This window comes from Malania oleifera, chromosome 9, assembly GCF_029873635.1.
Source record: "Malania oleifera isolate guangnan ecotype guangnan chromosome 9, ASM2987363v1, whole genome shotgun sequence".
NCBI classification, from domain to species: domain Eukaryota; kingdom Viridiplantae; phylum Streptophyta; class Magnoliopsida; order Santalales; family Ximeniaceae; genus Malania; species Malania oleifera.
The window spans coordinates 14879962-14999568 of record NC_080425.1 but is presented as its reverse complement, the minus strand read 5'-3'; the positions used below and the strand labels follow the sequence as shown (position 1 = coordinate 14999568).

The following is a 119607-nucleotide window of genomic DNA, read 5'->3' as shown; positions in this document are numbered from 1 at the left end:
AATACTCTCTCTCTCTCTCTCTCTCTCTCTCTCTCTCTCTCTCTCTCTCTCTCTCTTTTTCTCGCTCTCTCATAAAGTGTGACCACTTACCCTAATCACTCAAAAATAATAATTTTATATGCTGCGCACAGGGTTCCGAATGGGCTACAAAACGAGTCCAAAAAATTTTCGGCCCAATTCACAGCACTCATGGACTAAGCCTTAGGATAGAAATCTCTTATTAAAGAAAATTCGGGTCATCATCCAGATTGAAAGCAACTAGGTTCCACAAAAACCCAATCTCCCACTTGGAGACTAGTTCAATCACCAATATCAACTGCAATCCTCTAAATGAACAGTACCTCATCCCTGCAACTCATCCTCCTATCCTCAAGCTAGAAGACCAACTGAAGTTACACACAACTTCAGCTTCTCAATAGTGACACCCTTAGTCAACATGTCTGCTAGGTTCTTAGATCTACAATCTTCTCAAGTATTACCAGCTTATCTTCAGTAAGGTAACATATAAAGTGATATTTTTTCTGTATATGTTTCGACTTTGAATGAAAAGCCGAATTTTCGGCAAGAAAAATTGCACTCTAACTATCACTGTGTAGAATGTCTATCTTCTGCTTACCTAATTTGTCTAAGAAACCATGTAGCCAAATCATCTCCTTTCCAGCTTCAGTTTCTGAAACATACTCAGCTTCTACAGTAGATAAAGTAACCATCTTTTGCAGATTTGAAGCTCAAGATATTGCTGTACCACCTTGAGTAAATACAAACCCAGTAGTACTCTTTTTACTATCATTATCACTAGTAAAATTAGCCTCTACATAACCCTGCAGTTTCAAACTTGCACCTATGAAGCAAAGACTTGTATCTTATGAACCCCTCAGATATCTCAGAATCCACTTGACTGCCTCCTAATACTGTTTTCTTGGCCTACTCATGAATCTGCTCACAACTCCCACTGCATGTGCAATGTCTGGCCTTGTACACACCATAGCATACATCAAGCTGCTAATAACCGAGGCATAGGGCACCTTGCTCATATGGTCCCTTTCTTCTTCTGTCTTTGGCGACTGTTCCTTGCTTAGTTTGAAATGACTACCCAAAGGTGTGTTCACTGGTTTAAATTCATTCATGTTGAACCTGCTGAGAATTTTCTTCACATATTCTGACTGTGAAAGTTTCAATGTACCATTAGCCTTGTCTCTAATGATTCTCATTCCAAGGATTTGCTTTGCAGCTCCCAAATCCTTCATTGCAAACTATTTTGACAATTGCTTCTTCAGATTATTAATCTCCTCAATGCTAGACCCTGTGTCACGGGCTAAGCTTGTTCAGGGCATTATGCTTACCTATGACCGCTTATCTCGTGTGTTTGGGATGGGTTTCCATCATGTAAATACTAGTGTAGGGTTATTTTCTAGTATTTCTTTCATTGTAAGCCAAATAAGGCAGTATGACTCCTCGGTCACTTTGATGTTTCCTAGTGTTAGAGTGAGAATGGCCTAGAAAGCTCTTTAGGGGAGGGTGAGTGTTCATCAATCATTTTAAAACTCACTAGCAATTGTCAACGTGCTTAGCCTACTTGCCTCCCTCGCTAAGTACAACATGTCAACGGAGGATTTGTTAATGAATTACGTTTGCTTCAATATTTACTGCTTGGTTGCCACGACTTTCATGAATTGATTATAATTTCCGCTGCTATCTGATTGAATGTTAATGAAAGTGTTCCGTGGATGAATGTTGGTAAACAAAAGGCTGGCTAGTTAAGCAAGAGTGCTTTAGCTAGCGCTGCACGGCCCTTCACAACGGTGTGAAAAAGGCGGACCGTGACATTTGGTATCAGAGCCAAGTCGGTGACACTTGGTGAGAGCCCAAGGTTGAGTTGCTACGTGAATTCGATTGCCTTCGTTATTGGATTTGGGAAGCTTTGGTAGTTGACCATGGCACCAAACACTGCTGAGAGACTTGGTGCACTGGAAGCACAGGTTGAAGAGACAACCAACAATATGGCCAACGAGATGGCCCAACTGAGGGGACTTGTTGATGAGGTGATGGGATCACAGCAACATCAAGCAAGTTTGACAAGTGAAATGTCAGAGGACTTTCACCACACTGTGGAAACTTTGCAGGCTCGGATGGCTGATCTGGATGCAAAGGTGAATCTGATGGTTCTTGCTATGGGGAACTCCAACACTCCGGGAGTTAGCAAGACCAAGGTGCCAGAACCCAGGACGTATGGGGGTGCCCGAGATGCCAAGGAGTTAGAGAACTTCTTGTTTAATGTGGAGCAGTACTTTCGCGTTGTGAGGATGGCCTCAGAACAAGCAAAGGTGGATACTGCGACCATGTACTTGGTTGGTGATGCCAAACTGTGGTGGCGTACCAAGTACAGAGAAATTGAAAATGGAAGTTGTGTGATTGATAGTTGGGCAGACTTGAGGAGAGAGCTCAAGGCCCAATTCTTTCCTGAGAACGTTGAGTATAATGCAAGGAGAAAACTGAGAGATCTCAAGCATACGGGGTCAATCAGTGACTATGTGAAACAATTTTCTGCTTTAATGTTGGATATTCGGGATATGTCGGAGAAGGACAAGTTGTTCTATTTTCTAGAGGGGATGAAACCGTGGGCAAGGACTGAACTTCATAGACAAAGGGTTCAAGACTTGTCAACTGCACAAGCGGCTGCAGAACGCTTGACAGACTACGCTGGTGATGAGACCACTTCGTCCAAACGGTTTGGCGGAGAGGGAAACGGTGGAAAGTCTTTCAAGAATGGCAAACCCAAGAGTGGGGGAGCCGACCCTAATTCATCAACCTCACAGGAAGCTTCGTCGTCTCGAGGGTTCAACACACCCAATGGAAAGGGGAAGAGTAAAATTGAGTGTTTCTTGTGTCGAGGTCCTCATAGAGTTTTTGAGTGCCCTCACAAAGCATCACTTAATGCCTTACAGGCTTCCATTGTAGAACAGGCAGTGGAAGACGATGGGGAAGAGGATGAAGCCCCGAGGGTGGGTTCAGTGCGGTTGGTGAACGCATTGGAAAAGCAGGCAAAAACACCGAAAGTTACACGAGCAAAAGGGTTAATGTTTGTGGACTTGAGGATAAATGGGAAGAGTACTCGCGCTATGGTGGATACGGGAGCTACTCATAATTTTGTTTCGCAGTTGGAAGCAGGAAGACTCAACTTATCCTTAGAGAAGGATACAGGACGCGTGAAAGCAGTTAACTCTGTAGCCCAGCCTACTCTGGGAGTAGCCAAGCAAGTGGTTATAAAGCTTGGACAGTGGGAAGGTCATGTGAATTTTACAGCAGTGCCATTGGATGACTTTCCAGTCATTTTGGGAATGGAGTTCCTAAGGGGAACGAAGGCAGTGATGATGCCTTCGGCTGGTTCCCTATGCCTGATGGGAGATCACCCGTGCATGGTGCAAGCTATTGCAACGAAAGGAGATGATGGGAAGTTCCTTTCAGCCATGCAACTCAATGAAGGATTGGGTCAGGGTGAGCAGACACGTCTAGCCACGGTGGTGGTAGACAAAGAAGTAGGCCAAGAGCTGGAGCCTACAACCATCCAAGCGGTGTTGGATGAGGATAAGGAGGTGTTGCCGGATAAGCTGCCTCAAAATTTGCCTTCACGACGGACTGTGGAGCAAGAGATCAAGTTGTTATCAGGAGTGAAACCACCTGCTAAAAGGCCATGTTGGATTGCGCCTAGAGAGATAGTAGAGTTGGGGAAACAGCTTGATGAAGTGGAAGCGGGATGTGTTCGCCCTTCCAAAACACCGTTGGGAGTATCGGTGTCGTTTCAGAGGAAACATGAAGAGCATCTACGGAAGGTGTTCGACAGGCTGAAGGGAAACAGTCTGAATATGAAGAAGGAGAATTTCTCTTTCGCTCGGCGGAGCAACAAATTCCTTGGTCAAGCCGTTGAACAAGGTCATATCCGGAGGGGTATGAAGAAGGTAAGGATGATTCAAGAACGGAAGATCCCCACGACAGTGAAGGAGTTGCGTTCCTTTCTTGGCCTTACTGGATACTGCAGGAAGTTCGTTAAGGGGTATTCGCAGAGAATGACTCCAATGACAGGACTACTGGGGAGGTATTATTGGCCGCACACGCGGGATGATGTGGTTGATTATACCAAAACTTGTCTCACTTGCCAACAAGACAAGGGGGAGCGGAAGAAGTATGGTACTTTCATGGCCGCACCAAAGTACTGTTCGGCAGAGGGGACGACACAATTGTTCCTTGTGACTGTTGTGAAACATTGGGGTTTTCCCCAAGTTATTATTTGTGACCAAGATTTAATGTTCATTGACAACTTCTTAATAGAGTTTTTCAGGATATTCAAGTCACATCTTGACATCTCTTCGAGTTATCATCAACAGACAGACAGACTGATGAAGAGATTCAGAGAGCTGCTAGATGAGTACTTGTGCCATTTTGTCAACGACAACCAGAAGAATGGCGTGCAACTACTTGATGTGGCTCCATTTTGTGACAACGCCCAAAGGTGCTCAACAACCAACAAGAGCCCTTTTGTGCTTGTTATAGACCAGCTGCCGCTGTTACCTCACACAGTGGGCGAGCCGTACAGACGAAAGAGTCCTAAGGCGTACATCTTCACCAGTGAAGGGAGACAGAATGCAGAGTTTGCCCAAGACTATCTAGAGAAAGCTTCTAAGCAGATGAAGAAGTGGGCAGATCAGGAGAGAAAACCGCAATTTCATGTCAATTGCCTCAAGCCATTCAACACCAACACCAACGACCTGAGCAAAAGTCAGTCAAATAGTGCAGAGTTGAAGACAGTGCAACCTGACAGATATGATGTTGAAGAGATCCTTGCAGACAGAAAGTTCCAGTCCTCAAGGAAGAAGCGGCAGAAGTTCCTAGTGAAGTGGAAATGCCTTGATGATACAGAAATCAGCTGGATTTCTGCGGAAGATTTGAAGTCATTCGTGGACAAATTTGAAGTGTACCTATCGCCAAAAGTCTACGAGGACGTCGACCGCATAAGTGGGGGAGAATGTCACGGGCTAAGCTTGTTCAGGGCATTATGCTTGCCTATGACCGCTTATCTCGTGTGTTTGGGATGGGTTTCCATCATGTAAATACTAGTGTAGGGTTATTTTCTAGTATTTCTTTCATTGTAAGCCAAATAAGGCAGTATGACTCCTCGGTCACTTTGATGTTTCCTAGTGCTAGAGTAAGAATGGCCTAGAAAGCTCTTTAGGGGAGGGTGAGTGTTCATCAATCATTGTAAAACTCACTAGCAATTGTCAACGTGCTTAGCCTACTTGCCTCCCTCGCTAAGTACAACATGTCAACGGAGGATTTGTTAATGAATTACGTTTGCTTCAATATTTACTGCTTGGTTGCCACGGCTTTCATGAATTGATTATAATTTCCGCTGCTATCTGATTGAATGTTAATGAAAGTGTTCCGTGGATGAATGTTGGTAAACAAAAGGCTGGCTAGTTAAGCAAGAGTGCTTTAGCTAGCGCCGCACGGCCCTTCACAACGGTGTGAAAAAGGCGGACCGTGACACCCTGCAATGAGCATATCATCTACATATAACAGTAAAATGATGTAATAATTATCAAAGAACTTAACATAACAACAGTGATCAGTTTCACATCTCTTGAACCCAATTTTATGCATAAAACTATCAAATTTCTTATACCACTGTCTTGGAGCTTGTTTTAGACCATACAAGCTCTTTCTCAGTTTGCAGACTAAATTCTCTTGTCCCTGGACAATGAGGCATTTTGGCTGAATCATGTAGATGTCTTCCTCTAAGTCACCATGAAGAAATGTTGTTTTCACTTCATTTTCACATCTTACTACTCAAGATGTAGATTTTTTGCAGCCACCATTCCCAGTACCAGTCTAATTGTCGCCATCTTCACAATTGGAGAAAATATTTCTGTGAAGTTGATGCCCTCCTTCTGCTGGAACCCTTTGACAACTAATCTGACTTTGTAGCGCTTGCTACCATCATGTTCGTTCTTTATTCTATACACCCACTTGTTGGGCAAAGCCTTCTTCTTTATTGGAAATTCAGTTAGTTCGAACGTCTGATTCCTCAACAAGGAATCCATCCCCTCCTTCATGGCTAACTCCCACTTGCTTGAACTTTCATCCTACAAGGCTTCATCATAACACTCTGGCTCACCACCATTAGTTAGTAGGAGATAATTTAAAGCAGGTGAATAACGCTGTGGAAGTCTAATGGTCCTGAAAGATCTATGGACTATAGCTACAAGTGTATTCTAATTTACCTGTGATTTTACATTCTCCTTATCATCTTTGTCACGCCCTAAACCAGGAAACGAGACCCGGAGGTGAATTTAGAAACCTAACCTGTCTCTATATCAATCAAAACATACATGATACAACATACAATGAGGGTCCGACCCTGTGGGGTACACGGTTGCCCTATATACATACATACAATCATCCATACTATCCAGAATACGCAGCGAAATACGGTCTTTTATACAATAACAGTATCATGCCAGAGTCTATACAACTAGGACATACATTCCCATAATACAAAACATACCCCAGGTGTCTACAACTATCCCGATAACCAGGATACCAAAACTCGTACCTAGAAGGTACTAGCAGTAGCTACGACACCCTTGCTTCCACCCACTAGGATGCTACTTACAGCTACCTGAAGGCCCTGAAAAATATTGTACGTATATTCGGGGTGAGACACCTCTCAGTAAGAAAGAAAACAGTTTATATTAGTGTGTGGCATACCAGTGTTATTTTACATACGTCATAACACTATACATACGATACAGTTTGAAACAATTCATACAGTTTCATACTTTTCCATACAGTTCCAGTATTTTCACAAAAATCATTCCAGTTCATACGATACCCAACATACATTAATACATACATACAGTCAGTGTCGTCACACTAGTTCGCAACTACACCAGGTCACTTCGTCTCACAGCGATTACATTGCTACATACGCAACTACACTGCGATGATCAAGGCCTAATGGTGAATCCATTGCATCATACGCAACTACACAAGGTCACCTAGTCTCACAGCAATTACGTTTCTACATATGCAACTACGAAGATCTATGACTCAGGCCCAATAGTGAATCCATTGCTACATACGCAACTACACAAGGTCACCCAGTCTCACCCCAATTACATTGCCATGTGACAACTACGCTGCGACGACCTAGGCCCACTGTGAATCCATTGCTACAAACGGTGTAGATCACACCTTCGGTGACCAGCCGAACCATACTGGTGATATTTCACACCCTGGATATAGAGCCAGCCACTCTCGGCGTACGGTAATTAGCCGCCACTAGCCAATTTCACAAAACCTGGAATCATTTTGGGAACTCACGTCCCTATACATTTCAGTGTACAGTAATAAACCGCCACATAGCTGTTTCAAAAATATCTGGAACAACATACATACATACACACATACCACACTTATTTGGTTTACGGCAAATTATATCATTTACAATTTCAAGTATACAATTTATGCAAATATGGATTATGGTCACCTCAATAATATAGTTTAAACAACATAAATGATTTTCCAATCAAATAAAAGATGATACCCGAAATCCCCAATTTTCTCGAAAACTGTAACCCAAAAATCCTATGTTTTTACCGACAGATTTCCCCAAATAAGTAGTCAAAACGTACATACAATCGTAGCCTACAGGCTTACCGATCATGATTTAAAAAATGAACTGATATAAACAGAATCCGCTTACCTTAACCCGAAATCCACTACGAACTCTACGGTCCTCAAAACTACGAACCAAGACTTCGAAATCTACAAACCACAATACTAAACATACTTACAATTCGTACTACTATACATATACCAAATTAAAAATGAAAACCGAGCCTTACCTCGATTTTGGCCCGAAACTCGAAAACGCTCGAATCAAGATTCCGATCTAGTAGAAATGTGGAGAATCCTTCACTGATCCTCACTATCACTTTGGATTTGTAAATCCGGTGACAAACGGTGAAGGAATCGAAGAGAGAGAGAGAGCTTCGAAATCTAGAGAGAGAGAGAGAGAATATCCATAGCTTAGCCAAGAAGAAACCCAAATATCTCTTTTATAGACCTTTGACCCGAGGGATTTTGTCGACGAATTGGTCTTCTCATCGACGAAGTCTTCACAAAATTCGTCGACGAACCGGTGGCCTCGTCGACGAACCCTGATATTTCCAATTTTTACCGCCTCTTGGCTTTTTCTCGTTGACGAGGCTCTGAATTTCGTCGACGAGAAATCCACTACCTTCGTCGACGAATTATGGCCTCATCAACGAAGTTTGTAGAATTCCCATTTTACCCCTCATTTACATACTAAACCTGTACAATACAAATTCGGGTTTTTACAATCTTCACCCCTTTCTTAGACAGTACTTTCAGTTAACTTATCTAAGTTAACAAACTCAGATTTCTTTTGATCTATCATTTCAATCAACTCATCTAAGTTAACAAACTCAGATTTCTTCTTATCTATATATGTGACATCTGACACTACAGTTGACCTGTCCTTGTACATAACTTGTTCATTAAATATCACATTTCTACTTCTGATGATTTTCCTGTTTTGTTCACCCCAAAACCGATAGCCAAATTTCTCATCACCATGGCCAATGAAATAACATATTTTGGACTTTGCATCAAGTTTACTACGAGCATCAAAATCAATATGAATATAAGAAACACAACCAAAAACTTTTAAGTGAGAAAACTTTACCTCTTTATCGCTTCAAACCTCTTCAGGAAGTCTGAACTCCATGGGAACTGAAGGTCCTCGGTTTCTTAGATAAGCTGCAGTACTAACAACATCAGCCCAAAAAGTTTTTGGTAGTCTAGCATGCAACCTCATACTCTTAGCATGCTCATTGAGAGTTTTGTTCATGCGCTCAGCCACACCATTTTACTGTGGTGTCCCAGGAATGGTCTTTTCCATTCTGATTCCATGTGCAGCACAATACTCTCTGAACCCTCCATCTATGTACTCTCCTCCATTGTTCGACCTTAAACACTTTACTTTCAAACCTATCTCTATCTCAACGATAGCCTTCCACTTCTTAAAAGTTTCAAATATATCATATTTATTTTTTAGAAAATAAACCCATACCTTTCTAGTTGAGTCATCGATGAAAGAAACGTAATACCTTGAACCTCCAAGGGATGCAGCGGGAGAAGACCCCCACAAATCTGTGTGCACTAACTCCAATTTTTCAGCCTTCAGTGTTCTTCCACTTTCCAAGAAACTCACCATTTTCTGCTTTCCTAAGATGCAGCTTTCACACAAGTCAAAATCAACGGACTTCAATTCTAATAGTTTCCTTTTTGACAACAGCATCTTCATCCCTTTCTCACTCATGCGACCAAGTCTGCGGTGCCATAAGCTTGTATCAGTACTTGCTTCAGCAATTGCAATTGTGTCTCTTGGACTTGAGATCATGTATAGAGTACCAGATTTCTTTCCACGAGCCAATACTCTGGCTCCCTTTGTAACCTTCCAAGTGCCACCAGCAAACAACATTGTATGCCCTTCATCATCAAGTTGTCCGATAGAAATCAAATTCCTTCTTAGGTTAGGAATATGTCGTACCTTCTCCAGTAACCAAACAGACCCATTGAGCAATGACATCCGGACATTTCTCATACCCACAACATCCAAGGTTGTACCATCAGCCAAATACACCTTACCAAAATCTCCTACTACATAGTTTTGTATGATTTCATGGTGTGAAGTGGTATGAAATGAAGCTCCTGAGTCCAAAACCCAATCATCAAGTGGATTGTCTACTGCAAGAAGTAATGCATCTTGTACCTCTTCTGTCACAGAATTAGCAAAATCATCCTCATTCTTCTTCTTAAGACTTTTGCATTGTCTCCTAAAGAGACCTGTTTTCCCATTGTTCCAGCATTGTCCCTTTTGGCCAGATCTAACTTTACTTCTGTTTTGATTATAGTTTCTGTATTTTGATCCACCCCGATCTGAATTTTAGTCATTACCTCTGCCTTTTGTCTCAAGGTTTAGGGCAGAACCAGATCCTGAGCTTTCACCCACATCTCTTCTGCAAATCTCCTCAGCTAGAATTAAATCTCGTATATCATTATACTTCAGTTTTTATTTTCTAGTAGAGTTACTTACTGCCATCCTCATTGCCTCCCAACTGTTTGGCAATGAAGCCAAAACAATTAGTGCATGAATCTCATCATCAAAATCAATTTCTACAGACGATAATTGATTTGTGATAGTATTAAACTCATTCAGATGTTGTGCTACTAATGCATTCTCTGCCATCTTGAACTTAAACAATTTTTTCATCTGATGTACCTTGTTATTTGCTGACGATTTTTCATACATACTAGACAAAGCCTTCATTAGATTTGCTATAGTCTTCTCCTTCACAACATTGTGTGCAATAGGATGGACTGGGATTTCTGTAAAGTCAATGTGAGGAATTAATATGAGAATTTACGGTTTTATCTCACATTTTGGAGATAGGAACTTCGGGGCGGTTTCTGTGATTTTCCTGGGGTGACGATTTTAGGAAAGCCATGGTAAATTATCTCCGGTTTTGTTTTCAAATGGTAAGATTGAGCCTTAAATTAGTGGATTGATGGTATGAAGATATGTTATGATTCTTAGTTAGATTAATGTAAGAAGTGTATTATGAAGTTAGGATTCTCAAATTATTCTCATGTTATTGCAAGATGCAACCCACAAATAGCAATGCACATGTCGGTGGTAGTAGTGATGCAGGGTCTTCTAGTATGGGTGGTAGTAACTCTGACCAGGTGCTGCGCAGTGTAGCATAACAAGCTAAGGCAAAAATCACCTGGAATACTAGAGAACAGGGTTGCCCACTAGCTGATTAGGGTTGTACGATCCAGAAGTTCACTTACATGAATCCTCCGACATTTTTAGGAGGAGTAGACCCTGTAGTTGCTGAAAACTGGATGCTGAAAATTAAGAAAATACTGATGGTGTTGCACTGCACTGATGAACAGAGGGTTCTCTATGCCACGTATAGGTTGACAGGTGAGGTTAAGAGGTGGTGGACGGCCATGAAGTTGTTAGAGGAACAAAGACCCGTACCAGGAGCCATGACTTGGAGCTGGTTCTAGGAGGTGTTCTTTGATTGATATTTACCTGCCACTGTTAGAGAAGTTAAGGTAAATAAATTATTGAATTTGACGCAGGGGCTTCTAACGGTCCAGCAATACGCAATAAAGTTTATTGAGCTGTCGCGCTTTGCTCTATATATTGTCCCACACAAGGCTAAGAAGGCAAGGAAGTTTAAGAGAGGCCTATGGTAAGAAATTTATGAATAGGTGGCAGTTCTGAATGAGCAGGATTTCTTAGAATTGATCGATAGAGCCGCTGTAGCAGAGGCGAGCAGATAGAGGACTACTGGGATACCGAGCCAGAGAAAGAGGCATGTTGACTCTATGAGTCCAATCTAGTTTTGATAATAACAAATCACTTGGTATTTGATCTGTGCATTAAGATTTGAACAAGAACTATGTTTAGCATGCACGAAGGGATAACAAGTCATGGAGACCATAAAGAATAAAGCATACATATCTGGGCAAGATCCATGGAACTCAAAGAGTACAAGAATAAAGATGCAAGCACTAAGTACAAGAGCGTCATGGGAATGGGTACTTAGAACTCATGTATTTACATTTTCATATGATTTAATTTGAGGCTCAAATCATGAACTAGAATGACTTTAAGACTTAAGCATTTCATGAACATCATTAGGGGATATTCATGGACTTAAAAATATTTTTAAAACCCTGGAAAATATTTTTATAAAAAGCCAAGAAAGAGAGCAAAGCATATTTTTTAAATAGAAAGAGAAAATGCAGAAAATGGGAACTTCAGTAGCCCGAACTCAACCTTAGTCACCTGAAAAATTTCTTCAGAAGCCTAAAGATTAAGCTCAGTCGCCTGAACAATTAATGGTGAAACACAGAATCTGGCCGAGGCACTTCGGTCGCCTGAACCTGAGACTTCGGTCACCTAAAGTTGTCACTTCAGGAGCTTGAACTCAACTTCAATCGCCTGACCCTGTATCTAGGTTGATTTTTCGAAGCACTAAGGAACTTCGGTCGCTTGGGCACTCGACCTCAGTCGCCTGAACTTGTGGGAAAACTTAAAAATTTAATTTTTATTAAGAGAACTCACGAAATATTTTTTAATCCAATGGTCAAGATTGATTCTAAGGGTTAAGCACCTATATATTGAACATCTAAACCCTAGTGTGGAAGCTAAGTCAAACGAGAAAAGAAAAGAACATCATGTTGAAAAGAGAATTGAGAAACTTGAACGTTTTGATATACGATTTCCTGCACTTCAACTTACAATCATCAAGCTTGGGCAAATTAACTAAGAAAATCAAAGGGAATCTATTTACACGTAATGATTTCAACTTGATATTGAGGTTTGGTAAATCCGTTTAGTGTTTTTCAAGAGATTCTCATATCATCATCAGTAATTGAATATTGTTGGAGAGTTTGATCTTAAGTGTTCCTAACTATATAGAGATTGTTTGTTCTTGACAAGTTTGTTACATGAGAAAGTTTTATTTTGCCATTGATGTATATTTTTCAAAGAACTACTCATTTCAAAATCTATTTTTGAAATAGGTTGAGTGATAGGTAGTGTGTATACTTTATATACACATCATTTAGATAACCTCACTACTTGATAAAGGGTTTCATCATTGGTTAAACATATTTGATTCAAGCGTGTGTTGTGTTAAAGGATCTATATTTTAGATAATAAAACACTTGATTAAATATCCTTGTTGTTCATAAATATACATTTTATTTAGGGATATTTTCTGAAAGATATTACATTGGTCTTTTGATCTTTGGAGTACATATTATATATATATATATATATATATATATATATATATATATATATATATTTGCATATTACAAAGATCGTGGTGTAATTGAATATTTGAAAGAAAGATTTTTTATTTAGATCTTTACAATATTAAAGACAAATTTTTTAACAAGATCTTGTTTGATATTTGTGCATCTTGTCTTCGAGGCTATTACACTTACAAATATTTTGGAAAATTTGACAAAAGAGAATTTGCGTTTTGAAGCATGTCATTCATAAACGATTCTATCGTTTCATTCATTCTAAGCTTTAAGTTTCATCATATGATTATGTATTAGGAATTTGAATTGTACTCACGAGCTTTGTCGGAAGCAACTTTGAGTGTTTTACAGATTTCATTGTAATCACGGTTCGAGTTGTGAACCGGGTTTGAGAAAAGAGTTGTATCTCTTGTAAGTAGCGGAGTAGGAGGAAGTTATACCTCTTATAAGCAGTGGATTGTAAAGGAAGCTCCGTCCCAATTTAAGGAGCAGGGATTATAGTGGAATCCTAGAGTGGGTTGCTCAAGCCGAGGACGTAGGCTAGGTTGGTTGAACCTCGTAAAAACTGTGTTTGCATTCTCTCTTCCCTTATCTTTTAATTTCCACAACGCAATTCATTATTTACATTACATGTATATATGTTGAATAATCTCACACAAACTTGATAAGAAATTTGTTAAATATAGGAAGAGGGATTAATTAGTAAATAAGCTTGAAGGAATTTTTAAAATACCCAATTCACCCCCCCTCTTGGGATTACACCTAAATTAACATTTAGTATCACAGAGGGTTTACTTAGACTTAATAGTTTATTTGTAAAAAGATCATATGACACATATCGGTGTAACTCCATTCGGTGAGGGACACTCATCCACTAGACCACCAATTTTCTGTGGTATAAATTACACCTATTGGAAACGTAGGATGAGCATATACTTGTTAAATGTAGATTGGAAGGTATGGAAGATAGTTACTAAGGGAAACTATGTTCCCATGAAAGTAATTGATAAGATAAATGTACCTAAAACTGAAGATGAATATACTGAGGAAGACTGAAAATTGGTACAAATAAATGCTACGACAATGAACTTGCTCTTTTGTCCATTAGATGTAAATGAATTTAATAGGGTAATGACATGTAACTCTGCTAAAGAAATTTAGGAAAAATTAGAAGTTACATATGAAGGCACTAAGGAAGTCAAGGATAGTAGGATAGACATGCTCACCAGTGAATATGAAGCATTTAAAATGGTAGCTGATGAATCTATACAATCCATGTACACTAGATTCACACACATCATAAATTCTTTAAATGCACTTGGAAAAACTTACCCTACTTATGAGTTGATTAGGACAATACTCAGGGGGTTACCTCCAGTGTGGGAAGTGAAAGCTATGACAATAGCAGAAGGGAGAAATCTCAAGGAGATGTCAGTGGACGAACTCATTGGATCGCTCATCACCTATGAGCTGACAATAAATGAGAAAAAGAATGAGTAAAGCAAAGCAAATAAAGTCACAACACTTAAGGCATCGTCAACTAACTCCAGTGAGGAAAGTGATTCATAATCAGATGACTACATGGCCTTGCTAACAAAGAAGTTCGTGAAGTCCTTTAAAAAGAATAAGAAGTTCAATAGAAAATTCCAAAACTCGAAATTAGAAAGAGGAGAGTCAAGCATGAAGAAAAAGAAGGAAGATCCTCCAACATGCTACAATTGCCGAGAGGTTGGACACATCACGCCTGAGTGTCCCAAATTAGTGAAAGCCTCAAAGAAAAAGAAGAAGGCACTTAAAGTTGATTGGGGTACACACAGCACTAGCTGTTCAGAATCTGAATACAACGACGACGAGATTGCCAATCTGTGTCTAATGACACATGATGACCTTAAGATATGCTTAAGATCATCATCCTCAAAAGATAGATGGTATATGGATAGCGGATGTTCACGTCACATGACCGGGGATAAAGCGAAGTTCACATCCATCACACCCAAAGATGAAGGATTTGTCATTTTTGGAGATAATGCTAAGGGAAGGATCACAGGTGTAGGTAAAGTTGGTAATGATTCATCACTTATTATTGATGATGTTTTACTGGTTGAGGGTTTAAAGCACAACTTATTTAGTATAAGCCAACTGTGTGATAAAGGTTACAAAGTGTCTTTTGAACATGACAAGTGCATAGTTGAACACAAAACTGATAATAAAATATTGTTCACTGTTAAGCGTCATGAGAACGTTTATACCACCAGCTTTGACAACTTAACCTCACAGAGTGTGACATGCTAATCTGCTATGAATGAAATTAGTTGGATTTGGCATAGGAGACTAGGACATGCAAACATGGATTTAATATCCAAACTAGTTAAAAGAGACTTAGTTAAAGGATTGCCTAAGACAAAATTCGTCAAAGATAAAATTTGTGAGGCTTGTCAACTAGGAAAACAAGCAAGAACAAGCTTTAAGAAGAAGAAAGAAATCTCCACTACTAGGCCACTCCAAATGCTACACTTAGACTTATTTGGACCAAACCCAATTCGGAGTTTAGGAGGAAAATCATACACATTTTTCATAGTTTATGATTTTTCAAGATTTACATGGTTATTATTTTTAGGTCACAAAGATGAAGCGTGTGAACAATTTATAAACCTTTGCAAGAAATTTCAAAATGAAAAGGGATATACTATCACAAAAATTCGAAGTGATAGGGGTAGAGAATTTAAAAATCAAGGCATGGAAGACTATTGTAATTCATTAGGAGTTGCCCATAACTTTTCGGCCCCTAGAACACCACAACAGAATGGTGTAGTTGGGAGGAAGAATAGGTCAATACAAGAAATGACCAAAACTATGCTTAATGAAAATAAATTACCTAAGTATTTCTGGGCTGAGGCAGTGAATATTGCCTGCTATGTTCTAAACAGAGTGTTGATTAGACCATCTCTTAATAAGACCCTATACGAGTTATGGAATGGTCATAGACCAAACATATTATATTTTCATGTCTTTGGCTATAAATGTTTTGTGCTTAGAGACAATGAGCATCTAGGAAAGTTTGATATGAAATCAGATAAAGGTATTTTCCTAGGGTATGCCTTAGATAATAAAGCCTATAGAGTTTATAACAAACGAATATTAACTGTTATAGAATCTATTCATGTAGTGTTCGATGAGTCAAATCCCTTCTCCAAAAGAAATAATGAAGATGAAATTGAGATAAATAAGGAACTTGAAGAACTATCCATTAAAGATGATTCAAGAAAGAAAAGTGAAACTAAGGAACCATCCACTGAAACTGATCAAATTGAAAATGAGGTTAATGAACCACCTAGAGAATGGAAGTACATTAAGAATCATCTCATTGATCAAATAATAGGTAAACCATTACGTGGAGTAGCCACATGATCCTCACTTAGGAATATGATGAGTCATTTTGCATTCCTATCTCAAGAAGAATTTAAGAATGTGAGTGAAGCTATAGAGAATGAATCAAGGGTGTTGTCCATGCAAGAAGAGTTAAATCAATTTGAGAGAAACAAAGTACGGACATTAGTTCATAGACTTGAGGATAAGTCAATCATTGGAACAAAATGGATATATAAAAATAAAAAGACAAACATGGGATAGTTGTTAGAAATAAGGTTAGACTAGTAGCTCAGGGATATAACTAGGAAGAAGGTATAGATTTTGAAGAAACCTTTGCACCTGTAGCTAGAATGGAAGCCATTCAAATACTTTTAGCATATGCAGCTTTTAAGGATTTCAAGTTATATCAAATGGATGTCAAGAGCACATTTTTAAATGACTACATAAGTGAAGAAGTGTATGTAGAACAACCCCCAGGTTTTAAAAATCATAAGAATCCAAATCACATGTATAGACTGACAAAAGCCCTGTACGGTTTAAAGCAAGCTCCTAGAGTTTGGTATGAAAGGCTAAGCGGATTTCTACTAGAGAAAGGATTTATCAGAGGAAAGATAGACACAACTTTGTTCATAAAGACTAAGAAAGATGATATTCTCCTAGTCCAAGTTTATGTAGATGATATCATATTTGGAGCTACAGATAAAGAATAGTGTAATGAATTTGCTAATACTATGCAAAATAAATTTGAGATAAGTATGATGGGTAAACTAAATTTCTTCCTAGGACTTCAGATCAAACAAGTGAAACATGGAATATTTATAAATCAATCGAAGTATATTAGAGATCTACTCAAAAAGTTTAATATGGAAAATGGAAAAATACTAGGTACACCTATGAGCGCTTCATTGAAATTAGATAAAGATGAACAAGGTATACTAGTAGATGTCAAGCTTTATTGTAGAATGATAGGTAGCTTTTTATATCTGACTGCCAGTAAACCTAATATAATGTCTAGCGTATGTTTGTACTCAAGATTTCAGTCTGCACCAAAAGATTCACATTTGCTAGTTGTTAAATGAATACTTAGATACCTAATAGGAATCATGGAAATTGGATTATGGTATCCTAAGTACACATCTTTTGAGATTATCAGCTATTTAGATGCTGATTTTGCGGGTAGCAAAGTGGATAGGAAAAGCACTAGTGGTGCTTGTCATCTCTTAGGACATTCCTTAGTTTCTTGGTTGTTCAAGAAACAAAATTCAGTAGCTTTTTCCACAGCTGAGGCTGAATACACAGCGGCAGGTAGTTTTGTGCTCAAACGCTATATATGAAACAACAACTGAAGGATTTTGGATTACGCTATGAAACAATTCCCATAAGATGTGATAATACGAGTGCAATAAACATCTCAAAGAATCCTATATTACACTCACGAACTAAACATATAGAGATAAGACCTCACTTTCTTTGTGATCATATGTAAAAAGGAGATGTGACACTTGAGTTTGTATACACGGATGAACAATGGACAGATATATTCACCGAACCACTTGCGGAGGATAGTTTTATCCAAATTAGGCGAGAATTAGGTTTGATGCATAGTCAAGAGGTTGCCTAGAATTATAGCAAATGACATAATTCAGGGGGAGTAATGTCGCTTAATATTCACAATTTGTTCAAAATTTCATATTTCACTCATTTCTTCTCATTTGGCATGACATTTTAAAGATGTAAACAGTTGGTATCACATTAATCAACATTTGGTATCCTCACATAATATTTGCAAATTTGGCACACTGTGTATGTTCACAATGTAATTTACATTCCACAACACAGATTTATGCATTTGCAAGAGGATGTTTGATGTAAAAAGGGGATAAGTAATTTTTTTTTGTCAAATCCAATAGTTGAATAAGTTTAAAATTTTAAGATTTCAAATGGAAGAAGCATATAAGGTTATGTACACTCACGCTCTATTTTTTTATACACCTTTTTGTTGATGTCAAAAGGGGGAGAAAATTAAGGTAAGGAGCAAAAATTTTAATGAGTAAAAATTTGTTGGCAAAACTAATTGTATAAAGGAGAAGAATAACAAAAATTGTTGGCAACACTAGTTATGTAACGGGAGAGAAATATTAGGTCATAGGAGGAATCAGGCTAAACAACATGTGTATGAACATGAGCATTTCACTTGGAATCAGGCTAAACAGGGTGTGTTTGAACATAAGCATATTTCATTTATTGATTATTTAATGCATTATTTGAGGGGGAGCCTTGTTAGGCGTAACCCATTATATATTTTTGCTTGTGTATTTGTTATCATCAAAAAGGGGGAGATTGTTGACTCTATGAGTCCAATCCGATTTTGATAATGACAAATCACTTGGTATTTGATCTGTGTATTGAGATTGTGAACAAGAACTATGTTTAGCATACACGGAAGGATAACAAGTCATAGAGGCCATAAAGAATAAAGCATACATATCTGGGCAAGATTCATGGAACTTAAAGAGTACAAAAATGAAGATGCAAGCACCAAGTACAAGAGCGTCATGGAAATGGGTACTTAGAACTCATGTATTTACATTTTCATATGATTTAATTTGAGGCTCAAATCATGAACTAGAATGACTTTAAGACTCATGCATTTCATGAACATCATTAGGGGACATTCATGAACTCAAAAATATTTTTAAAATCTTGGAAAATATTTTTACAAAAGAGTCAAGAAAGAGAGCAAAACAGATTTTTTAAATAGAAAGAGAAAATGCAGAAAATGGGAACTTCGGTAACCTGAACTCAACCTTAATCGCCTGAAAAATTTCTTCAGAAGTCTGAAGATTAAGTTCAGATGCCTGAAAAATTAATGGTGAAACATAGAATTTGACCAAGGCACTTCGGTCGCCTGAACCTGAGACTTCGATCGCCTGAAGTTGTCCCTTCAGGAGCTTGAACTCAACTTCAGTTGCCTGACCCAGTATCCAAGTTGATTTTTCAAAACACTAAGGAACTTTGGTCGCCTGGGCACTCGACCTCAGTTTCCTGAACTTGTAGGAAAACTTAAAAATTTAATTTTTATTAAGAGAACTTGCGAGATATTTTTTAATCCAACGGTCAAGATTGATTCTAAGGGTTAAGCACCTATATATTGAACATCTAAACCTTAGTGTGGAAGCTAAGACAAATAAGAAAAGAAAAGAACATCTTGTTGAAAAGAGAATTGAGAAACTTGAACATTTTGATATACGATTTCCTACACTTCAACTTACAATCATCAAGCTTGGGAAAATCAACTAAGAAAATCAAAGGGAATCTATTTACAAGTCTTGATTTCAACTTGATATTGAGGTTTGGTAAATCCGTTTAGTGTTTTTCAAGAGATTCTCATATCATCATCGGTTATTGAATATCGGTTCTTGACAAGTTTGTTACTTGAGAAAGTTTTATTTTTCCATTGATATATATTTTTCAAAGAACTACTCATTTCAAAATCTATTGTTGAAATAGGCTGAGTGATAGATAGTGAGTATACTTTATATATATATATCATTTAGATAATCTCACTACTTGATAAAGGGTTTCATTATTGATTAAACAGAATTGATTCAAGTGTGTGTTCTGTTAAAGGATCTATATTTTAGATAATAAAACACTTGATTAAATATCCTTGTTGTTCATATACATTTTATTTAGGGATATTTTCTGAAAGATATTACATTGGTCTTTTGATCTTTGGAGTACATACATATTACAAAGATCGTGGTGTAATTGAATATTTGAAGGAAAGATTTTTGATTTAGATCTCTACAATATTAAAGACAAATTTTTTAACAAGATCTTATTTGATATTTATGCATCTTGTCTTTGAGGCTATTATACATACAAATATTTTGGAAGATTTGATAAAAGAGAATTAGCGTGTTGAAGCATATCATTCATAAACGATTCTATCGTTTCATTCTTTCTGAGCTTCAAGTTTCATCATATGATTTTGTATTAGGAATTTGAGTTGTACTCACGAGCTTTGTTGGAAGCAACTTGGAGTGTTTTATAGATTTCATTGTAATCACGGTTCGGGTTGTGAACTGGGTTTGAGGAAAGAGTTGTATTGCTTGTAAGCAGCAGCATAGGAGGAAGTTGTACCTCTTGTAAGCAGTGGATTATAAGGGAAGCTCCATCCCAATTTAAGAAATAGGGATTATAATGGAATCCTTGAGTGGGTTGCTCAAGGCGAGGACGTAGGTCGGGTTGGCTGAACCATGTAAAAATTGTATTTGTATTCTCTCTTCCTTTATCTTTTATTTTTCGCAACATAATTCATTATTTACATTGCATGTATGTATGTTGAATAATCTCACACAAACTTGATAATAAATTTGTTAAATATAGGAAGAGGAATTAATTGGCAAATAAGTTTGAAAGAATTTTTGAAATACCCAATTCACCCCCTCCCCTCTTGGATTACACCTAAATCAACAAGGCCCACGCCTCCAGGGTTTCAGGCAGGTACTGGCTGAGGCCTATAGAGAGGAGATCGGTACGGTGGAGGTCAAAGGCAAGTGACGGGAAACCATGGATATCAGGGTGAGCAGACTTGTCCTATCTTCCCTAGATGTGGTAGGAGGCATATAAGAGAATGCCATGTGAGAAAGAATATCTTCTATCGGTGTGGGAGACCTGGACACATTGCACGGGCTTGTCATAGGTCGTTGATCATTACACCAGCTCCTAGCCCATTCCGGGAAAATAACCAGGCACCCCAAGGAAGCTAGCAAAGGAACACAGCCCCAGTGAGGGTCTATGGGATGACATTGGGAGACACCGAGGCTGCGGGCGATGTCATGTCAGCTACTATTACTATTTTATCATATAAAGCTATTGTTTTATTTGACTCAAGGGCCACACATTCTTTTGTGTGTATGGGATACGTCAAATTATGTGGGATAGAAACTTAACTATTAGACATCGAGTTGTTAGTAGCTACATTGACAGGGTCAGTAGTGAGGTGTCGAAGGGTGCTTAAAGGGTATCCAGTGGGCATTCAGGGTAGAGTATTACCAGTTGATCTCATGGTATTAGATATGCAGGGGTTCGATATGATTTTGGGTATGGACTGGCTAGCAGCTAACTATGCAAGTATTGATTGCCATAAGAAAGAGGTGATATTTAGGCCTCTTGGAGAATAAGAATTCAAATTCGTAGGGTCTTGTGTGCGTGCCTCACCACAGTTGGTGTTTGCTATTCAAGCAAGAAAATCCCACATAAACGAATTCACCATATTTTCTTTTCTTCGAAGAATAGAAGAAGAATCAACACACAGAGCACTGCCTTCCTATTCTCCCAAGGATTTTTTTTTTCATTATGCCGCCAGCCACACCCCTTGCTGTTGTGCGTGTTGTCCTTCTTCAAAGCCGCCTCCCAGCGACCTAAAAGAAGCCATGCAATCTCCTTTTAAGAAAACCCTAAGTCGCCTTCTTTATTAGTGCATGGCTAGGTCAAATCAAGCCCAGCACATGCCTTTTGTCCAAGCCCAGCACATCTCCAGCAAAGAAGAACTCCACCCCCCTTTAATTCCAAACCCCAAATCACATCTTATTTTAATTAAAAGCCCAGCTACCTCAGACCCTTCTTCATTTTAAAACCCAACTCGTGCACATAAAGCCCGACACCTCAATGTTGCATGACACTGTTCACGTGGGTGCTTTTATTTTTGAAGCCTAGGTGTTGACTTTACAAGTCTGATCCCGTTTTGATTACGAAAAAACCAATGTTTCTCATCTGTGCACTGAACTTCTTGAACAGGTTTATCCTTGCATGCACTGATGGTAGGAACTCAAGCAAGTCATACGGACTACGAAGATTAAGTTTCATTTATGGCAATTGAAGAATCGAAAGAATGAAGACTTATTTGCTATTTTATTTGCATTCATTTTTTGGTCTTTCATAATATATATGGTCTGTAATAATGCATCCGCATGCATGATAGGGTTTAATACTCAACATGACCATAGATTGACCATAGGGAACCAAATGATAGTAGGGAGACCTTAGGTCCTTCCACAAACACTTAGGGAAATCCCTCACTATCATATATGCTATCAGGGGAAATTAATACTAAAAATCAAGACTTAAATGCACAATCTAAGTGTGCTCGGTCAACCAAACCAAAACCTACATAGAAGCTTCAGTCGACCGAACCTCCCAGAGTCAAGTTGTTGACTATTTGGCCGACCGAACTAACACGTCGGTGATTCCCAACACTCTGGTTGACCGAACCCTTAGTTCAAGTCTGACCTGGTTGACCGAACATCAGAATATGGTCGACCGAACCTACCCTAGTTGACCGAACCTTGGAGGGTCCAAATTCTCCTAAATATGGTCGACCAAAACGTCAGTTCAAAAATGCCACAATCGACCGAACTTAGTGATATGGTCGATCAAACCTCAAATCTGGTTGACTGAAAACTCTCGGGTTGCCTAATTTTTACCGAGGTTGATTGGGGTTAAACAGGGTTAATTTTTTAAAACTCAATTAAAACAATTCTAATAATTCCCTTGGTGTCCCCAATGGTTATAATTTTGGTCATGTCTATAAATATAGGTTCATTAGCTCAATTAAAGGGTAATTAGCATTTTGATTAGCAAACAAATTCTCTATATTTTTTAGAGAGCTTTCTCCAAACACAAAGCCTGTACACTCTCATACTACTATTCCTTTGCTAAATCAAGCCTTGTGAGAGTACTTTGAGTGATTATACTTTATTCCCATTTTCTAGAAACTCCCATTGTGCTTATTGTATGTTTGATTTTTGGATTAAGAGTTGAGCATAGGTTTTCCCCCGATTTAATCTAATAAATATATTGTGTGGGAAAACTTAAAGCTCGTGGGTTTGGCATTCGAATTGCAAGACACCTTAGCTTGTGTTTTTGTTTGAGCAAAAAAAAAATCATTTTCACAAGCTTACGTTTCAAATATTTCTTGTGCTTAAAGTTTTTGAAAAACATTTTGAGATATTTGATTTGGATTGTGTTTTAACTTCCTTTGATTAATTGTTTGTTGAATATCATATCTTGAATCAAAGGTTGAACTCTCACATATGCATACACTCACATATTTTGAAGAGTTTACATATTGAATCTCACTTGAACATTAAATCCTTATCATCTATGAGTGCATATTCATTTGGGTTATATTGTGGTATATATTTGCTTGTCTTAGAAGCATTTGAATTGTACGCAAATTTTATATTCATTGATTGTATTACATGCGTGGCCTGAGGGGGGCGTTGATCTAGCCCGTGTAAGGATTGGTAGGGCCTTCTCTGCCCTGTAATGAGAGTGTGTAAAGGTTGAGGTCAGCCCTGGGAATTTGACCTGGTTGTAACCGGTGTTGCTCCACCCATTAAGTGAGAAATAGTGGTAATCCTCGAACTTACGAGCTGAGGCGAGAACGTAGGCATGTTTGCCAAACCCCGATAATATATTCGGTGTCACCTTTACTTTTATTACTTTATATTTTGCTTATTGCTTGATTTAATTTCTTTGTCAAATATATTGCATATCTAGTTAACACGTTATTGCTTTTGGTTAAGAGATATCAGAATTGCTTTGCATGTGTTGAAAATTAATAGATATATCATCTCTCCAATTTCATACATATTTAGACTGTCCCTAGGTTGTGTAATATTGTTGCTGGATTAGTTGAACCTAGGAAGAATTTTTAAATCTCCAATTCACCCCCCCTTGGGATTGCACCAAAGTTAACATCAGGCCTGCTTCCAACTCAACAACACGGCAAGCCCCGGCAAAGAGACTACATGGGCTACTTCATGCACACTTGTATTTCATGCATGGCTTATACACAGCTTCTCTTCATGAGCGTGCATGGCACTTGATTCTGACTCCAGTGCACATACATGACACCTCTTCATGCTCACGACCCACGTAGTGCATGCAACGTCTCCTTGTGTAGTGCACGACTTCCCTAACATTTTTAATTCCGGATTTAATTTTCAAAACATTTTTAATTCTGAATTTAATTTCCAAAAATTTTCTTTCTTTTCTTTAAATCTATAATAAAATTAAATGACCACAGTGAGACCTGAAATTGGTAAAAATTAAATAAAATTAGGCCAAAGTTTAAAGTTAAGAAGTGCTAAATTATTCTAATTTATGCCACTCATCAATAAGATCAAAACCATGCATGTCAAAGATAATCAAGTTAGAAGGTATCATTCTCTCCTGAATTTCTATTGGGTAGTCTCAGATCACTTTACTACCCACTACCACTGCCCCTGTCAGTGTGACCACCTCTATTTCGGTATCTAACGGTTGTGTTTCTACCATGAACAATTTAATGAAACCTCAAGAAATAAAAGAATGCATCACACCTGAGTCAAATAATACAATGGCACTATTTGAAAAAAATGGAAATTGAACCTGTCACCGGCGTTCTCAGAGTCACTAGAAGTTAAGGAATACACTCGTGCCTGGGTCGTATACCTCAGATAGTTTCCACGTGGTGCTTGGTTAGCTCCCTAATATGGCTGTTGTGGAGGTGCACTATTCCACGCTGCACGGCAATCACGTGCAAAATGTCTGGGCTTGCCACACCAAAAGCAACCACTTGATCCTATCATGCACTCTCCTGAATGCCTCTTGCCATACATAGGGCAAACAGGGCCTGATAAGGTACCCTAAAATGCCCTAACACCTGTATCATGTCACTGGCTTCTGCCATTACCGTACGTCCTCCAAGGGCCTTTGCCTAGCACCCATATAAGAATTAGAAGGTATTGACCTCTTCTTCTAGTTCTGAGATTCTACATCCCCCTATAAGCTTGCCTCTGCCACAGTGGCCTTATCTACCAGTGTAGCAAACTCCTGCACCTGTAACACAGCTGCTTGCTTTTTAATCTCCTACTTCAAACCCCTCTCAAACTTCCAAACCTTCGTAGACTCGTCTAGTACCATGTAAGGAGCAAAGCATGACAGCTCCACAAATCGGGCAGCATATTGCCAAACAATCAACTGTCTCTGAGTCAAGTTTAGGAACTCCTCTCCCTTTGCTTTTCTGATAGAGGTTGGAAAATGCCGATCAAAGAACACTTCTTTGAAACAGCTCCATGTCATCACCACTGGTACCAATCTCTGCTCCTCTAGCAGCTTTACTGCTTCCCACCATCTCTTGGCCTCTTCAGTTAGTTTAAACGTAGCATATAGCACCTTCTGCTCGTCGGTGCATCGCAGTAGGACCAATATCTTCTCAATCTCTCGAATCCAATTTTCTACAAGGATTAGGTCGGTACTTCCCGCGAAAGTAGGAGACTTCAGGTGAGTAAACTTCTCAATAGAATCTCCCAGCTCAGCAGTGGGACGATCCTGCCCCCGAGAATTCCGCGTAACCTCAACCATAAACTGCTGGGCAAAATCCCGAAATGCGACTATAGAATCACTGCCACCCTCATGGGCAACTCCCTCAGTGCTACTTCCTCCTGCAATAACATTATTGTCCCTAAGATCCATCTTGAAGATAGAACCAAAACGAATTTAGAATTATCACATCCTTACATATCTAGTGCAATCATAACACTAAAATATTTACTTCCAATAAATTTCCAATAGCGGCCTAACTCTTTTTCCCTTAATTCATGACATACTCTGCCAATTTCATATCCCCATCCTAGTTTCCAAGTTCCTGACCTTCTGCTCAGAAATAAAACTATCAATGGATTGTCGTGCTTTTTTGAACCCATCGACCAATCCAGAAAAACGCAGAAGTCTGTCAAGGGATTTCTGTCTCTGGACTTACAAAGAAAACTCAAAATTCTTATTCTACCCATTCCTATTTTCATCCTATACTCAGGTAAAATCATCCAACCTAGTCTATAGAACCTAGCAACCTAGTCTCTGATACCACTTGTAGCCCCCCGACCCACCACGTGGGCCCAGGGTGCTAGTGTAACATATAAAATCTCTGATACCAACCATAGCACATATAAATGCAACCCGCTCTAACTAGGGAATCCCCGGTGCACCTGCCATTACTAAAATTAAACCATACAATGGAAGAGTTTTAAAATATCCAACCACTTTACCAAAGTTCTATCTGTTCCCAAATACACACATACACAATCTGTTTATATATTACAATCCCAAAATAACAAAAGAAGACATTTGGTATCTCACAAGTTCTGATAACCACTCCCAAAAGTCTAATCCCAACCCCGAGGTAAGCTAGGTAAGGTTCCCTCGAGGACCTGAAAAATAATTTGCATAATAGGAAGAAACACTTCTCAATAAGACGAATTATATTACTATCAGTGTGTGGCTAGCATGAGTTCTCGTGAATATAAAATTTTCATTATTTAATTGTATATGAAATGGCAATTAAAACTATACCACAGTGTATATCTAAAAATACATAATTCTGAATAATAAACCTTCGACTCAAGCCCTTTTATAGTAAATTTGCCCATATATGCATAAAAGATACAACCTAGACTGCTATCTTATACTCATATGACATGTTTCCCCCCATGACAGGTTGTGCAACCCAAAGGCTGGACTCAGCTCCTAGCCGACCGACCATAGTTGAGTCAGAAAAGGTAGTAAGTACGATCGCACCTACCTATGGTCATTCAAAAACTACCTCGGATGGGGCCTCCCGACAGAAACCTCGGAGTAGTACTATGGCCCAGGTCACCAAATCGTCTATCCATCATCACACTATCATCTCAGTGTGATTGCACTCCCTGCCAACATATAGTTGCGGTGCCATGCTCATAACATCACATTTCATATTCACAGGGCTCTAGAATCATTTATGACAATTATCAAAATAAAAACTGCTTTATTCTCATTTCATAGAAAACCTATCATTTATTAACTCTCAACCCCTGGCTGTTATATTAAATCTCGACCCCCGGCCATCATATCAAATCTCAACCCCCGACCGTCATATCATATCTCGTATTATCAGTTAAAACATTATACTCATATATACCATTTAGAAACTGTTCTTATACCACACAATTTTTATCTGATAGATCATAAATAAATAAGCTGACGGGAAAAAACATAATTATTGAAAATAGGTCTAAATATCTCCAGGGTTTTTATTTAACTAAAACTATTTATTTTATAGAAAATATGAGTTTTCAAACCAACCACGTAAATTTTCCCCAAAACATATACGAATCAAAACCACCCTTTTATATAGCTGATTCATTCAGAAGACCATATATTCAATTTAATTGGTCTATATTTCAATATTAGCTGACATTATATAATCCTCTTACTTGGCTTATTGGGAACCCTAAATCCAAGCCCTACGGCATTCGAAGATCAAAACCCTGAAATTACATTTTTCTCAAATTAATTAACTCAACTCACAAAATATTTCTCGTTAAGCATTTCCAAGGCCTCGTATACTCCAAATCAACAATAAAACCCTAAAATACCCTACTTACCCTGGTTTTGGAGTGATGCCTGGAAAACCCCGATCAAAAATCCACTCTACTAGACTTGTAGAGAATTTCTCCTAGATCCTCGTAGAGACTTCCGATCATCGAATTAGGTGGTGAACGACGAGAAAATAAAAAAGAGAGAGAGAGAGAGTGTAGGGCACAGGTTAGGGAGAGAGAGAGGGAGAAAACTAATTTCTTAATGAAGAAGCAAACAAAAATTCTATTTATACCCCTTTGACCCGGCACAATTCGTCGACGTAATGAGACCTTCGTCGATGAACCACAGAAGGACATTTGTCGACGAAGGAGGGGTTCATTGATGAACCTTAAGTCTGATATTTTCTTGTCATTTGGGATCTCTTCATCGACAATGCCTGAATTTCGTCGATGAAGCATAGAAGACCACTCGTCGATGAAAACAAGGGATTCTTCGACGAGGTATGTTGTTTGCCCTTTTTAAATTTTCTTTTTCCTTTTCTTATTTTTCTTTATTTTCTAGGTTTGGGTTTCTACACCGAACCTCGTAAAAAACTCGGTCTCACTCTTGACCTTTACTTTTTAAATTTTTAGCATATATAAATTGTGTTTCTAAGTGCAGGTTGCTGAAAATTGAGACTGAGAAAAACTTTTAATTTAAGAAAGTACGTTGATTAATCTTTTGCGGAAACCTTAAAGGAAGTACGTTGATTAATTGTTTGCAGAAATCTTGGTTAAAAGAAGCGCACCAATATTCATTCATACAGGGCTTTATTTTAATCTCTAAGCTGAGTTTTTGCAAGCTAAATCAAGAAAGTGTTGCAGCTCTTACAATTGGTTAAGTATCGTGTGTTTGAATGATTGGTTGATTGATTGTTATTATTTGGTTTGTAATTGATATTGAGTGTGGATTGTGGTTGATTTAATTGAGTATTTAAAATCAAAACATTCTTGTGTGTTTGCTAAGTATACAAAACATTGTGAATTTGTAAAAAGGCTCAAAAGAATTTTATAAACCCAATTCAACCCCCCTCTTGGGACTACACCTTAACTTTCAATTGATATCAGAGATAAGTTATAGCAAATCTTAATTAGAAGCTATATAAAGGTCTAAATGGCACACCTAGATGTATCCCCTTTTGCTAAAGGCCAATCCTCAACTAGATCGCCTATTTTCTATGGCTTAAACTATACGTTTTGAAAACAAAGAATGAGAATATATATTCAAACTCACAATATTTTGTATACTTAGCAAACACACAAGAATGTTTTGATTTTAAATACTCAATTAAACCAACCATAATCAACACTCAATATCAATCACAAACCAAATACCTTTAACAATAACAATCAATCAAACCAATCACACAATACTTAACCAATTGCCGCAACACTTCCTTATTTCAGCGTTTGCAAAAACTCAGTTTAGAATTTAAACAAAGCCCTGTATGAATGAATATTTGTGCAATTCTTTTAACCAAGATTTTTGCAAACAATTAATCAACGTACTCTCTTTAAGGTTTCCACAAAATGTTAATCAACGTACTTTCTTAAATTAAATGTTTTTTTTTCTCAATCTCAATTTCAGTTACCTGCACTTAGAAACGTAATTTATAGATGCTAAAAATTTAAAGAGCAAAGGTTAAGAGTGAGAATGAGTTTTTTACGAGATTCGACTTATTTCCAGCCTACGTCCTCGCCGTAAGCAAGACCACCTAAGGATTCCACTAAATCGTTCCTTTGCGGGCAGAACAAACATTTACAATCCCTCCTTTAGGGTGGAGTCCCTTCTCCAAGCGATACCCCTCACTCGATACGACGATCCAATGACCTAAACCATCAAAGAAACAAGAAAACAAGAAAGGATTTCTTTCATACAAGAGATGCTCTCAGATAAAGCTGGTTAGTACAAATAAAGCTCAGCTAATATACTTCAAAACAAATATCAAAAGGAAATTGAATTGAAGCTCAAGAATTAATTCACCGGAATTCTTCTCTTGATGTGAATCAGTAAATCAGAGGTTTGAGCTCAGAGAAGATTGATCAGCAACTCAAAATATCTCAACAATTCTCAGTATGAAAGTGTGAGCAAGAGAGCTTTGAGAGAGAGAGTAATATGGCTGGAAATTAGATTTTCAATGCTTGGTACTGATTTGTTTCAAAAAATCATGTATTTATAGGCCCAAAAAGTGTTTAATTCATGTTGCCCAAGTTATTTGGAGTGTTTCCCAAGTTTATACAAAGTTTGAGGCACAAGTAATATAAATTTGAATTTTAAAAACTTTAAAAATTATAACTGTTAACAGTGGTCAGGCGTCTGAGGTCTTGGTGTTAGTCGCCTGAAGTTTTTGAACACGGTGAAATTTCAGCTTTAAAATAGAGTTAGGTGCCTGAGGTTGCAAGGGTCAGACGCCTGGGCCTATACTGCATGTTCAGAATTTCTTCAGAAAAATCTTCAAGCGTCCGTGGTTAAAAGTTTAGTCGCCTGAACAGCTATAAAATCTGATTTTTCATTTTAGTTTCAAAAACTCTTAGCCATCGTACTTTGTTTGTAGAGACCCGAAGAATTATAGAAATTAAATAGAAAGAGAGGAAAAGGATTTTTCAAAAAGGGGTTTCAGTAGGGTCTTGTCGAAAAGGGTAGAGTGATCATCGACGAGCATGCCTCTTGAACTCGTCGACGGGGACGCATGTCTCATCGACGAGACATTATCGAGAGGGCTGATTTCAGGGACTGAATCTTGTCGACGAGGAATAAGTGTTTGTCAACGAACTCCCTTCTGGACTCGTCAACAAGGTGATGTGGCTCGTCAATGAGGCCACGTGGCAAGTCACCTATAAATATGAAAAACGATGATTTTTTACGAAATTTCAGTCTCCCTTTTCCTTTCTATCTCTAGGTTTCAAATTCTCTGCCTTTTCTCTACATTTCCGGCTCTGATTCTCCCCGATTCGACAATCAAAAGCCACCACGGTAATCCTAAAAAGATTCTCTACAACCTAGCCGGAGCAGAAATTCGAGTTAAAAAGTTGGGAACCATCCCAAAATCTGGGTAAGTTGGTTATTTTAGGCTTGATAAGTTATTTGGTATTTCTGGACTGAGAAGAATGCTTTAGGTAGAATAATACTGAATTATTGTTGGAAAAAATGCAATTTCAAGGTGTTGAGTTGGGGAACACACATGTGTAAGTTTGGAATATTTTGTGAGTTTCTCAGTAAGTCAGGTAAGGGGATAATTAAGTTAGCTTTTTTATGAAATTATTATTTATTATTATACAACATTTATTTTCAGGAAAATATGTATGCTTTAGAACTATATTTGGGAATACTGTTGTTGAACAAGAAAATTATTTTAACATATCTTTTATGGAAATATGATTTCAGGATAAATTATGAGTTTATAAGGCCATGAACATTTGTGTGGCATGAGTAGTACATTTTCATGAAATTATGTTATATTGAAATATTATGACTTTTCCAAGATAAGTATGTTATGACAGATTCAGGAAAACCCTAAAACTATTACCGAAACTATGGTTTTAAAAATTATGATAAATAGTGCAAGAATTCATGATTTTTACGTTATGAATTATACCGACGTAAATGTCGTGATTTTTACGTTATGAATTATACCGGCGTTAATGCCATGATTTTTATGTTATGAAATATACCGGCATAAATGCCATGATTTTTATGTTATGAATTATACCGGCATAAATGCCATGATTTTTACGTTATGAATTATGCTGGCGTTGACGTCGTGATTGTATGATATGTAAGAAATTATGAAATATGTTTATGTTATGTTTACCCTGAAATATGAAATTGCTATGTTCAATATCATGAAATGTATTATATATTATCACAACCCGAATAGTTTAGTTTAATTTTATGAAGCACGATATCGTAACTGTATGTTTACGTTTACATCATGTTAGTGCTACCACACATCTTATGTAGAGTGTGAGAGATGGCATTCGATGTGGCTTTATGGGAGTGTCGTAGTTCCCCTAGTAGTCCAACACAGGTGGAACAAGCCCATCATACTTACACTATAACCGATATTAACTTAGCATGGTCGGCCAACCATTGCTAGGTCCAGCCTTCGGGCCGCACAACCCTATCATGTGGGAGGTAAGACATGACGATAGCTAACTGTCTATCTATCTTGGGTAATAATTTAAGTATGATATGTTTATATATGATGATTTTCCGGTGCAGGAATTTAGTATATTAAACTATGTTATGTTAAATCATGTTTTATTCAATTATGATACAACTATTTATCTCTAATATGAATTATGTACTGTTTATATGTATATTACGAAAAATACTCATATTGCCACACACTAATATTAATTTTTCTCCCTTAGTGAGATGTGTCTCACCCTAGCCATACAAACATTTCAAGAAATCCAGGTAGGAGAATGGATAGAGCCCCGTAGTAGTAGAAGTGGACTGAACTACCCTGTCTGTAGGGTTAGTGGGTGAGCTAAGGTCAGATGGACTTTTGGATTGAGATCCTAGGAATACTTTTTGGTCTTTTTGTGGATGACTGTATATATATGATTTAGTAAGAACTTTGGTATGGTTTATGGTGTATTATGGCATGTATGTGATTTTATGTTTTCCACTGCTTAGGTATTAGAGTTGTATGACAAGTATATCCCTGGTACCCATGGGTCTAGGTCGATCATGATTATGACAGATTAGTTGGATGTTATAATTATTATTAATATTATATTTATGTGAAAAAAAAAGGTAAATTAGGCAGGTCGTTACAGTTTGGTATTAGAGTCTAGGTTGCTAGGTTCTGTAGACTCTAGAGTGCAACGGAAACAATATCAGAGTATAGGAAAAGGATTTGAGGTTTTGTTTTGCAGTTGGAGACAGGACTTCCATGGTGGTTTCTGTGTCTTTCCTGGGGTGACGATTTCAAAAAAGTCATAATAAACTATTGCCGAGTTGTGTTTTTAAAGTGTGGGACTGAATCTTAAATTAGGATAAGAATGTCAAGTTAGAGGAAAAATATGAGTTTTGATTAGATACGTAAATTATAGGGATAAGGTCCTCAAGTCATGTTTATTATCTTTTCAGGATGGACCCTAGTAGCAGCAACATGAATGCTGGAAGTAGTGGTAACGTAGGGGCTTTCAGCATTGGTGGTGGCTACTCTGAACAGATGATGCGTAGTATAGGGCAACAGGACATGATTGAAATTGTGCAGAATCTTGGGGGACAGTATTGGTCACCAACTGATTCGAGCTACTCTATCGAGCAGTTTACTTGTATGAATCCCCCAACTTTTACGGGAAGAGCTAATGCAATTAATACGAAGGAGTGAATCTAAGAGATGGAGGGTATATTGGCAAGTCTTCATTGTACAGACGAACAGAAGGTGTTGTATGCTGTTTTTAAGATGACTGGGGAGGCCAAGCATTGGTGGATGTCCGCGAAGTTACTTGAGGAGCAAAAGCTGGTATCAGTGACCCTGACATGGGATCGTTTTAAAGAAATTTTCTATAAGCAATATATTTTCCCTTCTATTCGGGATGCTTGGCCAGAGAAGTTTGTGGAATTGAATCAGAGGAAGAGGCCTACACTTCCTAGGTTTCAGGAGGGACCTAGCCATGGTCCAAGGAGGAGAGGTGGACCTAATAGTGGTCAGAGGCACGAGACAAGAAGCTTTGATGTTCAGGGAGGGTAGACCTATTTTGTTTGACTGACATGTTGGAAAAGACATACAGGAGAATGCCGAGCAGGGAAGAAGGTCTGCTATCGATGTGGTAGACCGGGTCATGTAGCACGAGTCTGTCGTGCACAGCATATTAGAGTATCTGCTCCCAGATAGCTTCAGGGTAATACCCAAGCGCCCCATGGAGGTCAGCAGTGAAATACTAAGCAGGTGTGGGTTTACTCGTTGGCACCGAGAGATGCTGAGGCTGTTAGAGACATTGTGGCAAGTACTCTTATTGTTTTACATATAAGCCATTGTTTTTAATTTGACTCAGGTACCACTTATTTGGTTGTATTACTGGAATATGTTTAATTATTAGGGATTGAGACATGGTTGTTAGATGTAGAGTTGTTAGTAATTACGCCGACTAGATTAGCAATGGATTGTAGAAGGGTACTTATTATCCAGTGGGTATTTAGGAGAAAGTATCATTAGACGACCTTGTGGTGTTAAGCTTATGGGGAGGTTCAACGTGATATTGGGCATGGATTGGCTAGCAGCTAATTATACCTGCATTGTTGCTATTAAAGAGAAGTAATATTTAGACCCCTGAGTGAGTAGGAATTCAGATTCGTAGGATCGTGTGTGTGTGTGCCCCGTCATAGTTAGAGTTGGTTATCCAAGGGGAAAGGCTGATATGGATTGGTTTCTAGAAGTATGTTGTGTACATCTAGTAGAGGTCAAAGGAAGAATTGAAATAAGCTGATATTCTGGTAGTCAGTGGATTTCAATATGTTTTTAGAGAAACTATCTGGTACCAATATCTAAAGTGCCTATAGAATGGCCCCTGATGAACTAAAAGAGTTGAAGGATCAGTTGCAGGATTTATTGAATAAATGGTCTATCAGACCTAGTTTATCGCCCTAGGGAGTCCCAGTTTTATTTGTGAAGAAGAAGGATGTGTCTATGAGGATGTGCATAGGTTACAGGGAAATAAACAAAGTGACAATTAAGAATAGGTATCCTTTGCCCCGTATAGATGACTTATTTGATTAGCTTCAGGGTACACGAGTCTATTCCCAGATTGACCTCAGGTCAGGTTATCACCAGGTGAAAGTTAAAACTGAAGATATTTGAAAGACAACTTTCAAGACCAGGTATGGGCATTATGAATTTCTATTTATGCCATTTGGTCTGAAGAATGCTCCTGCTATATTCATGGATTTCATGAATAGAATCTTTCACCAGTATTTAGACCAGTTCGTTATGGTTTTCATTAATGACATACTGGTCTACTCAAGGAGTTTTAAGGAGCATGAGACGCACCTAAGGCTAGTACTTCAGATGCTCAAGGAAAAAAAAATTGTATGCCAAGTTTAGTAAATGTGAATTCTGGTTAGAGAAAGTTGCGTTTCTGAGGCATGTTATATCAGGGGATTGAATTTTTGTAGATCCCAGCAAGATAAAGGCAGTAGTGAATTGGGTAAGGCTGAGGAACGTATAGGAAGTCAAGAGTTTCTTAAGACTAGCAGGTTATTGCCGACGGTTTGTAGAAGGATTTTCAGCATTATCAGGGCCTCTAACACGACTAACCAAAAAGAATGTTAGGTTTGAATGGGACAATAGCTGTGAGCAGAGCTTCTAGGAATTGAAGTAGAGGCTCATCACAGTACGAATATTGATTATTCCATCTGGAGGTGATGGTTACGTGATCTATTGTGACGCGTCTTTGAGGGGGCTCGGATGTATATTGATGTAGTAGGGCAGAGTAGTAGCATATGCCTCTAAACAATTGAAAGAATATGAAAAGCATTATCCCACTTATGATCTAGAATTGGCTATAGTGGTTCATGCACTGAAGATTTGGAGGCATTATCTATACGGAGAGAGATGTGAAATATTTTCAGATTATAAAAGTTTAAAGTACTTCACGCAGAAGAAGTTGAATATGCGGCAAAAAAGATGGTTAGAGCTCATCAAGGATTATGATTGTACTATTAGCTACCATCCAGGTAAAGCTAATGTGGTGGCTGATGCTTTGAGCCGAAAATCAGGGGAAACAGCACAGTCAGTAGTAGAAATTCAGTGCCCGATCCAAATGGACTTGAAGAGGCTTGGCGTGGAGTTGGTGGAGAGTGATTCCCAGGCATTGTGGCACAACCTATACTATATGAAAGTAAAGCAGCCCAGAAGAATGATGTAGAGTTGATGGAGTTGATAGAAAAAGTACAAGATGGACAGGGGAAGGAGTTCAATATTTCTAATGACGGAGTTTTGCGGTTCCGTTCCAAATTGTGTGTGCCTGTAGGTGAGGATATCAGAAGGACGATCCTTGAGGAGGCTCATAGGTTCCCGTACACGGTACATTCAAGTAACACTAAAATGTATAAGGATCTACGAAAGTATTTTTGGTGGAGCGGTATGAAGAGAGAGATTATTGAGTTTGTGCAGCAGTGTTTGACGTGCCAACAGGTTAAAGTTGAGCACTAAAGGCCGACAGGTCAGCTACAACCACTTTATATCTTAGAATGGAAATGGAATCACATTTCTATGGACTTTGTGATGGGTTTACTGCCGGTGCAATGGGGGCAGAATGTTTTTTCTCAACTACATTAATAATTGAATTAATAATGTAACAATAACCGAATTAATAATTTTTATAATTGTTGATAAATGAGTTAATTTTTGAAACAATCAATAATATAATTAATATTTTGAAAAATCTCAGAAATAAAATCTTTAGTATTTTGAAACAATCTCTAATATTTTTAATTTAATTATTGTAACTGCCAATGACAATTGAATTAATATTTTTTAACAACCAATTAATAATAATTGAATTAATAATGTACGTCCATTAATAAGGATTGAGTCAACAATTTGAATTACTTCATGAAATAGTAAATAGTATAATTAATATTTAAAATGATCCCATAAATATATTGATTACTACTTAAACTCCCCTAAAATGTTATTTTTTTAACAACTAAAAATATTTGAAGTAATTTTTCATAATAAATACTGATAATAAAATTAATGAATTTTGTAATTACCAATAGTAATTAAAATTTTAATTCAAAAGATTGATAATTTTATTTATGGTCGAGATTCTAATTTTAATAAACTTATTAAATTATAAATTTAGTAGTTAATTACAAAGTATTAAAAATATTGTGAAAAATAACTCAACGCCACCATTTCCACCAAATTTAGGACTAAAGAAAAAGCTTGAAATATAAAAAATCATTATAAAATTTTGAGACATCTAATTACGGTTAAATTTTGTGATTGAACATACAAAATTGATATGGCATACTATTTATAATCTTATAATTTAATAATTTTATTTGATAGCTACTTTTAAAATCATATTTCATGCATATTCGTGGAATCTCTAATAGTAAAAACACAAATCACCATAGGGAAGAGAGATAATTTGAGCATTAGTGTTCCTTAAGAAAAATATTTTTTAGGTTTTATTCTACAAACCACCACTGGTTTTTTATTTTTCCAAAATTTTCATGAAATAGTTGAATTTTTTATTTTTATTTTTATTTTTTCTATATAGATGCTAGCAAAAAAAATTTGAATGAGGTGACCATTTTATATTTCTTTGGAAAATTAAAACAAAAAAAAAAATCCAACAAATGAAACCCTAGGAAACAGCCAAACCCCTCTCCAGTCACAAACATTATCCTCCTATATCCGTATTTGTTCCACACGATTCTTCTGGCTGGAATTCTCTTGCAAAATCTCAAGGATGAGATGCAAATCCCCTCTTACCAGCTATCCTCAATCTATTTCCGCATCAACTATCACAATTTCTGGAAGATAATAAATAAAGTGCAGAGACTACGAGTATTTCTTTCCATTTCTCTCCAATTTCCAATATGCGATTGCTCAGATTTAGCCCAGTGAGTGTTCATGGCAGCATCCATCACCTTTTGGTCATCAGAGGCAATAAATTCGACTTCCTAGCTCAAATTTCCCGACTGGTTTCTCAGATGTAGATCAGCGACCGCCCAACCAGCGGTACCCATCTCATTTTCTTAATCAAGAATCAGAAATTCTGACTTCTAGGTTCAGTTTCTCTCGCTTCTCTCTGTTTTTTTCTATGATAAAACTTGAACCAAGTGGAAACGAAACGGCAGTTTAATTGTGCTTTATATTTAGCTATGCTGCTTTGCTGCACCTAAGAATGCAGATAGGCCAACCATGATGTGGATGACATGAATATCGGGGCGTCTGTCCTCCATCAAACCCATTCCCTGGCACCACAAAACCCAGAATTCAGTTTGGGGTCTAGGGAGAACGAATGCGTCTCCATGTTGAAGAAATGCAGAAACATGGAAGAATTCAAGCAAGTGCATGCCCAAATCCTCAAGTTGGGTCTATTTTGGAACTCCTTTTGTGCTGGCAATCTCATTGTCACCTGTGCTCTCTCAAATTGGGGTAGCATGGAGTATGCCTGCTCAGTTTTCCGAGAACTCGATGAACCAACTTCATATGAGTTCAACGCCATGATTAGAGGACACGTCAAGGATATGAACTCCGAGGAAGCCTTGCATCTTTATGAAGAGATGGTTGAGAGAGGGGTTGAGCCAGATAATTTTACGTACCCGACTCTTCTCAAGGCATGCACTGGATTATTCGCACTCGAGGAAGGAATGCAGGTTCATGGCCATATTTTCAAGCTTGGCCTGGAAGATAATGTGTTTGTGCAGAACAGCTTGGTCAACATGTATGGGAAGTGTGGGGAGATAGAACTTTCTTGTGCAATGTTTGAGCAGATGGATCAGAAGAGTGTTGCCTCTTGGAGTGCCCTCATTTCAGCTCATGCTAGCTTGGGCATGTGGAGCGAGTGTCTCAGGCTGTTTGGGGAGATGAATAGAGAAGGATGTTGGAGGGCTGAAGAAAGCACATTAGTCAGTGTGCTTTCTGCGTGTACCCATTTGGGTGCCCTCCATTTGGGAAGGTGCATCCATGGGTCCTTATTGAGGAACATAAGTGGACTAAATATTATAGTAGAGACTTCCTTGATAGACATGTATATAAAATGTGGTTGTCTGGAGAAGGGGTGGCGGCTCTTTCAAAAGATGGCCAAGAGGAACCAATTGTCCTACACTGTCATCATCTTGGGGTTTGCTTTGCATGGACATGGTCAGGAAGCTCTAAGGGTGTTCTCAGAAATGCTTCAAGCAGGGTTGAAGCCAGACAATGTTACGTATGTGGGTGTGTTGAGTGCTTGCAGTCATGCTGGCCTTGTCAAGGAGGGCCTCCAGTGTTTTGATAGGATGAAATTTGAGCACAGGATAGAGCCAACACTACAGCACTATGGCTGCATGGTAGAACTCCTGGGGCGAGCTGGGAAGCTCAAAGAGGCATTTGAGCTCATCAAGAGCATGCCTATGGAACCTAATGATGTTGTGTGGCGTAGCCTTCTTGGTGCTTGCAAAGTTCACCAGGAGTTGGAAATAGGGGAGCTTGCAGCTAAAAAATTATTCCAACTAAAGACACAGAATGCTGGTGACTATTTGGCTTTGTCGAACATCTATGCACGAGCTCGAAGGTGGGAGGATGTGGCTATGGTCCGGACGGAAATGTTCCAGATGGGCATGATCCAAACACTCGGATTTAGCATGGTTGAGGTGAACAGGAAGGTATACAAGTTTGTGTCACAGGACAAGTCTCACCCCCAATGTCAGGGTGTCTATGAGATGCTTCACCAGATGGAATGGCAGTTAAAATTCGAAGGATACTCCCCAGACACCACGCAAGTGTTGCTCGATGTGGATGAAGATGAGAAGAGATGGCGGTTGAGCGGCCATAGTCAGAAGTTAGCAATCGCCTTCGCGCTCATACACACGTCTCAAGGGTCACCTATAAGAATAGTTAGAAACATCGGGATGTGTAGTGATTGTCACACATACACTAAATTAATTTCAATGATCTACCAGCGAACAATAACTGTTCGAGATAGGAATCGGTTCCACCATTTTAAAGATGGAACTTGCTCTTGTCGAGACTGCTGGTGAAAGGGATTTTTTCTTTCTTCTAATTCCATCCAACGGATGTACAAGCATTCCCAATCGCCCCTGAATTTTGGATTGATCTTTCAACTAGCCCAGCAGTGATTTCTAAAGGCTTCAGTGACATAACAATAACAAAGGTGGAAAAAGGGCAATATATTACAAGCACACACACTAGACAGAATTTTACGAGCACATAAAACCTGCAAATCTGCAACAAAAAATTCACTTCCCATTTGGCTATGCTTGTGGTTGATTTTTAGGGTGTTGGAGAATAGCAATATATTCTAAAGAAATATTTTCAAATAAACCAACAGAAATCAGGCACTGCAAAGTTCCTTCCGGCTGCATTGAAAGACACCTTAAATGGGAATAAAAAAACCACCAGCCTTAGGGCTTCCTCATAGACGGTAAAACTTGCGTCAAGACATCCAAGTGTAAGTACACATTTTACAACATTCAATAATATTACAACAGGCGGATAACCCACTTTATTGTTTGCTGAATCTCTTTAGCCTCATGTTTAAAACAGCCTTCAAAACTTTTGACATCTTTTGCTAAAGGGGATCACACTTCTAGTTTCTTTTATTACTAAGAAAAATGCCAAAAAACCACATTTACTACCTAAACCAAAATAATACTCATTTTTTAAATAAATGATGGGGTTACTCCAGATGAACTGACGAAATGGCTGATGTAATTTCCTTGGCCCGTGGATCACAGCTTTCCAATGAAACACCATGAGGATCTTCTCTCACTAACAAGGCCAGAACATGGAGTGTGCTCCATGTTTTTGTCACATTGCTGCTAGAATTCCCCAAAGTGACAGCAAAGATTGCATCAAACCCACCAGCTCCAGGAACTCCAGCAAACAAAACTCCTTCCACGTTCATTGTAGCATCCAAAAGCTCAGTTTGTGATTTAGGTTCTATCTGAAAGCACAAGAGCAAAAGGGATGCCAAAAAGATAAGTGTTGACTAAGGGATGCAGGATGCAAGGACCAATATCAGAAATTGACACCATTAGAAACCAAGAAGAATATCCATCAGTCCATCAGAAATTTCTGGCAGGCACAGAGGATCTAACCAACTCTTGCTACAGTGCTTGAATGGCAGCATTCAGAATAACGTAAATGAAGGGTTTTATAACTTCTTAAACAATTCAACAAATTCTTAGTTATTTTCTCTACCGCATGACACAGCCTACATTACAACATGGCCAAAAGGAATCTAATTATTTTAATGTTTTGTGCCCCCAGAAAAAAAAAATGATTTCAAAAAAAATTGCAAAATTTTCCAGCAAACATCATTATTGGCAATCGGAGTTCTCCAAGAAGTGAGTGTTACACTAGTAGAAGTTCTCCAAGAAGTGAGTGTTACACTAGTAGAAGTTCTCCAAGAAGTGAGTGCTACACTAGTTGAAGTTCATGCTATGGAAACACACTCCAAGCTTGAAATTCTTCAAGCAGTAATATACTAATATCTGCCAAATGAGTGCCTTCCATATAATAAGCATCCTCTCAGACCATATTACCTCTAAAATGAGCTTTTTTTATCAGCCAAGGAAGTCTGCAGTTGAATCAACCACTAAACTAAAGGGATGATATAAAGGCCAAAAGAAAAACAGTAAGGAAGAACAAGCATCTAAATTAGGGGAACATGATCAAGGAAAAAGCTTGTGCACCTGCAAAGTTTGAAGTACCTATTGGCCCTAAAGATTTCCTCTTCTATATTTCTTCTTTCAACGGACCCAATAATAGTTAGCGAATTTCTCCAGTGAAATTAAATCAAATAAAAGCATTTACTTTTTTTAAAAATTTATATTTCTAAGAATAAAATTAGAACTCTAAAAATAAGATCAAGTTGAAGACATTTTAGCACGACTCCAGGAAGCAATCCTACCTACAATGAATTGCATGGAATAGGCTGTGGACACATCTCTACCATTGACTCTCAAGATGGCAATATTACTGGAGAATATATCAGATAACCATGCCATACCACTGCCAGGTGATTCTAGCGTGAGAATAACATTAATCAAATAACAATGACATATGGCCTCTTTTCCTTCACATTCTTCATCATCATAAAAACATTTGAGAGAGAGAAAGAGAGAGAGAGAGAGAGAGAGAGAGAGAGAGAGAGAGAACAGCGTAAATCAAATAGTAAATTACCCACCGGAATGCCGGCTGCCTCGCCCATCTGGCGCATTTGACATCTGATCTGAAGCATAGCATCTCTTGCTCCTAACATTGCTTTAACAACTGCTTTTTGGTTTGGCTCAACAGCCTGCTCCATCCACTGTTTATGAAATAAGAGTAGGTTAGATTATCTTAAATAATCTTAGTAAAAAAAAAACTGTGGTTAAAACTGAACTAACCAAATTAAACAAGCAGAAGAAACCATGCATGCCATATTCCATAAAAGAGCTGAAAAGCTCATAACTTGGAAACAAAGATCAAGCCAGACTTTCAAGTTGCAAGAATAAAAAGCTCAAACAAATCCTAGGATTCTTGAGTTCCATAAATTGCAGTGTGATCAAAATGCAGTCTAATGTGCATGATTGCTTATTTTATTTTTCTCCACTGCCACAGTGAAAAAACCAACGCAATTATGATACATTCCCACAAGTATCCTAAGAAAGAAAAGTACACAAATACAATTTTTTTACATCATAATATTAACAATGGCAATTATTTAATCATTCATGTTGTAATGCAACATTTGATATATAAATTTTTATTCTCATATTTTAATAATCAAGCATGCACGGTTTAATCTACCCCAACATACTATAATATATGCTTATGTCTTCCAAAAAAAAAGCAGTACAACCTGGAGAATATATTAATATAATACTATTGAACTATTAAAGTAAGAAGGATGAAGGCACACCTTCTGTATGAAGAAAAGCCTCAACCAGAATATATTGATTGTTTTGTACAATGCTTTTCTTACAGAGTACCGCAGCATATTTATAGGCTATTACACATCAGAAGAACATTCTAGCTAGAGAATATTTTCATAACAGAATTTGTTACAAGAATGATTCCAGACGATTCCATTGTGCCACCTATTCTAGGCTTTTCCCTTTCGGATGTGCTGAGTCTTTGCTTCCAGAATTTTTAAATATTTGTGGGTCTTCATGCTCTGCTTTGTTTTTCCTAACAGCCCCCACTCGAATCAAGCGGCACCATGGCAATGGTGAGGCTTGATCGCAGTAAATTGAACCGAGCTGTTGAAAGCAGTTTTGTGAGAATATCAGCAAGTTGATCCTTGCTGGAGATAAAAGTGACTTTTGAGGGTTTTAGCAGCCACTCTTTCACGAATAAAATGATAGTCAAGCTCAACATGCTTGGTTCGAGCATGCATAACAGGATTCACGGACAGATAAGTGGCCCCCAAGTTGTCACACCATAATGTTGGGGGATCCGAAAAGAAAATACCAAGCTCTTTCAAAAGGGACTGCAACCATAAGACTTCACAAGCTATATTTGCAACAGCCTTATACTCGGCCTCAGTGGAGGAACGAGCAATTGTGGGCAGCTTTTTAGAACCCCAAGAAATTAAATGTTTACTAAAATAATGCAGAATCCTCCTGTGGACTTGCGATCATCAGGGCAACCTGCCCAATCAGCATCGGAGTAAGCCGAGAGTGTGAGAGGGGATGAAGAAGAAAAGTGAAGAGCAAATTGGTCAGTGAGCTGTAAATAACGCAAAATGCGTTTCACAGCTTCAATACCCAAGAAATAATGCAGAGGTCCAAGATCTTTGACAGGAAAATAAAACCCAAGTGCAGAAATAAAGTCAGAAATAACAGAGGAATTACTGCCAGTTACAATAATATCATCAACGTAAATTAAAATGAAAATGGCAGTGGAAGCAGTTTGAAGAATAAAGAGAGGAATCAGATTTAGAACTCTGAAAGCCAAGTATGAGTAGCCAATCACTCAGTTTACCAAGCCCAAGGGGCTTGTTTAAGCCCATAAATGGACTTTTTCAACTTACAAACATGTGTAGGCAGATCAGGATGAACAAAACCCGAAGGCTGCTGCACGTAAACAGCTTCTTGCAGATCACCATGTAAAAAAGCATTTTGTATATCTAGTTGATGCAACAGCCAATTGGAAGAGAGAGCAAGCGAAATGAATAAACAAATAGTAACCGGTTTTACTACAGGGCTAAATGTATCAGTGTAATCCAAACCAGCTTGCTGATGATATCCCTTACCCACAACCCGAGCTTTACAGCGTTCTAGGGTACCATCGGCAAGTCTTTTTGTTTTAAGAACCCACTTGGAACCCAATATATTGAAAGAAAAATATAAAGGTACCAGATCCCATGTTTGATTGAGGAGCTTGAAATCCGGCCTCCATGGCAGATCGCCATTCTGAATACTTAGAGGCCTCTGTGAATGATGTAGGCTCCTCTAGGATGAATGAAGTTCGAGCTACAATGAGAGAAAGAGAAAGTTTAGGTGGGAGCCAAGGCATCGTGCCATCTGTCTGTCTAAGAGGAAAAATTTTCTGAGCTTTGAGGCGTGTAACCATCAGATGAGAGGAGAGAGATGAGGTTTGGTTTTGACAGGAAGGGACTTCAACGTTGGGAAGAGGGATCAGCTCAGAGGTTGAAGAGGTATGTACAGGGGAAGGAGTCACAGAGAAAGGAGAAAAATGTTTGCGATGGGAAGGTTTGAGAAGGATCGAGTAGGTGTTGAGAAGGTTGGGAGGATGGGCTTGATGGGGATAAAGGATGGGCTCTAGTAATGACAGGAGGCCCACAAGGTGAAACGGGAGGTCCAGCACTTTGTAGAAGAGAAGAAGAGTGGTGCGGGGTCATGAGGCCCAGGAGATGGGATTGTGGCCGCTGAAGAACTTGTGCTGATCATACGAGCAAAAGGGAAGTAAAACTCATCAAACTTAACATCACTTGAAATATACACATGGCCAGATGGTACATGCAAACAATTGTAGGCCTTGTGATCTGGGGTATAGCCCAAAAAGACACAGAGTTGAGATCTGAATTCCATTTTGTGTCTATAAAAGGGGCATAAATGAGGCCAACAAGCAGACCCAAAAATCCTTAGAAATTTGTAATCAGATATTTTGTGGAATAATTTTTGAAACGGAGACATGTTATTAAGAATGGAGGAGGGCATACAATTGATTAAAAACACTACTGTTTGGAACGCAGCAGACCAGTATTTGAGTGGTACAGAGGCATGAGCTAAAAGGAGAGCCCCGTTTTTACAATATGGCAATGCCACCGTTCAATGCCAGCCATTTTGAGCATGGGTATGAGGAACAGTGATCCTTTGATTAATTTAAAAAAAAAATTTAAGATTGGGGAGAGGGGATGGAATTCACCGCCCCAATCCAATTGCACAGAAATTATATTTGAACAGAGACAATTATGAACACAAGTCAAAAAGCCAAGAAAAACAGTTGAGACATCAGATTTAGATTGAAGAGGAAATATCCAAATGTACTTTGTGAAATCATCTACAATGGCTAAATAATAACGAGAACCTAAGTTAGACAGCACAGGTGCTGGCCCCCAAACATCAAGAAACATAAGTTTAAAAGGTTTGTGAGATTGTGAGGGTGAGGTAGGATGTGGAAGCGTGTGTGATTTTGCTTGAGAGCAAGCTGAACATGAAGTGAAACTCATGGCTAAAAATTTTTGAGTGTAACGGGAGTGATTCATGAGGACAGGTGACCAAATCGGGAATGCCAAATTTGAGGAGTAGTCCGTTCACCCAAGTAAGCTTGCGGAGAAACAGTGGAGGTGGTGGCTGTGGCATCAACTGGAAGCATATACAGTCCATTTTCAAGGGTTCCCTGAAGAACTACCTCCTTGGTGTGCAAATCCTTCACAAGAAAATAAGAGGAATGAAATTCAAAATAAACAGAGTTATCTACACAAAACCGACGCACAGACAACAAATTGCAAGAAATAGAGGGAACATGAAGGAGATGTTGAAGTAGAAATATGCCAGAGGCAGTGGGAAGATGGGCCGAGCCAATGTGGTTAATCAGAAGAGAGGAGCCATCTCCAATGCTAACTTGATCAGGGCCATGATAAGCTGCTGAGTCCAGATATTTAAGTTGGAGAAATCTGCAGTAAAATGGTTAGTAGCAGCAGTGTCAGGAAACCAAACATTTGGTGGAGCTGAGGGAGAAGGGAGGGTGGTTAAATGAGCAGCGAGAGAAGGGAGAGAAGATGCTTGGTATGTCGGGTTGAATTGATGCCAGCAAGTTAAGGCTGTGTGGCCTGATTTAAGACACTTGACAAACTGACCGAGTGTCTGTTTTAGGGGAAAAGAAATTAAGAGAGCCACGACCCATCCCCCGACCACGGGTGCCTCTACCACGAGAAGGTGGTGATGAAGGTTTGAACAAAGTGATATTTAGCCAACAGAGGGTATTGGAAAGAAGACAGTGTGTTTGGTGAGCAAGCCTCGACTCATGGTTTAACAGAAAACTATAGACCTGCTGAGGAGTTGAGGGATCTGGTCTAGTAGTGAGAGAGGTGACTATAGAGTCTTAATCAGTGCCTAACCCAGCTAGAAGAAACACAGAAAATTCAGAGGGGGAGAGAGTTGTCCTGCGGCACTGAGAGAGGAGGAAAGAGTGGTGGCTTTGTGATAGTAGGTGGTGATGGAATCGGCACTTTTTTTTAAAGTGGCTAACTGGTATTTGGTTTGCATGACATGGGCACATGATTGAGCAGCAAAGAGAGTATGGAGAGTGGACCATACTTCTTTGGCCGTGGCACAGTCGAGCACCTGGGAGAGGACTTGTTCACAGAGAGACGAATTGAGTGCAGAAACAATAAGCTGGTCTAGAAGAAGTCAACGATGGTAGGCAGGATTCGGAAGGTCATTAGTAGTGGGGGAGGGCATAGGAATGGTGCCAACAATATGACCAAAAAGCTGGTTGCCTTTGAGGAAGGGAAGGACCTGAGCTTTCCATAGCAAATAATTGTCTATCGTCAGCTTAATAGTAACGAAATGAGAAAGGGAGTTGATGATAGAAAGAGAGGAAGGTGATGAGGAAGTTTAGGATTGTTTTTCTGGGCCAGGATTCATGTTTGGTTGCTGAGGAAAAAAAGAAGGAAAAAGAAGCTAGACATTGGTCTTTATGAGGGCTCTGATACCATATTAAAGTAAGAAGGATGAAGGCACATGTTCTGTATGATGAAAAGCCTCAACCAGAATATATTGATTGTTTTTGTACAATGCTTTTCTTACAAAGTACCGCAGCATATTTATAGGCTATTACACATCAGAAGAACATTCTAGCTAGAGAATATTTTCATAACCGAATTTGTTACAAGAATGATTCCAGACAATTCCATTGTGCCACCTATTCTAGGCTTTTCCCTTTCGGTTGTGCTGAGTCTTTGCTTCCAGAATCTTCAAATATTTGTGGGTCTTCATGCTCTGCTTTGTTTTTCCTAACATGAACTTACATTATATAAATGCTTACTAGCCAATAAGGTTTTTCTAACACCAACACTAGAATAAAGTGCTTCATCAGAAAAAAAGGTCAAATGCCCATATATGTTCATATAAACTACATGAGCAACTCCAAAAATGACAATGGACGAGAAGAGAATATAAGAACTAAAGGCTTTTCTCTCTTTTTTCTCCTTTTATCTTGAGAAGCAAGAAAAAAAAACATCTAATAATTAAACTAAAAGTTTAATAGTGCAGGACCAACATCCTTACACACAAGGGATAGAACCTAATAAATTCAATTCATATTATTCAACTTCCAATAAAATATCTTAAGAGTCATATCTACAGGCCTAGCATGCTTCTACTAATTTGGGCCATATTAAAAAACACTGCTAGAAAACATCACAGAAATAGGAAAACATACTATAGCCAAGTCTTAAACATGAGTAATTAATTCCAAACATCTCAATCTTGCTCAACCATTATCCCGATGCTTTCCATAATTATCTCTGCTCAGAGAAAATTTGGCCTCAAATTCAAAAATATTGAAGGATGAAGACTGGAAGAATGATGCAAGCTTGTTGATGAATAATATAATCTGCATAGGTAAAAAATAAATACAAATACAAGAGGACAAGATCACTTAAGAAAAACACAATCGGAATAACAAATTCCACAGATGCAATCTCTCTAATATCTGAATTTGAACTCAACATACTCTAGGGATAGCTCGCTGTTTATAATTTCCACCTTCTCAAACTCTTTTGTGACTCTTTTAGGGCTTAGACTCAACATCCCAACAGGTATTTCCTCTTTTCTTTCCGCAATAATCACTTATCTTTCCACACTAATCACTTTTATTTCATTCTTTCTTGGCTCTATTAGGATATTGATCTAAGCCATAACAATATCTAACTTGTCGCTCCAAAAAATCCATACAAAGCTGCATGATTTCCTTCTTTTGCTGTCGTTGGGCCACAGTTGTCATTATTCCACAATAACATATATGTGATCTCTCCAATCCTTCAAATCAGAAATGTCCCTTCAAACTGGCTTCGAACTGATATTTTCGTCACTAAACCTCCTTTTTCCCATTCTGTTCAGCTGATTCTGTTCTGCCAGACTAGTTTAGATCAGTTCGGTTCGTCAAACAGTCCAGTTCAGTAAACCCAGTGCATTTAATCTGGTTGGTTTCGACTAGAACTCAGGAAACTCACCTTATTCTTTTTGATATCTTGTACAAGGGTTCCGGCTTGTCTTTGAAGCAGAGCTGAGGGAAATAACTGATGACAGTGGAGAAGCTTGATGACAAAGGGCAGTGGCCAAATGATACCAAATGATGCAGGACCTAAGCCCCAACAAAAGGATAAACCCCAATAACTCAATTCACAGTAAAATTTCTTACAGTCATTTATTTAAAGGCCTATAAGAAATAAAAAAATAGGGAAACTTAATAAAACTAAACCGCTACTTTCCCAAAAGCTAGATTCCTAAAACCTACTAATTTGAGACCCGCCAGAAGGCATCACAAGAAAAGGAAAAAGGATTGCAGAAATGCCTTCAAATTGAGTAATTAACTCTTAATGCTATCTTGCTCATACCTGACCTATGAAATTCTCCATTATTAATTTAATTTACAAATAACTCATTAACAAGTGGAATAAGAACCAGTAGAAACAATTAACATACATTCAGTATTTCAGATTCATTTCTTGATGGAAATTACCTTTTCTGACCTAAGCATGCTACAACCCTTGATGACACATTTATATGCATCCCAATGTTCTTCTGCCAATTTGCTTAAGCTATTGAGCTGTTGTTCAAGTGCTGAATTTGCTTCCAACAACTTTGTCCATGTTTCCAGAGACTTCTGAGGCTCCGATTTTTGCCATTTCTTCACAGCACCTACCATTGATGGCGTGGATGATCCGCCAGCGCCTGGTTCTCCTAATAACTGCAAAAACCAGCGCGTTCACCATGAACATATTAAAGATAGAATGCTTCCATGGTTTGTGCAAACAACGAAAGCTATCAACAAGAGACCAAAATTTTATATTTCTTTTCACAGTTTTAACAAAAATAAGTATCATGACTGAGCTTCAACAGTAAGCACATGCCACAGCATGTACATTCTGTCATTAAAAGATATAACAAGAGTCAACTGTAGTCCCTTAGTTTGAAACCTAACAATGTCTAGAGAGTCTAATGTAAGATTGGAGATTGGATTTCATGTCAGACAGAGGGTCAAAAGTGCACAATATTAGCTTGAATAAATAGAATGTTAAGTCACACAGCATGTACATTTTTTAAAGAAAAAAAGATAAAATTAAGAACAAGACTAAAAGAGAGGAGATGTTTCATTTTTAGAAAAGTGATAATTAATGAAAACATAGCTTCAGAAGCGGCAAGATTAATACCATTAAATCAAGTAGAAAAGGTTATATATCATCCTTAAATCTATTCAGTTTTATAATTCATGTGTGCATGCAAGCATGCACATCATAATTATAGATACATATACACATTTAGTAGCTAAATATAATAAATGTATCTTACAAGTGTCATCATTGGTGGCAAGGAAAACTTGGTTCTCTCATGGTCCCATGTTCCTCCAAGTACATCACCAATAACCTCTTGTAATGGCTTCCCCTCCACTGCAACCTGCAGATCCATCAATAACATAGAGGTGATAAAATACAGATCGCCATTCAAGTTATTTCTCAATCAAACTGTTGCTTAGAAATTGGATTACATAGATGATGAGAAGCTTGCAGAAAGAAATCAATTACAGATACCTAGAAGAACCCTCTAGGGTGGCAGTTTCTATCACATGCCTGAAGAGGAGGGGATCCATATTATAGAGATTTGAATTTTTTTTGTGCTGACCTTTAGCTATCTAATGAAAGCATGCAACCCCCCTCCTTTAACCATCCTTGGGGTTGGTGTGAGAAAAATTATAAACCTAGGTGCAGAATGGCTGAAAAGGATTCATGTACTCGACCTCACCTCGCAGGAGTTGAGGCTTGGTTGTTTTTGTATGCCTAACAAAGAGGGAATGGCGAATAAAACATGAAACGAAAACATATTCAAGTGGGATGACTATCCATCCATACTACTTTTCCAAGATCAACTGCTTAATTGTTTGCACCTCTGTGGCATGTCATGATTATATAAAAACTAAAATTATTAAAAAAAAAAAAAAAAAGCAGCATAGGAGGTCTAGGGATTCACAGGCTACCCAGGGCATAGAGTAAATGCCAATCTTCACTGATGAGTGGCACCTCCAAGAGCAAATGCTGAAACTCAAGTGGCAAATACTCATCAAAATCTTATATATTACGATCACGTCCCACCACCAGCCTAAAGTGATGTAACTGCAGACCTATGCAATTCACTCTATCAATAAGCAAGCCAACCCTTGTGGATCATAATTCATATATTTCAAGAGTTCTATCCAACACTAGAGGATCCCCTCATAGAACACTTTGAAAATTGAGGATCAAAAGAAAAAATGGCATAGATCCACCAGCACATGAAACTTACTTCAAAAGATAAGTAGGTTTGGTGTTAAACCAACGATATCCATGAAAGGAGTAATATTGATCATCCATAGTTATTTACCAAAAGATCATTTATGCCAACAAGCAGATGACAGGGTAAATTTTACTAGAAACTCTAGGAAAGAATCATGACTAATGCTTGTTTCAGCATGAAGCACAAGAAAACTACTTCAGAGAAAGATACATTTTTTAAAGTAAAATTGTTGAGATGTGCAAATATTTCTTTGAAATCTTAAGACGACTTTACAAAGTTATGGTATAGCAAGCACAAAAATGCATGTCAACAGTGTCACTCAGATTGTGACTATGCTGCTCGTCTTTATGGCTCATATTTCCATCTTGTACCAGTCAATTAAACTTAGCTTACTCAGAGTGGAATGAGTTTTAGACATCTAATCTGAAAGTTGCCACAATTTAGTTTTATTTAAAAAAAAAAAGTTTTGGTCAGTTCAGAGTTCAGATGCAGTCTCAACTGTTGGAACTTCAGAAAACCGATTTAAGAACAGGGTCATTTTGCCACATAAACACATGAAAGACACAATAAATAAGGCAAAATGTGATTTGAGAATATATCCAACTCATGATGGAATATAAAGTTGCAGAAATACATTAATAATGACAGAATTCCATTCCAAGCTGATACACTACATATCCAAAAAATGAATTTAAGCAATTTAGCTCCAATTTTTATGTTTTATGCACTCCAGAAAAAGAGAAGGATCTATTAATCTACCAGAACTATCCTTGAATGGAATGTTAACTAAGTCGATGATAAAAGTTACTGCTGCAATCAAAAGGTAGATATAACCAACAGAGTACTCAATTGATCCACTTTAACATATCTCAAACCCCATGAACCATCCAATCTTTTATGCATGATAAAAAACAGAAAGTGTGGTATGCACCTGCAATAAGGAGCCATTACTGCAATAATACAGTCAATTAAATTATTGTGGATTGTTCACCAGGTGATTTAAACTGAACCCAACCCTTACATGATAATGGATGTCAATGATATTCAGTAGAAAGCCCAGATGCCCAATACTATCTGGTCTGGCAAAATTATGCACAGATGGGCGTGCATGTGTATTTAGAGAAAAATTAAGTTTATCATTTTTCAATTAATTTCTTGATTAAAAATAAATTATTAAGAGATTAAGTGGAGGACAAGAAGTCCACCCACAAAAAAACCAAACTGAAAATAAACAACAAACTAAAATGCAGATAACAAAAACATATATCATTGATTTGAATGTTTGAATATATATTATTGATTTGAATCAATCCTAATTTATATCTTTGTTTTACACTCCCAATATGTATATTACATGCATAAATTTTCCCTTAGTTTACTAAAAATTCATGAGTAGTCCTCTCTTAGATAAAGGGGTCATGCCAAGTTGCTCAGGTTTGGCAGAATAGACCCTGATTTAGGGCATTTCCAGCTTCATAGAGTGACCCAGACAAGCTACAGGACTGGGTCCAGTTGGTACAATCTGAGTATTAAAACCCCAGTACAATCATCAAAACTCAACCAAGAGAAAACCAGCATTGAATTTAAACCTACCATGTCACATTATAATTTCAAATTGAGAAATTTATATAAGCTTTATAACACAATCATCAAATACTTCAATATAATCAGCGTACCAGCAATCTCATACTGTACCATGTACTTCAATTTCACATTCCAAATAGCAGTGACAGCTTAAAACTTAAATGTAGCTTTGGATGACTAAATATGGACACTAGTGCAGTTACACAGATGGTTTTAACATACAGTTGCAGGTGGCGCTGTGTAATGGTCGCAAGCATCATGGGAAGAAAGAGAGCGAATGTTAGCAGTGGAAAGCAGCTGTCGCAACCATTCTTTTTCAAGCACACACAACAACGCCCAAATTGAAGAATAAGCATATGAGCTTCTAAAATATAAATCCTTTTTTTAAATCTATTTCGCCTAATTTTATTCAATCCAACAATCTTTTACTTAGAAAAATGATTTTATATTACTTTTTGTGCACTTTTTACAAATACTTATATATATATATATATATATATATATTTCTTGTGCTTTTCACAACTTAATGACTATTAATTTTAGAAATACAATAAAATAGACAAATAATCAATTAAAACCACTTTTAGAACAGTTTGATGTATATATAATACGCCACATATCCATACTAATCAACCAATGCAGTCTCACCACCACAAAAATATATACACACACACACATATACTGCATATTTTATCAAATATAATATCATATTAAAAATAGGAAATATATACTAAACAGTAACTAAAAAAAAAAGGGACAGCCCGGTGCACAAAGCTCCCGCGTATGCGGGGTCCGGGGAAGGGGCGGACCACAATAGATCTATAGTACGCAGTCTTACCTTGCATTTTTGCAAGAGGCTGTCTCCATGCCTCGAACCCATTACCTCCAGGTCACACGGCGACAACCTTACCGTTACACCTAAGCTCCCCTTCCTAAACAGTAACTAAATACACTAAATAGTAAATAAAATAAAAGATTACTATTCTCTATGCAGTAATAAATAGTTAAAATTGACAAAAAAAATTTACAAATATATATATATATATATATATATATAGACACACACACACACACATATTTCTTGTGCTTTTCACTACTTAATGACTAATAATTTTTGAAATACAATAAAAATAAACAAATAATCAATTAAAACCACTTTTAAAACAGCTTGATGTATATATAATACACCACATATCCATACTAATCAGCTAATGCAGTCTCACCACCACAAAAATATACACACACACACACATACACTGCATATTTAATCAAATATAATATCATATTAAAAATAGGAAATATATACTAAACAGTAACTTAATATCCAAAAAGTAAAAGTTGCCGAGATGAGAATGCTTAAATGGATGAGTGGTATAACATTGAAAGATAAATTAAAGAATGAACATATTCGTGGTAAGTTAGGCGTAGCTCCTATAAAAGATAAGATAAGGGAGGGACGACTCAGATGGTATGGACACTTGCAACCTAGGCCACATAGTGTACTTGTGAGAAAGAGTGACTTAGTTACTGTGAGGGGCAGTAGAAGGGGTAGGGGTAGACCTAAAATAACTTGGGAGGAGATAGTGAGTAAGGATTTAATATCCTTGAATCTATCAAAAGAAATGATCTATGATCGCATAAATTGGCGGAAAAGGATTCATATAGCCGACCAAATGAAAAATTACTATTCTCTATGGAGTAAAAAATAGTTAAAATTGACCCAAAAAATCTAATGTTTATTTTTAGTCATCATTAAATAATTTGTCATATGGTAACCCTAAATAAAGAATTTTACAAATTTATAATATGCAAACAAAGCTACAAAAATCAAACAGAAATGGTATAAAGAAGAATTTGACAAAGAGAAAATAGCAGAGAAATCTTGTCCAAGCTCCAAAAAGTTGTTGATTTTGAACCAAAATCTGTGTAGATCTATGTTAGGAAACAAATTCCTAACTAAAATCAACAACGAACCAGCAAAAACAAGATATCCAGAGAAAAAGCTAATCAAATGAAGTTTCCTGGAACTTGACCAACATTTGATTCAAATTTCAAGCTCAAATCTCCCTTTAAAGCATAAACTAAGTAGTTTAGCAAAGAAAATTTGCCAATATGGTAGAAATTTAGCTTTTATACACCAAGAAACCATAATGCTATTGTATAATGATACCGTAGCAGCTGTTATACCAAAATGGTAGAAATTTAGCTATTAGCAGGTTGTAACCGGATCCCAGGCCATTTTTTTGGTTGCATTATAGCCATGGCAGTTAACGCTACGTAACAGGCATTATTTAAAACCTTAACCACACCCCCAATACTAATCAAGATTACCCACAACAATGGAGGGTGAGGGGGTCTGGATAGACCATAGAGAGAGAGAGAGAGAGAGAGACCTGGGCAGCAGAAAGCACTTCTGGTGAAAATCGGACATAACGTTGACTGCCATAAACTGCAGAACTGACATCAAATCCACTGCCCACTTTCCCTTGCGCAATGCAATGTGCGCATTGAGCTATCACATGCACCAAATCAAGATCCACTCTATCCTTTTCTTGATGTTGACCTTGAGTCAAGGAGGGAAGATGAACAACCCCAAGGTAATGTAGTAAAGCAGCAACCACAGCAGTTGTCATGGCAGCAGAGGAACCCAACCCAGTTTTTGCAACTTCAGGCTTGCACTTTTCTCCATTAGATTCCTCTGCATTAAAAGTAATTGATGCAAAAGGTGGAAGAGCAGCCAGTGCTTCTGGTGTCAGAGGGAGCCCACGCGCTTCAATCTTCAAATAAGGTACAACACAGAAACATCATTATTTGTGATCATTTGACAAAGAAAAGCAACAAACAAACATTATCTAAAGCAGTGTATATTATAAATCATTAAGCAAATAATAAGGTTTCTAGGGAAAAAAAATTTATAAATCATGCGATGGTTCACACAGGAAAACAATGAACTGTGAGAAAAAAGGAAATGATTCATTTCTCTCTCCTCAAACAAACTTTGCACATCTAAATTCTGTACACCAATATTACAAGAATATCCCTAGTTTACATTCCTTTCGCCGTTCTAGGATTTAAGTGTGCTAGACAGAGTCTTGTATGCAAACAACATAGCATGCACTGACATAGAAACAGCTCCAAGAACATGAGGCTGGGAAAAACGCCCCTCAGCCATGGTACTGCATAAGGTACCATATGACAGTAATATCAGGGAAGTGATTTTATGATAATTTTATGCAGAGAGAGGACTTCATTCAAAAATGACAACAGGACAGTGGCCATGCATGATGGGTTTCAAGTTACCTAAAGCAATGATGATTGTGTTTGTGGAAGAATATGGGATCAAGGTTGAGGTTACAGATGGTAAATCATGCGGGATTTTGATTAGAGCTGCAACTGTCAGGATGAGCTTTCAGTCGAGGGTTTTGATGTAGGTAGGAAGAGAGGGAGGCAAATATGGGAGAGATTGCAGGTGTGGTACATCAGTGCATGACAGTAATGGAGCTCAATTGTATGACTCTGGGCAATCCATAGGTAAATCTTGAATCTTATTTTTAATTCGCCAGAATTCATGTGATTGGAGATTGCAAGACAGCAACAAAATGAAATAGTGATGACGTTCATGGCAGTGAGTTCATTGCCGGTACTAGTAGTGAATTGGCGATTGCCACAACATAAGTTCTGCCTCTGGCTGTTGAAGTCAATCTAGAAAGTGCATAACCAACAAGTGGAAGTAGGAACCAATGCAACCAGGTCTGGCTACAGGAACTTATTTTAACCCAAAACAGAAGCATCCAATCTTTGGGCAAAGGTTCCTAAACTGTCCAGTTACTTGCATTTAGAGCAAGCAATCAAAAATGCTATTGTTTAAAGTACATTATGTTGCTCTTTAAAATTTTATAAAAAAAATGAAATAAAAAAAGGGAAAGTTAAGCCATGTTTTTTTTTTGGAGGGGACATAAGGTAAGGAATATTTAAGCAACGTTACTAAGATATCTTTCTGCTACTTTTAAGCTTGTAAAATAATTTTTGGAACTAAGGCCGGCTTTATTTGGTATAAGTGTAAGGGGAAAATGTAAAAGCAAATGGTCAGCAAACATGTTCAGATTTTCAATAATTAATGTTGATCTATTTGTTCTACTCGCACTTCTCCTTTTCTATTCAGGTTGGATGATATAAAACTACCACAAATAGCACCTAACTGGGTGGAACTTCCCGGACTTTAACAGCCCCCCACGCTTCAACCCTATCATGGCCCAACAGGTGGATGGTCTTTCTTTCCATTTGCCCCTCGCCCTAATTAGGAATTAGTTATACTGCAAGTGATAAAGGATGCAATTGGACTAATAGATCACAATACATAAAACGAAACCCTCAAAGAACTAGGAGTAGCACATCTTTATACTACACATTTTATTCCAAGAAATTACGTTTAATGGTTTTTATTAAAAACAATATATGGACTGTGTAAAATATTTACCATGGAAACATGGAATATTTACCATGAAAACACACAGGGATATTCTTATTATAATATGTGTCAGAAGGACGGTCTACCAGACTATGAGGGTATGTTGGAGGACAAAGATGCAATAAAATATCAACTAACCAAATTGAAACTCAATCATAATAGGGAACCCTCCTGTAGGGGGTGGGGTGGGGGGGGAGGGGAGGGTGTTCAGAAAATACCTGATTTCGATAAGAATAAAACTCATTGCAACCCAATATTGTTATATCAAGACCTGGATAAATAATCCAATTGCAACATTAGATTCTTTAAGTTCCAGCATATCTCCATGAACATATGAGCTATCAAACATTACCTTGCGAAAGTAGTTTCCGTAACATATCCTTTTTATTCTTGTCAAATCTTGCATGTGCAGAAGCCACAGAGTACTGCACTGCTTGCTCTATGAAAGGGTTCCTCAAGTCACTGAAATTATAAGCAAATAAGAATGAAGTCTCAACTAGCAACATATTAATCCAAGATATTTCCCCAATACTCTATGTTGGCCCTTTGGATTGTTTTGATGAATGACAAAACATTTCTCAATTCTGATTTACGTAAAGATTAGTCTAATGATTTTTCCTAATTATAATTAGCATTTATAAAAAAAGAAGAACATTTAATAACTTTCAAGAGTGGGTATAGTAAGAGCCAAATAGATTTCTTCTAAACTAAAAACAGGGATCGTCTATCTTGTAAGGATTGTAAAGTTATTCTAGGTGAAAGTTTGGCTACACAACATAGTCTTAATATTAGATATACACATTAAAAAATGGAAGAGAAGGGCATAAATCAACACAAGAGCACTAGATGGTGGAACATGAAGGAAGATAATATGGTCAAATTCAAAGATAAAATGAACAAAGAGTATGATTGGACAGTAGGGGATAGGGTCGATGCAAATACTATTAGGAATAAAATGGCAAATTCTATCATAAGGAGGTTTTAGGTGAGTTCAGAGGAAGATACTCGGGTAGTAAAGAAAGTTGGCGGTCAGATCAAGAAGTCCCAAAAACCGTTAAGACAAAAAGAAATTGGTATAAAATATGAAAAAATTGTAGAAATATAGAAATATTGAAAAATATAAAGAAGCGAGAAAAAAAGCAAAAAAGACTATTAGTGAAGCTAAACATAGAGTTCATAATACTTTATATACTAAACTAGATACAAAAGAAAGAGAAAAAGACATTTATAAACTTGCTAGAGGTAGAGAAAGAAAATGCAAAGATTTAAGTGATATAAAATGTATAAAGGACGAGAATGATAACGTCTTAATTAGAGAAGAAAAGAGAGGAGCTAGAGATACTTTGATAAGTTATTTAATGAAAACCAAAATGAAAGATTGAACTTGGAAGTGAGAAATGAGGAAAAGACTAAAGATAGGAGATTTATTCGCAAAATTAGAGTCCTTGAAGTTAAGATGGCATTAAAAAAATGAAAAGTGGAAAATCTATAAGACCAGATAAAATAGCAATTGAAGTTAAAATGCTTAGGGAATAAAGGAATTATTTGATTAATTAATCTATTCAACACTATAATAAAAACCAAGAAAATGTCAGAAGAATGGAGGAAAAATGTGTAAGTACCTTTGTACAAAAACAATGGTGATATTCAAAATTGTAATAACTGTCGTGAAATTAAAGATTATGAGTCATACGATGAAATTATGAGAAAGGGTAATTGAACATATAATAAGATTAGAAATGAAGATTTTAGAAAATCAATTTGATTTTATATCAATTTATGAAGATTAATGGAAAAGTTTAGGGAAAAGAAAAGGAACTTGCATATGGTTTTTATTGACCTAGGGAAAGCTTATGATAATGTAACTAGGGAAGTTCTTTGGTGGATCTTAGAAATTAAGGGAGTTTATAGTAGAGATACAGAGGTCATTGAGGATACGTATGATAGAATAGTGACTAGTGTTAGGATTGTAGAGGAGAATCTAGAGATTTTCCAACCACAATAGGGGTACATCAAGGTTCTACTTTGAGTCCTTATCTTTTTACTTTAGTTATTGATGAACTAACTAGCAATATCCAAAATGAGATCCCTTGATGTATGTTGTTCGCAAATGATACCGTGTTGATTGATGATAGTAGGAACAGAGTGCAATCTAAACTAAAACTTCGGAGAGTCACATTTGAGTCTAACGGGTTTAGGATAAGTAGGGATAAGGCAAAATATATGAAATGTAATTTCAGTAATGTAAGGAGTAGCAACGGAGAGTAGATGAAACATGATAATTAAGAGATTAATAGCACTGATAGATTTAGAAATCTTGGATCTATTATGCAAGATGAAAGGAAAATTGAAGAAAATGTAATACATAGAATTAAAACAAGCTAGGTAAAATGGATGAGTGTTTCAGGTGTGTTGTGTGATCGTATAATACCCTCAAAATTTAAAAAAAAAAAAAAAAAGTTTTATAAGACGGCTATAAGGCTAGCTATGTTTTATGGTTTAGAATATTGGGCAACTAAGAAACATGTACAAAAAATGAAAGTTGTTGAGATGCGAATGTGAAGGCGGATGACCGGTTTAACATTAAAAGCATGGTTTTAAATCATGGTAGCAAGTAGCGTAATGTAACGACAATGGGTGTAACGGGAAGCGGGAGTAACGGATGTTACATAACGGGAAGCGGGTGTAACGGCCATGAATTTTTTTGAAGCATGCACAACCTTGTGCAAATTAGCGTACTTGCATGTTTTAAACTTTTAGCCCTTCTTAGAAAGAGTTTTATGGTTTTAGAATATTGGGCAACTAAGAAACATGTACAAAAAATGAAAGTTGTTGAGATGCGAATGTGAAGGCGGATGACCGGTTTAACATTAAAAGCATGGTTTTAAATCGTGGTAGCAGGTAGCGTAACGTAACGGTAATGGGTGTAACGGGAAGCGGGAGTAGCGGATCTTACATAACGGGAAGCGGGTGTAACAGCCATGAATTTTTTTGAAGCACGCACAACCTTGTGCAAATTAGTGTATTTGCATGTTTTAAACTTTTAATCCTTCTTAGAAAGAGTTTTAGCGTATTTTGGATCCTTTAGTTCAAGTAACTAAGTTATTTGATATGGGCAACAAGTTTACATTTGTTTTAAACCACCATTGATAGAAAAATTACATGTGTGTGCGTATTTATACTTCTCATTGTTCTTATATGTGATAAATTCTTATGTGTGGTAAATTAATTAATAAAACAAAATACATTATACACTCCATTAATCTATTAGACAGATAAGACCATGGTCTTAAATTGCAGTTGCGGGTAGCGTAACATAACGGTAATGGGTGTAACGGGAAGCGGGAGTAGCGGATGTTACATAACGGGAAGCGGGTGTAACGGCCGTGAATTTTTTTGAAGCATGCACAGCCTTGCGCATAGTAGCATACTTGCATGTTTTAAGCTTTTAGCCCTTTTTAGAAAGAGTTCTAGTGTATTTTGGATCATTTAGTTCGAGTAACTAAGTTCTTTGGTGAGTGCAACAAGTTTATATTTGTTTTAAACCACCATTGATAGAAAAATTATGTGTATGTGTGTGTGCATTTATACCTCTCATTGTCCTTATCTGTGATAAATTCTTATGTGTGCTGAATTAATTAATAGAACAAAATACATTATACACTTCATTAATCTATTAGACACATAAGACATACAAATAATACAAATATAAAATAGCTTGAAAAGATAGATGGTTGAAGTTGAAAAAAATAGAACATAAATATCACATTACTAATATTATCAAAATAAAATATTGTCCTAACTAGTATTTTCAAAATGTTAATTAATGCATCTATTGTGAGTATAAAGAAATAGTAAATTTTGTATTATTGTCATCCTCATTATAATCTTTTCCCCCTCTCGCCACATGGTATATTGAGAATGATTTATGAAAGAGGGAAAAAGTGAGAAGAAAAAGTAAAAAATAAAATATTTTTTTTGGTGCAACAGTCCTATGGCAATTACGTAACGCCCGAATCGGCCTTTATGTAACGGTCGCGGTCCGTAACGGCTGCTACGGCTGTGATTTTTCTTCTCACCAATTTCGCAGTGTGTAACGGTATCGGCAACCCAAAAACCCGTTACGTAACAAAGTTATGTAACGGTCGCAGCCTTTATTTAAAACCATGGATAAGACATACGAATAATACAAATATAAAATAGCTAGAAAAGGAAGAAGGTTGAAGTTGAAAAATATAGAACATAAATATCACATTACTAATACTATCAAAATAAAATATTTTACTAACAAGTTAGTATTTTCAAATTGTTAATTATTGCATCTATTTTGAGTATTTAAAGAAATAGTAAATTTTGTATCATTGTCATCCGCTTTATAATCTTTTCCCCCTCTTGCCACTTGATATGTTGAGAATGATATATGAAAGAGAGCGAAAAAGTGATAAGAAAACGTAAAAAATAAAATAATTTTTTGGTGTAATAGTCCTGTAGCGGTTACGTAACGACCATAGTGGCCTTTACGTAACGGTCGCAATTCTAACGGCCACTACAGCCATGATTTTTATTCCCACCGATTTCGCAATATGTAATGGTATCGGTAACCCAAAAAACCGTGTTACGTAACGGTCGCGGCCTTTATTTAAAACCATGATGAGAATCTTACTCAAAATTGCCTCCCAATGAGAAAAAATAAAATAAAATTTTGTCAGGGCTGGAGTTTTTGAAATAGGTTTCAATCTCTTTGAAGGAGTTGAGGAAGTAGCCTCCTTCTTTTCAAGCACAAGGAGTGCATAGTGTCTTTATGCACTGACTATATTGAGCACTTTTTGTTCACCAATAAATGGGAAGACACCTTCCTAAATGTTAGGAGGTTTTGGTTAGACCAGTTTTGAATCATTACCCAGTTCATTGGATATCAATTCCATTCACTAGGGCGCCACCCCATGCCATTTTGAGAAAAAACAATGGAGTACATTAAGACTTGGTGGAAGGAGAGTAATGTTCAGGGGTGGGCAGGCAATAGATTTATTAGGAAGTTGAAGTCTTTGAAAAGCAGAATGAAATTTTGGTATGAGGATGTTTTCAGTAATTTAAAAGATTGGAAAAAAAAACTGATTCTAATGATACCAAGTGCTTGCACAGGTGGGAGGAGTGCAGCTTGACTAGTGAAAAGGATACGGCTAGAAAGGGGCAGTTTGTAAATATTTGGATGTGATCCGTTTTTCTGAAGGTGTTAGCTGGAGATAGAAAGCTAGCATGAAGTGGGTGAAAGAAGGAGATTGCAATACCAAACTGTTTCACATGGTGGCCAATGGAAGGAGAAGGAAGAATCTGATCAAGAAGCTGGAATTAGATATGGGAAGTGTGGTGCGAGACTCTAAACAAATTGGGAAGGTGACTACAGATTTCAACAGGAGTTTGTACACAGGATTAGCATGAACAAACTGATGATTTAAGGCATTAGCTGGAGCCCATCGATGAATACCTTGCTAGATAGTTAGAAAAGCCTTTTGACATCAGGAAGATCTCGGGGAGAAGGGAAGCAGCGGCAGTTTGAAGAAATGGATAGAGATAAGGCCCCTGGCCCTAACGGCTTCACAATGGCTTTCTTCCAAGATAGCTGGGATGTAATTTGAGAGGACTTAATGGCCTACTTCAAAGAGTTCCGTTAAATGGGGTGGTGAAGAAGAATGAGAACACCACTTATATTGCTCATGTCCCTAAGGAGTGCTTAAATAGGGTGAAAGAATTCCAATCGGTCAGCTAGTTAGTAGTCACTACAATATCCTTGCTGAACTTTTATCTGAGAGGCTTCAGGAGATGTTAGGGAGAACAATTAATCTAGAATAGTGTGCCTTGACTAAGAACAGACAAATTATAGAAGCTGCCCCGGTTGCTAAGGAAGTGGTGGAGGATGTGGGAAGGAAGTCTCTCTCAAATTAGACCTTGGGAAAGCTTACAACATGGTTAGCCGCAGCTTCTTGAATCAAGAATTGGCTAAGAAGGGCTTTGGTGGGATTGGGAGAAAGTAGATTAAAGGGTGCCCATCCACAGTGACTGCATCAGTTATTGAGAATGGCCAAACTAGGGAGAGATTTAAGGCCTTGCAAGGTTTGATACAAGGATCCTTCTCTTGTTGTTTCCCTTGCTGTGGACGTATCGAGTAAGATGATTACCATGCTCAGGGTCTTAATGTCATCCAAGGACTCAAGGTAGGTAGAAAGGAGGTTGTAGTTTCCCATCTCCAATTTTCCAATGACACTCTTCTCTTTGTTGAAGATAGTGTTGTGAAATTTTATAAGACTCTTACTTAACTTTTTTCAAGAATATCTTGAGCCTAAGAGCGGTATAAAGGGTACCAAAGTAGGAAGGTCCGAGTTAGATGCCTTGGCTGCGTTTTAGAGTTGCCTATTAAGTTATCTGGCTCGCCCCCTTGGAGGCAACCCAGATGACACCTTATTTTGGGACACAGTAGTGGAGAGAGTGGGTCGCAAGTTGGGGGATGGAAGAAGGCTTACTTATCCTTAGGAGGCTGCGTCACCCTTATCAAAGTGGCTCTTTCCAACATTCCCTTTATTTTCTCTCTCTTTTAAAAATCTAGCAGGGGTGGCAGAAGCTTTGGAGAGAATTATAAGGGAGGAGGGCAAGAGAGACCATCTTGTTAGCCGAGATAGGATTAGGAGACATAAGTCTGAAGGGGGTTCAGGCCTCAAAAATGTGGTGTCTAAATCTCTATAGTTGGAAATGGCTATGGGTATAGAGATTCCCCTTGGAAGTGGTAATTAGAAGCAAATACGGTTTGCATCGAAATGAGTTGGATACTAGATGCAATGGCAATTCTTCTCACGCAAGTCCTTGGAAATTCATTTCTCAGAAAGCCCACTTATTCTACCCTCTTACTCGCTTCCACGATGGAAAAGAAAATTTCATTCAGTTTAGGGGAGATGTTTGGGTGGGAGAGGTTATATTGTAGTCTTTAGTACCTCGCCTCTTTAGACTACCCACATTACATATTACCACAATTATTGGTTTCTACTCTTTGGAAAAGGGGCACTCTCTCTTGAATTTTTCATTTTTACAAAAATCTCAATGAGAGATGTTGAATATGACTATTTTGTTAAGAGTGCTGGATACTTTTTCCTCCAAGAGAGAGATGACTCGAGCATTTGGATGGGCGTCTCCTCTGGTTCTTTCTCCACTAAATATTTCTTCCCCCAGCTCATGAAATCCTCAAGTCCTTACTCCTTCCCCATGAATAATTTTGTCTGGAAGGCAAGGTTCCTTTCAAAATCAGAGCTTTCATGAGGGCTTTGGTCCTTTATAAGCTCAATACTAATGACTTGCTGCAAATGAGTAGATATAATAGAGATATCAGTCCAGATATGTCCTCCAAGTGCTCTGAGGCAAATGAAACTGCTGAAGTCACTCACCGCTTGCTCCTCCACTATCAGGTGGCGAGGCAGCTTAGGGTCCTATAGTTTTCAGTTTATGGCGAGGCTGTGGTGCTCGTTGATGCTTTCTTGACGGTGCATCACTAAGAAAAGGCTAGGCTTATGAAGTTGTCACAGTCTTCGCTCTCTTTTGGACTCTTTCGACCAAAAGATATGCTAGGAGTTTTTGTGGCAGAGCTACTCCTTCTAGCCATCTTCAGGATAGAGTTGTTTTCCCTGCTTCCTTGGTTCACTATTGGTTTTTCCCCGAGAATGTTATTGTCAGATTTTCAAAGGGACTGGAAGGGAGCTTTATTGTATTTTTTTTTTCTTTTTCTTTTTATTTTTATTTTTTAGAAGGATCTCCTATCCTCCTTCCCTTTTAAATTATTATTTTTCCTGTTAATGAATTTTTTTTTCTATTAAAAAAAATCATTATTGCATGTGTTTGTGTGTGGTTTGCTCCATTATATAGTTTGTGGAATAAATTGTATTAATTTATTAACAAACCCAATTCAATGCCCCATCCCCCCTCCAGCACTGTCTTTTAGATCATTTTGTATTCAGTTATTAAGGTTAGAATATTATTTCTGGAACACTCGCAGATTTTCTGTTACTCTCTCACCCATAAACAAGGTTAACACTTGATGTAAATGCATTATCAAAGACATACAGATTCAAATAAAAGCAAATAAACCACCACTTTCGAAACTTGCCTTGATGAGACACATTGGAGCATTAAATCTTTTAGTGACAACTTGTACACAGTTTCTCTGGAGAGCTGGGGAGATGTTAATTTCACATCTGTCCATGACTGAAAATTGACAAGTGTCACAAAAGGGTAAAATAATCGTCAATAAAATTGAGTTGTCCAAGTTATGCCACTAAACGAACCAAGCCATGGAGGACCAAACAAATACAATTACAAACATGACATTCAACAAGAAAACTTGATTTAATTCCTGACAAAATAACATTTGAATCTCAAAAATCTACATGAGATTAAGTTGATAGTAAATCCTATTGCTTTTCTAGAATACACAACAAGAAAGTGTGTTAATTTTATATCTGTCAATGACTAAAAACTGATGAAGAAACATCACTCAATGGTGAAATAATCCTCTAAAGTTCGGCTGTCCGAATAATGCAACAATTGAATCAGAAAACAGGATATTCCCAATTAAACTACTGAGAAACAAATAGCTCTGAGATATTCATATAGTATGGTTAATTTGGTTAAACTTCCAAATTCACTGAAATTTCCAGTTGAGAAACAAAATCAGATTTACTAACCAATCATTTATGACCCAAAAAATCCTTCTATTTTATGTTAAACAAACTGATAACTGAAAACCAAAATTTTGAAAATTTCTACTGAATTAATGAAATTAACTGGAACAACTTAACCAAAATGTTCTGATTTGATCAGTTGAATCAGTTTTAATGAGGTGCTCAGCCCTATTAAAAAATTTGTAAAATATAAAAATAAAAAATAAAACAAAACAAAAAACAAATCCAATCACTAAATGAATAACAATTACGTTTATGTTTGGTTCATGGAATGTCTATTCACTCCAATGTGTAATAATTTAGGTATATAATAATTAGGAATATGCCAATAATGTAAAACCTTGTGTTATTAAATTCAACATGGAATAGCATATCAATAAATTAAAGACTACCATGCTGAAATTTGGGAACAGTTATTCTGCGTCTATTCTTGCCCATTTCATGATATTATGGATTCATAAAAATAAAAAAAATTCATTTGTTTTACAATTACAACACATTTTCTTTTGTAAGCTAGCAATCACCATATTATAACTACTCTATTCTGAACAATAGACATTCTGCAGACCAAACGTAACCTAAAGAGCCAACGGTTGTTAGTTTCCTACTCTCCAACTTACTTTCAATGGCCCTGAACCAACTGAGGCTAAGATCTTCACAAAGGTTTAGTATGGCATTTAACAATGCTCCAGTAATCATTCACATCTTTTCTCTATTTGAAAATAGGAAATCATTTATCTATTGCAACAATCGACCACACTTATGATCACTTCTTCAAATATAGATCCCTGCATCATACTAGATCCAAGGAAACCATGGGGGCTCACAAGCACTGCCTCCACTTTAGTCGCAACCGAAGAAAACTACAAATTTTAGTTTATTAAAGGAAGGCGTTCAAAACTCCCATTTCTAGCATCATTTGAGCTGCAAAGAAACTATTGCCTTACAAGCACCTCTACACTCACTTGCAACAAAAGAAAGCTGCAAGTTTTAGTTTATTAACGAAATATAATCACAACTCCCATTTTCAGTGTCTTATTATGCTGCACTCTCTCAATTCAACAAGACTATATGACAGCAGAAATATAGATAATTTCAACATTTGCAGGATACTGCACCTTGTGATACCATGAGAAGAGGAAGCCAAATGAAATCAAACCATAAATTAAATCTAAAAGGAAAATGAGAAGACAAAGTACGCACCCATGCCCAATTATCAGGCTTGACATCATCATAGATTGGCTTTACAATTGCATAGAATCGAGCATTTGTACTGAGCACAATACCCGCATTTGGTCTCTCCAAAATGAGGTAACCCCCAGTCATCAAAACTTTTCCAGGAGCAGAAGCAACTCTGCAGAAACATCAAAACAGGCATAACTAAAATACAGTTCTCATCATTTCATGAACCTAATTTGTGAACCCAAAAAAAAAACCACCAACAGAAATCGCAGCAGCAACAATTTTATGTTCCTTTTGGTTCCAAAGAAAACATAGGAAAGAAGACGAAATAAAAGGAGTAAATTTAAATGTCAGTTGACAAGAAGTAGTTAGAATTAAGATTTAGTACGGCCAGTATGGTCAGATCCCCAGACTATCATCATTATTCCACTCTTTTATTTTGTTTATTTTGATAGGAAAAGAAAGTATGCTAGGAGAAGACAGAAATACTATGAGTGAAGTGAGGAGAATAGGTCATCCTCCTAAAGAAATACAAAGTAAAAATTAATAAAAAATTTATAAAAAAAAAAAAAGAAAGAGAGAGAGAGAGAGAGAAGACAAGGCAAAAACACAAGAAGAAGTTTAAGCCAAAGCCAGCCAATCCCGCTGAAAATCTCAAAAACAAATCCTATTCAAACAAACAAAAATAAAGAGCCCATAGTGAAGCAAGAAAGACAATCCTGTCCAAAAGCAAATGGACAGGCATAGATCAACCACTAAAAGCACGTGCCTTCCTCTGCAACCAAACACCACAAAACACCAGACCACACAAAACCACAATCTGCTTGCATCATTATGCCTTCCAAACTCCTAAAAGGAAACGACAACAAGGTCTGTAACAAACTTGGGCACACCCAACAGTCAGCAGATACTCCAAATAACCAACTCCATATGCTCCGCGCCGCTGAACAATGCAAGAATAGATGAGAATGTCTACAAGGATGGGTAACCAAACAAAAGCCTTGACCTTTAAGGGTGCTTTGGCCTTCCACATATGATTAACGAGATGGAAGGAGCGGAGGAACAAATCATATGTGAATTAAAGGATTTGCAAGAAAACATCCCAGAACCATCCAAAAGCCCAAATTTTATGACCATTCTGGAAGAGAGCTGAAAAGAATCCAACAAATTAACCTCTGTAAGATTCTACAAAAGTGAAAGTCTGAACAAACACAATCTACATCAAGAACCACGAAAAAGAAATAAATGCATTATAAATAGTAATAAAGTGAAAAAACGGAACGCAGCAGAAAATGATATCTTCCATAGTCCATACTCATAAATCCTCTCAAAAGGACATGGGAACCAACCATCCCCGAATTTATATTTGATAAATGGAAATAACAATGATGAAATAAAGGAAATGAATTTCCAAGAAAGCTTTCATAGTTCACTCTAACTATAATACAAGCACCCCACACATTCTCCTGCAAACCAATTTTACTGTAATCACCTTATGCCAGAGAGGATTATCTTCTAAGGGGAAATGCAGTAACACCTCTAGGGCAATGTTCTCGGACATCAAGTTACAAGACCCAACCCCCATCATCCTTAGACCTACACGCCACTTCCCAAGTCCCAACTCAGTAAATCATCCCTACTCTCATCAATCCCTGACCAAACCTAATCTCTCATCACACATTCCAACCTAGAAACTACCCCGACAAGAATTATAAAAAGAGATTTAGAAAAATAAACAGGAATTGAAGAAAGAAATCCTAGATTAAAGTAATCCAGCTGTCCAAAGAGAAAAAAGCACACCTCCAACTATCCAGACAAAAGAAGCAATAAGTCATAAGCCAACTAAAGGATTACACCTAAAGGAATGCCTAGATGAGTCATAAGCCAGTTGAATGGCTTATGAAAACCCCACAACCCACTAAAGAAGTGATACCACAAAGGACATCGAACTCAAATTGATGGCACCTAAACCACTCCTACTCATATTAATCCTCAAGCCTAAGACTCAAAAATATATAAAAGAAAAGAACATTTTTAAAAGACAAACTATCAACGAACAAGAAAATAATAGCATCGTCAGCAAACTGCAAATGAAAAACAGCATCCTCCATGCCCACCAGAAGACCATGCATCAAGCCCCCGTCTATAGCCCTCTCGATCATCCTACCTAAGACATCACCGCCAAAATTAAAAGAGAAGGGGACAAAGGATCGCTTTGTTGCACTCACATAGAAACTGAAAACCAAGTCTTAGTTTCTCCATTAATAATCACATAAGAAAAGGAAGACGAGAACAACCCGTTACAAAGTTTTTTCCCCTCTTTTGGTAAATTAAAGCAACAAAAAAAAATTAGCATCCAAAGCTCATTTCACTTTCTTCCGCTTTTCCCACCAATCAAACATAAGGTTACTAAAAAATCAAAGAAATCAAAAATCCAACAAGGAAATAGTTGAGAATATTTAGTAAATTGGAAAAACATCTAACCTCCCTCTCTATTATGATGCCTATAGCATTACAATGAGAATCATACCCTTACTAACTCATGCTTGGTAAGCAGCAGCAATGCTAAATAATTTGACCAGTAAATAACCACTAACCAGTAACACTTCCCCTCAAGCTAGAGCATAGATACTATATGCTCCTAGCTAGTTACAAATGGATTTAACCCAGCACCCTCTAGAGCTTCAGTGAATAAATCAACAATACGGAATTTCAAACTTCACATGAGCAGTTGTATTTCCTGCCCAAGTTTCTTCCGAACAAAATGACAACCAACTTCAATGTGTTTTGTCAGCTCATAGAAGAATAGGTTGGAGGCAATACGAATGGCAGCTTGATTATCACACATCAACTCTACAGGTTGAGAATGTGGAAAACCATGTTCTTCCAACATGTTCCTTATCCAAACCAGTTCAAATGTAATGTGTCTCATGGCCTTATATTCCAAACTAAGCACTCAACCAGGCTACAACAGTTTGTTTCTTACTTTTCATGATACTAGGTAACCATCAACAAATAGAGAGTGTCCAATTGTGGATCTACCATTACAGGGCAATCTTACCCAATCTGCAGCTGTATAACACTGAATAGGAGGGTGACACAATCCTGATAAAAGAGGCTCTCCGTGCAAGATACGAATGACTGCTTCTTGGTGACTTGTTCAAGTGGAAACAAGAAACTGGCTCACAACACTTGTTGCAAAATATATGTTTGGTCATGTGAGTGTGACATAGTTTAACTTCCCAAAAAGTCTCCCATATCCGACACAATCGGCCAAGAAGTGTTTTAATGGACCCAAATGGCCAAATCTATGGTCTACAACTATGTTTGGAAAAATCACGTCAGACTTCAGATATCCTAATCATCATTACCATAATCACAACATCATCAATGCTACAATTAGCAAAAATTCAAGGCATCTGTATGGAGATAGAATACAAAGTCATCTACCACACATCGCTAAAAGCCAAACTCAAGCACGACTACATTGAACCTACCAAACCATGCTCTATGAGATTGCTTCAAACCATATGTTAGACAACCACTTTACCTAAAAGCTTAAGCTATTAGGTTATGGGCCAACAACGTATATCAAGCTTTAACACTCCCCCGCATACGTAGCCCGACAGTGCTTGGAGAGATAAACACACGATAGATAACACGGATTACAAGGAATAGAATAATTTTTAAAACACGGGCAATGAGACTAGAACCCAAGACCTCCTGATAACCAGCTCTGGTATCATGTCAAACAATCACTTTACGTAAAAGCTTAAGCTATTTGGTTGTGGGTCAACAATGTCTATCTAGCTTTAACGCCATATAAGGAATTTTTATGATGACAAACCAGTGCTCACTCCCCTTGAAAGAAAAAAAAACTTAGCAGGTTGCTCCATATAGACCCCCACCTAAAGATTCCTATAAAGGAAAGCATTCTTCACATCTAACTAATCCAAAGGCCAAAGACATCTCGTGGCTAAGGAGATAAAGTTTGACAACTAAGGAGAATATGTCAGAAATCATAATAACATCCGTTGGCAACAAGACAAGCCTTCAAACTAGCCAAAAAACCAACCAACCATGAGCTCATAAGCAGGAAGACTACTAAGTGTCAATATCCTATAACTCACACATCTATTCAACCATGTAGTCCTCCAAGCTGATAGAGTGCTAACAAAACAATCACATAAGGATGACAAAAAATCCAAAATTGTTAGACAAGCACTTTACCTAAAATCTTAAGTCGTTAGGTTGTGGGCCAACAATGTAGATCAAGCTTTAACACTTATAAAAAGAAATTAGAGATTGGATGATGGCTATAGCTGCATTTACCTTCCAAGAAAACAAAAGGAAGATCAACATCTTAGGAAACTGATCATGAGATGAGTAAGCCAAAAGAGTAGTAGCACTAGAAGCTGAAGGAAGCTCTCCTCCCTTGAGTCATTGTTTTGTGAAGGACTCAAACTAGATGAAGATGCACAAGGATGATTGAGTAGAGAAAGAATGCCAATATTTGGAAGGCTAGACAGAGGAAGGGACTCATCAAGACCAGCAAGACTCAAGAAATGGGAACAGTATGGTGTCGACTCAAAGAAGGTAAAATTAACAAAAACAAAGATGCAATGCAATGCAAGGTAGGACTGTAACAACAATATCCTTTTTTTGAGCAATGACAGATGCAGAGTAGGGGCTGGAAGGGGCTTCCCTCCCCCCAGGTATTTAATACTAATTTTGTATATTTATATTCCAGCTGCTACTCCCCCCCCCCCTCCCCCAAAAATAAACCCACATAGGTCCACTCCCCAACCTACATGCATTCTTCCCCCTCTAGTGGGTCCCACGACTAATTTTTTTAACGCAAATTAAATTAAATTTCAGCCACTCTATGGCCCTACTGGCATGGGCTACGGCCCCAGGCCCAACCGTGCACATTTGGTATTACCCGTACGGCCGTACCCCTTTTTCTCTTTACTTTTAAGGGTTATTTAGTAATTTTACTCTTTTTTCTTATTCCAAAAAACTAAATTTTTTCCTCAACAAACACTACCTTTATTTTAACCTTTCATTCGTGGCCTTGCGGAAACCACCATACAACCAACAGCGGCAGTTGGCAGGCATAGCGTTTGGCTCTTGCGACAGAAACCATCAGCACAGCGGCAGTGGTAGCCTTCATCCAACATCTCAGAAAGTGGTAAAAATATTAATAAAAAAATTACTTTTTCTAAAATGACAGAAAATTTTTCAACATTTTACTTATAAGCACACAATCATTTTATTTTAGTTTTAATTAAAAATTATGTATAAAAAATGAATGATTTGGTGTGCAAATTTAAATTTTTGTACTAAATTATTATAACAGCAAGTTACCAAAATCAATAAAAAAAATAGTTTTTAGCTTTTTTAAAAACATTTAAAACCAACATTTTAATAAAATAAAATAAAAACTAACGGTTTCTCATAATCTATTTATCTATTTTATACAAAAAATAAAATAAAATAATCATAACAAAGCCCCCTAAAGAAAGTATAACAACATTTTGTTTGCATTACCCATTTATTAATTGTTATATCAATTTGTTATGGTAATATTTTAATATTTAGAGAGTATGTAAAATAAATCATTATGTAGACTTTTCCTTATAAAATTGAAATAAATAAAATGATATTAAAATTTAAATACGGCTAAAAGTTATTTTCAAATCTAAAAATAATGGGGAAAAAGGGTTGTAAAATATTATCAGTATTTACAGTAAGGTTAATCTCAAAATATTAATTGATTTTCAAAATATAAGTTATTTTCAAATCTAAAAATAAGGGGAAAAAAAGGGTTTAAAAATATTATCAGTATTTACAGTAAAGTTAATCTCAAAATATTAATTGATTTTCAAAATATAATAATAAATTAAAAATAATTATCATATAGCTATAATGATGTAATTGTTCTGGGTGGATGTGAAATTGTTATGTAACTAAGTAAATCGTAATTTTCTTCTATATTTGTATATGTGGTGTACTTCTATATATTACAATGTATTTTGTGTCTTGAAAAAAAGGGTAATACTTTTTATGACAATTAAATAATTGAGAACATGTTTGGAATTATTATGTCTTTGTTCTATAACTTAAATTGACTCTAAAATGAAGAAATGTCTTATTGAAGGTACCTTAATTACATTCCATCATTTTTTTCCTAGTTGAGATTATTTTTACCTTTTTAGGATCAAATGCTATAACAAATTTGTGTTTTTCAGCTTTCAACTGCCACCATATATGTGGAAATGAGCGCAAAAATAATCACAAAGAACAGTTCAAATTGTGTTAGATGAAATTATTGATTTGGTTAATGGTAGCTTTAAAAAATCAAATTAAGATTAATGTTAGAGATTCAGTTCCTGATTGTGAGTTTATTCATTTCTAAATTCTTGTTTACCTTTTTTTCTGTCATTAAGTTCTTATAATTGCTTATTTGGAAGAAATGGTTTTAGTAGAAGTCACTTGATGGTGGATTGGTGAGGATGGAAATTTGAAGAATGCTAATGTTCTAAGATAGGAAGTGCATTATTAGTTAGAGGTACCTCTATTCTCTTATACTTTCTCTTAATTTCTTGAGTTTGAGAATATTTTTTATAATTATATTTATAAATTCATGTAAAATTCCCTTGAAAATTAGACTTTGAGCATGCTCCCCTTCTCTGTTATACTTTCCCATTCTTGATAATTTTGTTTGTTATCTTATGTAAAATCCCCTTAAGCGTAAACTCCCAAGTATGCTACTGCTCTCTAGTGTACTTTCCCACTCTTGAGAATTTGTTGAGAATTATTTCTTGTTTATGCTTGAATGTGCAGTGAAATAACTTGTAATATTTTACTAAGTGAATCATGGTAAACAAAACTACAACTGATGCCTTTTTCAAAAGATGGGATTCTCAAAATGTAGAAGCTAGCAAGCAAACTCTGATTGGACCTTCTGCTCATGCATCTCAATCTACATCAAATATCAAACATTTAATTTCTTTTCAATGCCGTTCCAAAGCTCCTCAAATGGAATCAAATGAGGTTGATCTTTCTTCCTTGGACAAGAGTTACAAGATCCATGAAATTATCCACCTATGAGATTTGACGAGCTGATATTAAAGTCGGGCAATATCAAGATCTTTCTTCAAGTTATCCCTTTGATGATAAACATCATTGTCTTTTCCAAGCATCTTGGTACAAGTTATTTTCAAATTGGTTGGAGCACTCTCCAACAAAAGATGTCGCATTTGTCTTCCTTGCTATCTTTTTAACAAGTCGAGTGGCTCTCCCAAATCAAGTGCATTTATTGTCGAGGGATTTCAATCTTGGTAGAAAGTCAATGATGGAGAAAAGTCAGCTTTTCTAAATCATGTTGGGAAAGTTCCTAATTCATTACATAAAAGTGTTGTGAAACAATGTCATGATCTTGCAAATCAAGCACAACACATTGATAAGATTATTGAAAAGCAAACCTCCCAACAAATTGCTAATAACCAATTGAGGTTGAAAACCACAATTGATGCAATTAAGTAGCTAACATTTTATTTTTGCCTTAATGGGTCATGATGAAAGCTCAGATTCAATGAATCGAGGAAACTTGAAATGGTTAAGATTTTAGCCTCTTACAATGAAGATGTTGCATCAATTGTACTTCAGAATGCTCCGCAAGATGCATCCTACATTTCTTATGGAATTCAAATAGATATTGCAAGTCATTGCTAGTAAAGTACAAAAGGCCATTAGGGAAAAGATTGGCAACGCAAAGTTTTGCATCATCATGGATGAAGCAAAGGATGGATCAAAAACAGAGCAAAGGGCTCTTGTTTTGCGATATGTTGATATTGATAGCTATGTTCGGGAGCATTTCTTTGATCTTGTCCATGTGCTTGATACTACATCATTGACCTTAAAGAATGAGATATCATCTTTAATATCTCAACACAACTTGACCATACAAAATATTCGAGGCCAAGGATATGATGGGGCTAGTAATATGCGAGAAGAGTGGAATGGACTACAAGCTTTGTTCTCTAATGGTTGTCCTTATGCATACTACATTCATTGCCTTGCTCATCGTCTCCAATTAGTATTAGTTGGGGCATCAAAAGAAGTTATATTTGTTCATCATTTTTTCACTAAGCGTGGCTTTTGTTGTCAACATTTTTACCCCTTGCAAACGACATGACCAATTGAAAGCTGCTCAAGCTTCAGAAATTGAACAGTTACTTGCTAGTGAAGAGCACAAAATTGGTAAAGGATGGAATCAAGCTGGCACTCTTAAACATCCTAGTGATACTTGTTGGAGTTCTCACTTGAGCTCTATTCACAGCTGGGTAAATATGTTTGTAGCCATTTGTTCCGTCTTCTTTTTCTCAAAAAGGTGATACATATGCAGCTTATGACACGACCACTTCTTTTTAGCTCAACATTGGATCCAAGGGATGGTCACAAATCCTTCAATGTTGATAATATTTGCAACCTTGAAAATAAATTTTATCCTGAGGATTTCACTGAGCAAGAGAAGTTACATTTAAGATATCAATTGCAACATTTTGAGCTTGATAGTTGTCGATGCCCAGGGTTCCAAAAATTGTCAACCATTTCTGAACAATGTCGAGAGTTGGTGAAAACTAGAAAGTCCATAATCTATTGTCTTGTTGATAGATTGATCTGACTTGTTGTGATTCTCCCTATTTCTATAGCTACAACCAAGCATGCTTTTTCAGCTATAAGTCTTGTTAAAACTAGGCTTCACAATAAGATAGAATGAGTATCTTGCAAATATCTTCGTTATATACGTTGAGAAAGAAATTGTTCATTGGTTCAACACTGATTCAATAATTAATGACTTTTACGCTATGAAGGAGCAGCGAGCACCAGCTATAGGATTATTAGCTTAGAGTTTATCTTTGACAAATAGCTTTTTTGTATGCACCGTGCTCATAGTGATATAACTCTTATCTCTCTCTTTTCTTTTTAGCATTGGTGGGATCTATTTACTCATGATTACAACTAATGAAACCATTCTTTTTATTATTTATAGATATTGATATAGTGGACGATTTAGCTGAAAATAAATGAAAGATGTAATAATTACAAACATAATAAATTATTCTTCGTAAATTTTCAATGTATATAGTCCTCCCCCCCCCCCCCCAATAGTCGTGATTCTTGGATCCGCCGCTGTTTTTGAATATACATTGGATAGCACGAGGACCCAACTTATCCACTCCTCGAGTCAACTAATGGATAATGGACAAACACCCAAATATACAAGGAGGCAGTGTGAGAATAAATGAGCATCGCAAAAGACAACATAGTAGGGTATTTTACCACCAAAAACCAGGGTTTTGGCATTCCATTGATAAGAGAGTAGGTAGTGCGCACGATATCAGTCAAAAAACACTTTGGGGACATTCATCACATACAATGGTACAAGCGGCTTCAAGAATATGTGATGTAGGACAAGAAGCAAGGCCTTCGGAAGATCCTTATTGAAGAATAATTAAGAAGTGGGTCAATGCATTGTTGAGTTTAGTTAGTAGTTTATTATGTGTTTTGTTTAATTAATATAGTATTATGTGTATTTGGGGGCTTGTTTGTAACACTTGTGTATTCTAGGGGTATGTTTGTAATGTAAAGTAGGCCTAGGGTCATATGTGTAATTTCATGTGAAGATTTCTCATAAATAGTGTGTGAAAGCGATGTTATAGGCAGTTATTGAATTTGAATTATAGTAAATGTGAGTTTGCCCCTTGTATCTCCTCTCTCCTCCCCCCCCCCCCCCCCCCTCTTCCTCTCTTCAATATCTTCTAGTCTCTCCCATGGCTGCAAATCCTTGATGCTGCCCCTGCACCAATATGTCTATTTTTCCTCTATGAAACTCCATTTTGTCATGAAGTGCAGGCACAAATTGACCAATGAATTATAGTAGATTTAATATAGGTAGCGACTTGAGTACTAAGTACTCCTTAGCATTATAATTATTAGGTATCGGGATATGCAAATTAGTAAAGACATTATCTTAGAACAAAATGCACAAAAGGTATGAAATATCTCAAAACAATCCTTTATTAAATAAGCCAAGTCATCGTTAAGTAATTATCTACAAAGTGACAAACTATCAAACATCCAAATTTGGAACAACCCCACTAAGACCCCAAACATCAGAATGTATTAACATGAACGGAACATGATGATGCTTTCCTAAAAACAAGATTCATATTCAATATTTAGACACAAAACTCAAAGTAGCAGCCAACTAAACAAAGGATGACCAAGACAACAATAGATTTGAAAGTTGTGCAGCAGTTGTGCAAGCAATAGAAGGAGATAGAAACTAAAGTAGTAAAGTCCACGAGCCTTTTGCCCTCTGCCAATATCTTCCTTGTCTTCAAATCCTAAATGACAATAGTGGGGAATGTTACAGAACAATTCATTGATGTCATAATACCACTGAGACATAAGATTAAAGGCGAGCTTAGGAATATACAAAACAAAAGAAAAAGAGGCAAACAGAGAAGGATTAATGTCACTATTCCCATAACAATAGTGGTGGACCCATCAACAACAAGAAGGGTAACATAAGGTATGTTTTCAGATATAGGATGGAACATTGGCAATGTATAGCCAAAGGACTAGTGGGAGAAATACTAGATGACAAGAAATTGGTATGGTTGCTTATCTGAGCAAGAAATGCAAAAGGAAAAGAAGCTTGCTTGGATTCCTAATATTGCAGGAACTTTGAATACTCCCCCCTTGGAATAGATACAATACGCTACTTCCCATTTGCTAAACCTAGAATAATGGAATCATGGTTGCACTGGCAATGCATGGGGGTTTCCCATGAAGATCCCAACATTGCACAAACGTTTAACCACCTCACCTACAATGAGAAAACTTGCGTCGGGGGCCTCTACCTCGTTTATTCCTTCTGCAACGACTAATAGAACCACCCTGTAAACTTTTGCTACTACTTGGTTTAAAACCAAAAATGCCTTCTATAACAAAAGTGATCTTCTCAAAGCTAGAGATCTAAATACTGGAATGAGGGTTGAGGAATAGTGTAGAAGGAAGCATGAAGGACGCAAGAACAAACATCAACAAAGGATGGTGACTCTATAATAGCAAGAACCTAGGATGGGACTGCCTCAAACTCAACTTGCAACTCACTAAGACCCAAAGGATTGTCATCTGCTCCCTCTACTTTTGCATCTCATAGACATTGGTTGTTATAGGAAGCACAATATTGAGTTCCACATGGATGTGCTTCATCTCTATCTCTCTACAAAGTACTCCATGACACTCCTGTCTTGCTATTGTAACTGAAGGTACTCAAACAAGAGATTGTATGGATGGATATTGTTACTAGAATTTAAGAGTTTGACATAATCCTAAATCTCCTTGTCTACATCCAGATGCATGCACATTTGTGCAATTTGGGGTTTCCTGAGTTCTACAGTAGGTAGATAATCAATGAATCTTCTTAAACCCTACTTCTTTCAACTTCCGACTCAGTGAAACAAGTGTTAAGATTTGCCTAAGCCTGTCAAATAGAGCTTGATAGCCTCAAACCACTACACATAATTCTTTCCATCCAACTTTTAGAGGTCATCAATGCAATGATGAAGGGAACATACTTGTGGGATTCATAGACTCCATCTCAGCACTCACAAACAAGACCAATAATGAAAAAGGTAAACAACTGGAATGACCACAAAACAAGGTGAACAACCAGAACAAATCACAAACAACCTAACAAAACACTGCCACAGCTCTGAGGAAATGAACTACCACTAACATACAGACTCAACCCGAACAATCATTAACAAAGTATCCAAGTGACCAACAAAAAAGAGGTTGGGTCTCTTAACATAAAGGTAACCACAACTTGATATTATGGCCTATAGAGGGATTCAAGCCATGTGGGAACACATTAGGTAGAAAACAAGGTCTAACAAAGCCTCGCACACCAGCAAGTGGAGTCAGGGCAGCCAACCTACAGCCAGCTTGTGAAAGTGCATGGATAGACCACCCATGACAACAAAATTTCAAGGGGCTACAGATCAGCAATATTCATGAGTAGTTGTAAGGTTGATTTGGCAAAATCTGAAGGGGGGTTCTTATGGTTCTGAACTAGCAGTGGCATTTGGGATTTTTCTTGCGACTGTTGTGCTTTCCAGTGACTGCTGGAGTTGCTTTAGGCTTATGATGGTTTGTACAACACTCCTACAGGTTTAGGGCTTGGTTTGGCAGTGGCTGCTTAGGGTTTTGGTTTCAGGATCATACTCTGATATCATACTTTGAGGATGCTCAATAAATTGGAAAAATTAATCATAGCAATAGACTTCCCTATCCAGATTTCCCTATCTATTTATAATGTGTGTGATGTACAATACAATGACCATCATACTCTTAGTAACTCATGCTTACTAACACATAGCAGTAATACTACATAATTTAACCGGTAACAAAAATGAAGAACTTGGAGAAAGCAAATGAAGTTTGAAGGATGAACTTACACAGCCATTGCTCTCAAATTACCAATCCAACCTCCAAGTTCGCCAATTTTAGTACAATTTGATGAAAATCTACAAAAATTTGAATAAAATTGGAAATTCAGTTTCGATTGATGTTAAATGACATCAATCACTTATCAATGTGCTTGTAATAGCAATATAATAAAAAAGTAAGAGACTAACAATAAAAAAATAGGACTATCTCTCAATTTTAAAAAATAAATAATAAAATTCAACTCTATGCATGCTAAAATTGCTACCGTTTAAATCATGTGATTAGGTATGAGCCATCGAAATTCAACTCCATTTCTTTTGCTTTCTAGACATTCCAAATATTTTTGAGTTAGAATCCAAAGCAATTCTATTTAATTAAAGATGAACCTCTATTCACAAACTACAATACAGAATTTCAAATTTATTAAACACCAACCACCAAGCAAACTATCAAGTCCAAAATAGAACATTGCATAATTTTTTTAAAATATATAACTCCATGCAATGCAATCAATCAAGCCCCATCTACCAAGATCAACAAGAAAAAGTATTTACAATTAACTATGTGATTTCAACATTTCCTTTTTAGCATTTCTAATCTTTCATGAGCCTGTAAAAATTTAAAAGCAATTCCATGTCTCACAAACACCAACACCAAACACATGCATAATGTACAAATGAGTTTTGTGTGTTTGCACTATTAATGAATAACTAACAAATATTTACAACCAGCACATAACATATCATAAATCGAAGCCTAATAAAAAAATTATACAATCAAAAAGGCAAAAACAACAACTATCTCAACATCATTGCTTTGGTAGCATCTGACAGAAAAAGTTCCATGACTTTTTTTTCCTTCTAAAGAGTCAATACAATAGTTTGAAATCCAAAACTTTGCATCAGTTCTCTTCTGCACATGTGCTTCTCTAGAGAGGTCATTACCATCACTCCACCTCCAACCCCACAAAGAGAAAAGGGCAAATGCTAAAATCTATGATAATTACAAGCATGTAATTTTAATTACCCAAATAAATGGAAGGCAGCAAAATTTTTCCATATACAACAAAATCAAGCTCAAAAGGATGATCAGCTCTCTCTTATACAATCTTTATCCTAGCAGCCCATAAATGATAAACTGAACCAATACAAGAATGTCGTATTACGTACTTTCTAAATGATGAACTTTGGTTCAACGTACAATCACTTCATAAGCTCCACTCCTGGGAGGTCTTTCTATACAGAATGATCCAAAGAACGCAGCACTACAACTGATCTTTAAAATGAAAATAAATTACTTCACTTGAGTTTTAGTCTTGAAACATTAATTTGCTTGAATTAGGTCCTAAACTTTATAAGAAGTTTCTTGCACAAGTGCCTCTCTAGCGAGACCATTACCATCAAACCCCGCGCACCACAAAAAAACAGATAATTATATGCATGCAGACTCAATTACCAAAGATGACAAAAAAGAGCACATACAGCACAATCAAGCTCCAAAGGAAGATCTGCTCTCTGATATAATCTTTTATCCTAGCAGCCTTTAAAAATAAATTAACCAATACAAGAAAGTTTTATTACATCTTTTCCAAATAATTTGCCTTAATTTTGGCTTAATCAGTGTTTTAAAAGGCATTCGTGAAGTGCGCCTCAAGATGCGTCTTGAGCATAAAACGCCCCAAGGCATAACTTAAAAGGCACAATTCTTAAAATGCGTACGCCTCAAGGGAGAATGTGTTTGCCTCAAGGCAAAAGGCGTGCTTGTTACACCTCAAATGGGAAGGCATACGCCTTTTGGGAGCAAACTGATATTTAAAATATTAAAAAAAAAACAAATAAAAATAACTGTGAGGGCTTTGACGAGCGTCAAACCCCCCCCCCTCTCTCGACAACGTTCTTCTTTCTTCCAACCTTGCGTCTGTCTTCAACGACTCCTCCAGCTTCTCATCTCTCTTCGATGGGTGGACAACCCCTTCCGACCTCTTATCTGTCTCTGACGACCCCTTCCAATGTCTCGTCTCTCTCTGACGACCCCTTCAAACCTCTCATCTCTTTCCAAGCTTGCAACTATTTTCGAAGACACCTTTAGCTTCTTGTCTCTCTCCAACGAGTCAACAACCCATCCGACCTCTCATTTGTCTTCGACAACCCCTTCCGAAGTATCGTCTCCCTCCGACGACCCATTCAGACCTCTCATCTATCTCCAGCAACCCTCTACAGCCTCTCATCTCTGTCCATGACAACCCCCTACAGCCTCTCTGCTTCGAGCTCTCATCTCAATTTAATGTCTCTCCTCAAACTAATTCAAGTATCTCTCTCTCCAGTGCCATTTGTAGCAAACTATCAAGAGACTCTCTACTAGTGTCTCTAAAAGTCAAAGTGAGTTGCAGCTGCTTTTGATTTGTTTTCACTTTTCACTTTTCATTTTTCAATTTTCAGTTCTAATTTCCAGCTGCAGCTGCTGATTGTTCCTGTTCAATAAACAAAAACATGTCTAAAGGTGAATCAAATGGGCGGAAAAAAGATTTTATTTGAAAATACATAAAAGAAGTTGATGGAGAAAAATATTTTAGATGCAAATTTTGTGACCAAACTTGCAGTGGGACTTCGCAAGATTTCAACATCATTTGGCTGGTACAAGGAAGGGAATGAAACCTTGCCCAAAAGCTCCTCAAAACGTGAGAGATGAGTGCAAGATCGCTCTTGAAAAATTCCAAGAAGAGAAGTGTCAAAAATGATCTTCTTGAAGAGATTGGGAAGGGTCCAAAAGGAAGGACTCAAAGTGCTACTTCTCCATCAGTTGGAGATCTTGAGCAACAGAATAGTGGGAGTGGCCTTAATCCTAGGGCTAGAGGTCCAATGGACAAATTCGCATCTTCGCTAACCAAACAAGCAACTCTAAACTCAAAATGGAATAAGGAAGAGAGAAATGAAGTGTGTAGTAAAGTTGGTTGTTGTGTGTTCAACAATGTTTTACCATATAGTTTGATGGATGACGTATATTGGCGTGTTATGGTGGATGGTATTAATAATTATAGGCCAGGTTTCGAGCCTCCATATATGCAAGAGATGAGGACATGTAAAGATGAAGTGAAAGACATCGATGGCATGTTGAAAGAGCACAAAAAAGCTTGGAAGGAATATGGATGGTCTATCATGATTGATAGATGGACTGATGGGTGCTCAAGGGTCTTGATTAATTTCCTTGTGAAATAGTCCTGCTAGTACATAGTTTCTAAAATCCATTGATGCTTCTGATTTTATAAAAAATGGTGATTTGATGTTTTAAATATATGGATGAGGTGATTGAGGAAGTTGGTGAGGAGAATGTTGTGCAGGTGATGACTGATAATACAAAGAACAAGATAAATGGTGGAAAGAAGCTCATGGAAAAGAGGGAGAAATTGTATTGGAATTTATTTATAATCATTCCTATGTACTTGCAATGATGAGGAAGCATTTCACCAACAACAAAGAACTCATCCGTCCAACAGTGACGCGCTTTGCTACTGCATTTTTGACACCTCAAAGAATCTACAAACAAAAGCGAGGCCTCCAATCTATGTTCTCTTTGGAGATGTGGTGCACTTCTACATATGCAAAAATGCATGAAGGTATAAGGACTCACTCAATTGTTTCATTTGACCAACTTTTTTGGCCTCACGCGGCTTATGTTATCAAGAGTGTTGCCCCTCTTGTGTATGCTCTAAGGGAAGTTGATTCTGAAGAAAGACCAGCCATGGGGTTTATCTATGAGTTGATGGATTCGGTGAAGGGAAAAATTGCTGCAAATTTTTCTAGAAATGCCCAGAAGTATGGACCCATTTGGAGAAAAATAAATGATAGATGGACTCCACAACTTCATCACCCTTTACATGTTGTGGGATATTATCTACATCTCCAATTGCGTTATAAGGAGAACTTCTTTGATTGTGAAGAAGTGAAGAAAGGATTATTTGAATGCATTGATAGAATGTTGAGATATGAAGCGAGGCTAGTTGCAGACACCCAACTGGATTTGTTTGATAATACACGAGGGGAATTTGGGACTCGAGTGGCCATTGACTCTAGAATGTTGAGAAGCCCCAATAAGAATAATTCTTCAATAAAAATTAGTTAATTAGTAGTATTCTATCCTTGTTTCTTCTTACAACTTAGAACTTAGATATGTGTTTCTTCTTTTGCAACCGATTGGCGGAAGCGTTTTGGGACAAAAACCATAGAATTGACAAAGTTTGCTAGTCCTGTTCTTAGCCTAACATGTAGTGCTAATGGATGTGAGAGGAATTTGGAGCACATTTGAGCACATTCTTAGTTCTTACAAATGCCATGTTATTATCATTTCACTAAAATATGAAAATATCTACTAATATCTAAAAATTTAAAAGGCTTAAACTCAATTGTAGATTCATATGAAAAAAGGAATAGATTAGAGCACAAAAGATTGAATGTTCTAGTTTATGTGAAGTACAACACCAAACTAAGGGAGAGAGCTCTAAGAAGACAAAATTACGATCCAATATTGGTGAAGGAAGTAGCTTCAGATGATGAGTGGATCACCGAGAAGGAAGAACCTGTCCTCCCAAAAGATACTACTTGGTTTGATGATGAAAATCTCTTTGAAGTTGATACTAGTAGAGCTTTGCCCATGGTAACTTTTGAAGTAGATGATGCCCAAGCAACACAAACTTCTAGTAGCTCGCATTCTATAATTCCTAGCAGAATAAAGATTAGTGATTATTATGAGAACTTGAGTACGTACATATCAATAGTTTTTGAATCTACTTATTTATAATTCTCCATTTCTCCTAACTCCTAACCTATAGCTTTATTGAATATCTAGGCACTCAAGACAAAGGCAAAAGGCCAACATTGGTCACAATTGAGGAAGACGATGATGTTGAGGGGGGAAAAGGGGAATTTTAAGTGGAAGAACTCCTACTATAGATGAGTTTGATGAAGACAAAGACTTTGATAAAGACCTGATAGTTCCCTTTGAACTTTGTTGATTTAGATTTAGATTCTTAGAATCTTGGATGATGAGACATTGTGATAATTTAATTTGGCTTTTTCTCTTCTTTTTGTAATGTTATGGCTCATGCTTACTTTTTAACATGCATTGTTTGAATTTGTTAGCTAAATTGATCTATACGGTACTTAAGAATTATGTTTTCTTATTTTTTTCTCCATTATTCTAATGTTTTTCTCCTTTTTATACTATATATAAATTTATTTTATTTATTAATTATTTAAAAATATATAGTCCCAAAATGCTTATGCCTCAACACCTTGAGGCTTACGCCTCGCCTCACTGAGGGTAAAACGCCTTGCCTTACGCCTTTGCCTTTTAAAACATTAGGCTCAATATATGATTAGCTCATAAGATCAATTCCCAAGAAATCTTTCCATACAACGCATCTGAAGAATCTACTTGAAAAGCTTATTTAAGAAAGAAATTTTTCTCCTTTTTATACTATATATAAATTTATTTTATTTATTAATTATTTAAAAATATATAGTCCCAAAATGCTTATGCCTCAACACCTTGAGGCTTATGCCTCGCCTCACTGAGGGTAAAACGCCTCGCCTTACGCATTTGCCTTTTAAAACATTAGGCTCAATATATGATTAGCTCATAAGATCAATTCCCAAGAAATCTTTCCATACAACACATCTGAAGAATCTACTTGAAAAGCTTATTTAAGAAAGAAAATGGATAAAAAAAAACTAGACGATTGGTCTTCAAAATTTCACCTGAGTTACAATTAGTCATGAAACATTAATTTGTTTCAAGTAGATCCTAAAACTATATTAACTGCCGTACTGTGGTCCTGAAATGGTCATATGTAAGTTCATTCAATTATTTTTATCGACGTGAAAGCACTTTAAATCAACAATGGAACCAAGCATAGTAGTCATAGGCGCGAGGCGAGCCGAGGCGCAAAGGGTCTTTGAAGCCGAGGCGCGAGGCGAAGGCGCGCGCCTCACCTTTATTAAAATGGTGTAAAATATCCATTTGGGGTAATTTATATATGAACATATGAATATCTAGTAATATTAGAATTTAAAATGCCAAAACATTCAATAACAAAATTGGAAATTTAATAAAATTGCCAAGACGAAGCCCAAAAGCATCAACAATTCAACATAGTTCAACATCAAAAGAAAAGAGTACAATAAAAGATTTCAAAGTATAAAATCTAAAAATCCTCCTCAATCATCACTCATCACTCATCATCAACTAAGTCAGCGAAGATATCATCATCTTCCTCTTCATCATCAGAACTGTTTTCTCCAACATCTTTTTCCTCTTCCGTCTCCTCTGCACTATCCACTTGGATTTCATCCTCATCTACAAGTTCCAACATTGTGGTCCGACCCCTAACACTGGTTGCACTACTAGATGAAGCCCTTCCTTTTCCTCTAGACGATGATGGCATATTTGTACTTATTCTTGATCTAGTGTGATGCGGGGGGTTATTTAGTCCAGCAATCTCCCTGTTCAAAAATCAAAGAATGAAGCCATTAAAATATTAAAATAAACAATATATAAACTATAGAAAGTAGTTCTAAAAATAAGTTCTTACCTGCTGCAACATAATTTGACGCATTGTCAATTACCACTTGAATCACATTTGATTCTCCAATTTCCTCTACCATCTCATCAAGTAATTTGTACATTCTATCTGCATTCTTTACAAGATTAGAAGCATCAATAGACTTGATGAATATTGATCCCCTTGGAGAGTTCACTAAGAAGTTTATTATGTCCTTATTAGCAACCGAATCTCTCCAACCATCAGACATAATTGAGCAGCCATATTTTGTCCAGTCCTCCTTATGGACCTTCAACAACTCTTTCATTCAACTAACTTCCTCCTTTAGGTAAGGAACTCTCACTTCATGATAGCTAAGTGGCTTTATTCCAGGACTATATTGTCCAATCGATTCAAGTGCCACTGCAAAGCTGCTCAAACGTACAGCATTAAATGGTATTCCAGCATCATACATCTACCTAGCAAAATCTCCCATTGCCTTTTTTCTTAGTTCTTTCTTGCACGCATCATTTATTGATGTTTGCTTCATCTTCCCTTCTTTCCTAACTTGAACCGCTTTCTTTGGATCAAGAGTAAAAAACAAGTCTATAGGCCCCTTCTGTTTTGGTTTCTTCAAGTTGGATTGGTATGATTTTTACTTCCATCACTAGTAAGCACTCTCTTGCCACAAATTTCAATTTCTTGAACTTCATCTTCTTCATCTTCACCGTAATGATCTATATCATCAAAGTCGGGCAATAACTCATTTTCCTCCTTTTCCATATCTTTCTTCAACATATACTCTTTAATCTCCTCACGTACATGAGCAGGGCACTTAGAGCATTCTTTCACATTTTGAAATCCTTTGACAAGGTGTTGTTTTGCCCGAAATATTCCCCCCTTGTGACTTTACCACAAAAATTGCAAGTCAAATTATTTCTATTTTTCTGATCCTCCAAATGTGCATACTTCCATGCGGGATCTTTCTTTGCCGAGGCCTCACATCCAGAACTAGAACCCATTTAAGATTTTAGACTTGGTATCCCGTATCCTAACTGAAAAAACAATGCATCATATATTTCAGGCAAATTAGGTAATAACTCATTTTGTATTAGTAGCTAATAGCCTAACAGACAATAACCCATTTAAAATTTAAGACTTATATAATGCATTTCCAAACAAATTAAAAAACAGTAGCTAAATTTCAATAAAAAGAATAAATATTATGTATTAGTTATAATTTATAAACTTACATTAATTAAACTAAATATTATAAATTAAAAAACAGTAGCTAAATTTCTGTAAAAAGAATAAATATTATGTATTAGTTATAATTTATAAGCTTACATTAATTAACCAAATATTTAATTTATAAGCTTACATATAAAGAAGAAGAAGAAGAAGAAGAAAAAGAGCAGGCAGCAGGCAGCAGTCAGCAGTCAGCAGCACGCAGCAAGCAAGCAGCAGGAAGAAGAAGAAGAAGAAGAAGAAGAAGAGTAGCAGGCAGCAGGACGCAAGCAGCAGAAGAAGAAGAAGACTTACAAAGGTTCGAAGGCTTAAAGACGATCTCACAGCTAGTTCGAAATGTTGAAGACGACGTGACGAACTCACGTCGTGTTCGAAGGCAGTCAAACGAACTCACGACTGCTTCGAAGGCAGGCAGACGAACTCGCGAGGGCTCCGACTGGTTCGAAACGAAGTCGTGCAGGGAAAGGCTCGCAAACGAACTCACGAAGGGCTTCGAAGGGTCGAAACGGGCTAGGGCTCTATTCGTTTGAGTCGAATGAGGGATACGGGTCTGGCTTGGGCTATTTCTCTCCTTTGAATGACTTAAAAATTCACAAGGCGCGCCTCGCGCCCCACTGCGCCTCATCTCGCCTAGGGTCGCCTCTTGCAGGTCACCTCGCCCCACCTGGTATAAGGCGCAAGCATCTTCGCCTCACTGCGCCTTGCGCCTCAGGCGTGCTTTTAACTACTATGGAACCAAGTAGGAGATTACTTGCAGTGGAACAGACATGCAAAGGTCATGAGGAATGTCTAGCTTAAGAGATGTTTAGGAAATTCGGACAAGAAAAGGCATCACTATGATCAGATTAGGGTTTATAGGAAATCAAGGACACTAACTCAATCCATAGCAAAAAACTAGCCCTACATGCATTAAGGTGGTATTAAATTGATTTTTATTTTTATTTTTATTTTTTTGATAATATGCACTAATTATTTCGATGCTTTGTAGTAGAGGGATTGGAATTATAACTGATTATGCATATGCATCTTTCAAAGCAACCTAAAACTGAAATGCAAGTTTGGTTTTGTGTTTTTTAATGCAATTATTTATGTTGAATTATCTAGGTTGTGCAAAGCCAAATTTGTGTATTTACTTAAATTTCAGTTTTTTTCAAAATCAAAAAAGCACCTCCTAGGAATATTTGCAAGTCACCTACTGGAAAATCATAATCACCATCTGTTGGGTCAGAATAGTACCTCTGGTCTGTGTTCTCAATAATGAGAAATAAGAACACAACAAAAAATAAAGGGATGGAAGTGTTGGAGAGGCGGGAAATCTCCCAACTACTTCCCATGTGTTTTACTAAGCATCCAACTCAGCAAAAATCGCCAAATTGGGGTAACATCACAGTAGTCAAAGACGCAAGGCGCACTGAGGCCGTGAAGCGCAAAGGGTACTTGAAGCCGACGTGCGAGGTGCGAGAAGAAGGCGGGAGCGCACAATTATTAAAATTGTGTACAATGCCTATTTGAAGGGTAATTGATATACAAAAACACATCAATAGTGATATTAAATTTAAAATGCCCAATATTCAATACCAAAACATAAATGCACAAAAATTATGATAACCAAGTTCCAAGTGAAACAAACATAGTTCAACATAAGTAATTGAGCATGCAAGATTTCAAGCTTCAAATTAGATAAAGGAAATGAAATTGTCAGGCCGAAGCCCAAAAACATTAACATAGTGGCTTAATGCAAGTTAATCTATAACTTGCCAAGAGTAGAAGGAGAAGTAGAAGAAGAATTGAAAAAAATAAGAAGCAAAAGAAAAAGAAGAAGAAGAAGCGGAAAAAGAATTGAAAAAGGAGAAGAAGCAAAAGAACTGGAAAGAAGAAGAAGAAGCAAAACAAGAACTGAAAAAAGAAGTAGAAGAAGAAGAAGCAGTAGAAGAATTGAAGAAGAAGAAGAAGTAAAAGAAGAACTGAAGAAGAAGAACAAGGCGAAGAAGAAGAAGAAGAAGAAGGCACAACAACAGCAAAATACTAAAGAAGACAAAGAAGAAGAAGAAGACTTACTAGTTTGAAGCAGCCTGACGAATCACGAAGACTGGAAATGACAAGTTGACAACTCAATGGCTCGAAGTCGCTCGCTTGTTCGAAGGCTCTAGTGAAGGCCCTTTGGCTGGCAAAAGGCTCAAAGACTCGAAGACAATGGTCATACTAGTTCAAAGGCTTGACCCTCAAAGATGAAGGGCTCTTTCGAAGGCTCTCTTGCTAATGAAGGCCTGAAGGCTAGAAGATGAAGGTGTTTCGTGCGAGTTCAAAGGCTCAAGGATGAAGGTTGTGCTGGTTCGAAGGCCTGATGAGGCACTAGCCTTGTCACCCCACTACACCTCATGCCTAAGACGCACTTTTGACTACTCTGGATTACATTCGGCTACCTTAGGACTACATTGCACAAAGTCAAATGGTTTTAGCACATAATTGAAGTAGATTAAAGTTTCAGAGATGCAATGAAATTTCAGCAAAGTTTAAGGATAATGATATAATTTATCCCCAAAAAAAAAAGTATCCGAAGTTTAAAGACAATGATATACTTTATCCAAAAAAAAAGTATCCAACTGTACAAGTTGTCTAAAAAGGTTGTTGTCAATAATTTTTATCTTGAAAGCCTCCACACAAAAACCCAATCTACACTACTCCTCAAATTCTAATTAGTCTATGTATCTCAGGATTTTAGGAGGAAATTGATATTCAAATCTTTGTATTATCTTACAATTTTCTACCAATGATGATGTAGCAATTAGTAGCTTTTTGGTTGAATTAAGATAAGTCAGCTATGTCATGTCTTCATAGTCACAAGTTAGAACGTAGCATCTCCAATTGAGAAATTTCACCAAACGCACAGAAAACAACATGCACTAAGTGACTATAACATGTGTTGTTGAAGATGAGTTCCAAGGTTTTGTAACCCCAATAAAGAACTTAAATTTGAAATTTTCATTGAAATAAATCTTTAGAAACTTAAAGAAAAACCTCTGTAAGATGGTTTATAAGTTGCAGATTATCAGGAACTAATGACTTTTAAGGATTTCTTGTGTGAAGCAACTCTAGATGAATTCCCTAACATAATCCTACATGTTTGGGCAAATACAATAAAGGAGGACTTCATAGCCAAGAAACTAGGCAGGGTCTTGACCTCTACATCCTGTAATAGTTCTTTCCTCACTTGAGAGTAGAATTCTTACCAACTGGCATATTTGATCATTATCAGGCAAATATGGTTTTTACTCAGTCAATAGGGCAGCAAAACATGACATGTCCATTTATGTTTTTGAATTGTTGGACTAGAAAAAGAAGAGTTCCTAAAAATTGTCAATGATTCAGGGAATACTATAGTTAATGGTACTCCTACATACACCTTGTATATCAAGCTAAAAGTGTTGAAGGGTAATCTCAAAGCTCTTCAGAAAAGAAACTTCACAAATTTAGCATTGAAAATCAATGAGATAAGACATGAGCTTGGCAAGGAGCAAATTAATACGCATTAATCGAATGGTAGCTTAGAATTTGTATCAATTAAGATGAGAAATCTTATGCATCTTTTTTCAATTGAAGAGGAGCTGTTACATAAAAAATCAAAGACCAATTGGTTGAGAATGGAAGGTTAAAATAACAATTTTGTCTCATTGATGGTTAAAAGAAAGGGTCAGAACCAGGACATGCAACACTCTGCTTACTAGGGGATTAAAAGGACAATGAGAACCAACTTCACCCAAATTTTCACTCCACTTTTCGATTTGGAGCAAACTCACAAATGAGTAGAAATTTGAACACAAGTGAACTTTTTTTAAAAAAAATAGTTTCTGCCTTTAAATGTTTCTCATTGTTATCCCATTTATACCTTAACCCCATAAAAAATAAAAATAAATATTTCACATATATATGGAGCAGCTGCTATAATCTGAGTAAACACATTTCTATGGATTATGTCCTCTCCTCATCTGGGTATTCGTTCAATTTTTTTTCTAGGGTTATGGTTTTGATTTCTGAGAGAAATCCTCAAGTCTACTTTTTGGGTGAATTTGACAATTCAAATGAGGTTTCAGGGGCGTGCGCTGTTTTGGGAAGTTCTGCTGGAGGCTCTTAGGATTTGGCAAGTGTCGGAGAACAACATATTGATTATGATGGAAGTTGAGGGGTGTTGCCAGGGTTCCATGGGAGGCAGAGGGGCAATTTCAAGGCACCATCTGGTACAAGCCGGATCGAAATGGCAAAATTTATGAACACAAGGTTGATTATTTGGCGTCCAATTTCCCTCAGCCTTCGAAACCAGCTGCCTCGGTGCTGGATTTGGTCGCAGGCTGCTCCGCAACCCCCAATCCAACATTCATGTGTCTGAGCTCCCCCGCAAACGCAGACGTAAGATCAAATGCTCACTTCTCTTCTTGTCAATTTACTATAACCTAAGAAAAAAAATGAAAACAAGAAGAACCAAACATTTTCGGTACAGAGCTGAGAGAAAGAGACTTCAAGCAACGAAGGTACCTAGTGAAGAACCCAATCGAAGAACAGTGTAGCAAGGGTTGGAAGAACCCTAAACCCAACGCTCCAAGAACTCAACTCGACCACAATCACTCAGAATCCGACGAAGAACCCACTCGAAAACAATCGAGATCGCGAACAAGGCTTGGCGAGCTAGGGTTTCCTGTTGATTCAGAGAATGAGAGAGGAAACTATGGTTGGGGGTTGTCGAAATGAGCAAGAGTCGTGGGGGGTGTCGGGTTATGATGCGGGGGTAATTATTGGAAAAATGGTATTTGGAATAATGGGTACTCGCGCCCAAATGTTGGAGCATATCAAAAATTAGAAATATAAATTAACATATTTAATTAATATTTATAAAAAAATAATAATAAATATTAAAATTTTAATTAAGAAATTATTTATTTTTACTTTTAAATCAAAATATTATAACAAATATCAAAATTACAAATAATATATATTAAAAAATTACCATAATAAAAACAATATTTATTATATTTGTTTATTTAAATTATAATACTTTTAAATTTTACTTTACAATAAAAAAATCACAATTAAAAAATAATAAAAATATTTTGTAATTACCTTTATTATTATTTTTAAACATTTATGTATATCTAAAATTTTAATTTAATTAAAAATTATATAAATTAATAATTTAATCAAAAAGAACTTAAGTTCACTTAAGTCAAAATATGATAAACTTCACATAGGAATGGTCCAAGTAGGATTATTTCCTTTAACAAGAGCGGGACTTAACAAACCAGTTTGTATTGTTCTTCGTAATGCCAGACATCATGAATTCAATGACTCTCTTTTAGGTATGTTAGAATCCAATATTGCTAAAGGTCCAATTTATTTTGAATATTATCCAAATATTAGGGCAAATCTTAATGATGAATCATTGTACAAACTATTAACTTTAGACATTCAAACTAAAGGTTATAATATGGATTCAAGAAGCTCAAACCTTGAACTTATTTATCAAATTTATTATAAAGCAACAACTTCAACAATATTACCAAATTCAATCCAAACAAGTGAAAAAGGAGAAACTCTTATGTTACAAGCCAATTATAATATAAAATCCTTTGCCTCTCATCCCAAGAAACTTCTATGGAATGAGATTCAGGCTGGGGGAGAGTGGGAATTCACAAATTTAAACGAAACAGACCATCAAATTATTCTAGAAAGACAAAAGACGATGGCCACAAAAATTGTTCTAGACAACGAAGGAAACGTTAAAATTAACTTTCAACCCTTACTCACGAGAAGTCAGAGTTTAGGACAAACTTCTAAACAACCAATTGATTTATGAAGAAAGAGTATTTCAAGTCTCTACACTTATGTCGAACCAAATCTTAAGTTAAAAGGTGTCGACTTTGGTCCAGAAATACCTCAAGGATATTATCAAGAAATTCTTGAATCTAGTTCTCCAACAGAATCACAAATCTTAATAGAAGAACAAAGAGAAAACCTTTATGAAGAAAATCAAAGGAAAAACATTATGGTAATTAATTCAGAATTTGAGCCAGATATGAAAATAATCGAAAGAGACTACCATCATAATCTTAATGAAAAGAATAGAAAACTATTTCTCAAGAAATACAATCATGAAGAAAGAGAACAAATTAAGACAGAATGGTTTACAGAGATGAAACGGTTAAAAGAAAATATTCCTTTCTTCAAATTTGTCAAAGAAATACAAGAAATCAATGTTATTCAAAATCCTGTTAAAAACTAGAAAACAAATGACAATTACTTTGTCAAGTTAGTCCATCCTCCAGAAAATTCAATTAAATTCAATTATAAAGGAACAAAAATTTTAGCATCACCCTTTAAAGAATCAAAAGGAAAAGGTGAAGTTGATCAATTAATTAGTCAAAATAATCAGATGCTTAGATCAATAGCTACTCAATCAACAAGGATTGAAGAGCATCTAGAGAACCTTACTGAAATTAAGAATATTAGTACTTATGAAAAAGGTGAATCAAGCGGATCAAAAGAAAAACTGGAAGAACCAATTAAGTTTGACATAATTGATCAAAATCTTAAGAATTTCAACTTTGACAAACAAAATGAATAACTTATCAAAAGAATTGATGAACTAGTTAGTCAAACTTCAAACCTTAAGATTAATACAAAATCTAGAGAAGCAGCAATTAATGCTCTTGAATCTAACTTCACAAAAGAAAGCTTTGACCTTAACAAAATCAAAGACTGGAAGAGTCAAAGTCAAAGAACTTATTATGCAAAACCTACTCCACCGAGTCTTTTATCAGAAGAATCTAATGATCTTCTTCCACAAAGAAACTTTCAAGGAAACGAAATTCATGAATGGAGAATTGATGGTCTAATAGAACATCAACTTCATTCTTTTTTACATCAAATGGCTATGGCAGCAACTGCCTATAGACTTCATTCAAACAGAGCCAGTGAAGAGCAAATTGTTTCACTTCTTTCTCATGGTTTCACTGGAACTCTTAGAGAATGGTGGGATCATTATCTCACTCTTTTAGAAAAAAGATAGATTTACGAATCAAAAAAAGTTAAGGAAGAAAATGGAATTGCTACTCAAGAAAGTGATGCTGTTGCAGCACTTATTTGGTCAATCTTTAGACAATTCATAGGTGAACAAAGTAGTCATCATGAGAAGAATAGTGTAATTCTTCTAAACCTTACTTGTCCAAAATTATCAGATTTTCAATGGTACAAAGATATTTTTATCGCCAAAGTCATGAGTAGACCAGACGGAAGGTCTGGATTTTGGAAAAAAAAAATTCATTAGTGGATTACCAAAACTTTTCGCTCAAAGAGTTAGAGATCGTGTTAAAGAAACTCTGGGAACAAATTATGAATCAATAACTTATGGTCAAATTGTTTGCACAATTAATCATGAAGGTCTTAAATTATGCAATGAGCTTAAGATGCAATCTCAGATGAAGTCTGAGTTCAAAAGAAACAAAGGTGAACTTGGAGACTTTTGTGCCCAGTATGTGTATGAGAAAATTCAAGCACCTTCAAGAAAGCACTTAAAGAAGACTTATAAAAAATATAAACCATCCAAAAAATATTACAAAAATTACGATAAAAAATATTATAAGAAGAAAAAGAAAAAGGTTGAAGAAACTTCAAAGCCTCAAAAGAAAGAGAAACCTCAAAAGTTTAAGCATCAAAAAACATGCTTCAAGTGTGGCAAAAAGGGACATTACGCGAGAGATTGTAGAGTTAAGCAAGAAATAAAAGAACTTAATATAGGAAAGAAATTAAAAAGACAAATGCTTAATTTAATTATCAATAGTGATTCAGAAGAATCAGAAACCTATTACTCCAGTTCATCTGAAAAGGAGTTTATTAATGAAATAATTACAAGCTCTGAATCCCTTAGTCAAAGTACCTCTTCAGAAGAATCGTGTGAAGAAGACTTAGGATTTTGTTCTTGCAATAAATGCTCAAAATCCGTTAATGTTATTTCAGAGAGAAATGAAATTATTCTGGAAATGATTGAGCATATTCAAGAACCATAAATTAAGAATAAGTATTTACAAAAGTTGAAAAGAAATTTAGAAAAAGATAAACTTCCCAAAATTAATGAAGGCTATAATCTTGAAGAAATATTCAATAGATTCAAAGATAAAGAAGTATTACCAAAAGAAAATTTATCCATTCAAGATTTACAAAGAGAAGGTAATCAAACCAAAGAAGAAATAAAGAAGTTAAAGGAACAAAGTGAAGAATTTAAACAGGAAATGCTTCATTTAAATTCAAAAATCGAAAAGATTAATAAAGGAAAAGAAAAAATCAATTCAGATGATGAAGATGATTTTCAAATTAATCAAGGATTTCTTCATTATTTATCAAAAGTAAATATTCATAAATGGTACTCAGAAATCAAGATTGTTATTAACAAAGATTTTGTTCTTAAAGGCTGTGCTCTTTTAGACACAGGAGCAGACCTTAATTGTATTCAAGAAGGACTTATTCCTACTTGTTATTATGAAAAAACAAAAGTTCAATTATTTAGTGCAACGAATTCTACACTCAAAATACAATACAAAATCTCTAACGTTCACATTTGTAAAGACAACATTTGTCTTAGAAACACCTTTGTACTTGTCAAAAATATGCAACAAGAAATTATACTTGGAACCCCCTTCTTTACAATGATTTACCCTTTTACGGTAAATGAAAAAGGAATATCTACTTCAATAATTAATCAAGAAATTACGTTTGAATTTATTGACAAAATGCATGAAAAAGAAATTAACACACTTAAGGATTTAGGAATAAGTAAAATAAATCTTATTCAAAATAAACAAAAGCATATTAAATCTTTATCAAGAGAAATTTATCATAAAAAAATTGAGGAACAGATCCAAAATCCATAAATTAAAAGACAAATTTATTTATTCAAAGAAAAACTTGAAAAAGAAGTCTGTTCTGACCTCCCAAATGCTTTTTGGGACAGAAAGAAACATTTAATCAAACTACCTTATGTTAAAAGTTTTAATGAAGAAAAAATACCTATGAAAGCGAGACCAATTCAAATGAATAAAGAGTTACTTGAGTACTGTAAAAAAGAAATTCAAGATTTACTCAATAAAAAATTAATAAGGAAAAGTAAATCTCCTTGGAGCTGTGCAGTTTTCTACGTTTAGAATCAAGCTGAAATAGAAAGAGGAGCCCCAAGACTTGTTATTAATTACAAACCTTTAAATAAAGCCTTACAATGGATTAAATATCCAATACCTAACAAAAGAGATTTACTCAATAGACTTAATACTGCTTCAATATATTCAAAATTTGATATGAAGTCAGGATTCTGGCAAATATAGATTGCTGAAGAAGATAAATACAAGACTGCATTTACGGTACCATTCGGACATTACGAATGCAATGTTATGCCATTTGGACTCAAAAATGCCCCTTCAGAATTTCAAAATATTATGAATGAAATTTTTAATAATTATACAAATTTCACAATCGTCTATATTGACGATGTCCTTGTTTACTCTGAGTCAATTAGTCAACATTTTAAGCATTTAAATACTTTTTATCATATTGTTAAAAAGAACGGCTTGGTCAGTTCTAAACCAAAGATTAAATTGTTTCAAACTAATATTAGATTCCTTGGACACCAAATTTATTAGAATAAAATTACCCTAATTCAAAGATCCTTAGAATTTGCCGATAAGTTTCCAAATGAAATTACCAACAAAAATCAATTACAAAGATTCTTAGGATGTCTTAATTACGTGGCAGATTTTATTCCAAATATTAGAATTCTAATTAAACCATTATTTAAAAGACTTAAGAAAAATCCTCCAATTTGGGATAATGAATGTACTCAAATTATTATCAAAGTAAAAACTTTAGTTAAAACGTTACCATGCCTTAGTCTTCCTGACCTAGAAGCCTTTATGATTGTTGAAACAGATGCCTCTAATGAAGGATTTGGAGGTGTACTTAAACAAAGAATTAATTCAAAAGAAACCCTAGTTAGATTTCACTCAGGAGCCTGGTCAGGTCCTCAAATCAATTACTCCACCATCAAAAAAGAGATGCTTTCAATTGTTTTGTGTATTCAAAAGTTTCAAGATGATTTAATTAACAAAGAATTTTTACTCCGAATTGATTGCGCCAGTGCAAAAAATATTATTGAGAAAGACGTCAAAAATCTTGTTTCAAAATAAATTTTTGCAAGATGGCAAGTAATTCTTTCTGTTTTTGACTTCCAAATCGAATTTATTAAAGGAATTTCAAACTCAATTCCGGATTTTTTAACAAGAGAATTCTTACAGGGAAACTATGGCCAGAAGACAAACCGCGAGTGACCTTTACTCCAAAGCCTCTTCTTCAAAAACCCCAGAAAAAATTCCATTAACCAATAGATTCTCCCCACTTGAAAGACCCTCAAAACCTCAAACCCCTAGCTTCAAAGACATCATGGAAGGGAAGGTGTCTTCACCCAGACCTTCTCCATCAAAAGATTCTCCAAAGGGATATTTTACCAAAAATATTTACGAAGATCTTTTTCCAGTTGAAGCTGAATGGTAAGCTTCTCAACCATTTGAAGTTATCAAAAAATGTTTTTTCAAAGGATGTCATTTTGACACTCCAGATATTATCAAGGACAGAAGATTTTACGAATTAATTCTTATTGAAACAAATTCGGTTATTATCAATCATCTTATGATCTTCAAGATCCTCAAAAAATAAACTTTTCAAAATAAAAAATTATTAAAGTTATTACTCCCTCAGTATGGGGACAACATCCTCGAACATCAAAAGAATTTAAAGGAATTTTCATTCCTCAAACCTATGATTACCAAAATTACCAAAAAGTCTGGTACTATGTTTTTTATGTAAGAAATTTTACTTACTCTTGGTTCGTCCATTTTGACTAGAAAATTATAAAGAATTTTCCAAAATGGTTTCTCACCTGATTTTCTTACTTCGGTGCTGAAGCTGGAATTTTCCCAAAAAATATTAGAGATGATTTTGATTTATTCAGAAAAAAATTTAAGCTTCCAATTGATTATTCAAAAGGACGCCTTGAAGAGACTGCAAGCCTTCTTCTCCTTTTGTTCATATTTTATGATCACTTGGATCTTCTGTTGCGATTATGTCTTGGTTTTACCAGAAGACAGTTCATTTGGCCATTCAAGAACCTTATGAAGATTTTCAAAATTCGTTGGTGGGACAAGTTCATTATGCTAGAAAAAGAACATAAGTATCGTAAATAGCATGAAAAGACTATAAATGGTATTTGGAATAATGAGTACTCACGCCCAAATGTTGGAGCGTATCAAAAATTAGAAATATAAATTAACATATTTAATTAATATTTATAAAAAAAATAATAATAAATATTAAAATTTTAAATAAGAAATTACTTATTTTTACTTTTAAATCAAAATATTATAAAAATATCAAAATTACAAATAATATATATTAAAAAATTACTATAATAAAAACAATATTTATTATATTTGTTTATTTAAATTATAATACTTTTAAATTTTACTTTACAATAAAAAAATCACAATTAAAAAATAATAAAAATATTTTGTAATTACCTTTATTATTATTTTTAAAAATTTATGTATATCTCAAATTTTAATTTAATTAAAAATTATATAAATTAATAATTTAATCAAAAAACTATTTCTATATTTTTAGAGCAAGTTGTCAAAACAATTGAAACCATTACATGCTTACAACTTAAAATCAATAATACAAATAAAAAATTGACAACAGAAGTAAATATATTTTTATAATTTTTTTTTTATTATAAAAAATTAAAAATAGCAATGATACCAAATAGACTTTAAGAATTCAAATTTTGCATTTGCTTGAAATAGGCATTGCCCAAGGAATGGTTATTCTCCTGCAAAAATGAACAAAATATAAAATAGTTATTTCATTGGGAATAAATTCAGAATAAAATTATTATTCTCACAAATCAAACACATAGTGATTATAGGTAGATGAGCATATGTAAGTAGTTGAACGTGTTCTAAATTTCATAAGAGCAACTACATCTTTTAAGTGGAAAAAATTTCACAAACGACATTCACATATGTTGGAACAATCGGTGCTCTAACACCAACTGTTAGAGTTAAACACATGGCTGGATCACGCACAACTCAAATCAAACCAGAACAATTGATGCAAAATAATCAATGATGAATATATGGATCAAGCAAGCACAATATCACAATCACACACAGAGTAATTGAAAAACAGTAGACAAAAGACATATGATTTATGTGGTCCGGCAATGTGCCTACATCCAAGGGAGCAATGGCTGATTTTTCACTATTAGATTGTGCAAGCTTACATTGGGGTTACATGTATATTTATCAACCTTATGCGCACAGAAGGCCCTACATAAAATCCTGGAGGAAAATCCTCCAAATCCCCCCAATTTACTAATCTTCGATTCAAATTTTCATATTTGTGTCGAACAACACCGTCGACAGTTTCAGCCAAATCGTCGATGGTTTGAGACAAAAAGTGATTCCCTCGCAGACTACTCCTATAACCGTCGACAGTTTCCTTGCTAATGCCAAACCGTCGAGCAAACCGGCGACAATTTCCTCCTACAAGCATCTCCCTTTGTTCTTTACATCACTATTGTAGAGACCCAGGAAATAGAAGTGATAAAAATAATAAAGAAAAAGGGAACTTTGGTTTGGTGTAGACCAAACCGTCGACGGTTTTGTAGAGTTTAGGAAAAATGTTCGACGATTTTGTGGAGTTTAGGAAAATCGTCGACGGTTTTGAGTTATCGAGGTCCAGTTAGGGTAAAACAATAAGAATCGGTTTGGTTAAAGATCAAACCATTAACAGTTTTAGGAAAACCGTAGACGGTTTCCCTTGGGACAGTAGCTTATAAGTACAAATTAAGCTCATTTTCATGGAAAAATTAAAAACACACTCTCTCTCTCTTATATGCTACGGTTCTCCCACTCTCTCTCATCAATTTCTTCCCTTATTATTGGCTTTTTGAGTTCGATCTCTATTTTGATGCTGTTGAAACACCAGTATCTTATGTGTGTATTTAGCATGTGAACAAACTTAAATTCCAACACACATAAGGAAAGCAAAAATGGAAGCTAAAATAGATCTTAAAGCTCACATCAACTGGCTTTTTCCACAAAAGACAGAAGAGCAGAGATGAAGAAGAAGACTTATGTTCTTAATTTGTAATGCATTTTGTTTTATATTTGGTATGTAATAATGCATAGCATGCATGATGTGTATAATAAGCTCAACATGACCATAGATTGACCATAGGGAACCAAATGACCGTAGGGCACCCTTAAAGACCTTAGACTGACCATTGGTCTCAATACATTGCATGAAAAAGTTTTTATATATCTTACAAGTGATCATCATGACAATAGGGGTGATTTCAAAAGACAAATTGGACCAAAATTGAAAGTTTCATATGGTCGGTCGACCGAACCCAAGTGTACTAAAGACCCTCGATCGACCGAACCTCGCCAGAGTCAACAGTTTGACCCTTCAGTTGACCGACTAGAAAAGTAAAGCAACACCCTAGTCGATCGAACGGACACGTGGGAAGCCCCAACGCCCTAGTCAACCGAACCACCAAGTTCAAAAGGACCTGGTCGACCAAAGTTCATAAAGTTCGATCAACCGAACTCAGTCTGGTCTACCAAACCTCGGAGGTTCAAAATCGCCTAAAAAATGGTCGACCAAAAACTCAGTTCAAAAACACCCTTGTCGACCAAACTTAGTACTCTAGTCGACCGAACCTCTCGGGTTGGCGAAATTTTTACTGTAGTTAAACAGGGTTAATTTTTGTTAAACATGTTTATTTTTTTTCCAAAATACCCAACGTATCTCTAACGGTCATAAATTTCCCAAGGTCTATATATAACCCCTCATAACTCAAAATTAGAAAGATAATTAGTTAGAAAATTTTCTCAAATTTTCATCGCATTTTCATCTTCCTAAGCTTATTTTTCATCCTCTCTTTGTTATTTATTCGAAAAATCATTTTCAAGAGAGTGTTTTTTATCTTGGACATTTTATTTTTTACAAACCATATTGCTTATACTCTCATATCCCATTATTTTTTAACATCTTTATCTTTAGAGTAAAGCCTAAGTTTTCTCCATATATTTTCATTGATAAATATCTTTAGAGGAAAAACTTGTTTATTGCTTGTGAATCTTGCACACATATTGCAAGACTTCAAAGGCTCATATATTCTTCATTGCAGAATTATTTTTGAGCAAAAATTCTAGTTCCCCTAAGCTTTATTTGAAAAACTAGTTTTTGGAAAAACTCTTGACCTATTGAAAAGAGTACCTTGAGCATATTCTTATTTTAATATCTCTGCTTGGAACGTCTCTTACTCTTATTAGTAAGAAAATCATTTTTCACACTCGATTTTTATTGAGAAATATTTTTTAGTGAAAAATACACATTCTCACATTGAGCTTTAATTCATATCATACGTGAGTGTATTTTTTAGCTTATTGTTGTACATAATTTGCTTGTTTAGAAGCACATTTCCTTGTACACAAAAATTATATTGATTTTCTGTTGTATTCCCGACGGATGGTCGAAAGAGGGAGACTAGCCCTGTGAATAGTCCCAAATTGGCTTTGACCCGATTAGCAAAGTTAGGTGCATCATCCTGTTGAGGTGTTGTATTAGGTGTCGCTCCACCCGTTAAGTGAGCCTTAGTGGAATCCTCTTGCTTGTTAGTTTGAGGTGAGGACATAGGCAATATTGGCCAAACCTTGATAACATATCCGGTGTCGGCTCTTTCTTTCCCTATACTCTTTATATTCCTGCAATTTAATTTATGCAAATGTATGTTTATATTTGAATTGTTATATGAATGTTGTGCATGTTTTAAATGCTATGAGTGATTGGGAAATATTGAGTCTGCTGCATCTATTTTATAATCTGCTCAGTATTATTTTGTCAGGGTATTGGTATGTGTTTAGACAGACCTTAGGTTGGGAATTACTGATTATAGAATTGAAATCAACCTAGGAAATTTTAATTGCCCAATTCACCCCCTTATTGGGAATACACCAATTCCAACACCTATTTCAGCCAAAATTGAGAGATAAACACCATTTTGAGATCTCGGCGTCGTTTCTCTTTGATTTAACCGGAGCAAATCGGTTGTTTGGGGATCTTAGACACCACTCCAAAGTTAAGGTAAGAAAAATGGATTATGTCAATCATTTTAGTATTTAACTGGTTAACGGGAGCGTGTGAGCCTAGGGATGATAGAATAGTAATTATTCCTGGATTTAGCTAATTAAACTAAAATATATGATTACATGATTTTGTGCTCCGAATGCTGCAGGCATCGGTTTAGGATCTTTACAGGCACATTCTCAATAATCAGGTAAGGGGAATAAATTATGTCAGACATTTTTGGAAATTAATTGAATAATTTAAAGCATGAGAATATGAAAATATTGTATATGATTTTCTAACTTATCAAGCATATGAAAATTGTGGTTTTGGATTATTATATATTTTTATGGGCAAATTATTATGTTATGAAATATTACCTAAAATTTGTGTGGCATGAGAAATGATTTTGTTAGTGTATAATAAACATGTGGAAATATTTTATGATGAAATGTGATTTATACTAGTTTATGGGAAATATTGAAAATATGACAGATATTGTGAAATTATGAAATATGATTTTATATTAGAATATGTGATGATGATTTTATACCGAAATACATACATGATATTTTTGATACTAAGGTATGTGATGATGGTATTATACCGGGAAATAAAATGACAGAAATGACAGTTTTTATATTGAAATATGGAAATGAGAACCCTGATAGACCAGTGATGTACATGAGAGCATGGTACCGTTGCTCGTGAATGAGTTAGTGCAACCACACTACTCGGGGAGAGTGTTGGTATTGGAAGTCAATTGGGCCTATGGAGAGATGTTGACCACCCCTTCGTCCGAATCAGGCTGTGGTAGGCCAATCGTACTACAAATTTGTACTGTTTGACTTAGCCTGGTAGGCTAGCCATGGTTAAGTCTCGTCTTCGAACCGCACAACCCGAACATACGAGATTATTACATGACGGTGATATAAGAATGCTCACTCAGGTTGGTTCCTCATTACAGACATAATAATTCTACATTAACAGAAATGTTGTGTTTAGTACACAGAGAAACTTATTGAGCATGAGCATTTTTTTTAGAAAAATATATGATTGCAAATGTGTATATATATATATGGTTATGAGTACAGTTTTCATGATTTCTTAGTTAAATTAATTATTAAATGAATGTGTTATGATACATTAAAACTCATGTTGCCACACATTGATAATAATTTATTCTATCTTGCTGAGAAGTGTCTCACCCTTATAATCTTAACATTTCAGGAAATACTAGAAATCAAGCCTAGGGAGCTCTAAGGCGGGATTTAGGAGGTGTTTTTTTAAAGTAAGTACCGTTGAGATACTGTTATGTATATAGGCAGATATGTTTTGTCTAGGGGATATGTAAAAATATTTTTTGGGAGTTATTTATGTAATTATGATGGTATTAGAACTCTGATAATGTGTTTGAGATTATATGCATATGTATGTTTCCGCTGCTTAGTTTATCATGAGAGATGGATAGGTCACCCCGGTACCCCATTTCGGGTCGGGTTGTGGTTAAGGTATGGTATCCGAGATATATGAATATAAAAAAAAATCGGGACATTACAGTTTGGTATCAGAGCCTAGGTTTAGGTTCTGCAAACTTCAACGGATAGTAATATCAGAGTATAGGAATGAATCTTGATAAGGGTAGGAAATGGGTAGACTAGGAATTTAGCAAGTCATTATTGGAAGTTAAGTTAGAATCTTGGGTTTTGGATTCGCGGCCTGGAAGCAGGAATACATTGACAGTCTTTTATGATTTTCCCGCGATTACAATTTTAAGAAAATCAGGGCAAACCATTGACGATTTTTGTTTCTGAGCAGAGAGACTGGAATTTGAGACATTTGTTGGTTGTATAGGTTAGAATCTTTGTGGATTAGAGGTTTGGTCCTTGAAATGATTAAGTGTATAATTAAAAAAAGGGTTAGTGAAGGTTTTGGGGCCAAATCGTCGACGGTTTTGTGTGGCAGGGGAAAAACCATTGATGGTTTCCTCAAAATATGCCCCTGAGATCTCAGGGTTTTTTTGTCGACGGTTTCGGAGGACTTAGAAAAACCGTCGAATGTTTTGTGTTTGAGTTACTTGTTGATGTTTACAATGAAGATGTGAAATGTTAAATTGTTTTCTTAGTTAAATAATAGTACCCATCACATTAAGATATTGAAATTCTAGGACTGTTTCTATCCTATTTTCAATATGGACCCCAGAAATAATAACGCAGATATTGGAGGTAGTAGCCATATGGGGGCATCCAGCTCGGGTGTTCGTGACTCAGATCAGGTCCTGCATAGCGTGGCTCAGTCGGTTATAGAGGAAATAGCATGGACTTCTAAAGAGCAGGGTTGCCCGCCAATAGATCAAGTTTGTACCATAGAGCAGTTCATCCGGATGAATCCTCCAGCTTTTCGAGGAAGAGCCGACTCGATTATGGCAGAGAATTGGATGCAAGAGATTGAGAAGATCTTGGCAATATTACATTGCATTGATGAGCAGAAAGTTCTCTATGCAACATTTAAGCTGACGAGTGAGGCCGAGCGTTAGTGGTCAGCGGTGAAACTCCTGGAGGAGCAGAGGCCAATACCCATGGCACTAACCTGGGGACATTTTAAAGTGATATTTTTTGACCTCTACTTCCCTACCTTTGTTAGAGATGCTAAGATGGAGGAGTTTCTGAATCTAACTCAGGGTCATCTGACAGTGCCACAGTATGCTGCTAAGTTTGTGGAGCTGTCCCATTTCGCTCCATTTATAATCCCAGATAAGTTTAGAAAGGCACAAAGGTTCGAGAGAGGGCTGAGACAGGAAATATATAAGCAGGTGATAGTTTTGCAGGTGCGAGATTTTTCAGAGTTGGTGGATAAAGCCACCGTAGCAAAGGCCAGATGGCAGAGGGGTATAGGAGGACAAAGTTAAAGGAAGAGGCCCATGCCTCCTAGATTTTAGACGATTACCAGTCAAGGGCAGTGGAGGAGATATGATGTGGGCCAGTGCCATGTAGTAGGACATCAAGTTCCTCAGGGTAATCCAGCACACCCTACTTGCCCTCAGCATTATAGGAGACATTTAGGGGAGTGTTGGGTTAGGGTAATTACCTGTTATCGATGTGGTCGGCCCAGCCATATGGCGCAAGATTTTTGTGCGTCACTGAGTAATGCTCCTGCTTTTAGACAATTTCGAGGAAACTACTAGGCACCCCGAGACAGCCAGTAGAGGAACACTGCTCAGATGTAGGTCTACTCTCTCACACTAGGAGACACAGAGGCGGTAGACGATGTGGTGACAAGAACCATTTTTATTCTATCATATAAAGTTGTATTTTGTTTAATTCAAAGGCGACTCCTTCATTCATAGTATGGGAGTTTATTAAGTTATGTGGAATAGAAGCTCAGCCAATGGATGTCGGTTTATTAGTGACTACACTAATAGGAACCGTAGTGGTGTGTAGGAGAATACTTAGGGATTGTCCAATCTGTATTCAAGGGAGGTCACTACCTACTAATTTGGTGGTCCTTGACATGCATGGGTTTGAGGCGATCTTGGGGATGGACTAGTTGGCTGCCAACTATGCTAGTATTGGTTGCTATAGGAAAGAGGTACTCTTTAGACTTCCAGGGGAGCAGGAGTACCGATACAGTGGAAGGTGCGTGCACTCCTCACCGTAGATGTTATCAGCTACTCAGATGAGGAGATTGCTTCTGGAGGGATGCCAGGGGTACCTGGCCTGTGTGAAGGAAGCACCAAACGGGGAATCAAAGTTGGAAGATATCCTGATAGTGAGGGATTTTTCTGATATGTTCTTGGAGGATTTGTCAGGGTTGCCTCCCGATTGTGAAGTCGAATTTAGGATTGATCTACCTCCGAGGATGGCGCCAATCTCTAAGGCTCCATACAGAATAGCTCAAGCGAAATTGAAAGAATTAAAAGAACAGTTACAGGAATTACTGGACAAGGGATTTATCATACCCAGTGTGTCACCCTAGGGAGCATTGGTACTCTTTGTGAAAAAGAAAGATGGGTCGATGAGGATGTGTATCGACTACAGGGAGATAAATAAAGTGATGATTAAAAATAAGCACCCACTACCCTGTATTGATGATTTGTTTGACCAACTCCAAGGAACATGGGTTTTCTCTAAGATTAATCTTTGATCCGGGTACCATTAAGTGAAGGTCAAGATAGAGGATGTTCTAAAGACAACGTTTCAAATTCGGTATAGCCATTATGCCTGGTTATGCCGTTTGGACTAACAAATGTTTCTGCTTTATTCATGGACCTGATGAATAGGGTATTCCATCAGTATCTGGATCAATTTATTGTGGTTTTTATTGACAACATTCTGGTATATTCAAGGAGCCTCGAGGAGCACGAGGACCATTTAAGGGTAGTTTTTCAGGTGCTGAAAGAAACGAAACTGTATGCCAAATTTAAGAAGTGTGAATTCTAGTTGGAACATGTTACATTTCTCGGGCACGTGATATCCAAGGGAGGTATTTATGTGGATCCGAGCAAGATAAAGGCAGTAATGGACTAGGTAAGACTAAAAAATGTCCACGAGATCAGAAGTTTCTTAGGATTAGCAAGATACTATCACCGATTCATGGAGGGGTTTTCTAAGTTATCAGGCCCTCTAACAAAATTGACCAAGAAAAATGTAAGATATGAATGTACATATGAATGCGAACAGAGCTTCCAAAAATTAAAGCAACAACTTATCACTGCACCGGTTCTAACAATCCCTTCAAGAGAAGGGGGTTTTGTAATCTACAGTGATGCATCTCAAAAAGGGTTTGGATGCGTGCTGATGCAACAGGGGAAAGTTGTAACTTATGCTTCTCAACAACTCAAGGAGTACAAGAAGAATTATTTGACACATGATCTGGAATTGGCAATGGTGGTTCATGCATTGAAAATTTGGAGGCACTATTTGTATAGGGATAGGTGCGAGATATTCACAAACCACAAAACTTTAAATACTTTTTCACGCAGAAATAATTAAATATAAGGCAGAGGAGGTGGCTAGAGTTGATTAAAGATTATGATTGTACCATCAGTTGCCACTCAAGGAAAGCTAACGTGGTAGTTGATGCGTTGAATTAGAAGTTAAGGAATGTGTCAGTCTTAGCAGTGGTAGCTCAACACCAGATCAGGATGGACCTAGAGAAGTTGGGTGTGGAATTAGTAGAGGGAAATCACTAGGCACTCATCGTCAATCAAGTAATTCAACCCACCTTAAAGGAAAGAATTAAGATCGCTCAGATGAAAGATGCGGAGTTGGTGAAAGTTGTGAATAAAGTGCGGAGTGGAATAAAGGTAGATTTTAATATCTTATACGGGGGAGTATTGAGGTTTCGTACCAGATTATGTGTACCTGACGATGTTGAGATTAAAAGAACTATTCTAGAAGAAGCACATTGTTCCCTTTATACAGTGCATCCAAGAAGCACTAAAATGTATAGGGATTTATGGGAGTCTTTTTGGCGGAGTAATATGAAGAAAGAAATTGCTCAATATGTAGATTAGTGCTTGACATGCCAGCAGGTAAAGACTAAGCATCAAAGGCCGATGAGACCGTTGTAACCACTTCACATCCCCAAATGGAAGTGGGAGCACATTTCTATGGATTTCGTCGCAAGGTTACCGTCGGGTCTTCATGGATAGGATGCCATTTGGGTAGTTGTTAACCGATTGACAAAAACTGCCCATTTTCTTCCCATCAGAGTTAACTACTCCATTAGTAGATTGGCAAAGTTGTATATACAGGAGATAGCCAAATTGCATGGCATGCCAGTGTCCATCATTTCTAACCAAGACCCACAGTTCACATCTCAATTTTAGAAGAGTTTACAAGGAGATTTGGGTTTCAACTGACATTCTGAACAACATTTCATCCTCAGACCAACAGACAGATAGAGAGGACCATACAAATACTCGAGGATATGTTGCAGGTCTGTGTGCTAGACTTTGGAGGTAGTTGGATCCAGTATTTGCCATTGATTGAGTTTGCTTATAACAACAGCTATAAGGCCAATATTGAGATGGCACTGTACAAAGCGTTGTTTGGTCGTAGGTGCCGATCTCCATTATACTGAGACGAGATTGGTAAAAGGCAAATTTTAAGGCAAAAGATTGTGCAGCAGACTTCTGAGAAAATCAGACTCATCCAAGAAAGAATCAAGACAACCCAGAGTCAACAGAAAAGTTATGTTGACACTTGCCATCGAGAATTGGAGTTTGGTGTGAGAAATCATGTATTCTTGAAAATTGCACCAATGAAAGGAGTGATGAGATTTGGGAAAAAGGGTAAGCTGAGCCTTAGGTATATTTAGTCGTTTGAGATACTAGAAAGAATTGGTCTAGTTGCCTACAAATTAGCATTACCCCCGGCTCTGTTAAGGATCCATGACGTGTTTCATGTGTCAATATTGAGAAAGTACGTCCTAGATCCTTCACATGTGATCAGTTATGAGTCACTGAAGTTTGAAGATACCCTATTATATAAAGAAGTGCCAGTTCAGATTTTGGATTGGAAAGAACAAGAACTAGGCACTAAAAATATCCCGTTGGTAAAAGTACTATGGCGTAACCACGCAGTTGAGGAGGCTTCATGGGAGCTAGAGGAGAAAATACATCAGAAATATCAACTCCTATTCAGCAAAACCCAGCGTTAAACTAGTAAAGGTAAAGGTAAAAAATTATTTTTGATTATTAGCTTGTATAAAGTAGGGTAGTTGGTTATAATTTAGTGTCTTTGGTTTTATATTATGAATGGTTTTGGGAGAGTTGATTAAATGTAATTTCCTAGAGCTCGTGTATATAACCACGGTATTCATCCACCATAAGTGAGGGTAATTGATAAATTTGGGACGGGGCTACTATATGGGTCGCCGTCAGCTCTTTCTAAAGTCGGGTAAATATGCCAATGATTTCCAAATGATGAGATAAATACAAGTTAGCAAATTTTGAGGACGAAATTTTTATAAGGAGGGGAGGATGTAAAGACCCGGAAAATAGAAGTGACAAAAATAATAAAGAAAATAGGAACTTTGGTTTGGTGTAGACCAAACCCAAGACGGTTTTGTGGAGCCTTGGAAAATTATCGACGATTTTGAGTTACCAAGGCCCAATAAGGGTAAAACAGTAAGAATCAGTTTGGTTAAAGATCAAATCGTCGACGGTTTCCCCTGAGATAGTAGCTTATAAGTAGGGATTAAGCTCATTTTCATGGAAAAATTAAAAACACACAATCTCTCTCTCTCTCTCCTAAGTTGCAGTTCTCCCACTCTCTTTCCTCAATTTCTTCCCCTATTTTAGCCAGAATTGAGAGATAAACACCATTTTAGGATCCCGACGTAGTTTCTCTGTGATTTAGCCGGAGCAGATCGGTTGTTTGGGGATCCTTGGCATCACTCCAAAGTTAAGGTAAGAAAAATGGATTATGTCGGTTGTTTTAAAATTTAACCGGTTAACCGGAGCATGTGAACTTAGGGATGACAGAATAGTAATTATTCTGGGATTTAGCTGATTAAACTAAAATATATGATTATAGGATTTTGTGTTTCGAACGCCGTAGGCTTCGATTTAGGATCTTTGCAGGCATATTCTCAGTAATCAGGTAAGGGGAATAAATGATATCAGACATTTTGGAAATTAACTGAATAATTTAAAGCATAAGAATATGAAAATATTGTATATGATTTTCTGACTCATTAGGCATATGAAAATAGTGGTTTTAGATTATCATATATATTTTTGGGCAATTATTATATTATGAAATACTACTTAAAATTTGTGCGGCATGAGAAATGGTTTTGTTATTGTACAATAAACATGTGGGAATATTTATGATGAAATGTGATTTATACTAGTTTATGGGAAATATTGAAAATACGATAGATATTGTGAAATTATGAAATATGATTTTATATTATAATATGTGATGACGATTTTATACTGAAATACATACATGATATTTTTGATACTAAGATATGTGATGACGATATTATACCAGTAAATAAAATGACAGAAATGACAATTTTTATACTCAGATGTGGAAATGAGAACCTTGATGGACCAGTGATGTACATGAGAGCACGGTACCATTGTTCGTGAATGAGTTAGTGCAACCACACTACTCGGGGAGAGTGTTGGTATTGGAAGTCGATTGGGCCGGCAAAGAGATATTGACCGCCTATTGGTCTGAACCAGGCTGTGGTAGGCCAATCGTACTACAGATTCGTACTGTTTGACTTAGCTTGGTAGGCCAGCCATGGTTAAGTCCCATCTTCGGATCGCCCAACCCGATCATGTGGGGTTATTACATGACGATGATATAAGAATGTCCACTCAGGTTGGTTCCTCATTACAAACATGATAATTCTACATTAACAGACATGTTGTGTTTTATACACAAAGAAACTTATTGAGCACGAGAATTTTTTTTGAGAAAAATGTATGATTGCAAATGTGCGTGTATATATAGATATACATATATTCATGATTTCTCAGGTAAATTAATTATTAAATGAATGTGTTATGATACATTAAAACTTATGTTGCCACACACTGACAATAATTTATTCCGTTTTACTGAGAGGTGTCTCACCTCTATAATCTTAACATTTCAGGAAATACTAGAAATAAAGCCTAGGGAGCTCCAGGGCAAGGTTTAGGAGGTGTTTTTTATAAAGTAAGTACCGGTGAGATACTATTATGTATATAGGCAGATATTTAGTTGAATTCTCTATTTTCCAATCAGTCAAATATTTGCTGAGAAAATGGGGAGAGAGAGAGTGGAGGAGAGAAGAGAGAAAGAGAAAAGAAAGGAAAAATCTGAGAGAGGTGTGAGTGACAGAGAGGGCGCTGGAGAGGATGAAGCAAATGGAATACAATTGGATTTCAAATTGAAATCCAATCCATTTAATTCAATCACTTATATTATTTTATACTAATAATATATATATATATATATATATATATATATATACTTATTACTTTAACCATATATATACCTTATCCTTATATATATATAGATATATATACCCATCATATTATTTATTTAATTAATTTAATTAAACATAATTTAATTAATTTATTAATTCAATTAAATAATGTTTAATTAATTAATTAATTAATCTTAATTTTTTTCTCGCGTTACTACAATTATAAAACATAATTTTATAAGCTTTAATTCTGTTTCTCAAACCTATATACCTGCAACCAATATTTATCAACGAAAATTCTCGAGGATAGGGGAGTTTACACACCCATACGTGTAACGCCTCTCTGCTCTGATATCGTTTGTAAACTTGCCTGATTAACTCGGGTGAGGCTACAAGTGATATTTATCAGGGCATTCGCCTTACTCAAGAAGCCCTTGGGCGGAGAGTTTTACTTCGCCCTAATTATCTATGTAATTAAACTCAGACTCTTTCATTTCTCATATTCATTTTACCATCTAGCTCATGAGTGTCCTCGATAACCAGTTCATATTTTGTCTGAAACTCATGGCTGCCCTGAGGATGTTTACCACATCATGCTTCCCCCTATGATCAGGGTCGTGCAGCCCGAAGGCTGGTTCTAAATTGCAGTTGGCCTACCCGGTTAGATCAAAATAAGAAATTCATTTGTCCGTTTGTAGTACGATTGGCCTCCCTAACCTTAGTCCGAACTCGAGGGAGGAAAACTACCCTTTTCACTGGCTCAATCGATTATCACGCCACACTCTCCACAAGACCGTGTGGTCGCACTTATCATCCCATTAGCAACGGTACCGTGCTTTCAGAAATACTCCTGTCCATTAGGATTCTCATTTTCACTTTTCAATATTCGCATTTCAGTATTCATATTTCAATATTCACATTGCAGTATTCACATTGCAATATTCACATTTCAGAGTTCCCATTTCAGTATTCACATTGTAATATTCACATTTCATCTCATATCAATATATAGCTCGATTCAATATTTCTGTACCAACATATCTTATATCACGTATATCATCATTTCAAATAAAGCACATTTGTATCTCACATTTATCATATCACTGTAAAACATATTGGTATATCATTTTTCATCATTTTCAGTAAAAATCATTTCTGCATATCACGTTTCATCATGTCTATAAAACATATCTTTATTTCTCGTATTTTCATTTCGGTATCAACATATCATTACATCTCATATTCTCATTTCTTTCCATTCCAAAACATATACATATTTATTTCATTTTATCACAATTCCAGTGTAAAACATTATTCATGTTCCTCATACCACATAATTTCGTCTGATATTCACAATACAATATTTACAGGGAAAATATCATAATTTCATTTTCACATATTTACTCAACCAGAAATTTTCAAAAATAACTATTATAATTTATTCCCCTTACTTGACTTACTGAGAGGCTTGCTAAAAACCCTGGATCTACGCCCGCGACATTCAGAACTCAAAATCCTGAAATCACATTTTCCCCAGTTTAATTAACTTAACCCTAGAATTACAATTATTTTAACATTTCTTGGACCCACACACACTCCCAATACTAATTAAACTTTAAAAATAATCAACGGATATAATTCCATTATCCTACCCTAGCCTTTGAGTGGTGCCTAAGAAACCCAAATTAAAAATCTACTATAATTAAAATGACGAGAATCATAGCTAGGACCTCGTGGTGGTGTCCGATCGTCGATTTGGCTAAAGATTTAAGGAGAAATTGAGGAGAGAGTGAGAGTTTACCTTACCCCAAAAGTGGTGCCTACGACGCTCCTACAGCAAATCCACTCTAGTTAAAATGTCGGTGGCGGAGAATGGAACCTAGGGGTATTTTCTGTTCTCCAATCGGCGCACGTTAGGCTGAGAAAATCGAGGAGAAAGGGAGAGGGATTGAGTAGAGAGACGATGGGAGAAAGAGAAAATGTAGAGAGCGTGAATTGGGGGAGTCTCTGTCTCTCAATTGTAATTCTTTGGAATGCTATATATATATATATATCATTTTAATTATTTAATAAATTCAAATTAATTCATCCAATTTAATAATATTTAATTAATTAATTGATTAATAATTAATAATTAATATTTTTTTACACTTCTATGCATATTATTTTCTTGGGTGCTACAATACCAGATTCGGTACATTCGCTTGGACCACCATTTAATTAGTGCATTGTTGGAGCGTTGGAGGACTGGGACGCACACATTTCATTTGCCGATCCCATTCGATCTTTTCGTTGATGGGGGGTCAGTGGATGCTGGACTGCAGGAACATATCACACCAACAGCAGAAGTTAACGATGGTGCGGAAGGGGCAACTGGGCATCGAGACGGCAACGTCAACCTCCACAAGGATGACGCCAACATCCATCGAAACAAAGGAGATTGTGAACACGTGGGACTTAGTGTCCCAAAAGTACATTATTATGCATGTATACATGAACATTTTTTTTCCAGTAATGAATAATTAATAATAATTATATTTAACAAAAAGAGTGTATTTATATTTTTTGTATGAAAACTTTAATTTATTAATTTATAAAATTTATAATTATAAATTGAGAATGCAATAAAATAAGAATGAAAGAGAACTGCGAACACTAAAATAAGTAACAACTTGAACTCGAGTACAAATCATTAATTTCAAAAGCTAAAAGGCTTAATGGTAACTCACAAATTTCAAGTACAATACGCATTAAGAATATATTTTGAATTTATTATGATGGTCTAACATGGTCATGACCTCCAGTCCTCCTTAGACATCGATTGCGGTTGTGACCCTCTTTGTGGTACATCTCGCATCATATCCTCTTACTGCCCTCTCATACATCCATTTTGTTACACAGTCCAGAACTTTTGGGGCGTCTTTTCTACCGAAGCAAATGTTAGTTACCGTATAATGTTGGCGCCACTAGATCCATCAAATATTGTTCATGGAGGACAGGGATGAAGTCCATAGCATATGTCGCATAATGCTCCTGCACCGTGAAACAAGGGTTAATATAGCGATTGTACCCCAATCTCCTTGTACTGCAGACAACTAACAAGTGAGATCATGGGTAGTTTAGATTTTATCATTTCCCGCATGTACACTGATGTCCCTTTATGTAAACTATTTGAATATTTACACCCTTATTTGGTGGCCGTGGTGTAGTTTGAATACTAAAAAACCCCCCTTTCAATGTTAAACTTGATAATTTCATGTCCAGCATACACCATTTCCCTCATCTGCATTTGCAACAACATATGTGGCTTGTGACCATTCCCTGACTCCATTACTTAGCAAGATGCCACCCGCTGAGCACTAAAGTATTGCACAACTCAATAAAATGTCATTTGGACAATGGTTGTTATCGGTAGACTGCGAGTTCCTTTCAGGACGACATTAAAACATTCAACAAGATTCGTGGTCATGTTTCCGTACCTTTGACCACTATCGTGACATTGCATCCACATGTGAAGAGGGATCTCTTCGAAAAACGAGTTTGTAGTTGGCCCACCTTTTGTTAGGATTCTTTACATAATACTATTGAATTTCCTAACTCAGTGCTTCCTACCAACTATTTCAACCATCTGCTTAAGCATTGTACTGTGCACCTTCTGGTTGAAGTTGCTAACAACGTGACGCAAGCAAAATAGATGGTGCACATGCGGCAGTTGCCAGTCATCGTTCTGCCAAACGGCAACAAGAATACTGGTATATCTATCTTATATAAGACACAAATTATTGTGGTCAGTCACTTCATCCCAAATGCACTTAAGGAACCAGGCCCATGTGCACAGATTCTCATCCTCAACGATGGAAAACGCTACATAAAATATTTGTTGATTTGCACCAGGGGTCGTTGCAATTAACAATTTACCTTTATATTAGCGATGCAAGTGTGTTCCATACTCATAGAGAACTGGAGGACAATGATGAAATCCCTCTATTGATGCTACAAATGACCAAAACACACATGTCAAAATAGTAGCGTTGTTAGAATCAGGGATTTTTGTCCACTCCCACTTCACCTTTGTACCAGGATTTGTTTCACACATAGCATGCATCCACTTTGGAAGCATTTGATATGAAATATCCCAGTCTCCAAACACCTTTGCAACTGCCATTTGCTTCCTGAGCCATACCTTTCTGTACGATACATGGTATTAGTACTTTGACCTCAAGTGTGCTTGTAAAGCTATAATGGAAGCACCAGCGTCACTTTAGATAATTTCTACGATTTCATTTGGAACTAAGTTGGACTTTAGTTGTCGATGGTCTTGCAAGAAAGTCTCCTTTATGCATGTATATGGCCCTCTGTATTGTGTAATTTCAAACAACCCATGCTTTCTATGTTGAGTTGCACGCAACTGCCAAGCACAACTCTAGTTTGCATTGCACCTAACCATCCACGTTGTTGGGGTGGATTGCATCACCTTAAATTTGTGGTGTGTTTGCACATGGTGGACGCGCACAAAGTGAATAAGGTCATCCTTCATGTCAAAAATCATACCTTTCCCAAATTCCGAGACACCATCCCATCGTGTGCCTTTGAGTGAACTTTCAACTTCAGTTCTGATATGACTGATTTCAACATCGACCATGTACGCTAACGACGGCACGTCGTGTACCCTCCTATGACCCACAAGTGTGTTTTGAGGAGGCATAAGAGGTTATTCATACTAAACCCCATAATCATTCTGTCCACTAGCTTCATCTACCCTATGTCTGCCTCTTCAAAATCCTCTTCTTAATCCAATTCATGGTCACAATCCATATCAGGTTGCATTGGCTAGACCGTGTATGCTTCCCCTCTCATTTATGACTGTAGATAGAACCGTTTGGAAGTCTGGTATAGACACATCTCTAGTTGAACTTCGGTCATGCCTATACTCTGTTGATGGTTGTGGTTCGTGATAATAATTGCTTCCCACATTAAATACTTGCAGCCAAGCATAGGGTGTTATTTGCCACATTTAAGTTGACTGGGGAAGCAAAGCGCTGGTGGAGGTCAGTGAGATTACTGGAGGAGCAAAGGCTGGACCCTATAGCAATGGCGTGGAGTCGCTTCAGGGAGATTTTCTTTGAGCGGTACTTTCTTGCTACGGTCAGGAGTGCAAAGGCATCAGAGTTTTTGTATTTGACACAGAGGCCTTTGACGGTGCAGCAGTATGTAGCGAGATTTTTTAAGCTGTCTCGATTCGCCTCGTATTTGGTGCCAAATGAGGAGAGGAAGACAAGGAAGTTTGAGGAGATATGATAGTAGTGGGGGAAGACGACAGGGAGGAGGAGATCGAGCTGTATAGGGCAGACAGATTCCCCCTCTTTGTCCCAGATGTTTGAGTAGGCACCTAAGAGAGTGCCGAGCGAGGGAGGTTGTCTGCTATCAGTGCCACCAGCTTGGGCATATCGCGAGAAACTGTACCGCCAGCGGTAGTGGCTACTCCTCGACCATATAGAGAAGGCTATCAGGCACCTCGAGGTGGAAAACAGAGGAATACTACTCTGACACAAGTTTATGCACTGATGTGGGGAGATGCTGAGGTGGTAGGAGATGTGGTGACCGGTACTGTTTCAATACTGTCATTTAAAGCTACTATCTTGTTTGATTCTAGGGCGACTCATTCTTTAATCGCCTAAGAATATGTGATGTTGTGTGAATTTGAACCTCAGCAGTTAGATATTAGTCAGTCTGTTGCTACGCCAACTCGGGCTGTAAGGGTATGTAGAAAGGTATTTAGGAACTGTCTAGTGGATATTCAGGGGAGGTCTTTGTTAGCTAATTTGGTGGTTTTAGACATGTATAGGTTTGAGATAATCTTGGGTATGGACTGGCTAGGTGCCCACTATGTTAGCATTGATTGCCATCAGAGAGAAGTAGTGTTTAGACCTCTAGAGGGATAGGAGTACAGATTCATGGGATCACGTGTACGCACCCCACCTCAGTTACCATTTGCTATTCAGGCACGTAAATTGCAATCAGAAGGCTGTCAGGGATATTTAGCTTGTGTGAAGGCAGTATCAGAAGGGGAACTGAGGGTGGAGGATATCCTAGTGGTGAGGGATTTTCCTAATGTATTTCCTGAGGATTTGCAGGGACTACCTCTTGATCGTAAGGTAGAGTTTGTTAATGATCTGGTTCTAGGGACAATGCCGATTTCGAAGGCGACATATAAAATGGCACCAGTAGAGCTGAAAGAATTGAAAAAATAGTTGCAGGAACTGTTAGATAAAGGGTTTATTCGGTCCAATGTGTCACCTTGGGGAGCACCGATTTTGTTTGTGAGGAATAAGGATGGGTCGATGGGGTTGTGCATCGACTACCGGGAAATAAACAAAGTAACTATCAAGAATAAATATCCGCTCCCGCGTATAGATGATTTGTTTGATCAGTTACAGGGGACACAAATATTTTCAAAGATAGATTTACGCTTCGGATACCATCAGGTAAAAGTTAGGGCGAAAGATTTTCCAAAGATGGCATTTAGAACACGGTATGGACACTATGAATTTCCGGTTATGCCGTTCGGGTTGACGACTGCTCTTGCAGTGTTTATGGATTTGATGAATAGGGTTTTTCATCAGTATTTGGATCATTTTGTGGTAGTATTTATTGATGATATACTGGTGTATTCGAAGAGCCCAGAGGAGCATGAGGAAAATCTGAGGATAGTGCTTCAGGTGCTGAGAGAAAAGCAGTTGTATGCGAAGCTCAAGAAGTGTGAGTTCTGGCTAGAAGAGGCTACCTTCCTTGGACATGTTATATGTAACAACCTGCTATTTTACTGGGTTTTTTTTTAATATACTATGACATTCTACATGCTCTGATACCATATCAGGGTAAACCCAATTATCAACCTAAGCAACAAGAAGTAGAAATCAAATAAGCATATCCATATATAATTTTATACAATACCAGAGTGCTAGAATGTATCTTAAAAATATACATATATATCTGTTTTCGCAAAAAACCCTCAACTGGCTAGGGTTATACAAAAATAATCCCATAATACTCACTTCATTGTCAGGGCAATACTGAAGCCCCTCTATCTGCGAGCCTAATCTGCTCACCTACCTGGATCACTTGAAAAATGATTTGACACTAGGATGAGCCAACACTCAGTAAGACAAAATATGCTATTACTAGTGTGTGGCAAATGAGCTATAATATTATGAAAATCTGTTTCTATATAATCATGTATAACTGGATATGTAAATACAGTACAAGTAATAAAATCCACCACCCTTTCCATGTTGCTTAACATAACAGTATTGTAGTTTACTATTCAAAATACTTCTAATGTACATAAGTATATTCTCTGTTTCTGTAAATCTGTATATACGTAATAGTAACTGAAAACTTTCCCTGTGGATAACTGTATGTCATGATTTAACCCCTCATGACAGGGTTGTGTGGCCCGTAGGCGAGATCTACCCTAGCTAACCGACCAGGATAAACCACTATACTCCCTTGGTTTGATCAACCCATCTCAACCCATATATGATGCGGAGCTTGTCCACGTCAAGGGTCTAAGTGATCGACCTACTACCATGTATTATCTAAATAGGTGGTTGCACTCATAACTGAAATATCTGTAGCAACGATACCATGCTCTGTAGCCGTACGGTCTAACAGGTTCTGATACTATATAAAATATCTCTATATACAACTATCTGATTTACCATGATTCTGAAATAACTATAACAACCATGATACTAAATAAACTGTAACTGTAATCCACACATCATGGTACTGAGAACTGTATAATCATAACACTGAAAACTGCATAATCATAGTACTGAAATTTGTATAATCATGGTACTAAAATTCATATAATCATGGTACTGAATTCGTAAAACATATCTCCGTACTATTTTTATATTCTCAAGCCACACAGAAATTTTAAACATATTATATATAAATAATAAACAGTATAACTTCTATCGTGAATAATTATCTGTTAAATACATATAGTTTATACTGAACATAGTGAAATTGCCTAACATAGCATATTTCCCTTACCTGATTACTGAAAAGCCCCTATGGTATATTGGCCTAACACTCGCAAGGCCTCCTACATAACACCTTGAAAACAACGTTTGCCAGAACAAAATATCAGTATTTCTTCGCTTACATCATTTCCTATAACTGTCAGAAGGCCAAAAATTGACTAAAAGGCCTTACCCTGAATTTGGGATGAAATCCAACTTCGTTTCACCAACGATCTGCTTCGACAGACTTGCAGAAAACTTCGCCAGGAGCATCGTGGTGGCTTCAGATCGTCGATCCGGTGACTGGCTAGGCCGAAATCGAAGAAGGAAGTGAGAGGAGAGAGAGAGAGAAGCATGGAATTTGAATAAAAATCTGAGTTTTCAGTATTTATAGGGTCAGATTTGTCAACGAGACACGTCACCTCTTTGACGAGTCCTTTAGTAAATTCATTGACGAACCTTACCCTTCGTTGATGAAATTTGGAGTAGCCCAATCCTTTGCTCGGTATTTTCTCATCGACGAGATGGGACCTCGTTGACGATTTCCTAAAGACCTTCGTCAATGAAGCCCGAAAATTCCTTGAAATTATTATCTCAAAAATGAAATGTCGTCGACGAACGCGAAGCGTTCGCCAATGAAGCTTACTGCCTCCTTCTGTTTTTGTTTCCATTTCTCTCCCTCATTATTATTTAAATACTATTATT

At 36.8% G+C, this 119607-nt stretch overlaps 3 protein-coding genes across 5 annotated transcripts; 2 read left to right on the top strand and 1 right to left on the bottom strand.

The window, feature by feature from the left end:
* The first annotated feature begins 37110 nt into the window (after window positions 1-37110).
* LOC131164311 (pentatricopeptide repeat-containing protein At1g31920) lies at window positions 37111-39549 on the top strand. Of its 2 annotated transcripts, none has more exons than XM_058121410.1 (2): window positions 37111-37507; window positions 37601-39549. In XM_058121410.1, exon 2 carries the CDS (start codon window positions 37657-37659, stop codon window positions 39460-39462), a length of 1806 nt encoding a protein of 601 aa, XP_057977393.1. In that variant the 5' UTR covers window positions 37111-37507; window positions 37601-37656; the 3' UTR covers window positions 39463-39549. The 2 variants fall into 2 exon arrangements, with proteins under 2 accessions (XP_057977393.1, XP_057977395.1); XM_058121412.1 differs by having other exon boundaries at window positions 37141-37507; window positions 37632-39549.
* A 274-nt stretch (window positions 39550-39823) lies between these two features.
* On the bottom strand, window positions 39824-91540 carry LOC131164312 (phosphomevalonate kinase, peroxisomal). Of its 2 annotated transcripts, XM_058121413.1 has the most exons (12): window positions 91247-91520; window positions 79199-79257; window positions 78942-79010; window positions 66427-66577; window positions 64650-64747; window positions 56856-56965; window positions 56722-56774; window positions 54429-54812; window positions 49474-49578; window positions 48644-48871; window positions 41634-41756; window positions 39824-40388 (listed from the first exon to the last, which is right to left on the bottom strand). In XM_058121413.1, the coding sequence occupies exons 3-12, from the start codon at window positions 78947-78949 to the stop codon at window positions 40122-40124; spliced, it is 1527 nt and encodes a 508-aa protein (XP_057977396.1). In that variant the 5' UTR covers window positions 78950-79010; window positions 79199-79257; window positions 91247-91520; the 3' UTR covers window positions 39824-40121. The 2 variants fall into 2 exon arrangements, with proteins under 2 accessions (XP_057977396.1, XP_057977397.1); XM_058121414.1 differs by lacking the exon at window positions 79199-79257 and having other exon boundaries at window positions 91247-91540.
* On the top strand, window positions 82381-83858 carry LOC131163370 (uncharacterized). The gene is made up of 3 exons (XM_058119965.1): window positions 82381-83047; window positions 83339-83686; window positions 83776-83858. Exons 1-3 carry the CDS (start codon window positions 82381-82383, stop codon window positions 83856-83858), a joined length of 1098 nt encoding a protein of 365 aa, XP_057975948.1.
* Window positions 91541-119607: the final 28067 nt, after the last annotated feature.

Coding starts and splice junctions, on each gene's coding strand:
- LOC131164311 (XM_058121410.1), top strand. CDS start 37,657: ATGAATATCGGGGCGTCTGTCCTCCATCAAACCCATTCCCTGGCACCA.
- LOC131164312 (XM_058121414.1), bottom strand. Junction 56,775..56,855: donor ACGGAAACTACTTTCGCAAG/GTAATGTTTGAT, acceptor TTATTTATCCAG/GTCTTGATATAACAATATTG. Junction 49,579..54,428: donor AAGTGCTTTCTGCTGCCCAG/GTCTCTCTCTCT, acceptor ATGGATCTGCAG/GTTGCAGTGGAGGGGAAGCC.
- LOC131163370 (XM_058119965.1), top strand. CDS start 82,381: ATGAGGAAGCATTTCACCAACAACAAAGAACTCATCCGTCCAACAGTG. Junction 83,048..83,338: donor TAATTCTTCAATAAAAATTA/GTTAATTAGTAG, acceptor ACTCAATTGTAG/ATTCATATGAAAAAAGGAAT. Junction 83,687..83,775: donor TGATTATTATGAGAACTTGA/GTACGTACATAT, acceptor TTGAATATCTAG/GCACTCAAGACAAAGGCAAA.